The 138,310-nt window shown below is 51.9% G+C and overlaps 7 protein-coding genes, 1 long non-coding RNA gene, 1 other non-coding gene and 3 pseudogenes across 14 annotated transcripts; 4 read left to right on the top strand and 8 right to left on the bottom strand.

The window, feature by feature from the left end:
- Positions 1-20,643: 20,643 nt before the first annotated feature.
- Positions 20,644-26,572, top strand: TRIM56 (tripartite motif containing 56). Of its 2 annotated transcripts, XM_061402042.1 has the most exons (3): positions 20,646-21,007; positions 21,884-21,995; positions 22,104-26,572. In XM_061402042.1, exon 3 carries the CDS (start codon positions 22,105-22,107, stop codon positions 24,370-24,372), a length of 2,268 nt encoding a protein of 755 aa, XP_061258026.1. In that variant the 5' UTR covers positions 20,646-21,007; positions 21,884-21,995; position 22,104; the 3' UTR covers positions 24,373-26,572. The 2 variants fall into 2 exon arrangements, with proteins under 2 accessions (XP_061258027.1, XP_061258026.1); XM_061402043.1 differs by lacking the exon at positions 21,884-21,995 and having other exon boundaries at positions 20,644-21,007.
- Positions 26,573-39,688: 13,116 nt separating this feature from the next.
- Positions 39,689-39,760, top strand: TRNAC-ACA (transfer RNA cysteine (anticodon ACA)). Its single transcript has one exon. It is a non-coding gene; the product is annotated as a tRNA-Cys (tRNA).
- Positions 39,761-51,920: 12,160 nt separating this feature from the next.
- On the top strand, positions 51,921-60,252 carry SERPINE1 (serpin family E member 1). 2 transcript variants are annotated; one of them, XM_061402034.1, is made up of 9 exons: positions 51,921-52,067; positions 52,713-52,984; positions 53,634-53,867; positions 54,408-54,602; positions 55,227-55,425; positions 56,534-56,634; positions 56,759-56,845; positions 58,165-58,248; positions 58,589-60,252. In XM_061402034.1, exons 2-9 carry the CDS (start codon positions 52,714-52,716, stop codon positions 58,624-58,626), a joined length of 1,209 nt encoding a protein of 402 aa, XP_061258018.1. In that variant the 5' UTR covers positions 51,921-52,067; position 52,713; the 3' UTR covers positions 58,627-60,252. The 2 variants fall into 2 exon arrangements, with proteins under 2 accessions (XP_061258018.1, XP_061258017.1); XM_061402033.1 differs by having other exon boundaries at positions 52,674-52,984.
- Positions 60,253-64,601: 4,349 nt separating this feature from the next.
- On the bottom strand, positions 64,602-71,091 carry LOC133238674 (uncharacterized). The gene is made up of 3 exons (XR_009733592.1): positions 65,957-71,091; positions 65,482-65,584; positions 64,602-64,822 (listed from the first exon to the last, which is right to left on the bottom strand). It is a non-coding gene; the product is annotated as an uncharacterized LOC133238674 (long non-coding RNA).
- Positions 71,092-71,179: 88 nt separating this feature from the next.
- Positions 71,180-78,212, top strand: AP1S1 (adaptor related protein complex 1 subunit sigma 1). 3 transcript variants are annotated; one of them, XM_061402041.1, is made up of 6 exons: positions 72,934-73,023; positions 73,112-73,303; positions 73,640-73,818; positions 74,640-74,748; positions 76,009-76,146; positions 77,428-78,212. In XM_061402041.1, the coding sequence occupies exons 3-6, from the start codon at positions 73,640-73,642 to the stop codon at positions 77,473-77,475; spliced, it is 474 nt and encodes a 157-aa protein (XP_061258025.1). In that variant the 5' UTR covers positions 72,934-73,023; positions 73,112-73,303; the 3' UTR covers positions 77,476-78,212. The 3 variants fall into 3 exon arrangements, with proteins under 3 accessions (XP_061258022.1, XP_061258025.1, XP_061258023.1); XM_061402038.1 differs by lacking the exons at positions 72,934-73,023; positions 73,112-73,303 and adding an exon at positions 71,180-71,287; XM_061402039.1 differs by lacking the exon at positions 72,934-73,023 and having other exon boundaries at positions 73,095-73,303.
- An 884-nt stretch (positions 78,213-79,096) lies between these two features.
- On the bottom strand, positions 79,097-82,214 carry VGF (VGF nerve growth factor inducible). The gene is made up of 2 exons (XM_061402035.1): positions 82,014-82,214; positions 79,097-81,492 (listed from the first exon to the last, which is right to left on the bottom strand). Exon 2 carries the CDS (start codon positions 81,470-81,472, stop codon positions 79,613-79,615), a length of 1,860 nt encoding a protein of 619 aa, XP_061258019.1. The 5' UTR covers positions 81,473-81,492; positions 82,014-82,214; the 3' UTR covers positions 79,097-79,612.
- On the bottom strand, positions 82,009-87,339 carry LOC133238672 (uncharacterized). Of its 2 annotated transcripts, none has more exons than XM_061402036.1 (2): positions 86,710-87,339; positions 82,009-82,233 (listed from the first exon to the last, which is right to left on the bottom strand). In XM_061402036.1, the coding sequence occupies exons 1-2, from the start codon at positions 87,290-87,292 to the stop codon at positions 82,193-82,195; spliced, it is 624 nt and encodes a 207-aa protein (XP_061258020.1). In that variant the 5' UTR covers positions 87,293-87,339; the 3' UTR covers positions 82,009-82,192. The 2 variants fall into 2 exon arrangements, with proteins under 2 accessions (XP_061258020.1, XP_061258021.1); XM_061402037.1 differs by having other exon boundaries at positions 86,725-87,338.
- Positions 87,340-88,110: 771 nt separating this feature from the next.
- Positions 88,111-95,696, bottom strand: NAT16 (N-acetyltransferase 16 (putative)). The gene is given in 10 exon segments (XM_061401229.1): positions 88,111-89,298; positions 89,300-89,439; positions 89,441-89,550; positions 89,553-89,647; positions 89,649-89,686; positions 90,323-90,496; positions 90,498-90,625; positions 91,325-91,510; positions 91,598-91,707; positions 95,446-95,696. Coding segments are annotated over 9 exon segments (1,119 nt in total). The 5' UTR covers positions 91,704-91,707; positions 95,446-95,696; the 3' UTR covers positions 88,111-89,156.
- Positions 95,697-107,646: 11,950 nt separating this feature from the next.
- LOC133238299 (2-acylglycerol O-acyltransferase 3-like) lies at positions 107,647-113,460 on the bottom strand (annotated as a pseudogene).
- Positions 113,461-114,085: 625 nt separating this feature from the next.
- LOC133238298 (replication termination factor 2-like) lies at positions 114,086-115,420 on the bottom strand (annotated as a pseudogene).
- A 4,576-nt stretch (positions 115,421-119,996) lies between these two features.
- LOC133237993 (2-acylglycerol O-acyltransferase 3-like) lies at positions 119,997-122,063 on the bottom strand (annotated as a pseudogene).
- A 10,198-nt stretch (positions 122,064-132,261) lies between these two features.
- Positions 132,262-136,830, bottom strand: LOC133238297 (2-acylglycerol O-acyltransferase 3-like). Its single transcript, XM_061401227.1, has 8 exons — positions 136,804-136,830; positions 135,450-135,687; positions 134,905-135,012; positions 134,575-134,645; positions 134,105-134,309; positions 133,621-133,795; positions 132,839-133,041; positions 132,262-132,748 (listed from the first exon to the last, which is right to left on the bottom strand). The coding sequence occupies exons 1-8, from the start codon at positions 136,828-136,830 to the stop codon at positions 132,594-132,596; spliced, it is 1,182 nt and encodes a 393-aa protein (XP_061257211.1). The 3' UTR covers positions 132,262-132,593.
- Positions 136,831-138,310: the final 1,480 nt, after the last annotated feature.

The following is a 138,310-nucleotide window of genomic DNA, read 5'->3' as shown; positions in this document are numbered from 1 at the left end:
GCTTTTGAACTGTGGTATTGGAGAAGACTCTTGAGAGTCCCTTGGACTGCGAGGAGATCATTTGTCAATTCTAAAGGAAATCAGTCCTGAATATTCATTGGAAGGACTGATGCTGAAGCTGAAGCTCCAATACTTTGGCCACCTGATGCCAAGAGTTGACTTATTAGAAAAGACCCTGATGCTGGGAAAGATTGAAGGCAGGAGGAGAACGGTGACACAGAGGATAAGATGGTTGGATGGCATCACCAACTCGATGGACATGAGTTTGAGCATGCTCCGGGAGTTGGTGATGGACAGGGAAGCCTGGTGTGCTACAGTCCATGGGGTTGAAAAGAGTCTGACACAACTGAGTGACTGAACTGAACTGAGAAATGGAGTATTTCCTGCCATATCAGTACACAAGGATGCCACAGTCATCAGAGATAGCAGCTCTCAGTTGTGAGCTCCTGAGTCCTCAGGAAAGAGAGGAATACCTGCTATCCAGCAGCCATCAGGCTGCAGCCCTCCCCACCCCTACAGTAAACCCTGAGAAAGCAGGCATAGGATGTGAAAAACACAGGATACCGGCCCCAGTAGCTGAGATGTATATAAAAGGAATGACTTTAGTGAGCCCAGACTCTTGCATATTCCCATATGTGCTCTGTGGCTCAGTCATGTCTGACTCTTTGTGATCCCATGGACTGTAGCCCGCCAGACCCCTCTCTCCATGGGATTCTCCAGGTGAGAATACTGGAGTGGGTTGCCGTTTCCTTCTCCAGAGGAGCTTCCTGACCCAGGGATCCAACCTGTGTCTCCTGCGTCTCCACCATTGACAGATGGATTCTTTGCCACTGAGCTACCTGAGAAGCCCTTCCCATATATAGTGAAATTCATTCAGTTGTGTCTGACTCTTTGCGACCCCATGGACTATATAGTCCATGGAATTCTGCAGGCCAGAATACTGGAGTGAGTAGCCCTTCCCTTCTCTAAGGGATCTTCCCAATCCAGGAATTGAACTGGGGTCTTCTGCATTGTAGGGGGATTCTTTACCAACTGAGCTATCAGGGAAGCCATTCCCATACATAGAAAGGTGCTAAATTCATTAACTTGGGATATCTGGTTTTCTTTAATTATCAATAATCTTTTGATGTTCAGACTAGCTGCCCTTTGTCACAAAACTTCTGTACAACCTGGCTCCTCCTCTCATCTCCTCAGAGCAGTTCTCTCAGGGTTGCTGGAGATGCTGCCTCCCAGACTTGAAGTCCTAAAAAATTCCCACCGAATAAAACATAACTCTCAACTTTTAGGTTGTGAATATTTTTTTTAAGACGATGGGGTTATCCTAAGGACCTCATTTTAACTTCATTACTTCTGTAAGACCTGTCTCCAAAGAAGGTCACATCCTGAGGTACTGAGGGCTAGAATTTCAATACATCCTTTTTTGAGGGGTGAAGGGACATTTCAATATATAACGGTTGCCAAGAATCAAAAAGCTAGCTAGCACATTGGGTGTGGGAAACAGGCACGGCCACAGAGGGGTGGAGGGAGTGCAACTGGTACCGTTCTACAGAAAGAAGTAACACAACATTACTTATGCTCTTTCACTGGGCGATTCCGATGTTTAGGAATTTACTCCACCGGTACATTCAAAAACCCATCCAAGGTTGTTTGTAAAAGGAAATTCAGATTGCCTTCAACAAAGGACAAGACCTGACTCTACTGGTTTTCTATCACTACCCTGACAAAGTACCACACATTTAGTTCAAACAACACCCTTTGATTATCCAATAGTTTTGTGGATCAGAAGTCTGGGCACAGGGGTGGTTCTGCTGAGTTCTCAGCTTAGACACTCATCAGGCTGAAATTAAGGAATCAGCCAGGCCATGTTCATTGCTGGGGGCTCCGTGGAGGAATCCACTTCCAAACAGATTTAGGTTATAGGCAGGAGCGAGTTTGCCAGGAGGTCCCCTCCACCTGCAGAGCCAGCATCGGCGTGCCCTCATGCTTCAGATGTCTCTGATTTCCTTTCTGCTGTTTCTTCTGCTTTTAAGGACTCATGAGATAATACTGAGCCTACCCTGATAATCCAGGATAATCTCCCTATTTTAACTGATTAGCCAGCTGACTAGCAACAGGAATCCTGTTACTCTATTTTGGCCAGAAGCAGAAGGACAATCACTTTGTTGAAAGCCTTTGATTAGTGTTTATTTTACATTCTTGGGCTTCCCAAGTGGCTTAGTGGGTAAAGAACCTGCCTGCAATGCAGGAGACAAAAGAGACACAGGTTTGATCCCTGGGTCAGGAAGATCCCCTGGAGAAGGGCATGGCCACCCACTCCAGTATTCTTACCTGGAGAATCATGTATAGAGAGGAGCCTAGCGGGCTGGAGTCCATAGGGTTGCAAAGAGTTGGACATGACTGAAAAGACTGATGCAACTGAGCACATTCTTGGCTAGTCAAATTCTATGAAATGTTTTCAGTTGCATTTATAAAATTAATACATTACATTTCCTATTTAAAGATTTCCATCTTTTTTGATGAATAAACAAAAGCTTTCCAACTACCCAAGAAGTTCCATAAATCTAATACAATTAAATGTGTTTTTTAAAGCTTTCTTCACACTTAATTTTACAAACCCAATAAATTAAATGCACCTATATGATGACCCCTGGAGAAGGAAATGGCAACCACTCCCATATCCTTGCCTGGAAAACCTCATGGACAGAGGAGGCTGGCAGGCTACAGTCCATGGGGTCGCCAAGAGTCAGACACAACAGAGCACCTACACAGCACAGAACAGCATGATGAATCTCAAGTTCTCTTAAGTGTTCTAACCCTGTTTACAACCTCAGCAAGATTTAATATAAAATTACAAGTCTAAATCAATCACTCAGTTATATACTTTAAATCAAGGTGGACATTCCAATAGGCCAAATTCTCTTGAGTGTTACAAACATATTAAATCCAAAATGTAAGGAGATTATTTGATCCAAAAATATTAATACGAAAAGTCTGAACTTCTTTAGGATGACTGATGGCTCAGCAGGTAAAGAATATGCCTACAATGCAGGAGACACAGGAGACACAAGTTCAATCCCTGGGTCAGGAAGATCTCCTGGAGGAGGAAATGGCAACCCACTTCAGTATTCTTGCTTGAAAAATCCCATGGACAGAGGAGCCTGACCAGCTACAGTCCAAAGGGTCACAAAGAGTTGGACATGACTGAGGACAAGACAAGAGTCTTTCTATCAAATATCTGTTCCTGGGATTAAACAACACCCTTCCCTGCAGCAGTTAGGATATTTTAAAATCTGCTGTAACAAATATGCCCCAAATGTATAATGGCTCAACCACAATAGAAGACTTTATTTTCTTGCTTATATAACTGTGCTCCTGATTAGCAGGTAGCTTTCTTCCATGTGGCGATTCAGGGATCTAGGTTCCTTCTTCGAGGCTTTGCTAGTCCCTTGGGTCTCCTCACCCTGTGTCCCTACCTGGAAGAGCAATCAGTACCACCAGGGAAGTTGAATGGATCAGGTCTGGAAGTGCATTCATCATTTTGCTCACATTCCATTGGAAGGGACTTAGTCATGTGTATTTACTAACTTCCCTGAAATCCAGCTCCTGAATTGGGTGTGATCTCCCTTTCTTACAGCTGCATAATTAGACATTATCCCCACCTCCCTGAACACTTTCAAGACCTCATCCCCTACCCCTAGCTTCTTGCTTCGCTTCTATGTGTATTAAGTCCTGATGCCAAATTTCTCGGAGAAGGCAATGGCACCCCACTCTAGTACTCTTGCCTGGAAAATCCATGGGCGGAGGAGCCTGGTAGGCTGCAGTCCATGGGGTCGTTAAGAGTTGGACATGACTGAGTGACTTCACTTTCACTCTTCACTTTCATGCATTGCAGAAGGATATGGCAACCCACTCCAGTGTTCTTGCGTGGAGAATCCCAGGGACGGGGGAGGCTGGTGGACTGCTGTCTATGCGGTTGCACAGGGTCAGACACGACTGAAGCGACTTAGCAGCAGCAGTCAAATTTCTAGGCTGTGAGATAAGCAATGTGGTTGAGGTACCAAGGCCCTTCCAGACAAAAGTGGGTGAACTCATGGAAGTTGTGAGAGAATGAAGGACCCCCTAGAATAGGAAGGAGAATTATAGTTTCAAGAGACTAACTTGCCTTTCTCTCCTTCAGATCTCAGGGAGGACAGGGTGTCTGGGATGGAGGAGGGTGTGTATCCCAAGAGGACCCCCAGTGCCAGTAGCTATGGAAGAGCTATAAAGTGAGGTACTGAGTCTCTGGAGGTACTGAGAAGGGGGCACATTCATGCAAAGGGATTGGAACAATCCCCAGTAGGCTAGCAAAGGAACCAGATTTTATAGTCCAGGACTGCTTATATTCTGGGGCCTTACAAAGATTGTTCAAGGGTAGAAGGGAAACAACCTGGGTCTGTAGAAGGGGTTTCAGGCTCATCTCATTTCAAAACAGTTTAGAAGAAAAGGCAAGAGAGACCCAAATATGCCTGGAACAATTACTCTCACGGCAAAGGCCATGACTGCAGGGGCCACAACTGGTGTTGGTCATCTCTCTGAAGGTGATGGTTTGACCTGTCTTTCTGTTCTCCACTTGTACTTACCAAGGGGGAAGAGGAGATAGACCACAGTGCTGGGAAACTCTCAAACAGAAACACCATGGAAGCTCCAATAGGTGCAGTGCTCACACTCATTCCAGGAAGCTTGTGCCACCTGCCAGCTCAGTTTCAGCACCAAGGACAGCGCCCCAATCTCTTTCACTTAGAGCCGAGATCCCTTAAAATACCGGCCTGAACCTGCCATTAAACAAAATGCTATTGTTAAGATTCACTGCATTCCATTGTTATGAAAAACATATGTTTTTAAGCACAGAGAATTTTCTTTTAATATATAGTATTATGAGTATTTTTAAGTTCTTATTTTTATCTGCAGGTTCTGATTTTTTGTTAGTCCATATCAAGAGATGAGAATACCAGACCACCTGACCTGCCTCTTGAGAAACCTATATGCAGGTCAGGAAGCAACAGTTAGAACTGGACATGGAACAACAGACTGGTTCCAAATAGGAAAAGGAGTAGCTGTATATTGTCACCTTGCTTATTTAACTTATATGCAGAGTACATCATGAGAAACACTGGGCTGGAAGCACAAGCTGGAATCAAGATTGCCAGGAGAAATATCAATAACCTCAGATATGCAGATGACACCACCCTTATGGCAGAAAGTGAAGAGGAACTAAAAAGTCTCTTGATGAAAGTGAAAGAGGAGGGTGAAAAAGTTGGCTTAAAGCTCAACATTCAGAAAACTAAGATCATGGCATCTGGTCCCATCACTTCATGGGAAATAGATGGGGAAACAGTGGAAACAGTGTCAGGCTTTATTTTGGGGGGCCCCAAAATCACTGCAGATGGTGACTGCAGCCATGAAATTAAAAGACGCTTACTCCTTGGAAGGAAAGTTATGACCAACCTAGATAGTATATTGAAAAGCAAACACGTTACTTTGCCAACAAAGGTCTGTCTAGTCAAGGCTATGGTTTTTCCAGTAGTCATGTATGGATGTGATAGTTGGACTGTGAAGAAAGCTGAATGCCAGAGAATTGGTGCTTTTGAACTGTGGTGTTGGAGAAGACTCTTGAGAGTCCCTTGGACTGCAAGGAGATCCAACCAGTCCATCCTAAAGGAGATCAGTCCTGGTTGTTCATTGGAAGGACTGATGCTGAAGCTGAAACCCCAATACTTTGGCCACCTCATGTGAAGAGTTGACTCATTGGAAAAGACCCTGATGCTGGGAGGGATTGAGGGGAGGAGGAAAAGGGGATGGCAGAGGATGAGATGGCTGGATGGCATCACCGACTCGATGGACATAAGTTTAAGTGAACTCCAGGAGTCAGTGATGGACAGGGAGGCCTGGCGTGCTGCAATTCACGGGGTCGCAAAGAGTTGGATACGACTGAGCGACTGAACTGAACTGAACTGATCATCATCTCTACCTAATAAAGAAAAACAAGAAAAACAACTTAATCAAAATTCTCATGGTTCCCAGACCTTTCTCCAGTCAATGCCCTATGCAAGCTTCTGTTTCTCACCTGCAGTCTCTCTCTCCTCTCCTCTGGGATATAGATTCTGATAAGTTTGGCCTCCAGATGACAAGAGGGAAGTATGAAGCCAGGAAGCATGCCAGTCCCTGACCTCCCCCATCATCATTTGCTGAGCCCAAGGATGCCACAAGTGAGGCAGGGCCACACAGGCTCACATGACTCAGATACGCACTTCCTCATGCAAGAAAGCTAAGTTCTTTTTCTAGAAGTAGGTTCATGTGGCTTTACATAGATCTGAAAAGATAGAGTCCTGGGTTCTCTTTCCAGCTTTCTCATCAACTCCCTGAGTTACATTTGGGAAAAATTATATTTGACCATTTGGTCACAATTTTGCATTCTGCTGTATAAAAACTAGGTTGCTTGTAAAGCATCCCTTATGGATGTCATTTTTAACATTTTTGGGATGTTTTATTACTGTTCCTGCCATGCAGCTCAAGATTCATTTTGTTCTGGAAGGTGTCTCCCACAGGTCATACCAGTTAGACCTTAACCTAAGAAAGAGGCTAAGCTCTGCTGCCCCCTCATGGACGTTTGGAGCATCTGCAGGCATCCTTCAGTTTCTCCCCCATGAGAAATCTTTAGACTTCACTTGCTTCTTGCTTCTATTTGCCATCAAACTACCCAGATCCTAAAACTGGGCTGTCTTAGTCCATTCTGACTTCTATAACAGAATGCCATGGAACTGGGTGACTTAAAAACAACAGATATTTATTCTTCACCGTTTTGAAGGCTGGGGAATCCAAGATCAAGGAGCTCTGTGTCTTGTGAGGGCCCACTTCCTGGTTCAAAGACAGCTGTCTTTTTGCAAACCTTCCCACATCTTCCTCTCTAGGACCTGACTCATCCTGATACTCCAGTTCCACTTCCTCCAGGAAGTCTTCTTTGATACAAGTCTTTACGATTAACAGCTCTCACCTATGTCTTTCTGTCTTAGCTGTGGCTGCTACAACAAAATACCCTACTGGGTGGCTTAAACAATGAATTTTGATTCTCCCACAATTCTGGAGGCTAGAAGTCCAAGACCAAGGGGCCAACAAGATTGCTTTCTGGTGAAGGCTCTCTTCCTGGCTTGCAGAAGGCCCCTTGCTCGTCATATGCTCACACGACCGCTTTTTATGTGCATGTCCACACCAGAGATGGGGGAGGGGGCAAAAAAGCAAGCTGTCTGGTGTCTCTTCTTCTAAGAGCTCTAATCCCACGGGGCCAAGGCCCTGCCCTCATGACCTCATCTCACTCCACCTCCCAAAGGCCCCATCTCCAAAAACCATCATATTGAGGGTTGGGTCGGGGGGGGCACAAGTTTTCAATCCACAGCACTCCCTAACAGCGCTATATATACTTCTCACATCACCCCATGCTTTTCCCTTGAGTCTGTCCCCTCAGGGTGAGGTCGTGCCTTTGTTCCCCTCTCCGCTCCCACAATGCCTGACACAGGGCCGTGTGCACAGAGGATGCTACTGATGCTTGTTAAATTTAATTGAATCAAGACTCATCTCCACAAAGTCTTTAAAAACATCCCCTGCTGCATTCATCCATCCTTCTTCAGCCTCCTTCTGGGCTTGTGTCAACGTGACAAACCAGAATTCTTATTTGTTCTCTAATCGCATCATACATGGGTATCTCCCATCCTACAGAAAGCACAGTGCTTGAAGCCCTAGAACCAATTCAGGCCATGCAAGAACAGGGCATTTGTACTTCCTTCCCTCTCACAGTCTGAGAAGCGCTGCAGAAGAGCTTCTTCTTTCATCACAGTGGGGGCTGGGGTTTCGGGATAAGAACACATCCTCATCTTCCTCCCTCTCCTTTTCTGGATCTCTCCAGATCACTTTCAGATACGCAGAGACCCTGGGAATGGGTCAAGTATAAAATAAAGCTGGACGTTCAAGGACTATCTCCTGATGATAAACTAAGACTAATGCCACTAACCCGCTCTCAGAATGCCTAGAGACGAGGGAGATTTTCCAAGGCACCCTCTAAAATGCAGCTCTAAAAGATTATAGTATAATCTTTAGACTAATAGCAAGGGTCTGGGCATTTAGAACCCCAGAGATTTTACTAGACCCGGGAAGACGTGACAGTTGTGTCTTGCTGCTGAGGGTGATGTGACTGTCGATGGCGTTTAGATTACAGCCCCAGGTTGGGCAAGCCTGATTCATCTGTGATGATATGGCAGCCGGCAGGCGGGGAGCTGGCGGCTTCCTAAGTCGGGCTGCCTGACAAGAGGCAGGGCTCGCAGGGGAGCCTGGCGGCTGAGGAAATTTACTGCGCGGCCGTAGCCAAGAAAAGTGAAATTGGACCTGGGCGATAATCAGCCTGATTAGCTCAGTGCCTCCTGGAGAGAGCCAAGGGCGGGGAGGAAGTGTGGGGTGGGGGTGGGGAGGACAGGTCAGCCAGCACCAAGGTGGAGACTCAAGGGCTGGGGTTTGCTAAGGTCAGGAGCTACGGGGGCCCAGAGAAGTGTATGGAGCAGGAAATTCAGAGAAAACAAGCCCCATGCCCAGTCGTGGGAGTGAGGGTGACTCAAGAGCAGTGATCAGGCTGAAGGCAAGGAGTGGGGATGTGTGGGCGTGGCGGGGGGGAAGCCAGGGTGGAGGAGGAGGACCGTGGGCAGAGTCGGGGTGCCCATAGTGCCCTCTCGCTGGGCCCTGGTGGAGGGGTCCCTCCTGGCCAAGTTAAAGGCTGACAATCCACCATCAGCAACCCCCCAGCCTCAGACCCCACCCTCGGAGACCCCTGTGTGTGTTCAGAGCAGAGATCACCAGCACTGATCTTGGGGGTGGTCTCAAGCTTCTTGTGCTGTGGCTGCAGGAACCCCAGCAGCTCTGGTTTGCAAGATGAAACGGCAGGCTGCTGCTCTGCCCTCTCCCTCCCAGCCTGTTTCTTGCTGTTGTTATTCAGTCCTCCAGTCGTGTCTGACTCCGAAATCCCACAGACTGCAGCATGCCAGGCTTCCCTGTCCTTCACCATCTCCCGGAGTTTGCTCAAACTCAGGTCCATTGAGTCGGTATTGCCATCCAACCATCTCATCCTCTGTCACCCCCTTCTCTTGCCCTCAATCTTTCCCAGCATCAGGGTCTTTTCCAATGAGTCAGTTGCCTTTTCACATCAGGTGGCCAAAGTATTGGAGCTTCAGCTTCAGCACCAATCCTTCCAATGTACATTCAGAGTTGATTTCCTTTAGGATTGACTGGTTTGATCTCCTTGCTGTCCAAGGAACTCTCAAGAGTCTTCTTCAGCTGCTGGCTCTCTCATGCCCAGGACTGAGCTTCTGAGGTGGGGAAGACGGGGAGGAAGGTACAGATACTCAGCTGTTTTCTCCTCATCTTCCTCCCTTACTGGAATGGGGCTGTCTGCACTGCAGAGACTGATGCTGAGAATATCCAGGCCTGGGATTTGGTCCAATAAGTCAGGGACGCCTGATTTGATGCTAGAGCAACCAAGCATTTCCTGTGCCTTCCTCCCCTCTTAAACTTGGAGAGCAGGCTGAGCCCAGGAAGCCTGATGCTCTTCTTGGGAACAGCCCCTCCCTCAGCCTGGTTAACCCCCTCAAGACTCATCACCAGGCACCAGATCAAGATGCTCCCAACACACACACTCCAAGGAGAGGCTAACTCCCCTGTATTTGTTTCCCGGGCTGCCATAACAAAACACCACAAAGTGAGCAGCTAACACACAGAAATGCATTCTGTAGCAATTCTAGAGTTCAGAAGTGGTGTCAAGATCGAGGTGTTGGCAGAGTTGGTTTCTTCTGCGGGCCTTGGGGAAGAATCTGTTCCCTGCCTCTCTCCTGGTTTCTGATGGTTGGCTGGCAATCTTGGCATTTCTAGGCTTGTAGAAGCATCACCCCTTCTGCCTTCATCTTCAGATGGCATTCTCCTCGTGTGCATCCAAATTTCCCCTTTGTATAAGGGTGCCGATCCTCTTGGATGAGGGCTCAGTGGATTCCACTGTAACTTCATCTCAGTTTAAGTAACTATATCTGCAAGACCCTATTTCCAAATAAGGTCACGTGCTGGGGTAGAGGAACTTAGGTCGGAGTCCAGATAGGAATGGGGTGGGGGGCACAAGTCAATCCACAGCACGGCTCTTCTCTTGCAACTGTTCTCACACTTGGGTGAGGATCGGAATCACCATCGGGACCCTCCTACTCTCATAATCTTTGCCTATTTTTCTTCAGGTTGCTTGTCATTTTGAAACTGATTTGCAGGAGTTTATTGATTATGAATCCTCCATCAATCTGAGATATTGCAGGTGTATTTATCCAGCTGGACACCTGTATCTTAATTGTCTCTATAGTGCCCTGTGTTGAACAGAAAAAAATTTTTTTTCCTATACGTGGTTTGTGTTTTGAAGCTCCAGTTCAAAAAGTCTTCTCCTAAACAAAAATCTCAAAGATACTTTCCTGCACAATCTTCTGTTAGTTTTGTAATTTTATTTTTCACATTTAGGTTTGGACCTACTGGGAGTTCACTTCTGTGTATGGTGAGTCAGAGGTCTGCATTAGCTTCCCATTGCTGTTGTAACAAATTACCATAAATTTAGTGACTTAAAAACCGTGCACATTTATTATTTTACAGTTCTGGCAGTCAAAAGTCCAAAATGAGTTTTTTGGGTGGCTATAACCTAAGTATTAGCAGGGCCGTTCTCTTTAAAATCTAAAAAGATTTTAAAGAGAATCTATTTTCTTGCATTTTCCAATTTCTAGAGGCCAACTGCATTCCTTGGCCTGTGGCCCTTTCCTAGATTCCAAAGAAAAAAGAAAAACTGGTGCTAGGCTTCTCTCTCTCTGACCACAGGTAAGGTTTTCCACTTTGAAGGAATCATGTGATTATACTGGACCCAAGATAAGACATGAAGTGAAAGTTGCTCAGTCGTGTCTGACTCTTTGCGACCCCATGGACTATCCAGTCCATGGAATTCTCCAGGCCAGAATACTGGAGAGGGTAGCCTTTCCCTTCTCCAAGATAATCTCCCCCTTTCACAACTTAATCACTTCTACAAAATCCCATCTGCCATGGAAAGTAACATTGTCACAGGTCCTGGGAGTTAGGATGTTGACATCTTTGACATGAAAGTGAAGGTGTTAGTCATTCTGTGGTGTCCGACTCTTTACAACCCCATGGACTGTAGGCCCCCAGGCTCTCTGTCTATGGGATTCTCCAGGCAAAAATACTGGAGTGGGTTGCCATTCCCTTCTCCAGGGGATCTTCCTGACCCAGGGATCAAACCCAGGTCTCCTGCATTGCAGGCAGATTCTTTACCATCTGAGCCAGCAGGGAAGCCCACGGACATTTTTGGGAGACCATTATTCAGTGAGCACGGGATCCAGCTTGATTTTTGCTCCATTTGGTGAAACGGTGTTCCCAGTGGCATCTGCCAACAGCCAACTCCCCTATCGATTTGTGGTGTCATATCTTCCACACGCCAAGTAGCAGCATTCACACAGATCTAATTCTGACTTCTCACTTCGGTTCCATTGCCAGCACAAGTACCACTGTGGTGTTGGTTGTTGTTTTTAACTTCGGTTTTATATTTTTTTTAAACTAGCAGAGTGAGTCCTCCTTTTCAACATTTTCTTAACCGTATAAGGACTTTATTCTGCCATATAAATTTAAGATTACATTTAATAGATTAACTTGGGGGAGAATTGTCATCTATGCAGTGCTAAGTCATCATATCCATGAGGATAGTATATTTTGCCTTTTATTCAAATCTTCTTTAAAGTTCCTCAAGGGAGTTTAAGCCTTTTCTTCTAAGGAGTTAAGGTTTTGATCATCAACCTCCTGTGTGTGTGTGTTGAGTTTTCCTCATAGCAACAAGCAATTCTTTGACACCAACTGGGTGTGTCTTACTATTCAATTCAATTCTGACACTGTCTACCTGGAGAGAGCGTCTGATTCTGCGGGTAAAGTGTTCACTCCCACAAGGCTGCCCTCCACTTCAGACGCTAATCCCAAGTCCAGGTTGTCATCTATACTTCTCATCAACTAGGTATAAATCAGAGATTCCCATGACTTCCTCCTTGCTGCTGCTGCTGCTAAGTCGCTTCAGTCGTGTCTGACTCTGTGCGACCCCAGAGACAGCAGCCTACCAGGCTCCCCCGTCCCTGGGATTTTCCAGGCAAGAACACTGGAGTGGGTTGCCATTTCCTTCTCCAATGCATAAAAGTGAAAAGTGAAGGTGAAGTCACTCAGTGGTGTCCGACTCTTAACGACCCCACGGACTGCAGCCTACCAGGCTCCTCCATCCATGGGATTTGCTAGGCAAGAGTTCTGGAGTGGGTTGCCATTGCCTTCTCCTCCTTAGGTTCAATTAACTTGCTAGAGTAGCTCAAGGAACTCAGGAAACGTTTATTCAATAGATTACTGGTTTATTACAAAGGACAATAAAAGATATGGATCAATAGCCAAATGAAGAGATACGCAGGACAAGTTCCTGAATAAAGGAGCTTCTGTCCCCATGAACTGCGGGGCTGGCACAGCAGCATGTGGAAGAGTTCTGGTTCACCAGCTTGGAAGCTCTCCAAACCATGTCCTTTGGGGTTTTTATGGAAGTTCCATTACGTAGGCGTCATTGATTGAATCACTGCCATTGACAGTTGATTCAACCTCCAGCCCCTTTCCCCTCCCTGGAGGTCAGGGAGGTGGGACTGAAAGTTTCAACCCTTTAACCACCTGCTTGGTTCGTCAGGCAACCAGCCCCCAACCTTAGGTGGGGTCCAAAAGTCATCTCTGGAACCTAACATAAGACACTTTCAAGGCTCTGATCACTTAGGAAATTCCAAAGATTTTAGGAGCTCTGTCCCCAGAACTGTGGACAGAGATCTAATATATACATTTCTCGGTCTAAATCACATTGCAAGAGGTCACGTAGATCTCATGGAGGGCAACATTGGGTGGGCATTGCCCACTTGTTTTTCCACTAGGTACTTTTCCTGGATCTTACCACCTTCTCACAGTTGGAAAGGTGAGTGACAGCTATTTGTCTGAATCTCTTGAATGTTTGGGCTAACCATTAAAAGGCTTTGAATACTGAGATTTATGACTCTTCTCCCTTTGTCCTGGGCAGTGTGAGGGAATGGTTGCAAGTGCCTCTGACGTTTAGGATCAGGAAGACAGGATAATCCAGAGAAGCCGTGGGGAAGGGAGTAGGAAGACAGCCAGGGATCCAGGAGGCCGACACGCCAAGAGGAAAGAATTTCGAGGAGCGTGGATCTCCTCTGCCAGACGCGGAATAAGTGGAGCACAGACGAGGTGAAGGTCGTTGGTGACCTTGACCAGAGCCGCTTCCCAGGGAGCATTGAGAACAAAAGCCCAATTGTAGTCAGTTCCAAAGGAAAAGGAAAACAAGACAGAGAATGGTAGGGCAGGCGAGGTCAGGCGGGAGACTGGTTTTCTTTTGTTTTAAGACAGGAAATATGCTAAAGAAGCAACCAGGGGCGAGAAGAAAGGTGATTCTGCAGGGGAGAGGCAAAAACAGAAGCCATGTCCTTGACTAGGTGGTGGGGGGTGAAACCCAGCCGTGCCTGGCTGAGCCAGATTGAAGCCTGAGACCAAAGGAAAAAAATCAGTAATACTGATTCCGTCTTGACTTAAATTTTTGATGATTTGTTCATGATGTATTTTTGCATTCATTGTAATTATTAAAATATCATAAATATTTATTAATGACATTTGGGGGGTTCTTTAGATTTTGCACCTGAGAAAGGAATCTTTGAGAGAGACAGACTAGTATAAGACGGAGTATGCAGGAAGGAGGTGTATAAGACTAAGGGGGCAAGGGCCTCTGATGATTGGCAAGGGCAGCCCACAGGTTGACAGGCACTAGCAAAGCCCAGAAAGAAACAAGGAGAGGTGGTTTGTACTCTCCGCAAGGCGAGGGACCGTGTTCCAGAATGCAGCTTCAGCAGGGATAGAGCTCCCCCTGGTGGGCCTAGGCGGGAACGACAGCTCAGAATGGATGGGGAGGAGAGCCTAAGGCTCGCCCTGGCTCGCAGAGACCAGAATGGACCAACCCGCTCCCTCCCCGAGAAGGGGCGTGGTCCCAGAGCGAGGGGGAGAAGAGGTCGAGAGCAGAGCAAATTTTGAGAAAGGAGTGACCAACAGTTTGAATAGTCAGAATAGTCTTAGGTGCCTCCTTGAATTTTGACCTGTTTGCACAGGTGCAGCAAGAGGTGAACATTTAAGCCAGTCAACGTCTTCAGGTATGCGGTATTGCACAAGATGAAAAGCTTACCTTTTAGGTGCAAATATTCTAAAGGAATCTTGGCGTGGACCTTTAAAAGTCTTGATTATTTGCCCTTTTCTCCTAAGTCTAGGATCAAGGCCAAGAAAGTCCCTTCACACATGTCACCTGCAGTGCCTATGAGTGGAAGTGAAGTTCTATCTCAGAGATGCTGCTGACATTTTACAAGGTTCTGACTATCAAGGAGCAGTTGGCTGGAACATTAAAAAAAATAGATTAAAAAAAGTATTACTGAAGTCGAGGAGTGTGAAAGGTAAAAGGAACCGACTAACCACCTGGGTTGCCAGGCAGGTTTTGCGGTCACTGGGCATCTGATCCCGGGGTCTTTGGTGCTGGGCTATGACGGCTGGATGATCAGAGATCAGATGGAGTTTGAATGACTCAGAGCAACTTTGGTTGCTATAAGACTGAGTGACTTCAAGACTCACATCAACAAGAAAATTGGGACTGCATTGGCAGCTTGACATACAGAAGGTGAGCAGGCATTTGGAGACTGCGCTCTGACTTGCTTGGACAGTGGGAGGTTGGATTCCTTTGGAGCAAGAGATAAGCATCAGTCATGCTTCTCAGAGAAAGTGGATACCTCCAGCCTGATGGGTTTAGGATACAGGCAAACCTAAAGCAGCCAGCCAGCCCATGTTGTTGCAGGGCCCCAGGTGAGGTCTGCCTCTGTAATTTTACTTTTAAGTGACTATTATCCAATAATTTCATTTGAAACTATTTTGAAAGCATAACTACTTCCAGAATGTAATGGTTCTTTTTAATGATACTCGTCTGGGATGTAATATTGCTAAGTATTCTGTGAGATGAGATGGTTAGATGGCATCACTGACTCAATGAATCATGAATCTGAGGAAACTCGGAGAGATTGTGAAGGAGAGGGAAGCTTGGGGTCACAAAAAGTTGGACCCGACTTAGCGACTGAACAACAAAGTCCTGTGAGACCTGCATGTCCGTTTCCTCTGCAAAACTGAGGGGAGCTGGCAGAAAGTAAAAACCAGGGGAGACGTCTTCATATTTCAAAAGGTTATTAGCTTTTGCTATTCAACAAAATATAATAATAATAAAACCCTCATAACTTGTTTGGAGAATTTCAACGTTTTTTGTTTTTCATTATAAAAATCAAGGGCCATTTTGTAACTTTTTAAAGTGTGTAGTTGTTACATGTATGGTAATGTGTCTTTAGTGATAAACTCCTTTTATGGAAAGGTTTTCTCTTTGAGTTAAACATGTTGTTTAAATAAATTTCTCATTTAAAATATAATTAAAAAAAGACATTCTCAAATAAATACAAACAGAAGTCGTTGCTAGCCAACCTGTTTTACAGAAGGAAGTCCTTCAGATGGATAAGGAAGGACCCTGGATGGTAGGTTTAAGTCGCCGGAAAGAAGAATACAGGAAATGGTAAACTCATGGTAAATCAAAACACTGATCTATATCTTTCCTTCCCTTACTATCTTTTAAAAATGAAGTTGTTTAAATAATTATTATAGGGCTGTATTGCTGCGTTTTTAACACACGTAGATGTAATCGATTTGACAAAAATAGAATAAAGAAGGGGAAGAAATAGAACTACATTGCTATATTTTATTGGATTTAAGTCATTATAAATCTGAAATAGTTTCTCATAAGTTGAAGATGCATATTGTAGTTCCTAGAGCAATCACTAAGAAGTGAGCTTAGAAACATAGAAACAGTGGAATTAAAATAATACAATAGAAATGTTTTAAAGAATTTATCAGTCACACCTTATATATATATATTTTTGGCTGCTCTGGGCTTTCGTTGCAGCATTCAGGGGCTTCTGTAATTGGGTTCTCTAGTTGTAGCCCCTGGGCTTAGTTACCCCACTAAATGTGGGCTCTTAGTTCCCTGACCAGGGATAGAACTTATGCCCTCTGCATTGGAAGGCGGATTCTTAACCACTGGACCATCAGGGAAGTCCCAATAAAAATATTTTTAACACAAGAGAAGGCAGTACAGAAGGAGCAGTTTTTTGTGTGTTAATGTGACAGTTCTGTGTCTTGATTATTGTTGTGGTTGCATGGTGGTTATACCTGTGATAAAATTGCATAGAACTAATACCCAGTAACAGGGGGCTACCCAAGTGGTGCAGTGGTAAAGAATTCGCCTGCTAATGAAGGAGATGCAAGAGATGGGAGCTCTATCTCTGGGTTGGGAAGATCCCCTGGAATAAGAAATGGCAACCCAATCCAGTATTCTTGCCTGGAAAATTCCATGGACAGAGGAGCCTGGCAGGCTACAGGCCTTGAGGTCATAAAGAGTCGGACATGACTGAGCAACCGAGCACACACATATACCACATATGCACACACACTGGAGTAACGTAAAAACTGGTGAAATCTGAATAAGGTCTGTAGTCCAGTTCACAGCATCCTGCCAATGTCAGTTTCCTTATGTTTATATTGTACTGTTGCATAGTGTGATTGTGTTGGTAATTATTTAAGTGTATACATTGGCAAGACTCATTGAGCTCTACATATAAATTGATGATTTTCATTGTACATAAAGAAAGCTAATTTAAAAATATAAAACAATTTTAAAAATAAACAAAAGAAACTATAAAACAATAAATACTACAGTCACCTAAAGAAGGAGGAAGGAAGGGAAAGAGAGGGGAAGGAAACCACAACTTGGAAGTAACAGATACTGTGCAAGACGAAGAAAACTCTCTCACACACACATCACACACACCACCACCACCAACCCCAGCAACAACAATAACAATACTGTCACTCACATCCTCAGAGAAGTAAACGATAAAAGGAACTCGTGAGTTAGCATCGTGGCAGCAGATTTGAAAAAAGCACAACAACTGAAAGTTTAAGTTAGAGGAAACCTCCCAGAAAGTAGTACAAAAAAAAAGATTAGATATAAAATTAGAAGACCATCTGGGAGATGCAACCACTGAATGATGGAAGTTCCAGATGGGAAAACGGAGAAAGCAGAGGGGAGAGAATCAACAAAATACTCCAGGAGGATTTCCCAACCCTGAGACGCACGTGTGTTAGATTGACAAGTAGACAAAAAGTACACGTACACTATAACCACAGCTACGTCAGATATGTATAAATACATATACAGTTGTGTCAAATATACTCACATGGACAGAGACCAGAGGAAATACACATAGGAAAAAAAGTTATTTTGTTATAATGATGATATGAGTCTTTTAAATTTTATTTTAAATTATGCATATTTGTATAAATTAAGATCAAAAACCTTTGCCTTTAATCTCACCCCCAAAGTGCCTGCAGAAAAAGTCCAAACTTGCCTAATAAAAAGTCTATAATGGCTCCCCGATACCTTAAGGTCGTTCAGGATTCTCAACAAGAAATTGTGAAGTTTGTTCTGCCTGCATGCTCCCATCTCCTACCACGTCCCTCCACCCACCCACACTCCCATCTTATCAAAACACCCAGCAGCAGAGGCTTCTTGAGGAACCCCCAGCATCTGGCAGGAACTCCTCCTTCTCCCCAGGTCTCCATGGTAACACTTAACCACTAGGTTGTAAGCTGAGTATATCCCTTGATGTGGATGCCTGATTTCAAGCAGAAGAAACCAATTTCCTGGGGTCTGCTGCACACTGTAGGCACTTTAAACAATTGTTCAATGTTTGGGGTGAGGGAAGGGCAATCATTTTAATGCTGCTTCTTTCACGAAGCCTTCCTGATTCCCATACAACCACCACCACCACCTCCGCCATTCCAGGAGAAAGCAAACTTCCCTCTGTGCTGCCACAGCACTTGTGTGACCTTGGGTGATGTATTCTGTTACTCAGTTTCCTCATCTGTAAAATGGGGGCAAGACTGCTACCTACCTTATGAGATTGCTGTGAGGATTAAATCAGGTTATGCTTGGTGCCTTAGGGGTAAAGAACTCACCTGCCAATGAAGGAGATGTGGGTTTGATCCCTGGGTCGGGAAGATCCCCTGGAGAAGGAAATGGCAACCCACTCCAGGGGTATCTTAGTTCCCCAACCAAAGATCGGACCCGTGCCCCCTGCAGCGGAAGCACAGAGTCCTAACCACTGGACCACCAAGGATTATGAACTGCCCTTGGGTGGGGAAACTATCTTGTTGATCTTTGTGTATTGCACATATATATGGCATGCTGTCTAGCAGCTGTTGCTTTCATGTTTGCCTCTTCTGCAACCCCATGGATTGTAGCCCACCAGGCTCCTCTGTCCATGGGATTTCCCAGGCAAAAATACTGGAGTGGGTTGCCAGGCTCTCCTCCAGGGGATCTGCCAGACCCAGGGATCGAACCCACCCCGTTTCCTACACTGGCAGGTGGATTCTTTACCACTGAGCCACTAGGCAGCCATCCAGAAAATCTTCCTTGACTGTGCACAGACAAGCACACACGGGGTCTGTACACATGTGCAGGTGTGTGTACACACACTTGGGGACACACGTGGTCAGTACGTTTCTCTGTGCTCATCATGGCTGACCGTCCAGTCTGCAGCATCCGGCCGTGATGACCGCCTCCCCCTTCTGGAGGTGCAGCATCCTGCAGCCAAGGCTTGTGAGACCTTCTCTCTCTTGGATTTCCACCTACGTCTCTGGAAGTACCCCTCAGCCTCTTCTTGCCCCAGGCCCTTCGCCCACTTGCCCATGAACGTGTTTTTTTAGTGCCATCTCAGCCCTGCTCTTCTCACTTTGGACTCTGCTGGGCGAACTTCATCAAAACCACAGATTCATTGGAAAAGTCCGGAAAAGTCACAAGCCCAGGTTATCACCTGCTGAGCCCTCTGTGCTGACCTCCAGGTCTGCAAAACCCTAAGGACTTCCTACTCTCCTGTCATCACCTGCACCAGCTTGTCACACCTGAGGCTCCCCTCCTCCACCCCCCACCCTGCCCCTAGTGGAGCTGTGTCAGCTCAGACCCCTCCGCTTTCCACCTGGAAAACAAGCTCCCCTCTGTTCTCTTGGCTGACGCCAGAGTGAGTTCTCACCAGTTGTGTTTCTTCCTGAAATCCTGTCCCTGTGAATAAACGGATGCCCATCTGGGTAGCTGTGTGATGAATCAACTATGGCAAGGTGTTAACTGCAGAAACTAGGGGATAGACATGGGGGTGTTTGTTGCAATTCTTTCGACTCCTTTGTGCTTCATAATTTCCAGAAGGTGTTGGGGGAAATATCCTTCGATGGCTTCATTTGGCTTTGGGGATAAATCTCAGACTCTGTCATGTAGACCATAAGACTCTCTCTGATCCAGCCGCTGCTTCCTCAGTGACATCATCTGCTACTACTGACACGTCCCTTTACCACACATCATTCCTTTTTTATTTTTTAACTTTTTTTTATTTTGTATTGGGGTATAGCCAATTAGCAATATTGTGATAACTTCAGGTGGACTGCAAAGGGCCTCAGCCATAAATATATACGTATCTGTGCATGCGTGCTCAGTCATGTCCCATTCTTTGTGACCCCACGGACTGTGGCCCGCCAGGCTCCTCCGTCCATGGAATTCTCCAAGCAAGAGTACTGGAGAGGGTTGCTATTTCCCACTCCAGGTGTTCATCCCTGGAAGATAGAACCTGCATCTCCTGCATCTCCAGCATTGGCAGGTGGATTCTTTATCACTGCTCCATATGCATGTATCTGCTGCTGCTGCTGCTAAGTCGCTTCAGTCGTGTCCGACTCTGTGCGACCCCAGAGACGGCAGCCCACCAGGCTCCCCCGTCCCTGGGATTCTCCAGGCAAGAATACTGAAACGGGTATACATGTATCTAATCTCTCCTAAACTTCCCTCCAATCCAGGCTGCCACATACCATTGAGTTCCCTATGCTATACAGTAGGACCTTGTTGGCTGTCCATTTTAAACATGGCAGTGTATACATGCGAGCGCTCAATCTCCCTATCTCTTCCCCCATCCTTCCCCCTGGCAACCGTAATTTCTCGAACACACCATCCTGAATTACTTGGGACCCCCAGCAGAGTATGTGGTATTTCATTCGTCTGGGCCCACCTTGCTGTTCCCAATTCCTGGAATCCCCTTCCCTGCGTTCTTCTCTGGCGATCCCCGACCCCTTCGCACTCTGGTGACTCATCTCAAGGGACACCTCCTCCAGGACCCCCTCCCGAATCTCAGCAGACAATTGTGGTAGAAGGGCCTCACCTAGGGCTGGATTTGCAAATATGCGGCAGCCCTGGAAGCCTGGCCCGAGGCCGGGGCTCTGGTTACCCTGCGTCTCCGAGAATCACCTAAGATCTCTCATTTCTTCCCTCAGAGGATACATCCTCAGGCAGCTGCCCTGCCCTTGCGACAGACACACTTAGCAGGCTGAGCAAATCCCGAGGCTCAAACGGACAGGCCGACCTCGCAGACTCCAGCCGCGAAAGCTGACCCAGCCCGCACGAAGCCCGGGAGCCTGCGGGCGGGGACTGTGCCCCGCCGATGGGGGAAGGCCCCCCCCTGCGAGGAAGAGGTCCAGGCTGGGGAGGGAAGAGGGCGGGGCCTGCGGCCGTTCTAGTCCGTGTCCCGGGCCTGGGACGGAAGTTGCAGAAGTACAATTAGTTTCAGTTTTGTTTCTCTTTCAGGAGCCGGGCAACAGCCGCATCAGGGCCTCCGAGGGGTTGGTCGGGGAATCCCCCAGCTCTGGGTCCTGGAGCCCAAGCTAGGTAAGTAGGGGGCTTGGGGGGCGGCTGGAGGGAGAATTGGACTGGAGGGGGTGGGGGAAGGGAGACGGCCGGAGGAAGAGGAAGGGAGGGGAGGGGGACAGAGACCCAGAGGGCGGGAGCAGAGGGGAGGCTCCTCTCTCCGGGGCCAGAGAGCTGAGGTCTCCCTGGGAAGACCCCCTTCCCACTCTCTCAGCCCTGCCCGCCACCCCTCCCCCCGACCCAGCCCCTACTTTCTGGAAGTTTGGGGGAAACGCCCCAAGTTTCTTTATCAAGTATTTCACTGGCCACTGTGCCGGATGCTGGGGGCATTCACAGACGGAGCCTCACGTGACTCCGACCCTCCAGAGGCTCCTTGGAAAGGAGGAGGCCTCCAGCAGCGACACGGGCGGAAAGAAAAGGGCTGGGGGAGCCGGGGCTCGGACCCGGAGTCCGAGAAGCTGGACGGAAAGAGCCTGGCAGCCCCTTCCCCTCAGCAGCCCCTCTGACTTCTCCAGAGCCCATTGCGGGGCCGTCGGGGCAGGAAGTTGGGGGGCCCCCAGTTCCTGTGATGCTGCTGCGGCGGGGGAGGGGGGGCGGTCCGGGAGGCAGGTGTACCCGGCCCTGGGACTTGGGGCCCCGGCAATTGAAGCCAGTTGTTCCGCCCCACCTGCCAGGAGTCAAGGGGACTCTGCCCCACTGGACCCTCCACTGTGTCCTCCCTGCCCCACCCCCGCCCGGGCAGCTCACACCCAGCACGGTCCCCAGGGTCTGTTCACACCAGACTCCCACCCCATGTGCCACAAGGCTTGTCAACGGCGGGGCAGGCGGGCAGGGGCACCCATCATTACCCCATGGGCTCTCTAAGGCCCGGCCTCTTAGTCTCTTCGGATCTCGCAGGGCCTGACTTGCGCGAAGGCAGCCTTTACTTTTCACATTTCTGAATGTCTGTACGGAGAAGGGAGGTGGTTCTTTAGCTCCAGAGACGACAAGAAAATTCCCAGCCATTCAGGTGAGATCCCAGACCTGGTGGGGCTTGAGTATGGGGCAGAGGTGGGAAGGCAGAGGACGGCCACTTCAGGAGTGCCCTCAACCTCTGCCCTCAACCTCTTGCTTGCAGAATGGTTTCCCAGGGCTCCTCACCATCCCTCCTGGAGGCCCTGAGCAGCGACTTCCTGGCCTGTAAAATCTGCCTGGAGCAACTGCGGGTGCCCAAAACGCTGCCTTGCCTGCACACCTACTGCCAGGACTGCCTAGCACAGCTGGCCGAGGGCAGCCGCCTCCGATGCCCCGAGTGTCGCGAGTCTGTGCCCGTGCCGCCTGCAGGCGTGGCCGCCTTCAAGACCAACTTCTTTGTCAACGGACTCCTGGATTTGGTGAAGGCCCGGGCCGGTGGCGACCTGCGGGCAGGGAAGCCGGCCTGTGCCCTGTGCCCCCTGATGGGGGGCGCCAGTGCCGGGGGGCCAGCCACCGCCCGCTGCCTGGACTGTGCCGACGACCTGTGCCAGGCCTGTGCCGACGGACACCGGTGCACCCGACAGACCCACAGCCATCGGGTGGTGGACCTGGTGGGCTACAGGGCGGGGTGGTACGACGAGGAGGCCCGGGAGCGCCAGGCGGCCCAGTGTCCCCAGCACCCGGGGGAGGCCCTGCGCTTCCTGTGCCAGCCGTGCTCCCAGCTGCTGTGCCGAGAGTGTCGCCTGGACCCCCACCTGGACCACCCCTGCCTGCCCCTGGCTGAGGCTGTGCGTGCCCGGAGGCCCGGCCTCGAGGAGCTGCTGGCCGGCGTGGACAACAACCTGGCCGAGCTGGAGGCCACCCGGCTGGCTGAAAAGGAAGCCTTGGCCCGGCTGCGGGAGCAGGCGGCCAAGGTGGTCACACAGGTGGAGGAGGCGTCCGAGCGGGTCCTCAGGGCCCTCCTGGCCCAGAAGCAGGAGGTGCTCGGTCAGCTGCGGGCCCACGTGGAGGCTGCCGAGGAGGGTGCTCGGGAGCGCCTGGGGGAGCTGGAGGGCCAGGAGCAAGTGGCCAGGGAGGCGGCCGCCTTTGCCCGTCGGGTGCTTAGCCTGGGGCGTGAGGCTGAGATCCTCTCGCTGGAGGGGGCGATCGCCCAGCGGCTCCGGCAGCTGCAGGGCTGTCCCTGGGTGCCTGGGCCCGCTCCCTGCCAGCTGCCCCAGCTGGAACTGTATCCCGGGCTCCTGGACAAGAACTGCCACCTGCTGAGGCTTTCCTTTGAGGAGCAGCTGCCGCAGAAGGACAGCAGGAAGGATGGAGCCCGAAGCCAGGGAGGTGATGCAACACAGCCCCAGAGCAGGGATGGAGTTCAGACCCCAAATCAGGACAGAGCGCAGACACCCCAAGAGGACGAAGCTCAGCCCCTCAAGGCGGAGAGAGCTGAGACTCCCCAGGAAGATGGAGCCAAAACCCCGAAAGAGGGCAGAGCCCAGACACCCCAGGAAGATGGAGGAACCCAGGCCCGGGTGGGCAGCAGATCCAACAAGAAGAGGAAGTTCAAAGGCAGGCTCAAGTCCGTCTCCCGGGAGCCCAGCCCCGCCCCCGGGCCAAACCTAGAGGGCTCTGGCCTCCTCCCCAGGCCCATCTTTTTCTGCAGCTTCCCCACCCGGATGCCCGGGGACAAGCGCGCCCCCCGGATCACTGGGCTCTGTCCCTTTGGATCCCGGGAGATCCTGGTGGCGGATGAGCAGAACAGGGCCCTAAAGCGCTTCTCTCTCAATGGCGACTACAGGGGCGCCGTGCCCGTGCCCGAGGGCTGCTCCCCATGCAGCGTGGCCGCCCTGCAGGACACCGTGGCCTTCTCAGCAGCCGCGCGGCTCTATCTCATCAACCACAGTGGCGAGGTGCAGTGGCGCCGGGCGCTGAGCCTCTGCCAGGCCAGCCATGCTGTGGCCGCCATGCCGAGCGGGGACCGGGTGGCGGTCAGCGTGTCCGGCCACGTGGAGGTGTACAACATGGAAGGTAGCTTGGCCACGCGGTTCATCCCCGGGGGCAAGGCCAACCGGGGCCTGCGGGCACTGGTGTTCCTGACCACCAGCCCCCAGGGCCATTTTGTAGGGTCCGATTGGCAGCAGAATAGCTTGGTGGTCTGTGATGGGCTGGGTCAGGTGGTTGGGGAGTACCGGGGACCTGGCCTGCATGGCTGCCAGCCGGGTTCCGTGTCCGTGGATAAGAAAGGCTACATCTTTCTGACCCTTCGCGAGGTCAACAAGGTGGTGATCCTCGATCCGAAGGGCTCGCTGCTTGGCGACTTCCTGACGGCCTATCACGGCCTGGAAAAGCCCCGGGTGACCACCATGGTGGACGGCAGGTACCTGGTCGTGTCCCTCAGTAACGGCACCATCCACGTCTTTCGGGTCCGCCCTCTTGACAGTTAAAGGGCTGGGACTGGGGATGGGACTGGGTGGGGGGGGGGCAGGAAATGAAGGCGGGGAGAAGGCAGGCAGGGCCGCCCAGGAGATGTGGCGGCCAAGGGCATTTTCTCGGAGGGCAGGGGTTGACAGCTTTTCACAATTTGAAGTGCCAAACCCCTGTGCAGGTGCAGGGATAGGGACCAAGCAGGGTTGGCATGACCATAATTCTCAGAAGCAGAGGAGGAGGGGTTGGAGAGGTGCTGGGCATTAACGCCTCTTGCTTTTGAATTGGGGGAGGGGGGTGGGGTGTGGTGACTGCCACTGCCGCTACCATAGAGTCTAGGTTTCCAAGATATGTAAACTAGTTCTGATTTGCGTTCTTCTTCAAAACCATTCCTGATGGGGTGGCCTGGGGAGAGGCCTGGGGAGGTGGGTAGAGATTGTCCTTGGAGCCAAGAAGGGCTCAGGTTATGTCGATTACGTACTTTGCAGAAGAGAGCTGAGAACCCGTTCTTCTCCAGCTGGAAGGGGACAGGCTAGGTTAGCAGGGGCCTGAGATTTTGAACCCGGCAGTCAGTGGCATCTTTCACCGCAGAGACGGAAGGGCTGAGGTCATTCATTGCCTTCAGCCACAGCCGGCACATTGCGGCTCCTCCTCCAACAGTAGCACCCCCCAGTGAAGAACAGGGTGGGCTTTGTGGGGGACCAAGTACAGACACTACCCCAGGGCAGTGGATGTTCACCTTAAAGCCCCTGAAGAGAATGTGCTGTTAGAAAACGGAGCTGGTAGGGCTGGAGTCTAAAACACAGCGCTTACCTGGGGCCTTCCCTCCAACTTCCCTCACCTCTCACCTCCAAGCCAGCCTGAGGTCAGACCTCTGTAGAATATAAAGTCTCTTCTGTTTTGATGTCTTAATACTTCCTGGAGTTTATTTTTAGCCCCTTCTTAGTTTCCCAGCACAACTCCTTTTGAGAAATTCTGGCTGAACTAAGGTGTTAAAGGCATTTTTGTCTGTATTGCTATTATGGGTGGGGAACACACCTAATCCTAGAGGCCAGGTGTGGAACTCAGGGGCCAAACCAGTTGGAAGACCTGAGAAGTCAGTAGTGGGGCTGACATGGGCGGAGGAGTGGAAATTGCATGGAGGGTTCGTGTCAGAAGTGAGCTGTAAGCACGGGCCCTTGGCATGGGCCGTGGCAGTGCTGGAACTGAGGTGGCCATGGCTAGCCAGGGGCTGGTGAGAGATGACCAAAGGGAATCTTAATGTAAGGATCATGGACTGTGAGTGGTCATGGGTACCAGAGAGATTTTGGACAAGTCCAGATGGAAAGTACAGGACGTTAGGTGGAGGGAAAAGAAAATCTTTTTCCAGGGAGGTCGTTGATTTGTTTCATGAAGTGAAGGGGGAAATAATCAATGTCGAGTGGATGGATTCAATTACATAAAATTTTGAGATGTGTGCACAGCAAATAATAATGAAGATTAAAGGAAAAATCGATGAGGGGAGGAAATTACAAAGCGTTGATCTGAGAGCTGAGTCTCGAGGGTATACAGTGACTTAAAGAGATCTACTTGGTCAAAGGACCAAGTAAGTTGGGTCCCCAGAAGGGAATCTACACAGGCCAGAACACATAAAATGAAAAATCAAATCAATCATTTGCATTCTTCAAAAAAATATTTTTGAAGCTATATCATGGGGAAATAGGCTCCTGGCATGATAAATGCTGCTTCCTGGAGATCGATTTGGCAGGACTTGACAGGAGTCAAAGAAATGATTGTAAGATGAAGTTACTTCACATTGGGGAATACATTCTGGGAAAAGAACTGAAAAAGGAAAAGGATTTGCAGATAGGTATTTGTGACCACGCTGTATATTATAGTCATTGACAGGAAACAGCTCAGCTCTGGAAGGAATAGCCAAGTGGATTGTGGTCTAGCAGGACAGTGAGTTACTGCCTTCATGTATGACAACTATGAGAACTATTTAGACGATTTTGACTGTGATGCAATCATAAGCAAAAAAAAACTTTTGGATTTCTGATCACATCATTATAGCAGCAAGGTAAAAGCATGTCTGAATAGTTTACTGAGTGTAAACAGGTTCAAAATGTGTAAATAGTGACAGGGGAGGTTGGGTTCTTTTTGAGTTATTTCCTGCTGTTATTTATATATGCACATTTCTACTTCAGTTACTATTGTCCATTAAATAACATATATGCTTAACTGTTTACTGCAGAAAAATACACCTCTATAAATGATATTCAAGAATAACTCCTGGATTTGCAAATGAATGTCAGAATACATGAGACTGTTCTGGCGGGGGTAGGGGTAGAGCAGGAGCAAGGGGGAAAATCCTGTGGGTCTGGACCCAGCAGGGAGGAAAGGCTAGCAGATCAGGGGCCTGTTTGGTGGCTGACCATGGAATGTGCCCTGGGAAGGATTGCAGTGGTCAGGCAGTCCCCACGGATGATCTGTCATTGCAGAACGTCCAGAGGCAAGAGACGGTCTTATTGAGTTCACCAACTCATTCAGACCAACTGAAAACCGAGTTGTGGTTCCACGGAACCAGGTGGTATAGGATGAGTTGCACGAGTGGGGAGACTGTGTCTGTCTGCTTTGGAGCCCTCTCTACAGAGTCAGCACAGTGACGGCTCCTAGTAGGTGCTCAGTAAACATCTGTGGAGTGAATTGGTGTCTAGTAAACAGTGGGACCCACCAAGGTGTCCAAAACCTTGGCTTGTGGGAAATCTCCAGTAGGGGGCACTGTGGACTCAGCCTATCGTAAGCCTTCAGGAGCGTGACTCAGCTCTGAGTCACAAAAGAGATGAAATCGGGGTGTCCTGCTTATGTGTCCTGGGGCGTTCTGGCCTCTAAGGGATAAATACCTTCAGGTTAGAACAACAGTTTTGCAGAGCTGCATGGGAACCGTGTGCAGAGAGCCGGGCTGGTGGAATGGCTCCAGCCAGGAGGTGGGAATAGAGAACTTCAGAGGGGAAATACCACCTGGATACAGGAAGAGACTCCCACAGATGTTCTAAAGATGAAGCAGTTGCAGGGGACACCACGAGAGTCCTGGGAAGTCAGACGTGAGACAATTGGCAGAAGTACTGCGTTTTCCCGCTGCAGGGCTCGGTCGAGGTGGGAAAGCCACAGCCCTGGGGAAATGTGAGATGGATGGGAAGGATAGCACTGAGCATCATTTTGAAAGGAAAATCCCCAGCCTCCCAACTGTGACCTGGGAATCCTAACAAATCCTGGTGCCGAAAGCACCACCCAGCACTGGGACAAAGAGTTCTTGCTTCAACTACAGATGTTAAGAAATCAGGAACATCAAAAGATATGACATCCCCCTCACACCCCCGCATTGGACAGTGACAGTTAACTTGATCCATCATTCCTTTTCCTGTTTGGGACTTCCCAGATTGTGTACAAAAGGAGGATGCCATTTAGGTAGAGAAAAGGGGAGTAGAGAACCTCGTTCGTACTTTTGTGCCTAAAAGAGGAAATGAGTGAGGCAGCAGAGATCTGGGTTGAGTGCTGGCTTCCCTGGTGGCTCAGCTGGTGAAGAACCCACCTGCAATGTGGGAGACCTGGGTTCAGTCCCTGGGTTGGGAAGATCCCCTGGAAAAGGAAAGGCTACCCACTCCAGGATTCTAGCCTGGAGAATTCCATGGCCTGTATAGCTCATGGAGTCGCAAAGAGTTGGACAGGACTGAGCGACTTTCACTTTCATCTTCTTCCAACTAAGCAGCTGTGTGATATTGGTCGAGCTCCCTAACCTCTGTGGACCTGTTTCTACATCAGTAAAAGACCCATCATAATATCCACTGTGCCCACCTCACAGGGTTATCGTGAGGACTGGCTGAGAGGCGTGGAGAATTTTGTACACCCTCAAAGCTCAAACTGGAGGTCTTAGGAAAAATTTTAACCAACTTGTGTTCATAGTACTGAGTTAATGCTTTTCTGTCAGGGTAAGCCTGAAAGGGGATGTGGTATGCATGTATTGTGAGGGAGGCTCGAGAATGTCTGGGAAGAGCTGTTACCTGCTTCTCTGTTGGAGGAGATTCTTCAGTTCTGCCTTCCAGCGTTTATTTGAAGAAGCCATTTGCTAAGACTCAACAGTGACCGTAGGTGCAGAAGGGACCGATGGCCATCTTGCTAAGGCTGAATTCTGCTTCTAAAAGCCAGCTGAGAATCAGGCTATACTAACCTGTATACTAACACGTAGAAGAAACGGCAAGAGTAGCCCAGTTTTGTTTTTTTTTGTAAGAGAAGATAACAATTTGGGAGGGATTCGCTCTCCTTTTGCCTTAGTCTTATTATTACTGTATCTATAAAGCCATTCATAGAATAATCTACAGAGATAATATTCCAGTGGGGCCGATGTCCAAAAGAGAAGTCAGAAAACTTCCAAGGAGGTTGATAAGGTTGGTGACCTGAGCTGGGCAGGATGTGGTAAGTGCGTACCAATATCAAGGTATTTTGATCATCTCTCCCAAGCTTCCCTGGTGGCTCAGCGGTGAAGAGTTCACTTCCTGGGTCAGGAAGACTCCCCTGGAGAAGGCAACGGCAGCCCACTCCAGTGTTCTTTCCCAGGGAATCCCATGGACAGAGGAGCCTGGTGGGCTGCAGTCCATGAGGCCTCAAGTCGCTAAGACACAACTTAGCGACTACACCAGCACCCAGGAGGGTTAGCTGAGAACTAAAGCCACCTGGAAGTTAAGTGGGAGGTTGGACGCAGGCGCAGAGTTCTGTCTGGGGGAGAAAGTAGCCTTGGACTAACTGGGGCAGGGAGCTGTGAGAGACACTGCTCAAGAAGTTGTTCCCCACAGAAGGATCAGGTTCAGATGTAGGCTTAGAAAGATAGGTAACTTGACCAAAGGCAGCAGATCAAGCCAGCCCAACTGGTTCATGAATATAGTTCAATTACATGAATCCAGATGGGAACAGAAATAGATTTAGAGTGACTGGAAGGGTGGAGAAGGCTCAGCAGGGTCTGGCTGACCTCACCCAAAGCCTAGGTGAGGAATCTGGGACCAGGCAGAGAAGGGCTGTAAAGGCAATTGGGAAGTAGTCTGGGGAGGTTTGGGAAGGCAATCTGACTTCTCTTCGGAGGAAGTTTCGAGCTGACTGGGTTAGCAGCCAAGGGAGATGGGATTGAAAATGGAACTGGGGCCTCTGTACCCTTGGTGTCGGCTCAGCAAATATTTCTTAGTTGCCGCTGGCCTGAAGAAGCTATGTTGTAAACTCTTTGATTCCTTTGATTGTGTACTTTATATTTTCCCCCCGTTTCTTAATAAATTCCTTTGAAAAATGTGAACCTTTTCTCAGATGGTTCATGCGTGTGCGGAACGATCAACACCCAGGTAGGGAAGGGAATCAGATCGTATGGCCCTCCTGCTATAACTGCGAAGATGCTACCCGGAGCCCTTGGAGACAATCCAGGCGCAGGGTGATCGGCCCTGTCATCATCTGTGTTTCCCCCATCCTCGTCCCAGGCCACTCCTGCCTCTGTAGGACAGAGGGGCCCTCTAGGCAGAGGTCTGCATCTTCCAAGCTCACGTTTCGTGGGAGGGAGCCAGCAGGTGATCTGGCCCAGCAGGACCCCCGAAGTTGTGTGTAAAGGAGGTGAATAGAGGGCGCAGGTCAGGGTGGCTGTGCCCATCACTGGTCTCTGCTTGTTTTCTGGTTTACGGGCTCCACCTGACCTGCTGCGCCTGTGATACCACGTTGGCCCCTGCCGGGCTGGGAGGTATCCAGGCTCTAGGAATATCCACCTACTGGCCAAACCTACCCCCTCTGACCTGCTCTCCAAAGTCCCTCCAGGAGTCCCTGACCCTCCTCTCTGAGTCCTGAGCAGGAAGAAGGAAGTTCTCCGGTCCTTACTTGTAATTCACTCAACCTCTGTCCTCCCAGTCAAATGCAGGGATCAAATAGCAGTTACCGAGGGTTGCCTCCCTGCGCTTCACATCCATCGACTGCCAAAATGGAAGTGGCCACCACCAGCACTGTGTTAGAGACGCGGAACCCTAGACCTGGGAGGTTTGCTCATTACAAGCAGATTTTGTTTCTGACCCCAGAGCTTCCCTTTCAAGCAGCTCTGAATCCTAAGCCCATGTCGTTTCCTCGTTCATTGATGAGAGAGCTGAACGAAACGAGATCCCAGGTTCTTCCCTGAGCTAACAGGCCAGGACCCATCCAGGTCCAGAATCTAGACACAGAAAGGGAAGCTTGGCAGTGCCCCGTCTTGTGCTCGTTGCCAGAGCACCCCTTCCCCCACTTGTCTGTTATGACAAGTGATAAGAGAATGCTCTAAGTGGCCGGGTTGGGAAGCAGGAGGTGGGGATGAGGGCCCACCACTGCTGCGGTGACAGCCTGAATAAGAATTCTGCAATTCATCATCTACTGACTCAGCCTGGCTCTGGACCGGCGCCTCTGTGAACCCTGGGGAGGGTGACTCAGCAGCTGAGGGGGCCGGGCGCGGGAGAGCCTGCGGGTCCATGTGAGCGCTGAGTGTTGGGAGAACGGCTTGTTCTAGCTCCAAAGCCCCAAGGCGGATTGTCTGCGCCTGTGGTCAGAAACACGTGGCCTCAGTCCCCAGCCATGCAGCCGAGCCTCCTCCCTCAAACCTGGGTCTCTCCTCTGCACTGGAGAAGTCACCGCCCCAGAGGCGGCAGGCCCGTGGCCTCTGCTCATGGCCGTGGGCCAGTCTGCAAGTGGCCAGGCCGCAGACTCTGCAGGGTGGGGAAGTGGGGCCGTGTCACAGGCCAGGCACACAGCTGGACAGATGGTCACAGCATCATTCTTCATCACTGAGGTCGGGGGAGCAGGGCTCTGGCGTCTTGCTTTTGCTTCCGGGTCAACTCAGAAAATGTCTCTTCCTCTTCAGAAAGAGCAGCATCTATTTTCTCTGCCTTGAACCCTACGTTAGGGACAGGCTCATTGGAAGAAAAGAGCCAAAGCAAGGAGCCAGCGATCAGGCCCCGAAACCCAGCGTGGAGGCTGGAGGTCCACGCGCAGGATGGCTGCATTCAGACCGCTCGCTTCTCCCCTCCAGCGCCCGCTTCCCACCCATCTCTGGCCGCCCTGACCACTTTCTCACCTCGATTATTCACACACATCCTCACCTGCAAAACCCTTCAGGTCAAGAACTTCTGATTCACACGGAACATTCCATAATCAGGTGTTCTGTAAATACCGGTGAGTGGAAAGACCAAATGAGTGAATTTGTGCTAAAACCTCATCCCTATCACACTCACATGGTTGGATGGAACAAGGGGAGGAGCTGGAAATGCTGGGGCAGGCCCGAAGGCAAAAAGAATTTATCCCTTTTCCTTAGGAGGAAGCGTGAGTAACAGTGAAATGATCCAAACTCTGGGAAAAAAAGATGGTAATCTCACTCCTCTGTACTTTTTCTTTGTTTCAGAGCACTTTGACCTCCCAACACGCTGTTTCATAGGATTATTTATCCTGCTTATGGTTTATTGTTTTGTCTCCTTCCCCGGTTTCTACCCCAGGTACAAAGCAAGCCCCACGACAGGACAATTTGCCTGTTTTGTGCACTAATACATCCTATGCCTGTAGAATATTGTGTGAGAAGCAGTAGACTCTGAATGAACGAATGAATGCAGAAATGAATGAAGGTTATGTGTGGACATTTACTCTGAGAGGCAGTTCTCTCTCCATCCGCTCTGCATTTACCTGTATTAATAAAGTCCAGCAGGTACATTTTATTATCACCCTTGATTTAAAGACGGGAATGGTGAAGTTACATTATGTAAATGGGGTCACAAGGAGCTGGGCAGAGGTCAATGCCAGCCATGGCTGGCTTGGGGCCAACTCTCTACCACTCCCTGGCGAGGCGAGGCACACGGCACCTTCCTGGGAGTCACATCTATTGCTGGCCAAAATCTTGGCTTTCTCTGCCCACTGAAGCCAAATGAAAAATATGGAGACGGGCTTTGGAGGAAATAGAAAGGTGGTTTTAACTCTCAGCCAGCAGAGAGGGGAACCCAGAAGGCTCATGTGCCTCAAGAACTGTGCCCACGTTCCATGAGGAGTCTCTCTGTGTGTGTTAGTCGCTCAGTCCTGGCCCGATTCTTTCCAACTCCACAGACTGTAGCCTGACAGGCTCCTCTGTCCACATGATTCTCCAGGCAAGAACACTGGAGTGGCTTGTCATTCCCTTCTCCGGGGGATCTTCCCGACCCAGTGATAGAACCCTGGTCTCCTGCATTGCAGGCAGATTCTTTACCCGTTTGAGCTATAGGGACGTCCTTTAGGGGAGAAGTCTAGGGGCTTATATAAGATGAGGGCTCACAGTTGGGGATCAGTGAAGAGGACCAAAGGTGTTTGGAGCTTGTCAAAAAACAGTCACAGGCCGATGTCAGTAACCCAGTAATTGAGTCCAGCAGTTCCATGGCTCTGTGGTCTCCTTTCTGTCATGTAACTACAAGAGGAAGGGTGTCGTAAGGGTAAACACCAGGTGCAGGATGCATTAGGCATAGAGTCAAAGGAAAATAGGTGCGAAGTGTAGCCCCTGCAGAAAAGCAAACTCAGTTATAGACATGCTGAGTTAGGAGCAGCACGGACTGTAGCCTGCCAGGTTGCTCTGTTCATGGGATTCTCCCAGCAAGAATACTGGAGTGGGTTGCCATTTCCTTCTCCAGGGGCTCTTCCTGACTCAGGAATTGAACCTGGGTCTCCTTCATTGCAGGCAGATTCTTTACCGTCTGAGCCACTAGCCAAAGTAAAAAAAAAAAAAAAAAACTAGGAATATTCAGCCCTGCTCATTGTTCTCTTTATCGTCTTTGTTCTCAGGAAAGGGAAAGAAAAAAACAACTCATTTCTCTTTTTTTCCATGTAACTGCAAAACATCCCAGTCCATCTTTCCTGGGTGAGGCTTTTTTTCTTTCTCTCCATTTCCACCAACTTCCTGCACGACTCTATTCCCATCCAAAGCACAGCTTCTTGTCAGCAGATAGACTTTTCCTGGTCGGAGAACCATGGAAACATGGGAGCAGAGGGCGGGCCATGGGGGAGCCTGGTTCTGGCTCTCCCTGCCTGGGACCTGCAGACCTGACCCAGGGCTGTACTGTTCCTGCAGCTGGCCCCCACCACCGACACCCCACAGACCACATGGGAGGCTCCTAGGCCCAAGCCCAGGGCAGCTGGAACTCCCCGGGTCACTCATCTGTGGGAGCTGAGCTAGAACCTAGGAAAGGGCGTATGCAACCCTAGGCATGAGGGCTCCAGGCACTGTCTCCTTTCCAGGCCGGCCCTGCAGGGCTCAGGCAGGGGGAACCATGCTCCCCAGTTTCCTTCTCAGCTCCTGTGTCTCCGTGGTTCTCTTCCAGAAAAAGCCTTTTACAGCTGAGAAGACGCTGTACTCTGGGGCAAAGGTATCTCTTGGAGGGGTGCAATGGTGTCATGTGGGAAGTTAGTGGAAAGGGAGACAGAAAGTAAAACATCTCCCCGGAGAGGTGGACTGGGGGGTGGTTCCCGGGAAAGCATTCTGAGCATCATCGCCCCCGGGGAAAGTGCTGGGAGCTGGCCCCAGACCAGATGCTGGCTCCTGTGTGATCCCAGGAGAAGAGAATAGAGACCGCAGAACACCAGGCAGCAGGAGCAAGGCTGCAGAGACTTGAGAACACGCACATTCATGCTCAGGGAGACCCTGCGTCATTGGTCTCCTCCATCTGAGGCCTGGGGGAGGCAGCGGGAGAGGAAGGGAAGGAGGCTGGGATGTCTGAGCATCAGCTGGAAGTGGTCCATCGGGGGAGACAGAAGCTGGATTGGGGTTTGTTAGGGAGAATCTGTGCCCAGATGTTGAGAAGCAGTGAGTGCCACGCCCCACGTGTGGGTTTGTGCCTGTGGCTGGGCCCACCGGGCATCTGTGCCAGTTTGTTTAGGTGAGGTGTATGCCTGCTCTCTAGCAAAGCACACGGGTGTGGGGGACTTGCTGTCAGGGTGTTCCTGGGAAGGGCATCATGCCAACTTTTGCCTCATTAGAGAATCAAGCCTGGAATTTCCCTGAAGCTCATTTCCTACCACTTAATCCTTAGCACAGGATCACAGTGGCCAAGTCTGTCCCCCACCCCGAGGGCAGATGCTGGGCGTGGGCGAGCAGCAGAGCCCTCCAGAAGTGCCCTGATGTCCCATCCACCTCTCCCCCCCACAGGCCCCTCTCCTAACACACAGTCACATGTGCCTTCCCCCCTGGCTTCTTCCTCCCTCTCCTAAAAGAACAGGAGTCAAGGCGAGGAGATCCCCATTTAACCCCAGCTGCACCGCTGGCTAAGCAGGTGACCTCTGCAGAGGCTCCTTCACCTCTCTGAACCGCCGTCCCTCATCTGTAAAATGGGTGTGGTAAAACAGCACGAGGGCTCTCGGATGAACAAGCAAGATGAAGAACGTGTAAAAATTAACCAATAAAATAGATGACCAACAAGGACCTACTGTATAGCACAGGGAATGCTGCTGAATAGGCTGTAATAACCTAAAGGGGAAACGAATTTGGAAAAGAAGAGATACATGTATAACTGAATCACTTTGCTGTACGCTTGAGACTGACACAACATTATTAAATAGCTATGCTCCAATATAATATATTAATAAACAATTTTTAAAAATAAAAAAAGATGAAGGATGTAAACGCACTCAGACAGTGCCTGGCATGTAGACATGTTTGATCCAAGGCCACCCATTCCCTCCTTCTGTCACCCACCCCTTGGGATCACGGGTCTTCTCTCGATCCTTTTAGAGACAAAACACCCCTTGCACCATCAGGCCACCATGCAGCGGGAGGCAATGGCACCCCACTCCAGTACTTGTGCCTGGAAAATCCCATGGACGGAGGAGCCTGGTAGGCTGCAGTCCAGGGGGTCGCTAAGAGTCGGACTCGACTGAGTGACTTCACTTTCACTTTCCACTTTCATGCATTGGAGAAGGAAATGGCAACCCACTCCAGTGTTCTTGCCTTGAGAATCCCAGGGACGGGGAGCCTGGTGGGCTGCCGTCTCTGGGGTCGCACAGAGTCGGACACGACTGAAGCGACTTAGCAGCAGCAGCCTCTAAGTAACCAGTGCAAACAGCAAGTGCAAAAATGTCTGGGAATGGGATTTCCCTGGAGGTCCAGTGGCTAAGACTCTGCATTTCCAGTGCAGGGGGCCCAGGGTTCGATCCCTGAGGGGAACTAGACCCCACATGCAGAAACGAGAGATTCCGCATGCCCCAACTAAGACCTGGTGCAGCCAAAAAATTAGTTTAAAAAAAGAAGTGTCCAGGGAAGGCATGACTGGGAGGAAGGCTGACCTGCCACCCAGACAGTGGCTTTAACACGGTGCTTCATCACAGCCCAGCACCTCCTTCTTGGCTACACGTGTGCACCCTGGACCAGCCAATCTCAGGTGCCCGCAAGGCAGGAGACCTGGGTTCAATCCCTGGGTCAGGAAGATCCCCTGGAGAAGGAAATGGCAAGCCACCCCAGTATTCAAGACTGGAGAGTCCCATGGACAGAAGAGCCTGACAGGCTACAGTCCACGGGATCGCAAAGAGTCGGACACGACTGAGGAACTAACACTTTCACTTTCAACATAAAGTGGACTCGCAAAGAATAGCTCACAGACCCCAAATGCTGGCTTGGACATCCCCAGGCACATGGACTCATCTCTCCCGGGAACCTCAGCATGTGGCTTTAGCGTGGAAGCAGAAGAAAGCCGGGGTGCCAGATGAGCTTAATGGCTGGATGACAGTCTGGGGCACCCTTGCCACCTCTGGGCTCACCCGTCCTGGGTCCTGGCCACTGCAGTTGTGGGAAAGTGAAAAGTGAAAGTGTTAGTTCCTCAGTCGTGTCCGACTCTTTCCCACCCCATGGACTGTAGCCCACCAGGCTTCTCTGTCTATGGGATTCTCCAGGCAGCAACTTTGGAGTGGGTTGCCATTCCCTTCTCCAGGGGATCTTCCCGACCCAGGGATCAAACCTGCACTGCAGGCAGATTCTTTACTGTCTGAGCCACCAGGGAAGCAGTTTGTGGAATGTGACACCAATTCTCCTGCACGGCCTGGAGACCTGGCACCAAGCTGGGTCTCCTTGGACCTGCCTTTATATGAGAAGGAACTTTCCCCTCGTCTTGGCATCTTCCTTCGGGTAGAAGACAATGCAGTTACCTCGCTTAAATGCAATCACAACCTTATCTGCTCCTCTGAGGTTTCACCCAGGTCTCCTTAATTGGATTTGGGATATTCACAGACAGACAGTCTCCTAGGTAATTTCTACAGAGGGCTAATATCCTCTCCTAAACTGAGTTTCTTCCTAATTGAATTCTCAGAAGGCGATGTTAACTTTAAGGTACTTGGCTGTCCGGCCCAAGTCCCGCCCACGTGCGGCAGTATCACAGGACACAGGCGGAAAGTTTATACCCAAACAGTCCCTACCTCTAAACGATGTACAAGCCTGTCGGGGAAAACAATGCAAACGCATGTGAATAATCCAGTGCTGAGTGTGTGGTTGTGTGGGTCCTACGAGGGAGCCACTTCAAAGGAGAGATAGCCCAGGGTGGCCTGGGAGGCTGGGAAGGCTTCGGGGAAGAAGCAGAAGCTGAGGCATCTTAGGAGTCTCTGTGGACAGCTGGCTTTCGTAAGAAAAGCAGGGGAGGTGGAACATTCCAGAGGCAAGAAATGGGTGGGAAGAATGGAAATCAGATGGTCTAGATGGAAAGGAGACAGATGTGGCCGGTTCAGATCCCGGCCCCCGAGACAAATGCCTTCCCGGCTCCCTCTCTCATTCCCATTGCTCTGGGTCCTCTTCCCCATCCTTGAGCTGGGCTTGCTGAGAGTGTCAGGGAGGCTGGGGGCGGGGGAGGGCCCTGGCTGAGGCCTATCTCCTCCCCCCCACCAACATACACAAACGCACGCGTGTCCAGACGCAGCAGAACTAACGGTCTGCCAGACAGGAAAGCCCTGTCAGAGGGCAGGGAACCTCCACCCCAGGCCCCGAGGGACAGCCCTGGGCCGTCCACCTGCTGCACAGCTCACCACCTGATTCAGCCCGGAAACCAGCCCCCGCCCCTCCCCCACCCCCTGGTGCTAGACACAACACGACCTCTTCGCCTCACCTACCAGCCCCTTGGGATTCTCAGAAGTGGTAACAGGGAGTTCCCGAGTCAGGGGCTTTCCATCTAGCTCCCACCTCCACCCCCATTTCCCTGAGTAAGCTACCAGCACAGGGAAGATGGAGGCCATTTCTGGAAAGAGGGAAGGCTGGAGGAGAAAACCCCTCGGAGCCCCGCTCTGTTGGTTCAGCTTTATGTCCAGACATTGACACACCCAGAACAGAATGGTTCCTAAAGCAGGAACTCAGAGGAACTTCCCTAGTGGTCCAGTGGTTAAGAATCCCCCTTCCAATGCAGGAAATGCAGGTTTGATCCCTGGGTGAGGAACTAAGATCCCACATGCCTCAGGAGCAACTAAGCTCATGCTCCGAAAGAGAAGCCAGTGTGCCACAATGAAGAAGTCAGAAAAAAAAAAAACAACAATTAAAAAAATGGGAGCTCAGGATGAGAAGGGATGCCACCTAATTTTCTGGTGTCCCCTCTGAAGGAGCTAGACCCTGAAACAAGACAACGGCTCCTCTGCTTCCCCAGACTGCCTGGTCCTTAGACAGAGCTGGCCCGTGTGGAGCTGAGGACTCAGGAGGAGGGCGAGGTCTCTGCCTACAGGGCCCCCAAGGCTCCTGCCAACCCTGGCATGCCCGAGGCTGTCTGGGTCTGGGGCCAGCCTCGCAGAGTGGTGAGCTGGCAGGCCGGGCTGCATCCTGGGGAAGAGGGAATGGGCCCCAGGGAGCCAGTTGTCAGTCTGGGCTGTGAATAACGGAGGCCTCATCAGCACCCTGGAGCCTAGGGGCAGAAGCTCCCAGCATAGGGACTGACTAAGAGAGCAGGTCTGGGCAGGTGGGTGGGCAGGGATCAATCAGTGAGGCTGTCAGGCTACACACACACACACACACACACACACACACACATTCGTGCACACTTGAGCAAATCTCCCGCCCTCCTGTTTGGGGTCCTTCTGCCCAAATGACTCTCTGCTTCTCAAGGCTGTCACACTCCCCTACACCCCTCGGCTGGACTTCTCCTCACCTGCCCCAGGCCTTGGCTGTCTGCCTGGTTTCATGTGTCACTCAAGAGGCATTTGGCCCAAACTTCTTTGGAACCCCTTATCTTTAGAAATGCCCGTCTTTCTCTAGAACAGGGCCCTGAGTCCCTCCAGGGATAAGCCATATCTCCAGCTCCAGCACTTTTATATTCTCCCCGCGAGCAGAAAACACGACGAAAGCATCTCTCCAAGAATGCCAGCAGAGGACAATTATGATAGTAGCCTTTATTCTTTACATTCGAAGCACCTTCTGGCTCCTCCAGCCCTGAACTAGCTTCCCATCTCCTCTCTCACTTCTCCACCCAGCTCAGAGTCGAACAGGAAGTGCAAGGTAGCAGAAAACCAGCTCAAACTGCTCATGGAGCAACTGGGTCAAAGTTCAGCACGCCTGGCCTCCTCCCCAGCCCACCGCCAGAGGCTGCAGCTCCCTGTCACCAGGTGACCCAGCCTCCAGGCCTTGGGGAACACTGACCAGCTGTCAGGTAGACTCAGTCGAGTGCAATAAAAGGAGTCTCTGCCTCCAACAACCACCCCAGGGCATCAGGTGCCTAACATTTCAGGTCCCTGGCTCATCAAGTTTAAAGGTCACAGTCTCAATTTCAAAGCATCCAAAGAGCTGGAAAAACAAAACAAAGTCCATTATTCCAGGATTCCAGTCCAAGATTCCAACAGTCAGGGTTGAGTCTGGATCTCAGGACTTTTCAGAAGCTCCTGGCTGGCCCTAAGGTGAAATAGGGAGTGAGAACTGCTGGATCAAGGCACAGAATGTCATAATTCGAAAGTGAGTGTGACTCAGAAGGGTTTAAAATGGTGAATCTTAAGACCTGAGTGGGAATCCGTTCCTTGCTTGGTAGCAGATCTGAGGGGAAAAAAGGGATGAGACCAGGATCGGAAGAGTTCTAAAGGAAAGAGTCAAGGGTGATGAATTGGGATTGACATATATACACTGTTGATACTGTGTATAAAAGAGATATACTGTGTATAAAAGAGATAAGAGACCCTACTGTATAGCACAGGGAATTCTACTCAGTGCTTTGTGGTGACCTAAATGGGAAGGAAATCCAAAAAAAAAAGGGATATATGTATATGTGTGGCAGATTCACTTTGCTCTACAGCAGAAACTAACATAACTGTAAAGCAACTGGACTCCAATAAAATTTTGAATATAAATAACCACCCCCCGCTTCCCTGGTGGCTCAGACGGTAAAGCGTCTGCCTACAACGCAGGAGGCCCGGGTTCAATCCCTGGGTTGGGAAGATCCCCTGGAGAAGGAAATGGCAATCCACTTCAGTATTCTTGCCTGGAAAATCCCATGGACAGAGGAGCCTGGTAGGCTACAGTTCATGGGGTCGCAAAGAGTCAGACATGACTGAGCGACTTCACTTTCACTTCACTAACCACCCCCCGCCTCAAAAAAAAGTGTTAAGGGCAATGGGAAGGTGGCTGTGTGATGCACAGTGAGGGAAGAGCCTGGTCTCATTCTGGGTTGGGAGGTTTGGGGGACAGGCATGCAGGGGGAATGCTAGGGGGACATGTGAGGCACTGAAAAATAGGATGGAGGCTAGTTAAGAGTTGAAGGCTCTGGAGCCATCTCCTCTCTTTAGCTGAGTGACTTCAAGCAAGAAATTCAACTCATCTTTGTGTCAGTTTCTTCATCTGTAGGATGCAGACAGCGTCATTGCCCGACTCTGAGCTGTAGGAGAATGAACTAAGATCATGAGAGTCAGACAGAGCCTGGTGTGGGACTTCCCTGGTGGTCCGGGGGTTAAGACTGTGAGCTTCCAATGCAGAAGGCATAGGCTTGATCCCTGGTGGGGGAACTAAGAACCCACATGCTGCATGGTATGACCAAAACAAAAACCAGAGCCTGGCAGACAGCAACCACTCAGCATACCTTAGCCTGTAGTTTGGGGAAGAGAGCATCTCCTAAAACCCTAACAAAGAGGCACACAGACCCCGGTGCTTTAGAAAGGAATTAATTTGCAGATCAGAAGCTGCCTCAACACACTAACAAGGCAATCACAAACCCAGGCTGCTGGGCACGAGTCTTCAAAGGCTCTGTATCTATCCTTCATCCAGGCTTGCCCACATGGGACTCTGGGATGCTAGGGGCCCTGCAGTCCTGTTGGGTTGCTCCTTTCTGTCCTTTCCAGATGTAGGCTTCTTCTCCAGCTCTGGGATTTGCCACATTCTTTCTCTTTCTAAATGTCAGTCAGGTCCGGGTCCTGAAATAGGAAGGAACTTGCCCCTCTGGTATCATATACAGTTGAGGTTTCAGGAAGGGGGACCACTTCCAGGGCCCAAGGGGGGCTCTTGTCTAACACTCGGAAATGAATTGTCCAAGGAGACACATGTGTTGACAAAGCAAGAAACTTCACTGGGAAGGGGCACGTGCGTGGAGAGCAGGACGGTCAGGGAACCCAGGAGAACTGGTCTGCCATGTGGCTCAGTCTTGGGTTTTATGGTGATGGGATTAGTTTCCAGGCTGTCTCTGGCCAACCATTCTGACTCAGGGTTCTTCCTCGTGGCGCATGTATCACCCAACTAAGATGGATTCCACTGAAGAGGATTCTGGGAGGTGAAGGACACATGGCATCTCCTTTTGACCTTTCCCGATCTCTTCCAGTTGGTAGTGGCTGGTTAATTCCATGTTCCTCACCAGGACCTCCTGTCGTAAAATAACTCACACAGATGGTTACTATGGTGTCTGGCCAGGGTGGGTGGTTTCAATCAGCGTACTTCCCCTAACAGTGGGGAACTCAGGGCTGGCCTCCACCCTGACCTGGCTGTGACCTCGTCCATCCCCAGTGAAGCTCCTGCAGGTTCCAGCTTCTGCAAATCTTGCCTTAGAATCTAGAATTGTCTTACTTGATTTCCAGCAGCCACCTGGCCATGCGGGGGCTGTGGCTGTCCCTATATAGGTGGGCTTCTTTACCAGATGCTCCTTTGGTTCTTCTGGGATCCTCCTGACCTTGGCAGGAGACCCTGTATCCCCACCCTGGGAGCTCATCTGCCTAAAGCCAGAAAAAGAAACAGGGACCATTTCTCCCAGTTGCTCCAAAGCAGGAGCCAGACCTCTGGCCTTCTACTCCAGTGCCCACACCTGGAAGACAATTCACACTGGGTTTTCCCCAGAGTTATTTACCTGATTTGGGCAGGAAAGCCCAGTCCCTTTCCTTGCCCCTTTGGCCCTGGAAGGTGACTCCGTCCCCTGTGCATTGTTTTCTTTCCGGTGGAATTTCTGCTCTTGAGGACTCAGTGTTTTGCGTCCCTCCTGCCGCCGCCATTCCTCACATCCTGGTTTCCTCCTGTCCAGACAGCTCTGGCTACCGGCCAGGACCTTGGCCATTCATGGAGAGGACAGAGGCCGAGGATGCAAAGGGTGGAGGCAGGAAGTGGGAAGCTCTTTGGTCAGAGCCTCAGGCCTCTTCTGTGGGGCCTGCGGTGTGTATCCCATGGGTGGTGTGTCCACTGTGGGTGGCGTCTCCCCCATGGGTGGTGCGTCCACTGTGGGTGGCGTCTCCCCCATGGGCAGTGTGTCTACGGTGGGTGGCCAGTCCATGGGAGGACAAGCCCTCCCCACTATAGTGGGCAGTGAAGCCCAAGGAGCAAGCCTGGAGTGTCCACACAGATGGGGACAGACCCTACAACCTTGGACTTCTCACTCCCAATTTAGTTCCTCCTTGGATTGAGTACAAGACTCCCCTGGCTCCAAGAAAGGCAGGGAGCCCAGACAGTCAGGCTAAGCTGAGGCTAATCTCCAGGGTGGTCTCAGGATAGGCCTGAGGGGTGAGGGTGCGGGGGATGGGGGGCAGGCAGTTGCCCAACTTGTGCCAACTCCTCTGCCCATGGCACTTCCTGTGGGGTTGTGCAAGGTGGGGAGGTGGGGAAGTTGTGTGTAGGGGGGATGCCTCACACCTCCCCTCTCCTGCCCTAGGCCCACAGGCCAGTTCCAGGAAAGAGCCCAGGTCTGATTCCTGAATGTTAAATGCAGCCCAGGTCAACCTGGCCTTCCAGCCACGAAGCAGAAGGGGCCCCAGAGCCTTTGTCAGGTCTGGGCCACCTCATATCTGCCACCTCAGCCCCCCTCACTCCAGAAGCCCAGCCCCTCCCCCCAGGCAGAGCTGCAATGTGAATAACAGTTACTCGCTAGCCTGCATCAGCCTTTACTCACAGGGCCCTGTTAATTCCTGACACAGATGGGAGTTGGGGGCATAGCAAGCATACCTCCCCACCCCCCACACAACCCCCCACTGCAAGGGACTCAGGAGGAAGCCGTGTTACAATTCTGGGTCCTGGTAATAGGACAGACAGCAAGCATTGCCAGCTCTGAGCATCTGCTTTAGATCGAATTTCTTAACTCAGTAAAGATGCCTTTTTGGAGCATCTGCGGGAAGCCTGGTCCTACCCTGCCAGCGCCAGACATGGGCCTTCCTTGTCCCAGAGCCCCGGTCCCACCTGCTGAGTTTCAGGGCTTCTTCCCTGAAGACCTGATTAGCTAATCTCTTCTATCACAGAGGTCCTGATCTCTACCCCCAGGAAATCAAGGGGCTCAAGAGAAGACACACACACATTTTTTAAAGTTAGCTGAAGCCTACTGATTGCTTTCTTCCTAAGGATAGATACAGTTGCCCTTTTAATTCACACCATCTTTTGAAACTCTAATAAGATAGTTATGAAAGTGGATCATTTCCCTTTTTTGCAGAAGAGAAAAGTAAGATTCTGGAGAGTAAAAGAAGTTGCCCAGCCAGCCTAGATGGGAGGGGAGTTTGAGGGGGAGAATGGATACATGTGTGTGTACGGCTGAGTCCCTCTGCTGTCCAACTATCACAACATTGTTAATCGGCTATAGACCCAATACAGGGGCTTCCCGGGTGACAAAAGTGGTAAAGAACTCGCCTGCCGATGCAGGAGATGTAAGAGACGTGGGGTCGATCCCTGCGTCCGGAAAATCCCCTGGAGGAGGGCATGGCAACCCACTCCAGTATTCTTGCTGGAGAATCCCATGGACAGAGGAGCCTGAATGGCTACAGTCCATAGGGTCACAAAGAGTCAGACACAACTGAAGCGACTTAGCAAGCACACCCCAATACAAAATAAAAAGTTTAAAAGACCAAAAATAAAAAATAGAAGTTGCCCAGAGTCTCCTGCTTTTCCTCAGGCCACGTCTGCCTCTCTCTATAGAAAGCATCTTGTTCAGACCCATGGTGTCTGTCTAGGGAGACCGAGGCATTCTGGAGGGAAAATGATTTGCTCACGACCACACAGACAGTTAGAGCCTGACTGTCTGGTCACAGTGATGACCACTGGAGAATCCTGAGAGCAAACACTTGTGGCTCATAAGAGTCTGATTGAATACAGTGGTCTCTGCAGGGCATGGGTTTCAAGGGCCCTGTGTTAGCTGTTCGGTCATGCCCGGCTCTTTGCAATCCCGTGGACTGCAGCCCACCAGGCTCCTCTAGCTATGGGATTTTCCAGGCAAGAATACTGTAGTGGGTAGTCATTTCCTTCTCCAGGAGATCCTCCAGTCTCAGGGATTGAGCCCAGGTCTCCTGCACCGCAGGCAGGTTCTTTACCCACTGAGCTACCAGGGAAGCTCAAGGGCCCTACAGATACCCAAATCCGCAGTTACGCTGCTGCTAAGTCACTTCAATCATGTCTGACTCTTTGTGACCCTATGGACTGTAGCCCCCTACCCAGGGATCAAATCCAGGTCTCCCGCATTGTGGGCAGATTCTTTACCATCTGAGCCACCAAGGAAGCCCAAGAACATTGGAGAAGGTGGCCTATTCCTTCTCCAGGGGATCTTCCTGACCCAGGAACCAGATCCAGTTCTCCTGCATTGTAGGCGGATTCTTCACCAGCTGAGCTACCCGGGAAGACCTCAGTCTTGCTAGACCGTCATATAAAATGGTGTAGCCTCTTGATGAGGGTGAAGGAGGAGAGTGAAAGAGCCAGCTTAAGACTAAATATTAAAAAAAAAAAAAACTAAGATCATGGCATCTGGCCCCAGTACTGCGTGGCAAATAGAAGGGGAAAAGATGGAAGATTTCCTCTTCTTAGGCTCCAAAATCACTGCAGGTGGTGACTGCAGCCATGAAATCAGAAGACAATTGCGTCTTGGCAGGAAAGCGATGGCAAACATAGACAGTGTGTTGAAAAACAGAGACATTACTCTGCCGACAAAGGTCCGTATAGTCAAGGCTGTGGTCTTCCTGGTGGTCACGTATGGTTGTGAGAGCTGGGCCATAGAGAAGGCAGAACGCCAAAGAGTTGATGCCTTCAAACTGGAGAAGACTCCTGAAAGTCCCTTGGATAGCAAGGATATCAAACCAATCTTAAGGAAAACAATCCTGAATATTTGCTGGAAGGACTGATGCTGAAGCTGAAGCTCCAGCACTGTGGTCATCTGATGCGAACAGACAACTCATTGGAAAAGTCCTTGATGCTGGGAAAGATTGAGGGCAGAAGGAGAAGAGGGCGTCAGAGGATGAGACGGCTGGACGGCATCACCGATACAATGAACATTAACTTGGGCAGATTCCGGGAGATGAAAGGGACAGGAAGGCCTGGCATGCAGCAGTCCACGGGACGCGACTGGGTGACTGAATGACAACAGCAACCTCCTGCTCTGCCCTTTGTACACGCAGGTAAGGCATCTGCAAATCTTGCATCTGGGGATTCAGTCACCTGTGATGTGATTGGTTGGTTGCATCCGGAAATGCAGAACCTACAGATAGGAGCCCTGATTGTGCTCAGCAGGAGGGGAAGGGGAATCGTCCAGTGACAGATCTCCTTGGGACTCCTTTCCCAATCAGGACAGGCTCTCTGAAGTCAAGAGGAGGCAGCAACCAAGATCCAGGAGAGAAAAAGCAGGACTCCTGAGGAAGATGTGAAGGACAGGAGCAGTGGCTACGAGGAGCTTGGGGCTCTGGAGAAGGGAGTGGGTTCAGGAAACAGGGGCTCACAAAGTGAGGGGTGGGCAGAGGCGGGAAGCGTTTCTAGGTGGCCTCCAGCCTGCAAGGGGGTAGAAAGTGTTGCTTAGGACTGTGACTGCCTTGCAAGCTCTTTGAAGGCAGCTCTGAATATCATATCAAACATGTCCCAGAAGAGACCCAGAGAAGCTCCTGAATGAAGCTGAGCTGGTGGAGGGGAAGGCAGTTGTCCTCTGACCCCCACCCCCACCCCACCCCACCCCTGACCACGCTAAGGTCCTTCTGTTCCCCTTCCTCCACACTCTGTGCCACTCCCCGCCGGCCCTAGCCAAACGACCCAGAAGGGCATGGGAAGGGTTCTGGGCTCTAACTGATCCAAACAAGCCAACAGCCCCACTGCCTTCCTGCTCGCCAAGCCAGCTGAGGCCACCCCGGGTGACTCAGATAAAGAGACACGTAGAGAAGGCCTGCTTTCATATGGTGAGGGAGTAAGAATTGTCAGCGACTTGGGACGTCCCTGGCTCCCCAATAGCAAATTCCATCTGTGTAGCATCACTGGGCTGCTTCATTCCTGGGACCTCCGTCACCCACAGGTTCCCCACTGACCCAGGGTCACTGTCTCTCTGGGCATCTGCCTGGCTCAGTAAACTGGTTGTGTCCAGAGCCAGGATGCAGATTCCAGCAGGAGCATCTACTTCAAGAACCTTTTGGGGGAGGCTACAGAAAGAGCAGACCTAGAAGAGCACGAAAGCCCATGAAGAGAGTATGACGGAGAGAGGATGCCCCAGCAGAAAGGGTTGCTGCCCGGAGATGAAGACGGGTGGAGAGGCGATGGGAACACTGTCACCCCTTCCCGTCCTGGGCTCTGTGGCCTGCCCGCCTCTGACCCGCCCCAACCGTGCTGCCCTCTGCTTCTCCCTCACAACCAGCATCAGTCCCTCTTCCTCCAGGAAGCCCTCCCTTCACATTCAGAGCTACACCCTGATAGCCCGAGTCTTACCGCTTTGTATACAGATGGTCTGACAGATGGTTCTAATTTAATCATTGCATATATGTTAATCTGTCCCAGGACGTGGGTCTGTGCCTTTGGGGGAGGAAGAATCCTGTGTTTCTCTGAATCAAATCATGGAGTGCTGATTGTCAATAACTGGGCATTTCGGGGAAGACTCACCTAGCAGGCAGGGTAAAATGAAACAGGATGTATCCAGAGAAAGTGCTAAGGAGAGGCTCAGCAATGCGGGGAATGCGGAATGAGTTCTGGTAAAGAGGAAAGAAGTGGATCTGAATTAGACCTCAGCGTACGTGGAGAAAGAAGTGGGAGGAGGTTGGGATCAGGCTAGGGTGGCCCCTGGTGGGGGTGGGGTCTCCCAGGCCTGAGCTACCTCATTCTGACTGCCACTGGTGAGCTCTGCTGGGACACCTACCACAGAAATCACCCACACCATCTGCCCCAGACTTCCATCTGTGACTACACTGGGTCCCATTTACTCTCTCTGCTTCTTTCTCCCAAGAGAACACGTGCTTTCTTGCCCTGGGGGCCAGGGAGGGTCTCTGGGGCTCGTTGAACACTTTGTAAGAGGGCCTTCCAAGAGACTACTGCCCCCCAGTGACCTTCCCCCAGACAAACGAGGATAAATGAGGCATGGTGATGGCCACAGCAAAGTGAAGGGTGAGCACAGAAACGCGAGGGAATTCCTGTAAAAGCGGTTCAGTTGTCATGGGGTGTCAGAGAGGAATCAACAAGACACAGGGGATGTGGGTGGCAGAGAAGGGGCCAAAGAACCAAAACTAGAAGAGTAGGCCAAACTCAGCCTAGCTTTTACCAGCTGATAAAACAAGCCCACCTCCTTCCTGGTATGCTGGAGTGTTTAAGACTTGGGTCACTTATCCGTTGGGTCCACATGTGACCCTGCAGCCCAGGGAGGAAAATCTTCCCAGGATCTAAAGACTGAGAAAGGGGGCTTTCCCTGACAGCCTAGTGGTTTAGAATCTGCCTGCCAGTGCAGGGGACACAGGTTCGATCCCTGGTCCGAGAACTAAGGTCTCAGATGTTACAAGCCCGTGCACCACAGCTACTGAAGCCTGTGCTCTACAGCCCGTGCTCCACAAGAGAAGCCTCCACAATGAGAAGCCCGCGCACCCCAACCAGAGAGTACCCTCACTTTGTCACAAGTAGAGCAAAAGAAGCCCGCGCAGCAGCGAAGACCCAGCACAGCCAAAAATAAATAAACACTTTTAAAAAATAATACAGCTTGCAAAATCAGTCAGTGGAGAGCATGTCAGGACTCACATGAAATCGGGGATCTGGCCTGAAATGGACAGAGGGGCTGGCAGCCTTTCTCTTGGGTAACCAGCCAGTCCACTTCCTAAGGCCTTCCATCCACTCTGCTTATCTCTGAAAGAAGTCAAAATATGTAACCCAGGCGCTTGCCTAAGGCAAGAATTAACAGCTCAAGTTGTCTGGGTTTCTGTCATGCTTCTGCCCCAACTGGGAGCGGCTGCCTCTTAGTGAGAGACTGGAACATGCCAGACACAATATTTCATTTCATCTTCACAACAAGCCTGAAGGGTGAGAATCGGTGTCTGTCTAACGAAAAACTTCTGTCTACCTACCCACCTGCACATAAAAACCCTGATGCCTGCAAAGTTCAGTTCTGCCCAAAGACGCATAAATAGCTAAGTGTCAGAGCCCTGGCCAGGCCAGGTCAGTGGGTACTACTGCTCTCTCGTTTATGGGAGGTCGCTGTGTGGCCTCACACATATCACCCTGCAAATTCAAAGGACCGGACCAGATGGTTCTTAGAGCCCTCCTGCTCTGAGACTCTGCGACATAAGTGGAGAAGAAAAGCTTCCCATGGCGGAGGCATTCCTATTTTCCTGTTTCGGGGATGTAAGATGGATGGCGAGAAGTGGGGGCTGGAGAAGGCAGAAAGGAGAGGGGCTCCATGGAATCGGACTAGGGGGGCAAGTCAGGCTTGGCGCCACTGTGAGGGGGGACCCTGGATGGGCCTAGGCTGTCCCAGGGCCGTGATCTTCAACAAGAAGAGGCAGACACAGAGCCCTGGCCTCTGCTCACTCTTACGAAGCAGGGAGAGGAGGGCTGGCGAGAGCCCAGCCCAAACATAGGCTATTTTGGGCCCTGTGATGTTTGGAGAGCAACCAGGCCAGAAATAGCGCTGTGAATTAGCAGGACCCCAGCCTCCTGCCACCCCCGGCTCTCCCAGTGAAATCACCAAGAATCGGGAGGCCGGCTCCAACATTCCAGAGAGCCTGTGTAACTGGCAGGAGGCCCCTCCTCTCCCCAAGGAAGGCCCGGAGCAGAGAGAGCCTTTGACTGTAAAAGGGATTCTGCACACGAGGACGAGGGCGAGGGAGAGAGGGACTGAGTCACAGAGAGCAGAGTGGGAGAGTGGGGAGAGATCTCGTGGGGCTGAGACTAGAGGAGACCACCGCGGGGTGGGGTGGGGGGTGATGAGGGTCCCCAGTGGATGGAGGAGTGAGCAGAAGAGGTAAGAGCAGGGGAGTCTCGGAGGCAGAGAAAGGGAAAGTGAAAAAGAGGCGGGTGGCTGGGACTCAGAGAGCAAATGGGGAAAGAGGAAGAGCAGAGAGCCAAGAGGGCAGCCAGAGGGCAGGAGATGAAGAGTTGGAGGGGAGACCCAAGGCAACAACGGAGCCAGGGCTGCAGGGGTGGGAGGGGCGGGGGCAGGCCTGGGGACAGTCAGACTCAACAGAAAGCGTTGAGTCTGGCCTTGTCACGAACCACCTGCAGTTGGAAACAGCTTTCCTAGTTAGCTACAACTGGAACTTCCCTGAGCAATCCACAGCCGTGTAACTCATCCTCTTATCTCTGATTCTCCGGGAATCAGAGATCCAGTTATTTCAACAGCAGGGACTTTTGACCTCTTACAAAAGAGCCGAGGCTTAAAAGAAGTGATGGGGTCACAGCTGTTAGCTTAGGGGGATCAGGGAAAGGATAGAAAGTGACATCCCCTGAGTCAGGCTAGGTTCTGAGGAGGATATTGCTGGGAGGTCTACTTTAGGGCCTGCTTCCCCGGTGGCTCAGTGGTAAAGAATTCGCCTGCAATACAAGAGTGTCAGGGGATGCAGGTTTGATCCCTGGGTCAGGAAGATCCCCCTGGAGGAGGGCATGGCAACCCACTCCTGTATTCTTGCCTGGAGAATCCCATGGACAGAGGAGCCTGGCAGGCTCCAGTCCATGGGGTCACAAAGAGTCAGACACGACTGAGCACTCACGCACGTACTGCTTTGGGACAGCGGGCCATCAGGCTGCCCCTGCAGCGGGGAAGGTCTCCCCAGGGCACACCGGGGTGTGGGTGGGGGGAGACGAGGCCATTTCACAGAGAGGAGCGGCAGGGGCCACAGTCAAGTCTGAGTTGAGATCATATGGTGGCCCCAGCTGCTCAGAAAGACGAAAGGACACCATCAGAAAACCCAGCATGGGACCCAGTTGCCCTAGACTTTGCCTCCGCTTCTAATCCACACCCAAACACTTAGATGGGTTCCCTAGTTTGGAAAACAACCCCTTAGTAAGTCAGCCCTTTCTGTTTCCAAAGTAAAAATGTGCTCCTTCTCTCCCCAGCAGGACACAGAGCTGATCCCAGGCGCTGCCCAGGGACAGAATGGCTTTTCTGGAATGACCTCAGAATCATTCAGGTCCAGGGATGGGGACAGAGGTGGTCACGTCCTTAGCAGGGCCCAGGTGATCCCAGAAAACAGCAGGGCCTTTGTGGCCGAGGCCGCAGTAGCCCATGGAGGGAGGGATGAGATTCAGCTGAATGACTGGAGAGGCCAGGCAGCGGGGCGCCTGGAGGGCAGGTCCCGCAGACTCTGGACCCGCTGCTCTTCCAACCTGGGGCTTGGCACTCCCAACCCAGACTCTCAGCTCCCTGTCCCCCTGTGGCCCCCAAGGGTGGAGGGCAAGTCACTGGGGCCTTTCTGGCAGTCGGAGATGGCTGGGGGACTGGACTTCTGCTTTCTCCATCCGAGGGACAGCAGGCATAACTGCTCTTCCTCCTCGCGGCTAACCACTTTCTCAGGGACTCTGAACCAGACGAAGAAAGAAAGACATAAACAAGAAGCAGTGACCGATGAACAGTCTGCTGGGAACAGGTCAGTGACCCTAACTTTCCAGCTGAGGTTTCCCTTCTCTCCCTGTTACCCGCACCCCCACCTGGATCCCAGGAGCAACGGAGAAAACAAAGGCGGGGGCACAGTGAAAGCGGGAAAGCCCTCCAGCTGTGGTTGCCCTTGGTATCTGTTTACTGAAAAAATCCAACACAAACATCCCCGACACATCCACCCACTTCAGCTTCCTGTGATGCTGCTGTCGGCTGTCTCCATGGATACCACCAGTTGAATCCCACCACCCACACAAAGCATGACAGTGTGTGGACCCTCAAGTCAAGGGCACGAGGTCCCCAGGACCCTTTCAGCCCCACCCTGTCCATGACATTCAGCTACACAGCCAAGGGTGCCTGACCCCACCAGAGCCCTAAACGCAGCAGCCCAATCCTACTCACTAGCCTCCAGCCAATACCCATCAACTGTAGAATTCTTGGGTCACTTTTCCACCCCAAACTCCAGTGCCTTAGCAGCACACTCCACACACCCCGCCATGAATGAACGCTCTTAGTCTCATCTCTGCTCTTGCCACTCCAGCCCTCCCAACGTCTGCGTCTGGAGGAAAAGGTTAGGCAGTATTCCTCCGCAGCCGCAGCAGGCAATTCAGAGAAGTGAAACCTACACCCTGAGCTCCCGATCCCCTGCCAAGGCTTTACCCTTCTGCCCCGGTAAGCCACCACCCCACCCAGCACACCTCAAAACCCAGCCAGACAGAGCTGTTGACACAAAGAGAGCCCTGGGGGCACCGGGAGAGTCTGGACACGTGGGGGAGTCAGCCGTGCCTCACCCGACGGCGGGCGGGCACTTGGCAGAAAAGAGAGAAAGACAGGAGGGAATCCTCATGTCCTAGACAGTCAAAACCCAGACAATCAACAAGGCACGCTGTGTGCCCTCTGGCTTCTGGGATACGGCCAAAAGGAGGGTGGGGTGTTCTTCCCAGTTTAACCAGCGCAGCGGGCTGATGGACAAGGAATTTGCAGGATCTTGAGCTTCTTTGATAACTATGCACTGATCCGACTCTCCCAAGAACAAAGAGGAAGTGTAAACTCTCCCCACGCTGAGGTCTGGGGAACGTAAACCCTGGGTGCCAGGGGTCAAACTGGCTTAACGTCCTGAGACCGAGGGCAGCAAGATCAAGGGTGGCCCTGGGCCCAGGCCACCAGGGTTGGCTCAATTGTTCCAGAGCCCTCTCTCTCTCTCTCTCTCACGTACACACACGGATGCCTCAGCAAGTCCCACAGAGGGAGACGCTGAGAGGGCCAAAAAGTGGGCGGGGTCGAACCATGAGTTAATCGACTTCCGGCTCACATCTGGTATAAAGGGAGGCAGCAGCCTGCAGTGGAGCAGAGCTACTTCTGGTTGAAGGGCAAAGAGCACCGTCCAGAGAGAGCCACACCTCCTTTTCAGTGGAGGAAGGGCTACCACCGTCAACACCCGCAGCGGCAGCAGGAACAAACCGCCCATCCCAAGGCACTGCGAAATTCAGGTAAGAGCAAAGCAAACCCTCTCCATCTCTGTACCTCCGGCTAAGGCAGAGAGCTCCCGTCTGCAGAGTCCCTTCTGTCCGTGGTCCCCAGTGTTCCTCTTTCTTCCCTCGGCCCGGAGACCTGCAGCCCTGAGTTGACCCCCGTTACAGCGGTGATCACAGGGGAGCGGGGAAGATGGTCAGGACACCCCAACAATCCCACCACCCAGAAGCATGGGCCTCGCCTCTCTAGGACCCTCTCCATGGAAGACATTCCCCCCTTCCCAGCTCAAGAAAGGGGTTTTTCACGCCTGTTAACTTGAATAAAACAACAATTGTGAAAGCATTATAAAAGAATTAGGAAGCATCGTGTAAATCACAGATGCTATTATAATTTAGCCTTTCAGCCTCCTGGAAGGGAAGGGAGATGCCACCGGGCTCCAGATTCCCACAGGTGAAAACGCACTCAAGATTCCCCAGGGCTGAGACAGAGGGGGAAAGGCTCAGGATCTGAACCCACCGCGGTTTCTATCTTGCCCGCTTGTTCACGTTACATGCCAGCGACAAACATGGGAGCCTGGCCGTGGCTGGGCTGCCATCACCCCTACTCCCTCTCTGTCCTTTCAGAACTATCCACCTCATCCAATTTTTTCCCACTGGTTCCAGGATGCAGATGTCTCCGGTCTTTGCCTGCCTCGCCCTGGGCCTGGCCCTCATCTTTGGTGAAGGGTCTGCCTCCTACCAGCCCCAGTCTGCGGCGGCCAGCCTGGCCACAGACTTTGGAGTGAAGGTGTTTCAGCAGGTGGTGCGGGCCTCCAAGGACCGCAACGTGGTTTTCTCACCCTATGGGGTGGCCTCAGTCCTGGCCATGCTGCAGCTGACCACAGGAGGAGAAACCCGCCAGCAGATCCAAGAGGCAATGCAATTCAAGATTGAAGGTGAGAGACGACGGGGCAGAGAGGGAGGCGGGCACTCAGGGACTCTTCCCAGGACAGGGGTGTAGCTAACCAGAAGCAGAGGGAGGGCTGACCCCGGCTTAGTGAGCCAACCCCTGTCCTGCCAGCCCACAGGGATGGACCACTGCATCTCCTTCCCACCACATCTCATGTCACTTGGCTCTTGGCCAGTCACAAGGTACATGAGCCAGTGGATCTGGTGTAAAATGGCCCTGCCTCACTACTCCTGCACTTTGTGATCTTAACCCCTCTGAACCTCAGTTTTCTCATCTGCAAAAGGGGGACAGAGTATCTACCACATGGGGCTGTTGTAAGGATTAACTCCAAAATGATGCATGTGAAAGGCCTACCTAGCATAACTATTATTGTTATTAAAAGAAGAAGGTTAGGGTTTATAACTTAAAAACAGACAAAAATATTCTAAGCCAAAGCAAGGGTTAGGACCCGCGATTTTTGAGGAAAAGAGGGAGATGCAGGAGAGGTTAAGATTTGGAATAAAATCTCCCTTCAGAGACCCTTGTGGGAGCAGAAGAGTTCGTCCATGTGGGCAGGTTTGGGGGAAGTCGGCCCTGCTGGGAGCCCTGGGTTCAAGAGGAGCTTAATGTGTCTTTCCCTCCCTGTTTTGGCCCAGAGAAGGGCATGGCCCCTGCCTTCCACCGACTGTACAAGGAGCTCATGGGCCCGTGGAACAAGGATGAGATCAGCACAGCCGATGCCATCTTCGTGCAGCGGGACCTAGAGCTGGTCCATGGTTTCATGCCCAACTTCTTCAGGCTGTTCCGTACCACAGTCAAGCAGGTTGACTTCTCTGAAGTGGAGAGAGCCAGGTTCATCGTCAACGACTGGGTGAAAAGACACACAAAAGGTGAGCAGGCAGAGAAAGGCGGGCGGTCCCAGGGCCTGCAGAGACGGGGGTTCAAGTCTCAAGCGTCCTGACCCCTCCCTTCCAGCACCTTCTGCTCTGTGGACAGAAGGTCAAGTGCCTTAAGAATCAAAGCATCTTGTTTTTTCCATAATTAGACTTGCCCTCTGAACCACCTCTAAAGGCATCCCTAAAAAGTACTGTGAGATGTTATAAGAACAGTAATAACCCATGGCAGGAGGCAAACACAGCCCTTCAAGATTACAGCTTAGGGAACAAAGTAAGGGGAGACTTACATTTCCAGGTCTGATCCTAGACAGGATCCAAGGACCAAGGCAGTGTGGTGAGCTGGAAGGCTTTCTGAGACACTTAGGAAGATGGAACGGGTTGACAGCAGCTAGACTGGTTCACTAAACCTTACCCAGTCCATCTTCTGATGGGATCCCTTCTGACACATGTCCATTTGAGGACTGGGAGCTCAAGGGAACCATCTAAAAAGATTAAAACAATATCCAGCCTCCTGATCACCTGGATTTCCCATAGGCATGATCAGCGACTTACTTGGTGAAGGGGCTGTGGACCAGCTGACACGCCTGGTCCTGGTAAATGCCCTCTACTTCAACGGCCAGTGGAAGATGCCCTTCCCAGAGTCGAACACCCACCACCGCCTCTTCCACAAGTCCGATGGCAGCACCATCTCTGTGCCCATGATGGCTCAGACCAACAAGTTCAACTACAGTAAGTGCAAGACTCTCCCTTCTCCAGGTCCCACAATGACTGAACCTCATCCCTGGGGTGGTCCACTCCAAGGGAGGAGAAACCCTAGAACACACCCCAGCTGCAACAAACACTCCCCAAGTAGGAGACACGGGGATTATCGGAGCAGCAGAAAGTAGCTGTATCTTGTGCAAGATGAAGCTGAAATCCAGAAATTACCTTAGGATCCCACTTGACCACTTGATACAGTCTCTCATCTTCATGTGGTTCTGGTGTGATAACCTGGGCTTCCCAGATCCCCCTGGGGAAGAGCTATGTGAAGGCTGAGATTCAGGAGGTGGGGATCGGAATGCATTAATAGCTAGAGATTGGGGAGAAGGGTGTGAAGGTAAAGAAGGCCAACCAGAGACAGAACGCCCAGAAGACACTGAATGGGCAGAAGAGAAGCCAAGTGGAAATAAAAACACTGAACAGGAGAGTGCTGGTGGTGGTGGTGGGTGCGTGGGGAGCCTCAAAAGCCAGGATGGAGAGCTGGCTTCCAGAGAGGATGGAGGGGCCGGGAGGACTAGTGGGAAAGCCAGTGCTGGGCTAGAATCAACAGGAGCTGGAGTTATTGCCAATGCTCCATCTTGATGTCTTTCCCAGCTGAGTTTACCACCCCCGACGGCCGTTACTACGACATCCTGGAATTGCCCTACCACGGGAACACTCTCAGCATGCTCATTGCTGCCCCCTATGAGAAAGAGGTGCCGCTCTCTGCCCTCACCAGCATTCTGGATGCTGAGCTCATCAGCCAGTGGAAAGGGAATATGACCAGGCTGACCCGCCTCCTGGTTCTGCCCAAGTAAGCCATCCCTTGCTCTAGTCCCCTCTGCCTGCCCCCTCCCCCCTCCTCTGGCTCCCTGCTGTTGCCACACACGCACCCCCCACCCCACGTGGAGTTTCCCAAACCTCCTGACGTTTTCAGGGCAGCGAGCTGCTGCGTGGGTGCGGATGGGGCACACTCTGGCCTGGGTTTGATTAAGATTCCGCTCATCTTCCCTCTTGCGGTGGAGGACAGCGGGGGTGGGGGTAGGGGGCAGCTTTTCGAGACCATGCCACGTCCACCACCCCCTGAATACCCAGCAAAAGCTAGCCAGAGGAAGAGCCGGAGAGATGATGGGAGGTGGGGGGCTGGGGAATGCATTGGTCCTCACCCTTTTATGAACACCCCTCACTCCCACCTCCATCTCTTCAAGTCGACATCCACACAATGGAGACAAAAAGAATCACTTGTGCAGATGAAACAAGCCTGAACTCTAGCTTCTAGCTGGCTTGCCATGAAGCAGATTTTAAAAATTCTTCTGCAGAAGTGAAGAGGGTGCTGGAGGCTGAGGCTAGGTCCATCTCAGAATCGTGGGGAAGCCTCCCACTATGCCGACCCCACATTTCCAGATGCCGTAATGCCAGGCTTAGGGAAAGAGGACAATTTAGTTGGTTAGCACGCCCTCTCTCTCTCTCAAAGAACGGAGGTAATTAGTCGTGCCCTGGTGGGAGGCAGAGCAAGCTCCCCAGAGCCTCGCTGCTGGAGTCCTCTTTGAGCTCAACTCTCAGAAACACAAGCTACAGACCAGATTTCTGTTCAGCTAGCCTTTGCAGGGGAATTTGCCCTTCCCCACTCCCACCCCAGTCAGACTGAACACAGTTGTGCTGCAACCACTGCCTCATTTGAGGAAAGTAATTAGTCACAGGTTTGAGGGGGTGGGGAGCTTGCAGAAGAAATGTTCATTAGTATCAGAATCTTCCCAGCAAGAAGAGAGACCTTGCCAACAGACCTGAAAGAAAAACAAGCCTCCCACCTCTGCGTTCACATCAGTCCCCCTCCTGCTGGTCTCTGTGTGTGTAGGGGGCAGGGACACCCGGTAAGGCTAGAGGTGGCCTGAGCTGGAACCATGTCCTGCTGCTGTGTGTAGGTTCTCCCTGGAGACCGAAATCGACCTCAGGAGGCCGCTGGAGAACTTGGGAATGACCGACATGTTTAGGCCGAGCCAGGCGGACTTCTCCAGTTTTTCAGGTAAGAGGTTTCCCTTTCCTTTTCTTGCCCTGGTGGACAGTGGGGTCTCCCGAGGACAGAGGAGCTTCCCCCCTCACCCCCGAGGACCAAGGCTAATGCGCTCTGGGGTCCACCTCCATTTCAGATCAAGAGTTCCTGTACGTGTCGCAGGCGCTGCAAAAAGTGAAGATTGAGGTGAATGAGAGCGGCACGCTGGCGTCCTCCTCCACAGGTGAGTCAGGCTCAGGTGAGGCCTGGCGAGTCTCAGCCCCAGGCTTCCATGAGGGGCCATGATCTGGTACCCACACCCGGGGTGCACTGGAAAGACCCCACTGCTGCTGCTGTTAAGTCGCTTCAGTCGTGTCCAACTCTGTGTGACCCCATAGACGGCAGCCCACCAGGCTCCGCCGTCCCTGGGACTCTCCAGGCAAGACGACTGGAGTGGGTTGCCATTGCCTTTTCCAATGCATGAAAGTGAAAAGTGAAAGTGAAGTCGCTCAGTTGTTTCTGACTCTCAGCAACTCCATGGTCTGCAGCCTACCAGGCTCTTCCGTCCATGGGATTTTCCAGGCAATTCCATGGGATTTTCCTGGTAGAACAGGGCTTCCTGTGTGGAGAGCATTACCATTACCTGATCCCACTAGAAAATGGGCCTGCTTTCCCCAGGACCCCTTTCCCTCCCCACTGGCTCTGAAGTCCCCCTGAATGGGAGGTCCTGGCTTGCTCTCAGAGTGGCCAGTCGACTTAAAGGCGCTTGCCTCCAAAATGCTTGAAAGAGTTTAGATAAACCCACCTTTGAGTGAGTGGGCTTTCCTTGTGGTTCAGCTGGTAAAGAATCCGCCCGCAATGCAGGAGGCCTGGGTTTGATCCCTGGGTTGGGAAGATCCCCTGAAGAAGGAAAAGGCTACCCACTCCAGTATTCTGGCCCGGAGAATTCCATGGATTGTATAGTCCACGGGGTTGCAAAGAGTCAGACATGACTGAGCGACTTTCACTTTCACTACTCCAGTGAGTAGCTGCTAGATCTCTACCCAACTGCCTTAGAGGACATCCTGACACTTCTGGCTTCACATTACGGGCTCAGTAGTCGTGGCACATGAGCTCAGTTGCTCCGCGGCTTGTGGAATGCTCCCGGACCAGGGAGCAAACCCATGTTCCCTGCATTGGCGAGCAGATTCTTATGCACTATGCCACCAGGGACGTCCCTGCTATGATTATTTGGCTTCCCAGGTGGCACTGTGGTAAAGAACCCGCCTGCCAATGCAGGAGACGCAAGTTCAATCCCTGGATTGGGAAGATCCCCTGGAGTAGAAAATGGCAACCCACTTCAGTCTTCTTGCCTGGAAAATCCCATGGAAACAGAAGCCTGCTGGGCTACAGCCCACGGGGTCACAAAGAGTCGGATATGACTGAGCACACACCACCAGGAAACAACGGAGCCTCCCAAACCACCCCCCAACCCCCAGCGCTGGTGTTACTGGCTCACTTGTGATCGATGCAGGCGCCAGCGCCCACACCTTCTGCTCTAAGATTCTGTCCTGTCTCTTCCAGCCCTTGTAGTCTCAGCCCGAATGGCCCCCGAGGAGATCATCATGGACAGACCCTTCCTCTTCGTGGTGCGGCACAACCCCACAGGTGAGCGGGGACCTGAGAGACCCCGCCACTCTCGGCGCCCCCTCCCCATTCTCCTGGACTCGGGTACCATCCAGGCAGGTGTAGACGCCCCTACTTCCCCCAAGAGGACTCCAGGCAGTGAATCACGGCTGTGTTCCCCTTCCACTTCTTGGAGGGGAGTGCTCTTTCTCCAGACAGGGTGCTCGTCTGTCCCTCAGTTCCAGCTTAGTCACTAGAGCAGCTGTGCCTCTGAACACTCACTCTTGTCCCCATTATCTCAGTTCATCCATAAACACCGAGCTGGGTGAGCTGTCCCCCGCCTCCCCCCACTTCTCATCTCCTGTGATGCTTCCGTCCTCAGGAACTGTCCTGTTCATGGGCCAAGTGATGGAACCCTGACCATGGGGAAGGCAGCCCTCATCTGGGACAGAATGGAGATGTCCAAGAGGAAGAAAGTCCGGAGCAAAGAATTTTTATTAATTCATTTTTCTGGAAAAAGAGAAGATGTTTATTTATTTATTTTTCCATGGTAAATTCTTTTGAATCTGCCTCTTAGACCTAACTTTGGGCTCTCTCAGGAGGGGCAAAGAGGACCTTTGAGTTAAACCCTCCAATGGAGACCCTGGGAAAGACTGGGAGGCATAACACCCAGCCGGCCTCCCAACTGGACTGTAGGACTCCCAGGACTGCTGGCCCAGCTGCTTCTGCCCATCGTTCTGCCTGGTTGGGTTTTGGGTCCTGGATCCCACCGAGGCCCTGGTAGGATGGTACCACAAGGCCTACATGAAGGAGCTTTTGTGTGTTCACTAGAAATGTGTGTTCCGGTCACGTTGCTGTCACTCTTGCACTGTCTGCCACTGCTGAGAAGGCTGGCAGCAGGCCCGAGAAGGCCAAGGCGAGAAACACCCTTTCATGCCAAGGTCCATCTGTCCCCAGCTCCGAGGTTTGAGACCCACCCAGGCCTGGCTGCTCCCTCCCCAGGAAACAGTGTGTATATATTATTTTAGAGTGTAGATGACTTGTTTACTCAGAGAAGCAGGTTTCTGCTTCCCACAAACTTTATGTTGCAGAAACGCAAGGAGAGACAAGGTGTGTGCCTGGTTCTTTGGCTCCCATCTCCTGGTGGGGAGGGTGAGATGCCAGGGGTGTGCCTGAATATTTATCACATCCTTGTCCTTGTGTGCTTGGGAGAGAGGAAGGTCTACTGAGAAAACAGATTATTTAGCCTTGTTCACCGTGTTCCCTTTGGGGGGTCTGTGTCGCCGCATCTCAGGAGAGGCCTCTTGACTGTCCCTCCCCTCCACCAGGTGGCAAGCCTCCCGGGGCCCACACTGCCACCTGGCGGAGGCCCAGCGCCCCCGCGCCTCTCCTTTCCTCGATTTTCCACCCGATGGAGCCGTGTCCCTGGCAGGACCATCCAACTTCGGCTCACTTTTAGGGACCGAAAGGATGTGGTGGGTGAAGGGAGACGGAGTGGTTTCAAAATTTTCCAGTATATTTAGGAGCGGGAGTGCAAGGGGCTCCACGACCTAGCAGGACAGAACTTTCCCCAATTACAGGGTGACTCACAGCCGCACTGGTGACTCATTTCAATGTGTCATTTCCGGCTGCTGTGTGTGAGCGGTGGACGCGTGAGAGAGCGAGAGAGAGAGAATGAGAGAGACGGCGAGCTCGGGCTCAATTACCTCCGGCAGATAATCTTTCTGAAAGCCAGCTAGCTGAGGGGGTACAGAGAGAGGACCGATTTACTGAAGAATTGCACAGAGATGCCGAATGAATGTAACCTAATAGAACCCTAATCACCCCGCTGTGCCCTTCAGCGAAAACTCTCCCTTCTTTGTGTGTATGTTTTGTTTTGTTTTTCTTTTTTCTTGATGCACTGGACAGTGACAGCCACACTCAGTACCCCCACGTGTGGGGTCCATGGCTCTTGAAATTGCTTTTTCACTTTTGATATAGAAGCAAGTAAAAAAAAATGTTTTTTAAAAATTAATAATAAATAAATAAAAAGAATATTCCAAAATAGTCCTTGGCCGTGACTTTCCTTGTTTCACACAGCACAAAATCCAGACCCTATCAGTTTACAGACCTGATGAGCTGGGATCTTTATGAAACACACACCCGCACGGGGCAAGGCACACCGACATGTGGGTGAATCTGCAGGGCTGGTCACCGGACCCTGCAAGAAGACCCCCGGGGGGACACACTGTGTAGGATGGGCTTCTCCCTTTGGGCCTCATCCTTGAAAAGAGGGACTTCCTCAGTGGTCCAGTGGTTAAGACTCTGTGCTTCCACTGCAGGGGGCGTGGGTTCCATCTCTGGCTGGGGAAGATCCCACATGCCGCCTGGCATGGCCAAAAAAAAAAAAGGAAAGAGGGTTCCCCAGACACCTGCCACCCACCCAGACACCCCTTTTCACTGTCCCTGTCACTTCCCATTCTGTTCATTTCTTTCCCCACCGAATGTTCTCATCCTCCCCGTACCTACCCCACTCTCCATTTCTCAAAACACAAACCAAATCCATTTCCTCCACCCTGGATTCCCAGTGGATCCAGTCAACATTGTCGCTCTCTACTTGGCAAGTACTCACCTTCCTTTTTCCTGGTGTGTAATGGTGCTTGCATGTACACTCTTTAATTTGGGGTGTGTATGTTATCCTCCCCACGCCCATGGACATGTCAGGTTCTTTGAACGGAGGCTCTTTTGTTACATAGATTGTTAATATCCTCCTTAAAATGTTATCCTGAACAGTCCTTTATTGTCTTCTTCCAGTATCTTGAAGGCTCTTGCCACGGGACCTTCTTCCCCCAATTATTTTCCATTTATATATTCCACAGGAATTTTTAAATGGAAAAAATACCAAGAACTAGCTCTCAAATCAGGTGCTCTCCAGCTCCAGAGCCCTAAAGATGGGACTGATAGGCCCAGCCCCCGGGAAACTTGGATCATGTCTTAATAGGAACCCATTCTTGTCCCAGGGCTGTTGGTCAAAATATTGTCTGGTAGTTAAGCAGTAGTGAGCTTTCCATCACTGGAAGTGTTCAAGGACAGCCAAGACGACCTGCTGGTGGGCATCATTCAGCAGTCAGGGTAGAGGAGGTGAGTTTTTTTTTTAATGATAAGGAATTCCTTCTCATACTAAGGCATTTGAACAGTTTGAAAGGGTAGAATGGATTGTTGACTGACATTTTGTTTCCTGGCTTAAAAAATATGTCATTGCTGTTACCAAGAATGCAGAGATGGACATCTTTGTACCTTCATCCCCCTGGATGTGTGCTCCCATATCCATAAGATAACTTCCTAGCAATGGGATTAAGTGTCTCTTAAGAACCTCCCAATCCCACAAGTATGTGATTCTGGTCACACAAACATCTTCAAATGGTATACAAAACAATTTAAAGTGACCATTTTGCCTGGTATGAATCTTACCTTTTCTGAAGCTTAAAAAAGCCTTCACAACTCTCCTAACTAAGTGCACCGCCATGAATAAAGACAGACTTTAGGACTTCCCTGGTGGTCCAGTGGCTAAGACTCCGAGCTCCCAATGCGAGGGGCCTGGGTTCGATCCCTGGTCGGGGAACTAGATCCCACGTGCCACAGCTAAATTTGCCTGTTGAAACTAAAAAGATCCTGCATGCCGCAACCAAAACTCGGCACAGCCAAATTAAAAAAATAAAAAATAAAAAGATAGACTTCAGATCTTGAACTAAAAGAAGCTTCACATTATAATTTTCCCTAAAATTATGTTAGCCTGCCTTGGAGCAAACTTTGATTATAATGTTTTGGAGAGTAAATCCAGAAAGAGTCTTCATTCATCGCCTCCCTCCTCAATCATTCAGCATGTACTAAGGCTTTCTCACTACCCCTGCCATTCCTGTTTCCCTCCCAAGGGTCAGTCCAGGGGCATCCTTGGGTGCCTCCAACATGATGTACCAGGAGGTTCCGAGGAGATATGGTTGTCACATCTCCTTGTGGATTCCTCTCTTTACATTTCAGGCTGTCTTGTCTCCCATGAGGCTGTTGCAGTAAGAGGGGCCCCACAGTGGAATCGAGCCTGGAGGGGGAAGTCTTCTTTTCTCCTTAAAAAGCCAGTGGGAATCAGGGCAAGACCCAGAAGAAAGAGGACAAGGGTGAGCAGCTCCCCAAACCTACTCTCAGCTTTATTTTTTTTTAATTAAAATTTGTTAATAATAAGTTTATTATTTCTGGCTATGCTGGGGCCTCGTTGCTGAGTTGGGCCTTCTCTAGTCGTGGTGAGCGGGGGCTACTCTCTACTTGCATAGCACAGGCTCTAGGCCCTCACTTAGTAGTTGTGGCACATGGGCATAGTCACCGCAAGGCATGTGGGATCTTCCCGGACCAGGGATCGAACCGGTGTCCCCTGTACTGCAAAGCAGATTCTTAACCACTGGGCCACCAGGGAAGCCCTTTTTATTTTGTCATTTATTTGGCTCCATTGGGTCTTAGTTGGGACTTCCCAGGTGGCGCTAGTGGTAAAAGAAACCATCTGCCAATGCGGGAGACATAAGAGACGTGGTTTTGACCCCTGGGTCAGGAAGACTCCCCTGGAGGAGGGGATGACAACCCACTCCGCTATTCTTGCCTGGAGAATCCCATGGACAGAGGAGCCCGGCGGGTTATAGCCCATGGGGTCGCAAAGAGTCAGACACGACTGAAACGACTTAGCACGTACGGTCTTAGTTGTGGCACATGGGCTCTAGAGTGGGCTGGCTCAGGAACCCCACGATATAGAGGATCTAAGTTCCCTGACCAAGGATCGAACACGTACCCCCTGCATTGAAAGGCAGATTCTTAACCAGTTGGACCGCCAGGGAAGTCCCTACTCTCAGTTTTGGATGAGAGATGCTCTCTTTTAACCTCAGTGGCTTCTCCATCTTTCCTTTCCTATTCTCACCGTGCAATTGACAAGCCTGGAAGGGCCAAGATATGACTGCAGAACTAGTGGGGAGGAAAGGCCATAGAGGTTACTTGGCCTCTTCCGAGCTGGCTTAGACCACAGACACAAAGCCTAGACGTGGCGTCATTTAGTTAACAAGATACTTCTATAATGAGACCTGTGCCCAAAACTTCAGCTGGTGCCAAGGCATCCCTCCTACTTCCTGCCTCCTAGACAGATCCTGCTTTAGGCTCACAGCGGGTAGCTGCTCTCATGAAGGCAAAAGTCCAAGAATTCAGGGCACCAGCATCCAGATTTATCTTTTGTCCTCTTTATACCCTGAAAAGATGACCGATATCAGGTGCTGGGCTAGTTGTTGAGGAGTTACCCATCTGAAACAGATCTGCTTAGAAACCACAAGAGCCTCCTTTTTCTGCACAAGATGCTGCTTTCAAAAGCAGGACACATTGTAGCCTTAATTCTGCAGGATGTAGTTCAAACACTGTCCGTACACGCTGAGAAGGCTCAGAAGAAAAGAGTCCTTCAGAAAGGACCTCTTCACCACCGAGGGAGTTCGCTCCAGGAAGTGCCCCAGTTAACAGCCCCTTTTGCTCTTCTTGGATATTTTGAGGACAAAGACCGGGATGCAGCCTCAGAGTGCAAAGCCAGCCCTCCTTGGCTTCACCTGGGCCCCCTCCGTGGCTCTTCCAATCCACCCTTTTTTTATTTCTAGGGATGAAAACCCCACAAGACCTGCCCTGCCTCCATCGTAAAAATGCCGATTTCCTGTTCATCTCACCCAGTGGAAATTTTGTCTGCCCTCGTATAGGCAATGGCTATGGATTCTATAAATCCCTCAATAGTAAAATGACTCTATCAGAGGGAAACTCATCAAGGAGACACCATCTGTTTTCCAAATCATTTTTTAAAGGCGGTTCCTCAAATGAGTTTCCTTGTGCTAACCGTAGCAGGCACTTCTGTAGAGACACAGAAGTTGAATCACTCGCCCCAGACTACCAGGCATTACACTGTACTGCCCTCTCTGTGACATCGGTGAGCCCAGGTCACCCTGAACATACAGGAGGGCTCAAATGCAGCCAGGGTCAAGGGTGCTGCCCTCATGTGTCCATCACTAGGACATCCCGCCTGCACACCTGTGCCTTTCCAGCTTGAACACCAGCGTCCTGAATGCAGCCTTTTGTCCCCTGGCCACCAGAGGGCGCTTTGACTCCAGTGGAAAGTTTCCGAAGCAAAGCAACTGTGGCTTCCCCCATCATCTTGCCAAGTTTGAACTCCAATAAATTTAACACGTTTTTCTTTAAACGTGTCTGTATACTGGGGGCTATGAAGCACTTTTTTGGTGTGTAAAGCACTTTTAAAACTGAGCGTAAAGTGATGTTTCTTATTATCAAGTACCGGCATAACTTGGAGAGACACACCTTTGGTTCCAGAATCTCGAAATAAAGTGAGTCACACAGATTTTTCTGGTTTCCCAGTGCATGTAAAAGTTATATTTATACTGTGCTGAAGCCTATTAGGTGTGCAATAACATTATGTCTAAAAAAATGCATGGACTTTACATAATAAAGGACATCTTGCTGTCTGTGACAACACGGATGGCAGGAAGTTGAGGGTATTCTGCTACGTAAAGTAAGTCAGAGAAAGGCTAACACTGTATGGTTTCCTTGTTTGTGGGATCTAAAAAACAAAACCAAGAATAAATGAAAGGAAAGAAAACAAGACAGCACTCACAGATACAGAATAGATTATCTGTTTATGAGAGGGGAAGGAATTCAGAGGGGAAAAAGATTTAAGGGGGTCAATTTTATGGTGGTGGGGCATTAACTAGACTTATTGTGGGGTCCTCTGCAGTGAGTGCCAATATCAAATTATTAGGTCGTACACTTGAAACTAATACAATGTTGCACACCAATTCTACCTCAAAATAAATAAGACACATGTATGGACTTTATTGCTAAGAAATACTAACCATCATAATTTTAATCTCTTTGCTGGTGGAAGGTCTTGCCTTGATGTTCATGGGTGCTAACTAGTCAGGGTGGTGGTTGCTAAAGGCTGTGACGGCTATGACAATTTCTTAAAATAGGACAACAATGATCAACTGCATTGACTCTCTCTTCCCTTCACGATTTCTCCATAGCATGCAGTGCCGTTTGATAGCACTTTACTTATAGCAGAACTTCTTTCAAAATGAGAGGCAATGCCCTCTAACCTTGCCATAACTTTATCAACTAAGTTTATGTAATGCTCTCACTACTTTCTCGTCACTTCAGCCTTCTTCACAGCAACAGCACCAGGAGTAAATTCTATCTCAAGAAACTATTTTCTTTGCTCACCTGGAATAAAAGACTCTTCATCCATTAGTTTTATCTCGAGATTACAGCAATTCAGTCACATCTTCAGGCTCCACTTCTAGTTCTCTTGCTTTTCCCACTGCATCTATAGTTACAACAGTAATGTCACAGGTCACTGATCGCAGGTCACCATAACAAAGATCATAGCAATTTCAGAGTTTTAAATTTTGCAAGAATTAGGAAAATGTGACACAGAGATGCGAAGTGAGCAAATATTGTTGGAAAAATAGTGTTAATAGGCTTGTTCAATTTGGGGTTGCTAAAAACCTTCAACTTGTTAAAAAAACAAAAACAAAAACTCAGAATCTGTGAAGCACAATAAAACAAAGCATAATAAAATAAGGTCTGCCTGCTTCTACAGAGAATAGACACCAAAAAGCTGAAATGCTGTGGGTGGACTGTGTGCTCAGTCACTCGTCATGTCTGATTCTTTGCAACCCCATGGACTGTAACCCACCAGGCTCCTCTGTCTGTGGAATTTTTCAGGCAAGAATACTGGAGCGAGTTGCCATTTCCTACTCCGGGGATCTTCCCAATCCAGAGATGGAAGCTGAGTCTCCTGCATCTCCTGAATTGGCAGGTAGCTTCTTTCAACTGTGCCACCTGGGAAGTCACTGCAAAAATGGTTGAAAGGAACATTGTAGAAATAGTCACTGGGGTCCAGACTGGAGTGCCAAGGGTCATCAGGACTGGCTGCTTGGTTCAGACTTACAGGATGGATAAGAGGGATTTGGGTCTGTCGGGAGGCCACGGCAGGGCATTCCAGAAAACAATGCGAACAAAATCACGAAGAAAAGTAAATAGTAGCAAGGCAGGTTCAAGTCACCGGAGAATGAAGTCCCAAGTCACCAGGGTGGTTTCCAGACTGCTGCCTCCCTCCTCTGATAACCTAGCCAGTGGATCCCCCTTTTTCATACACATTCTCTTAGTCTAACCAAGCAGTCTGATCTTTGTCCCTTGAACAGCCATGCTTTTTGTTACCCTTCATGTCCAAGGCTTAGAGTCTGCAAACTGAGAAAAAGGTAGCTGGGAAACCAAGATATGGGATGGTTTCAGGGGAAGGGAGAAGGAAGGTCCTCATTTTTGGCAAAGGAAGTTTGAGATGACAGTGGAACTTTCCAGTCGGGGAATCCAGTACGTTTATTCAGCCAATGGCGGCACCTGCTGTGTGCCAGGCCCTGTGCTCAGCACAGGAGACACAGATAATGAAGCCCTGGTGGTCCAGCGGCTAAGACTCCGTACTCCTAACGCGCGGAGCGGAACCGAGGTTCCGCCTCAGGTTAAGGAACGAGATCTCACCTGGCCCAACTAAAAATACTGCCTGCCATAACAAAGACCCGGTGCAGTCAAATCAACTATTTTTACAAGAAAAACAAAATGAAGACAGCTTGTCCTCCAGCAGGAATAATAGATATTGGATAGGTACTACTATTTAGAAATTAGAATTTAGCATATTTGGGGTGAGAAGTAAGATTTCAATATCTAGGACTTCCCTAGTGGTCCGGTAGTTAAGAGGCCACCAGCTGCCAGTGCAGGTTAGATCCCTGATCTGGGAAGATCCCATGGGCTTCGAGACAACAGCCCGTGCACCAAAATTACTGAGCACGAGCTCTAGAGTCTCTGAGCCACAACTACTGAAGCCATAACAAGAGAAGCCACTGCAATGTGCACCACAACTAGAGAAAGCTCCAGCACAGACAAAAATAAATGAATAAGCTAAAATTTAAAAAATCTAGATGAGGTAACCGTGCACACCAGTCATAACTGAAGTCAATCACCAAGCACCGTGAGAGGTGCTGTAAGGAAATAAAAGATGAGTAAGACACCATCCCACGAGGCGCTTCCAAACCAGCTGAACAGGTGGGGCCAACTCGCATGTGTGGCCAACGGACGGTACAACCTGATTACCAAGTTTACCAGTCAGAGTCCTGAGTTACTGGGGACTGAAACCAACCCTGGCTAAATGAAACACAAAAGGAAACTGGGGAGCTCAAGGAACTGTCAGGAGGGCCAGAGAACCAGCAGAAGGTCTCATGCTAGAGACAGTGGCCCACATCACAGATCATGGGATGCCTACAGGGTAGCCCTTGCTAGCACAGGACGCTGCCATTGGTGCCACTCCACCTGCGCCCTAGGCTTTGTCTTCTGACCCTCTGCCAGAATTCAGAGATATTCAAGACCCTTCAGAATTCAAATTCAATACTTTGAATTCAGAATTCAAAATATTCAGGACCCTTACCTGTCCTCATTACCCCATCCCCACCTCATTCCCTCCTGGATCAAAGTCCAGGTTGGTGGATGGACTAGCCAAGTCCAGCAGACAGGCCCATGCTGTGGGCACAAAAAGCAGATTCAAATGCTACACTTCGAGGTTGTGCTACTTCCCCCTGGCATCATCATGTGAGGATTCCCAAACCCTAGGAAAGGGGTTTAGAGCCAGTGAAGTGAAAAAGAATGGCAAACATCTACCACACAAAGTATTCAGGACTCTTAGGAACAGCACACGATAAGGTCCTAATTGCTTAGTTAAAAAAAGAAGAAGTTAAAAAAAACCCGAGATGACTCCAAATGACATCATCAGAGAACAATGATTACTTACAGAATGAGCCAAAAATGGTTGCAGGGAGCATCATCATGAGAGGGAAAAAGACAGATCACAGACTCAGAAATGAAAGGCTTCAGGGGCCATTTGGGCCCCCCTTCTACCCACTGCAGGAACTGCTTCTACAACCAGATGAGGGAAGGCTCAGGGAGGTGTCAGCATGGGCATTGCCAGATAACAATACAAACACCAATCGTACCTATGAAGAAGAATCTCACCTTTTCTATTTTTCCATTTATACAAATGGTACCACTAATCCTTCAGACTCATCTTTGATCCTTCTTCCTCCTCTACTTAGATGAGTTCACAACTTCAATTGATTGGCCCATTACAGGTATCTCTCAAATTTGTCCAACTCCATGGGCTTCCCTCATAGCTCAGTTGGTAAAAGAGACCCTGGTTCTCAATCCCTGGGTTGGGAAGATCCGCTGGAGAAGGGATAGGCTACCCACTCCAGTATTCTTGGGCTTCTCTTGTGGCTCAGCTGGTAAAGAATCCACCTGCAATGCGGGAGACCTGGGCTCAAACCCTGGGATGGGAAGATCCCCTGGAGAAGGGAAAGTATTCTGGCCTGGAGAATTCCATGGACTATATAGGCCATGGGGTCCCAAAGAGTCAGACATGACTAAGTGACTTTCACTTTCACTTTTAATTTCATCTTTGTGTCTAGATTCCCAAAACTGCCTCCTAGACTGGTGGTCCCCAACCTTTTGGGCACCAGGAGCTGGTTTCATGGAAGATAATTTTTCCACAGATGGCTAGGGGTGATTTTGGGATGATTAATGCACATTATAATTACTGTGCACTTTATTTCAATTATTATTACATCAGCTCCACCTTAAGTCATCAGGCATTAGATCCTCAAGGTTGGGGACCCCTGTCCCAGATGATCTTGCAGCCTTCCATTTGTTCTTTCAAATTGTCCGCATATTACTATAAGATTAACCTTCTGAAAATGTTTTCCACCAAGTTATTCACCAGCTTGGACAATCATAATGACTCCCAACTTCCCACTGCATCAAATCCAAACTTACCTGCAGATACAAGTTTATTGGAGCCACTAACTCATAGATTATCTATGTATATCATTCACTAACAATGAAGAAATGTAGTCCACCATCTTCTAGCTAGTTTAAACCACTTAGGTCTATGATTCTACATGAGCAAAACCCATATTTCTAACAATTCTATCATGAATCTTATCTTCTCTGCAGCTAGGCACAGCATATTGAGATAAGGAATTCTAGAAAATGCCATCTTTTCAAGGAGTGTGGGCGCTTACATCTCTGGATCTTCCGCACTTCTTCGGGTTGTTGCCTAGATCTCTTCTTTGCCTCACTTCTCATTACTTCTTTATAAACAACCTTCTCCTCTCCCCCATGAGCACATTTTATTATTTTGCCTTCTGTCCTTCTTACACACTCTGATTCCTTCTTTTCACTCTGTAACAAAGTACCCTTTCTAACTCTAACAACTTACCTTATTGATATTATTTCTGACCTAAAAAAATAACACCAAGATAGTTCAGCCAACATCTATGCCATTGGCAAGCCTATGACATAGGCAGAGGAGAAAAGGACATGAAAAAAAAAGGATGAAGAAAAAGTACTAGAAGAAAGAAGTTGGGAAAAGCAAATAGTAGTAATTACTACTGATATTGCAATATCAACTGTTGACAATGTTTCAGATACTTTCTGCTATTGCTGCTGCTAAGTCACTTCAGTCGTGTCTGACTCTGTGTGACCCCATAGACATCAGCCCACCAGACTCTCCTGCCCCTGGGATTCTCCAGGCAAGAACACTGGAGTGGGTTGCCATTTCCTTCTCCAATGCATGAAAGTGAAAAAGTGAAAGTGAAGTCGCTCAGTTGTGCCCGTCTTAGTGACCCCATGGACTGCAGCCTACCAGGCTCCTCCATACATGGGATTTGCCAGGCAAGAGTACTGGAGTGGGGTGCCATTGCCTTCTCCCTCAGATACCTTCTATCCAGCCTCAAATCAGACCTGCAAGGTTGGTATTGCTATCTTCATTTTTTAAATGAGGAAATGGAGGTTTAAATGACCCACCCGAGACTGTACATCAGGTAAGGGTCAGAGACCAGATTGCATTGCAGGTGAATTAAGCCCACCCTCTTGCAACTAAAGCATATGACCTCCATAAAAAAGAGTAAGAAGAAAAGAACACAAAGTGAAGACAGGTAGGGCCTTACCAACAATTTCTTCAAGTGCTACTCAAAAACAATAGCATCATTAGTTACCAACAATTGTCTAGAAATATACCATTAAGCTTTTGGCATGACAAACTTTAAGATTTCCTCTTATCCATTTATATGCAAAGTCCTTTAGCTAGTCCTTTAGCACACACTCACACTTGCAAATCCTCTCAAAAAACATGTATTGCAATTTACCTCCGTCTCATCTTTACACCCGTGTCTGGGTTACACCGTCCCTTTTAGCTTTGACCCATGCTAACTTTTCAAGATTTTCTTTATTTCTTCCTCTTTCTTTCCTCTTAATCATGTTTCTCCTCTTCCTTACATCACTTTTCTATCAGCTTCTCCTCTTCTCTTTTTATTTCTTGTCTGCCTCATTACCTACACCTTTCTCTTACTTTGAGTGTTGTTGCATCCAGCAGGTTCTCAGTAGGTATCTGTTTTGAGCTCCATACTTTTCTCATGCCTGCCCCACCACCACCCTTTGTCTTTGCCTTCCTCGTCTTTTCTCCTTCTCTACAGATAGTTTCCACCCTGCTCCCTCTCAATCGCCCACACCCCTTCCATTAAATCACCCTACTTCCTCACAAACTCCAGGGGTCATCTTATCCACCTCTCACCCCTTTTCCCGCCTTTTCCCCCCTAGGTTCTAAAGCGCGAGGACCTCATTGTCCTCCTCCTCCATCTTCCAACCAGCCCACAAGACAGCCTTGTTACCATGACGACAGGGCTACTCAAAGCTGTAGTCAAAGACCTGGTTGCCATGGCCACCGCTTCTCCGCCTCCGGCCCCGCCCGCGCGCCGCGCAGCGTCGGCGCCTGCGCAGTACGCAGCGCATAGGTCCCCGGCGCCCGGGCGGACGGGGCGGGGCTTCAAGCGAGAGGGAGGGAAGGAGGCGAAAGGGTAAGAAAGGGAGTGGAGTTGGCGCCTACGGTGGCCGAAGAGGGACGCGCAGGGCCGGAGGCTGCAGGATGGTAGGCTGTGTGAAGAGGGAGGGGAGGGGGGACCGAGGGGCGTGGGCTGTACCTGCAGGGGTCCTTGGGGGCTGCCCTCTGTGTGAGCCGCTCTTTTCTTTCCTCCAGTTCTCAGAGGCCCTCACTTACTGGGCGTGTGGGCGAGCCGGCCTCGGAAGGAAGAGCAGCTGGAAATGGCTTTCGGGAGAAGCGGCGGGGAGTGGGCGCATTTGTAGGGCCAGAGGGAGGTGACTAGGGGGCGGCGGGACCGTCCGGAGCCAGGGGGAGCGCGCGGGTCGCGATCTCAGGGGTCCGAATCACTGCCGCAGGGAACTCGCGCGAGGAACGGGGGCTCTGGGGCCTGCTGGAGGACGGAGGCGGCGGGGGTCTCCGAGACCAGTCTCCGAGACCCTCCGTCCACGTGCAGCCCAGAGTGGAGCGGCGGCCGGCGGGGAGGGCGGTGTGTGGGAGGGGATCGTTCAGGGTGCGAGGAGTGGACGTCCTGCCTCGGTTTGTCGTCCTGCCCACCTGGAGGCGGGGATGAGGTGGGGGAAGCCAGGTGGGCTCGAGTTTTGCTGTCTGGGACCCAGGCTTTGGCTTCCCGGCTCAGGTGCTCTTGGCTCTCCGCCTCCCTGCCCCATCCTCTTTCCGGAACGCAGGCCTTCCTTCTTCCTGCTCCCTGGCCCACCCTCCCATCCTAGCCTCCCTTGCACCACTCTTTTGCCCTCCGGCCACGCTAGCAGCGCTTCCCCTTCCCCGCTAGCAAAAAATACAGTTCTTTTGAATTCTGATCTGTAGCCGTCTAGACTAGTAGTGTTCCTCACACCCAGGACTCCAGCCCCGGTGGCATACCCGGAGAGAAGAGCTACAGGGGGAGGGAGATCACTCCAGGATGTGGCCTGAAGCCCCCGCCCCCTGGAAATGGGAACCTGGGCGTGCACGGGGTAGTGAGAGCTCTGCACTTCTCCCCGCTCCAACTCCTTGTGCTTGTTCCAGGAACATTCCCTAGGCGAGCCACCCAGAATGGCTGTGTCCAAACTGAAGAACTGAAACGGAAATTGATCACCTGATATCTGGGGAGGTGTGGGCATGTTAGGGAGGCACCCTAAAAGGAAGAAAAAAAGGAATACCTCTGGCTGTATGCCTGGATGGCTGAGTAGAGTGGAGGGTGGTGGAATCTAGGGGGTCCTGGTATCATGTTATGGACTTCCCTGGTAGCTCAGACGGCAAAGCATCTGTCTACAATGCGGGAAACTTGGGTTCGATCCCTGGGTCGGGAAGATTCCCTGGAGAAGGAAATGGCAACCCACTCCAGTACTCTTGCCTAGAAAATCCCATGGACTGAGGAGCCTGGTGTCCATGGGGTCGCAAAGAATCGGACACGACTGAGCGACTTCACTTGGTATCATGTGCTAACATAAAGGATACCCCTGGGCATAGGAATGGAGGGCAGTGTGTTGGGGACATTGGCTAGGGTGTATTGCTAGGATGGGGCAGAGGGCTGAAGTAGCTTCTTGGAAAGAAAATACCTGATTTTAGGATGGTGGTGGGTAGAAAGAGCAGGAAAGAAAGCAAACATCTCTTTGCCATCAACTAAGGGGCTGCTCATCACTGTGCTAGCATTTTACCCACCTTTGGAAACCAGGTTTAGGAAACAGTAAGTCAGGGAATAATAATAATGTGTTCCAAGGTGTTATAGCGCTTACTTCATGCCAGGCGCTATTTCCTATGTCAGTTCCACCTAACAGCTCTGTAAGGTAGGTACTTTTATTATTTCCATCTGACACACGGGGGAACTGAAGCCCAGAGAAATGAAGTAATGCCCAGGGCAAATTTCTCAACTAGTAGAGCCAGGATTCGAATCCACACGACAGACTCAGAAGCGCTGATGCTCCCTCCAAGGAAGGCACTTGCTGATGGGAATACCCAGTTGACCAGAAGGGCTGATGTTTTGAAGAAAGTAGGATCTGTGAGGGAGAAGGCAATGCATCCCACTCCAGTACTCTTGCCTGGAAAATCCCATGGACGGAGAACCTGGTAGGCTGCAGTCCATGGGGTCGCTAAGAGCCGACACGACTGAGTGACTTCACTTTCACTTTTCACTTTCATGCATTGGAGAAGGAACCGACTCCAGTGTTCTTGCCTGGAGAATCCCAGGGACGGGGGAGCCTGGTGGGCTGCTGTCTATGGGGTCACACAGAGTCGGACATGACTGAAGTGACTTAGCAGTAGCAGCAGCAGGGTCTGTGAGGAGAAAAGAGTTGAATGGGAGGAGTTTGGAACTGTGTGGTTTTGGAGGAAACAAGCTCAGAGAATCAAAGCTCTAAACCTTGGCTCTGACTCCTCCTTCCTCTCCCTATCCCCCACCCCCAGATGCGATTCATGCTGCTGTTCAGCCGGCAGGGGAAGCTGCGGCTGCAAAAATGGTACCTGGCCACCTCAGACAAGGAGCGGAAGAAGATGGTTCGGGAGCTTATGCAGGTGGTTCTGGCTCGCAAGCCCAAGATGTGCAGCTTCCTGGAATGGAGGGACCTCAAAGTTGTCTATAAGAGGTGACTCCTCACCTACTTTCAGACCTGCCTGGATCCTGCCTGACTGGGGTCTGGGATGGGTTCACCTGGCTGGGAAATAGGCAGTCCCTTAGTCTGGCAGAGGTTCCCTGGTGGCTCAGACAGTAAAGAATCTGCCTGCAGTGCAGGAGACCTGGGTTCTATCCCTAGGTTGGGAAGATCCCTGGGAGAAGGGAATACTTATCTGCTCCAGTATTCTTGCCTGGAGAATCCCATGGAAAGAGGAGCCTGGCAAGCTACAGTCCAGAGAGTCGCTAACACTAACTAACTAGGTCTGGGAGAGCCGAGAGCTAAGGACTTCTGGAAGGCAGTGATGAACTCCAGCCAGCCTTTACTTTCCAAATTCACCTTGAAGAGAGTCTTGTTCCCTCTTGGTTTTGCTCAAGCCTGGTGCCTACTTCACGCACCTACCTCTGTCCCAAAGGCCCGATCTTACCGATTGCACACATCTCTTGCAGCCTCACTGAACAGTCGTAGACCCTGGGCCACTTTCCCAATACACACACCCACAGACACACAAACCCTTTGTGGTTCCTTCTCTGAGCAGGTGAATTTGTTGGCTCAGGTTTTGCTGAGTCAAACTGAATGGGTCAGAGGGAAAGAGCTTGTGTCTTTGCCTGTGTTTATGAGAGGCACTAAGAGACAGTTACTATTTGCTTACCCGGGAGCCACCCCACCTGTGTCCAGTAAGGACACAGATCAGGAATGGGGGAAATGGGAGGTTCGGGCACAGAATGCCTGGGTCCCAAAGCAGCCCCAGCAGCACTCCCAGCCATCCATCTCTCTTGTGTTCCCGTCCTCAGATACGCCAGCCTCTACTTCTGCTGTGCCATCGAGGGCCAAGACAATGAGCTCATCACACTGGAGCTGATCCACCGATACGTGGAGCTCCTGGACAAATACTTTGGCAGCGTAAGTCTCTCCACCCACCCCAGTTTCCGCGCCCGGCAATCCCCTTTTTCTTCCAGACTCTGGGACCCTTCCAGTCTCTGTCCTGATTCAGGAAAGGGGAAGTTGGAACAGTGAGAACAGTAATTAATCTCCCTCTTTAAGCCTTAAGCCTATTAGCCATGCGTCTTAATCAGCCCTCCGCGGGAGAAGGGTAGGAACCAGAATCTGCCACTTAATCATTCCATCTAGAGCTCAGCTCAAACTTCCCACACAAGGACAGAGGCCATGTTCAGATAGTATCAGTGGTTCCTGACCTTGACTTTGCTTTGGAGACTTCTGGAGAGTTTTTTTTTAAACAATAGCGATGCCTGGGAATCACCCCCAGAGATTCTGAATGAACTGATCTGGGCTACAGCCTGGGCACCGGCAGTGAGCTCATATCTTAGATGGGGAATAGTAATAACTCCGTAATTTGTGTTTCACTTAACAGTTTACAAAGAGCTTTCAGGTTCTCCTGTTTGTTCCTCATTCCATGAGTAGGTGTTGGTGTCTCCATTTTTGGAAGAGAAAATGGACTCAAGAGAAGTTAAATGGCATGTACAGTTAGCTGGTTTCCTTCTAGGCTTTCCTGGCTCGGTGATAAAGAATCCACCTGCCAATGCAAGAGGCGTGGGTTCAATCCCTGGGTTGGAAAGATCCCCCGGAGAAGGAAATGGCAACCCACTCCAGTATTCTTGCTCGGGAAATCACATGGACAGAAGAGCCTGGTGGGCTACAGGATATGGGGTCACAAAAGAGTCAGACACGAGTTAGCAACTAAAACAAGAGTTAGCTGGTTAGTGTCAGAGTGTGGCCTAGAATTGAAGTCATTTACTCTGTGATCCAGAGTCTCCTTCCCTGCCCTGTCACAGCGCCTGGGGGTGCGGGGAGTGGGGTGGGGATGGGCAGAGAAGCTGACCCAGCCTCTGGTAGGATTTGTGTCATAGATTTAGGGGAGAAGGCAACAGGAGTCAGGGTCAAGGGCAACTAATATCTCATGATCAACTTGAGCAACTAATATCTCATGATCAGAGGAAGAGGCAAGAGAAGGAGAAAGAAAAGCCGAACCCAGGACGAAAGCCTAGGGGTCGGGAGGACATAGAGCTGGGGCAAGAACCCAAGGTGGAGAGTGGTCATGAAGGCCACGGAGCCAAGGTGGGGAAAGAGCTGGGAAGGCTGGGGCACAGGTGAAGGGGAGAATGCACCTTGACCCTCACGTCTGCCTCCTCTCCCACCCCCCAGGTTTGCGAGCTGGACATCATCTTCAATTTTGAGAAGGCCTACTTCATCTTGGATGAGTTTCTGATGGGGGGAGATGTCCAGGACACCTCCAAGAAGAGTGTGCTGAAGGCCATCGAGCAGGCGGACCTACTGCAGGAGGTACGGGTCCGGGACAGTGAGGAGGAGGAAGAGGACCGTGGCCGAGGGCACCCTCCCTACCCTGGAGCCCTCACCTGTGGACCCCAGCTGCCCTCTTCCCGCCGATACCGAAACGGCCCCCCTCCCTGTGGCGTCTGGCCCCCACGCTGCCAGGTTGGCCAGCTGGCCCTCAAGCCCTGACTGCTCAGGGTAGGAGGCAGTGGGGATGGCAGACAGCCCGCCTGGACCAAGTCTTCCCCCTCCTTCTCCTGAGACCCAGAGTGTCTCATCCCCGCCAGATTGCCTTTGTCCCACGCTTCTCTTGGCGTTTAGTGTTGCCCGGAGAATTGGAGAAGGGGCACTCAATAGGTCATTCTTTTTCTTCCCTGGTGTCTTCCCTTTTTTTAAAACACACACACATACTCAAAGCCTCTGCTGCTGAGAAGCAGAATTTTGCCCTGGGGATTTGGGGGTTGGGGTCGAGGGCACCTGGTTGTTGATTCTCTCTTCTGTCCAACACCCCCGCCCTCACCCCGTTATTGCCTGCCCCCTCTCTGCTGTGCCACTGCTGAGCCTTGGTGCAAGGAGATGAGTCACCGGAACCTGCAGTGATGAGCAAGCGGCCTGAGCTGGCTCTGAGGAGGGGGAGAGGGGAGGGGGGCTCATCCGTGCAGCAGGAGCAAGGGTAAAATCCAACTTGCTACCTCACTGGTCTAGCTCCCCCATCACTCTCACACACACACACACACACACACACACACACACGTGCCCTGGCACTCGCACACCCACCTTACTAGTGCTCTGCTCAGACCCTTATGACTCATCTCTCTGCAGTCTGGTCCACTTTCCTCAGGGACCCTTTGCCAACTTCTTAATGCCTCCCCCAACTCTGGAGAAAAAAAAAAAGGTCCCACCCAACCATCTGCCACCTCCAGCCCTGGGAAAGCAGGTTTCACAGCTCCCAAGCCCCCATTTTACACCCTTCCCTTCAGCTAGTAAGGTCGAGCCCCCTGCTCACCAAGCTCCTGGCTTTGGGTTCTCTGGGTGGTGGTGGACTCGATCTGGTTGCCTCAGTTGGCTCTACAGGGTGGTCTCAGGAGGCTGGGGAGCTCCCCTAAAGGGTCCCCAGCCATTCCAGCCTTGGGCTTACTTGGGCTTCTCTCTCCCCTCTCCCCCGTGTCTCTGTGTCCGCCCCCCCCCAACCCTGGTCTGCCCCTGTGATTGCTGCCCTCCCCGCCCCCCTTACCCTTACCCCGTCTCTCCTGGTGTCTCCCCATCACCCTCTGTCTGTCTCTGCCTTAGGAGGATGAGTCGCCACGCAGTGTGCTGGAGGAGATGGGTCTGGCATAGCCCTCGCCCTGGGGCCGAGTGGAGATGTGGGGATCTGGTGGAGAGGTGGGGCATCGGTGGCCCTTTTCCTCTTGGTGGGACCCAGCTGCGCCTGCTCTGCTGCCTCACCTTTTTCTGCAGTGAGCTGTGGGCTCAGGACCCTCAAGCATTCCCTCCTTCCACCCCCTACCTCCTGTTTCCCCTTTCTCACTGAAGGTTTTAAGGAGCTAGGAGGCAGGAAAATGTGACCAAGTCGGGGGTGCTATTTGGCTTTCATTCCCTGCCTTTGAAGAACCAGTGTCACCCCAAACTTCCCCCACCCACCCTTATAACTGTAAATATATAAATATGTCAGGTTAAAGGGAAAAGGTTTTCAGGGCTCTTCTCTTCTCCCTGCCCCATAACCTACCTCCAGCCCTCCCCGCAGCCAGCTGGGGGCGGCCTCTCTGCCTGGGAGGGGGACTTCTGTGTCTCCAGAGGGAAGTCCTTTTCCCTCATCTGCCCCGCCCCTTCCTTCTTGGCTGCAGTGGGGCCTCTGTCCAGTGCCAGGGGAGGAACAGCATAGTTAATTTTTTTCTAACCTTGCTACTTTGAGGGAAGGGAGGGCTGGGGGGAGGGCAGGCTTTACAGAAGACTGGGCCCTGTCCCTCCTTCACTCTTCTTAAATTCTGGGTGAGGCAGGAGCTAAGGGGGTGGGGTGGGGGAAGTGTCTGATTCTTTTTCCTTCTCTCTGAAATAAAAGGAAAAGCATTTCTGGACTTTGGCTTGCTTAGGCTCTGTGAAGGAAGGCAGGGCTGCTGGAATCAGTGAGGACAGAAACAGAACCCTGCCCATTCCATTCCACTCTTCCCTGGAACTAGGATTGCCAGATTTAGGGCAAAAAAAAAAAAAAAGAGACACCCAGTTCAATTTCTTATAATAATGAATAATGATTTTTTAGGATAAGTATGTCCTATGCAGGGCTTCCCTGTTGGCTCAGTGGTGAAGAATCCACCTGCCAGTGCAGGCGACTCAGGTTCAATCCCTGAGTCACGAAGATCCCCTGGAGAAGGGAATGGCTACCCACTCCAGTATTCTTGCCTGGGAAATCCCATGGACAGAGGATCCTGGCAGGCTACAGTCCACAGGTTTGCAAAAGAATTGGACACGACTGAGCATGCATGTATATGCTTAGAAAAGGTTTAACAAGCAGCTAAAACCAGGATGTTTCTTTAGCTGCCAACACCTCCCCATAGGAGGTGTTGATCATATGAAGAAGGTAGGACCAGGGAATTTAGGGAGCAGTTAAGGAAGGTAGGTGGGTAAGGTGGAGCAGGGGTGGTGGGGAGCCACCCATACTGCCTAAGTGGCCCTGAGATGGTTCAAAGAGCTTAACTAGGTGGCTCAGAGCTGCAGTTCCTTATTCACTCTGCATCTCTCTGCCCAGGGCCTGGGGTCTTCTGACTAATGGTCAAGCTGGTAGTGGAACTTAGCGCTTTCTAAAGGATGTGAACCCATTCTACCGCCGCCCCTCAAGTATGGTTGAAAGAGGTTCTATCACTCAACCCTCGCTTTTGAGCAGGAGGTGGCTGGCGCTTCCCTCACCGCCCCTTGGGAAGGACCACACAGGCCCAAGGGGACGGGTGAATAACCGAGAACAAAGTCCTAATAAAATAGTCACTTTTATTTCTTAGCAAAACTATTTCCTCCGTGAGGGGTATTTACAACAGAGTAGGGAAAGAAGGGGTAAATTCACAGCGATCCAGAGAGGGCAGAGTGGCTCTTGGGAGGCCCAAGGGGCGGGAGACAAGACATTTCACATAGTTAACTGGAAATGCTTTTTCCGGTTTCAGATCGGGACATCCCGAGAGAGGGACTAGGTGGGGACTGGGTCCCGCATGGGGAGTCGGGGGGGTGGGGGGCAGGGACTCGCACAAACTACCCGTCCGCCCATGCTGGCCCCGAGATCCCCGCGAGTGAGTTTGAGGATCTCGGGCTTCCCACCAGCGAGGAAGTCTTGACGGGTCTGTGCGCAGCGCGGGGGCGGGGCGGCCCGCGGGCAGAGGGGGGGGGCGGGGGCGGGGCTGAGTGGCGGCCGAGGGCGGGGCCGGGCGCATGCAAACACCAAGGGGTAAAGGAACGACACGGAGGGGGGCGCGGGGGGCGGGGCCGGGGCGTGTCACGGGCGCCGGAGCAGCACGTGCTCGATGTAATTCTCCAGCTCCTCCTGCTCCTGCAGCCGGCGCTCCTCGGCCTCCGCCTCCTCCTGCGCACGCCGCGCCTGGGCCTCCCGGTCGGGATAGTGGCGCGAAGGCGGCAGGGCGTGGTGGTAGTGGCGGCGGCGCGAGGCGGCTGGCGGCTGCAGCGTCCGCGGCCGGATGTAGTTGGGGAAAGGGTGGTAGGGCCCCGGGGAAAACACCTCGTCCTCCTCCCGATCCCACGGCGGAAGCACCTCGTTCCAGTCGGGCAGCTCTTCCCGGGCGGGGGCGGGGGCGGGGGGCGGGGGCTGCGGGGAGCGGGCGTGAGTGGGGGCCGGTGCGGCTCGGGGGGGCGGCACAGGCTCGGGAGGGGCGTTCTTCTTCCGCTTCCGCTTCTCTTCCACCTCCTCGATGATGCTGACCACGTCGTCCGCGGGCAGGTGGAGTTTGGTGGACAGCTCAATGAGGCTATCGATCGTCTGCGGGTCCATCTCTTCGTCGTCGTCCTCGTCCTCCGCCCCGCCCTCCTCTGCCCCCTCGGCCTCTTTGCGTCGGTGGCCGGGCGTCTCCTCCTGGGAGCGCTTGTCTTCGGCTCCGGCTTCGCCTTCCTCCTCCTCGGCGAACAGGAGCGCGTTCTGTCGCGCCCTCTCCGCCTCCTCCGCCTCCGCCTCCGCCTCCGCCGCCTCCTCATCTTCCTCCCCCACCCTCTCCTCCCCGCCGCGTCTCTCTTGCTCCGCCTCCTCCTGCTGCCTCGCGGTCTCTCGCCCGCCCCCCTCCTCCTCTTGCAGCCCCCGACCCCCCAGGCCGCGCTGCCGAGCCCCGCCCTGCAGCAAATACTGGAGCAGCAGGTCAGAGGCGAGGTCGGCCAGCCGCTCTTCCTGCGCCGCCGCCTGCCGGGTGGCCTCCGCCTGCCGCCTCCCGGCTTCTACCTGCGCCAGCCCTTGCTGTAGAAGGCGCTCCCCCGCCTCAGTGCCGCCCAGGAGGGAGGTCTCCGGCCGGCGCGCCTTGGGAAAGGGAGCAGCCAGGCCTTGGTACGCCTTGGACAAGGGTGCCAATGCCTCACCTAGGTGTGTTTTGGGGGAGGACCCTCCTTCTCCGAACTGGTGGGCTTCGGGAAGGGGTCCGCTCTCTGGCACACGCGCCTGGAATTGCGGGGGAGCAGGGGGCGGCAGGGGCGCGCGCTCCGGGACACGCGCCTGGAACTCTCCCCAGGAAGCGCGCCACACACGCTCCGGCCCGGGGCTCTCCAGGTTGACTCGGGTCAGCGTGTGCGTGCGGGTTTCCGTCTCTGCTGCTGCCGTCTCTTGCTGGCGTTTGGCGCTACTCGGACTGAAATCTCTCAGTTCCTGAAGCAGGGAAGCTAGCGCCTCGAGCTCCTCCGAGGGATCGGGCGCCTCGGCACCATTCTCCTGAGTCTGAGGACGAGGAGGGGCCGCGGGCGCCTGGGTCTCTGGCACTGGGAGACTGTGGGTCTGGCTGCGCACGGTCTCGGTCAGCAGAGATTCTGCTGTTTCTTCCTCTGGCCGCTGCTGGGAGCCGCCGGGCGCCGGGGGCGAGGCCGGGCGGTCGAGTGCCTGCAGCAGCACCGCGGCCAGCGCCCGGGGATCCACGCCCTGGAAAAGCTCTCCCTCGTCCTGCGGCTCTGAATTTCGAGCGGCTCGGACCTCTAGGGCGCTAACATCCTTCGACCCGAGCACTGCGTCCCCAGCTACCGGCTCTTTATGCTCAGAGCTGGGAGGAGGTGGCTGAGCCTCAGGGTGCCCGGGGGGCGCTGCTCCCAACCCCTTGATCAGTAGAAGCAGGCAGAAGAGGACAGTAGCCGGCAACCTGAGCGATTTCATGACCGAAGGACTGCCGGAGACTGTGGGGGAAAAAAAAAAAAAATAGAAGGGACCAAAGAAAGAGAGGGTTTCTGTAAGAATTTTTCCGCTCTCTGATTTTATATCCCCTTCCCCCATATTTAATCAGGAAATCCGGGGCTTCCCTTGTCTCCCTGACCTTACCCAGAAAAGGGACGTTTAGGAGCAAAGGAGGACGATGTTGTGCCGATCTCTGGAATCGTGTAAATGGGGAAACGCCTGCAACCCTTGCTCCCCCAGTGCCTCCTCGCCCCCTTCCCTGAGCCATCTCACTGCCAGCGCCCACATACTAAGCAGCAAGGATGCAGGGGGAAAAAAAAATCTGCTCCCTCCCCGCAGGACTCCCCGGATGGTGCGTGGGCGACTTCAGCAGCAAGAGAAAAGCGGCGACTCCCCCATTTACAGGGACCCTTCCCGGGGGCTCCCCGCTGTGTTTTCAACACTCCCATCTGTGGGGAGAGAGAACCCTCCCTTCACGCCCACGACTGCCGAGGGTTTGAGGGACGGACAGCAGAGTATTTACCAGCTGGTGCCACGACGCGGGAGGTGGAGAAGAGGGTCGGGGCGGGGTGGGGACAGGGGAAGATCGGGATGCGTCCGCCTCGGCTCCGAGCGGTGGCTAGGATACGAGCGATGGTCGAGGTCTGGCGTCCAGTGCGCTGGGCTCAGCTGGGTCCGCGCGGCTCCGGGAGACTCGCTCGCTCAAGCTTCAGCACGCTGGACAGCGCCCGCGCCGCCACCGCCTTATAAAGAGGAGCGCGCGGGGTCACGTGGGAATAGCCCCGCCCCATTGACGTCAATGTTCATTCATGGGGAAGCGGGCGGGCGCCTAGAGGCGGGAGGACGCCCAACGATTGGAGGATGCGTGCCTCTCCCGGCCCGCGCCTGCGCGCTGCGGGCCTCGGTTGGAGGGGCGTGCGCTAGCCTAGCACCGGGGAAATGAATGAATGAAGGAATGAATGAATGAAATGCTGAGGCGGGCGGGGCAGGGGGCTATGAATGAATGAAGGAGGGACAAGGAGAAAAGGATGAATGAATGAATGGAAGAATGAATGGAAGGGTGAATGCAGAGCCGCTGCAAGGCAGGAGGGTGGGTTACAGAGCAACCTGCAGCGGCGGGAACCCGGCGAGTGGAATAGGGTGGGGGCACTCTCAGCGTCTGACTGGGCCCCAGTAGGAGATCCATACTGGGAAGGGGGAAGATAAGACTCCAGAACTGAGGAGGGAGCCAGACTCCCCGTCTCCTGACTGCAGGGTCCATGGGAAACACGCCCAAGGACGGCGTGAACCTGAAGAGGAGGGATGGTTCTGCGCGCCTGCGGGCGCTGTCCGCGGACCTGCGGTGCGGGGTGCGTGCCCTGGGCTGGGGCACATGGGTGAATCTTGCGGTTTGAATGATCTGGACGCAAAGGATCCGAGTTGGAACAGACAGGGGAAAGACTGAGGATATGTGTGCCTCTGTGTCGTGTCTGTCCGTGGTCGGTGCGTGTCTGGAGAAAAAGGTGTGTCTGCCCTTCTGTCCAGTTGACTCTGTAGCGTGTGTTGGCGCCCCCGCTGTGCCCTTTTTCAGACCACCTCTCCTCACCACCTTCTTGCTTCTTCCCCTCCCGCTGCTACCCCCCAAAGGACGTTTGGAGGACGAGAGCAGACCTGGTGGGGAGGGGGTTGTGCAGGTGGGGGGGTGGTGACTCAGTTCAATCTCTCTTCGTTGCTTAAAGGGAAGATTTGAACGCGATGCGGGTGGGGGGTGGAGGGTGGGAGTGCAACGTCAGAGATCACCTCTCTCTGCCACCAGACCCCTTGTCCGAATCTCCTGTCAGAGGGGTTGGGGTTGGGGTTGGGGGCTTGGATAGTTAGAGGTTGCGGCGGGCGGGGGACGGTGGGGGGCGATGACGCACAGATTGCGCAAAGAGAATCCATCAGCGAGCCGGGTCCAGTGAAGGGAGACCAGCCGTAGGCGGGGGTGCGGAGGGGGGACGGAAATGAGGAGGGGGCAGGGAAAGGGGAGGAGGCGAGGGGAGCAGCCACTGCAGGAATGAAGGGGAGGGAGGGGAGCTGGAGGGGGCTGCGGTGCAGGCAGAGAGCTGTGCGGGGGTGTGGGCAGGGAGAGCGGGGAGTGGAATGACACATGCCAGACACACAAGAACTGCGGACACAGGGCTGCCCATGGGCACATACAGGGCACCCTCGCCCTAAGACTCTGAAAACCAGGATTGGGGCTGCCTGCCAGGAGCTCAGAGACTCTTTCAGAGCCAGTCCTCACCCCCTTCCTCATCTTCCTAGTATTGACCCTCATCCTCTCCTCTCTCTCTCTCTCTCTCTCTCTCACACACACACGCACACTCACGTGCTTTCCCTCTATAGCCAGCAGTGGCTTCTCGGGTCCATCACTGGCTCCACTTTCCCAGAAGAAAGCCCATCAGCTCTGCGGGGAAAAAGGTGGGGAGGAGTAGAGATAGAGGAAAGAGAAGAGATGGGGGCAGGAGAGGGAGGCAGGGAGGCAGGCATCTGGAACAGGTAGAAGGATCAGGCTAAAGAAAAAAAAAAAGAAAGGAGAACCAAGGTGACTGTGAAGATGCCAAAGAAAGGAGGGAGAGGAGGGGGCAGCAGACCTGAGACTGGGCTTCATCCCCCTCCCCCCAAACTATCTCGGGCCTCCCCCTACCCCTGTGGGTTCCCCTTATTCCTCGTCCTCTTCATCCCACCTCCCCTTTATCCTCCCTGCCTGGTTACTGAGAGCAGTGGAATGGGGGGGGGGGGTCACGTTACCTTCTTGAGGAGGATGAATCAGAGAGAGATGGCTCAGACATCTGGTGGGGGGAGGGGAAGCCATCCAAGAGAGAAGGAAAGAGGGAGGGAGGCAAGGGGGACAGAGTGAGAGGCTGATGGGGCTAAGAGACCAAGTATGAGATGAAGGAGACAGGCATCTAGAGAAACTGTGTTCTCGCGGGCTTGTGTATGTGCATGTACATATGTATGCATTGTGTTTGTGTGTATAGAGATTAATGAAACAGGGGTGGAAAGAAAGGGAATGGGGAGGCCAATTATGCGTTTAATCAGATAGAGAATGGATAGGCATGGGAGCGTTCCAATTTAAATACGTAAATTTTCTCTTTCAATCTGTGGGGCTGTGTTTTTGCCTGTTTCCAGGTGTCTGTGTGTGACTATTAGTGTTTGTGGGTCCTGATTCCTCTGAGTGCCTGTATACCTGTGCCGTTGGGAGTCTGAGTGCATCCACTCTGGGCATCTGCTGGTGTCTGAAAAGCATCAACTGGCTTGGTGCGTCAACAATGTGTGTGTACCCCTGTGTCTGTGCATTTCTCTGGATCCTTCCGTGCTTATTGATATATGTTGTTCTGTGACTTCCACATGCCTTTGATCTGTCCTACCCCTCCCCCACATTTACCTTCATCTCTAAATTTCTGTGCAGGAAAGTCTCAGTGTCTTAGCCACTCTTCTGCAGCCCCCAAGTTCAAGCTTCCCCCCCCCCTTTCTTTTGCGTGTTCCCTCCTTCCCTCATTCTTCTCTAACCTTTTCTTCCTCCACTCAGCCCAGAAGTCCAGGGGAGCTTCAGTCATTATGGCATGGGGGAGGGGACAATGAGGGAGAAGCCAAGGGCAACAGTGTTGGTGATTCCACCATCTAGAATATGTCTGCATGGGCTCTGAATCTCTGGGTCTGATTGTGCCTCTCTCCATCCCAGTTCCCTGCCTGGGGTCAGTTCATTGACACGCACCCCACCTCGCAAAGATGTGTTGTGCCTTTCACATCCTACTGCCTCTAGGGGCTTCTGGAAAAGAGCTGGACTAGGGACAGGTTCCTGGAATTGGAGAGAGGAGGGAGATGGCAGGAAAGAAGGAGCAATGAGAGAGACAGAGCTGGAAAAGGCAAAGCTGAGACGGGGAGTAGGAGGAGATGCCTGTTTGCTCTGAGATACTTGTACAAATCCATCTCTGTGTCTTTGTTTCTGAATCTCTCATACTCTCCAGGTGGGTGCTAAGAGAAGATGGGGTCCAACCAAGTAGAGATCCAAGCTGAAGGTTTGGAAAACCAAGGAAGAGGGACAGAGCACTGGGTCTTTTCCCTGAGAAGGTTTGGGAAAGAAGAGGGTAGGGGGTTGGGTCCCCCTCCCCACAGTGCAGCTCACTCCCCTCTCTTCTTCCCTTCCCCCCAACCGGTGACTCACCTCTGCAGCCTTTAATGCGTCATCGATGGGGGGGGGGGGACCGGCAGGGAGGGGCACTTTATGAGGGAGGCTGGGGTCTTCACTTTGAATTGAAAGAAGGTGCTTTAGAACCCCCTGGAAATGACCCCATTAGAATGCATCATTGCCTATCCCCTGCCCACCCCAGTTCAGGAGGGTTTGGAGTCCTGGGAAGGGGACTGAAAGAGGGCTAGGGGCTACTGGTGGGTCTGGGAAAGATGAATAATAGGAAGGGGGTCCTCACCCTGATTTTTAATCCCAGGGTCCTATTACCTCATACCCCCACCCACTCCTGGGTGGGGGAGGGGAGACCCAGCAAGCCGGAGGAGGGCAAAGCCGCAGAGATGAGTCACCAAGACAGGAAAAGAGAGAGAGGAAAAGAGACAGAGATGAGGAGAGACACAAAGAGAGACAGCTACTGGAAAGACTGAGAAAGGAAGACACACACACACACCATCACACCATCACATCATCACACCATGAAGATGGTATCCACAAACTAACAAGAGAAAGGAGACTGTGTGTTTCCATAATCCTGAGCCAGACTTCTCCAACATCCACTTGCCACACACACCACTATCATTCCCAGTTACACTGATATCCTGAGACACACCCTCTTACACAAACACAATGTCACACCTAGTCTAGCAGAGTCACCCAGACACATGTTGAAGATGTAACCAAGACAGTGGAATGGAGGTTCAGGTTGAGAGCCCTCGATGTCTTTTACACGGGATGATGGGAGGGGGTAAAAGCGCTAAAGGGATATAACTTCAAAAATCCAAGGCTCACAGGCTATGCCTTGCACACGCAACAATACAGAGTCCCCCACCTCCCCATGCCCACATACATGGTAACCTATCAAGAATCCTCCTTATCAAGAAGCCACTTGAAGTGCCTGGTTGTTGGGTACGCCAGGCGCGTAGCCCCGAATACATCCCACCCAGACACCCCCTGACTCGTACACACATGTACAGAAACACAGACACACAAAGACGCCCATGGACACACTCACACGGACGGAAACCACCTTGCGCTGCCTCGCCCGCGTCCGCGCAGGTCCTGGCGCCCCCGCGTGGTACTTTTCGGGATCGCAGTCCCCGCCGCTCCGGAGCTCGGCTCCCGCGGGGCGGCGCCCAGGCTCCCTCCACCTCTTGCCCCTCCGGTGCGGTGCCCACCCAGGAACGGGGAGAAGGGGAGCGCACTGGCCACGAGAGAGCCGACAGCTGGGAGTTAGACCCCTGAGTCGTGGGGACGAGGCAGGCTGGTTCCGGATGCCACGGGGAACTTGCGAGAAGAGCAAGAATTTGAAACAGCAGTGGACCACCCCTCCACCGCCCCACGCCGGCCAACACGCACACACCCGCCCCCGGTCCAGGGGAAAGCGAGGCCCGGGGCCGGTCCAGGCGCCGCGCCGCTGCCCGCCTCGGTTCTGAGCAATCACTTCTTTCTGCCGCTTGGTTGGGGTGGGGGTGGGGGCGCGCCACGGCCAGCAGCCCTCCCCAGCTCCCCTCCAGGAAGTCATTAGCCCCGTTGCCACAGGGCTTAGAGATCCTCTCTAATACAGGCTGCTGGGGAAGTGGGGGAGGACAATGCATCTCAGCCCTCCTCACTGACAAGAAGTGAAACAGACACAGAAGGTGGGCTAAGGGGCCCGTTTTATTGCAACACAGCCACGGTTGAAGTGGCAAGGAGGCTCGGCAGCTCGACCAGGCACAGGAAGCCGAAATGGGGGAAAGTGGGGAACAGAGGCTGTCCCCTTGGTCCACCCCCGTGCACCCCCTGTCGCCCTCCTCTGTCCACGCCTTTGATTCCATCCCCCCCACTCCCCCACCCCGCCGTGCCGGCTCTCAATGACTCCCTTTGGACAATGACTGTCCATTGTCCAACAGGACGCTCCAGCTACAGTGAGGTTCTGACATGTGCTCTGGTCTGGGGACACCTGGTTTCTAGTCCCTGCCAGGCTCCCAGCTATTGTGAGCCACTTGGAAGTCACTCGGGTCTTTCGGAGCCTCCGTGTCCTCCCTCTGCGGGAGACGTCAGAATCCCGTGTTGGAGACAGCGCTGTGCAAGTGCAGCTGTTACTACTTGTATTTAAATAGAAGACTGTCAAAGTCCACAGAAAGCGTAAAGAGGATGGGAGGGGTGTCCAGAAATATCTGGAGGTGGGGGTTCCAGTTGTGCTAAAAGGCAGCCCCGCTAGAAGGACGAGATAGCCTCGCACCAGGCTCTGGGACCTGCCCTCCGCTATACCAGACCTCCCCACCCGGAACTCTCTGATTCACAGGCCTGGTTCAGGCTCCCGGTTGGTGGCATAGGGAAGGGAGCCAGCAAAATCCTGCAAAGCTGGGGGAAACCCCAGTCAGGGGAGGCAGCCTCAAAAAGGTGCATCGCCAGAGCATAAGCAGGGGCCAGATGGAGGTGGAGCATTATAAATTTATTTCCTTTACAGAGTCTTTCTCCATATTACACACAGAGGGTGAGGAAGGGTTCATGGGGAACGGCAATGAGAAATGGAGAACTAAGAGAGGTCCAGGCACAGGAGGCTAAGACTAGGCGAGGCAGGAGCGCGAGGCAAGCTCTGAGGGCCTGAGAAAGATGGGGAGGAAGAAAACAGTATGAATTGAGCTGTCGGCTGGGCGCGGGGGCGTCGCGCGTACTTCTGACAGCTTCCCTCCACGAGGGGGCAGAAGGGAGAAGCCGGAAAGGGCAAAGTACATTCCTAGGCCGGGGCACCGACTGGGAAAGGCTCTGAAGCTGTGAAGGAACTCATTCTTTGGCCGGGAAAGGGGATGGGTGGACAATAGCAGTACGTGGCTCTCCCAAACTCGGCGGTTCAGATCAGGGTGTGGGCAACTGCGTTTGGGGGCGCTAGAGTCCAGATGGCAGAGAGGTAAGGGGGATAGGGAAGGGAGGAGCAGACCGCGGGTAAGTGTAGGCGTCAGAGCAAGGAAGAATTGATGCTTTGAACTGTGGTGTCGGAGAAGACTCTTGAGAGTCCCTTGGACTGCAAGGAGATCCAACCAGTCCACTCTAAAGGAGATCAGTCCTGGGTGTTCATTGGAAGGACTGATGCTGAAGCTGAAGCTCCAATACTTTGGCCACCTGATGCACAGGGGCGACTCATTGGAAAAGACCCTGATTCTGGGAAGATTGAGGGTAGGAGGAGAAGGGGACGACAGAGGACGTGATGGTTGGATGGCAAAACCGACTCAATGGATGGACATGAATATGAGCAAGCTTGGGGAGATGGTGATGGACAGGGAAGCCTGGCGAGCTGCAGTCCATGGGGTCGCAAAGAGTCAGACATGACAGCGACTGAACAACAGACTGAGGACCAAGAGCAGGGGTAAGGGGCGGGACTTGAAGCAGTAGGGCCAGGGCTTGGTGGGGGCGGGGATCCGCGGAAGGAGGTGGGTCTAAAGTGCATCTTCTCTCCTCTCCAACTCGACTGGAGAGGCCTTAGTTGTCGGCCTCCAGCAAGTACTGTTCAGTATAACCCTTGACCAGTGCAAGCCCCCAGCCAGCCTGGTGGAAGTCAGCCACCAGTTGTGACCACAACTGGGGCGCAGGGAAGAGTTGGCACACGACGTTGAGACTGAAATGGGCTCTGGAGCTGCAGATGCTACAGAAGCTGGCTCTGCCTCTGCGCACCGTCGCTGCTGAAGGCATCGATGCGGAGGTAGCGCCACGTGCTGTCGCCGCGGTGCGGGATGTGGAAAGGGCGCATGCACAGCGTGAGCACCTCGCGGTTGCGCGCGGCTGTCCATGCGCCACTTCAGGCCTTTGGCCGCCAGGAGGCGCAGGTTACTCTCACTCGGCCAGTAGGGCGGCCACTCCTGGGATGGTTTCTCCTGTCACGCTGCAAGGAGGGCGACAGCAGGAGGCGTGCCAGGTCGCTGCCAGCCTTCCACACGGCCTCCCCAGGCAGCTGCGAGAAGACGCCGGAGGCCTAGCAGCGCCTACGAGTTGAATTGGACCAAAAGGATGCCCTGCGTGGGGCACGAGCAAGCACGGCTCTGGGCGGTGGGAGAGCTGAGAGCCTGGCGCCTCTTGGCATCTTCACTTCCACAGTCACACGCATGGGCTCCCATCTGCGTCCCTGGGGAGGGCCGACGGTGCGAGGCTGGGTGGAGTAAGGTATGTGAGAGCATGGAGGAACCAGGGGCAAGGCCTCCGAATACCTGGATCCCCGAGAAGAGCGGGGATCGACGTGGAGTAGTCAGGGAACTGGGGATGTGGGCGTCAACAGTGGAAGCAGGGGAAGCTGATCGCGGTAGGCCCCTGATCACGGTAGGATGGGGGAGGTGGAGGTAAAGGACAAAGGCTCAGATTAGGATGTTTTGGTTCCTGGACTGAGGCGGGATCCATGTAGGGGAGGCAGGGTCACGAAGCCTGGACGCCTGGTCTCCAGCCTCCCAGAGTAAGGATCCAGGGCTTAAAGATTGGAAGTGGAAGCTTTTTGATTTTCCCTGGACAAGGTCTGGGTAAGGACTGGGATTCCCAGGGCAGGGCTCATGGGCGCCTCCACCGGGCAGAGCGGGCAGTGAAAGAAAGGCGGTGACTGACTGCAGGAAAGGGGGGACAAAGCCCGGAGGCCCCTTGAGGAGAGGCCCGGCCCTCCGAGCTCCTTTGTTCTGCTTGGTAATTAGGCGGGATTTCTTCAGCTCCTGGGGCCCTAGCTGATCGTCCCTGGTGAGTTGTGCCACTTTGATCCCCCGGGTGCTGTCTCTTACCAGCTGCGAACAGAAGGGCTCTAGCAGCCGGGCCACCCTCTTGCAGCGCTCCGGGGACGCCACTGCTCAGTCCCTCCGCCAGCGGCGTCTCCCCAGCGTCGATCCGGTGTACCGACTCCCTCTCGATCTGCGACCGAGGCCATTGTGTGTGGGGGGGTTTGCTCTCCGACGGGGCTCTCCGTTCAAAGGACTCCTCTTCTCACACACTGAGCACTCCGTTGTCATTCCCCCGGGGCGCCAGGCCAGACCCGTGACCTGCCCAAGGAGCTCTCCTCAGCACCCGGGTCTCGGATTCGAAAGCCTACAGAAAGATCATTCCCGGGCGTCTCTTCCACCGCTTGAGATGCTCCAGACCCGGGGCGAATCACGCCCCCTCGCATTGGCTCCACCCCAGGCGCTTGCCACGCCCCACTGCCTCTTAGCCCCGCCCCCAGCCATCTCTGAGCCAACCCTGTATCCAAGCAGGCTCTCTTGCTGGGAGAGTTGTCTACTCAGGGGTCTGGACCCCATTCTAGCTGCTCCCATCCCCAGACTCCTCCTTCTTGACTGCTCCCCTCTTTCTGTGTTCTTACCCCCAGAAACTCCTCAAAAGAATCCTAAAATACTGAAGCTGTCATCCTTCTCTTGGGTTCCTCCGCCATTTCAAGCTCTACACACCCCTCACCCACCCTCACTGACCAGGCCCCTGGAGTCACACGCCCTACTCTTTGGTTCCAAAAGCCGATTCTATTTCCTCAGCAACCGGACCAGGGCTGAGGAGAGGCTCCATTCGTCCTCTCCCAAAGACCCATGCACCCAAATCCCTTTTCACCTGCCTCCCGAACCCTCGGCTCTCACCTGTTCCTCTGTTGCACTTGGCCGGCACTGCTCTGTGGTTGGGATCCTAGAGCCAGCTGTGGAAGCGGCTGGGAAGGTAGTCAAGGTCACGGTCGATGCTCTCCCCGCCGCCCCACCCCCAACACACACACACACCCAAGACGGCCAACACCTCTTCAAATTCCCTTTCTGTGGCCACTATGAAGTCCAAAGGGCCGGCCTCGGCCTCAGGCCCCGATCCAGAACTGGGCTTGGACCCAGGGACTTGCCCTTGGCCTCAGGTCCTGACTCGGTCCCAAGCCCTGGGAGCTTGAACTCAGCCTCAAGCCCTGATCTGGGATTGAACTCGACCCTGGCCTCCTGGGATCTCTGAGCATACCTCTGCATCTGGCTCCATGTCTTTTTTGGGCTTAGAAACCTCTGAGGTGGCTCCATCACTGCTGGCTTCCAGCTTCATGATCCTGAAGAAAAGAGAAAACCCAGCGTGGGGGTCAGAGCACCCCATTTCCACAGCAGGCCCCCTCCACGCGATCCACACAAGCCCTTCCTACTTAAAAACCCCTTCTCTTCTCACAGACCCTGGGAATAGAGGGCTGGCAGCTCCCCTCCCACCACCAGCTACTAGAACTCCCAATCTTGTGCTGTTCCACCCTCTGGGATGCTCTTCACACACTCATTACCCCTTGAATTCCTTCATCCCTGATCACCCTGGTCACCCCCAGAACTGAGATTAAGAACAGAAGGCCCCTGGGGGGATAATAGAGGGACCCCACCCCCTTCAAGGGCTGCACCAACTCTCTGCAGAACGACAGGTGAAGAAATTCCCATCACCTCCACTCCCCCCAGGAGGGTTCCCAGAGCCCTCTTTCCCAGCTGTCAGAAAGAGGGGAAGGAGAAGGTTCAACTGCCCGGACTCCTACTACTGCTCATCCCAGAACAAAGAGTGGGGGTGTAGACATCAGATCTCTCCATATCGCTGCCCCAGTGCCCTCCACCCCACATATTCAAACATAAACTAAGGAGTGGACAGATGGACAGTTCTATTAGAAAATGTCAAGCCGTTCCTCTCAGGGTAATCAAAACCGCCCTTTCCTTTTTGAGTCTGTTCCCTCCTTTTCCAGAGGGAAACTTGGCTTCATTCCAGGGCTAGGTGATTATTTTGAAAAAAGCTGTTGGAGCTTCAGCAAACATATATCCGCCAAGATTACCTACGCCCTCTCCCCACTGACTTCACCTGTAGAGATGCAGTCCCTTCCCTTCTCTCTCTCTTCTTTTTTGGAAATTTCTTCCTGTAATCCTTGCTTCATGTCCCACTCAGGCTGCCCCTGCTCTTCCCATTCCTCCAAGTCTCCTTTTTGGGTCAGTACCCTGTGTATCTGCTACCCCTTTGGCATCCAGTTCTTTTCCCCTGCTGCTCAGAGACAGGGCCAAAGAGAAAGCTCCCTGCCCAAGCCCAGATGACTCCTCATTTCTAGACCTCTCTTCTCCAGATCAACAAAATAAACCAATCAAATCCCCTCCTCTCTCTTTCAGCCAGGTAGAATTGTTCCCTTGTGTAACCTACATAAGCCTCAGTAACCAACATCCCAGGGGACACACATGCCAGCTATTTTGTGGGCGGCAATATTAATTTGAGGTTGAGAGAATGAATACAAGGATGATAAGGAAAATGCTGCCCCCTTTCCTGGAACCTGGCCCAGGGGGTGCTTGAACTACATCTCCCATAGTGCCCTGGGGCACAGGGCTGCCTCAGCCTTATAGAACATGACACGGGTTTGAGAGGTGGGACCAGCAAGGGCAGCAAGGGGTGGCTTAAGGATGATTTCCTGGTGGCTCAGCTGGTAAAGAATCCGCCTGCAATTCAGGAGACCTGGGTTCGATCCTTGGGTTGGGAAGGTCTCCTGCAGAAGGGAACGGCTACCCACTCCAGGTATTCTGGCCTGGAGAATTCCCTGGACTGTATAGTCCATGGGGTCACAAAGAATTGGATAGGACTGAGCGACTTTCACTTTCAGTTTAGTTTCCATATTGCAAACATGGCTTATGTAAACACAATGTGCTTCTTATACCAGCAAGTTTCAAACAAGGGCTCCATCTCCTTTTTTTTTTTTTTTTTTTCAGTCTAATGTTGATTCTCAAGGCTCTGCCACATAAGCTGGGGTGAGGTCAGATAGTTCAGGCCAATATCATAAGAGGGGGAGGGGAAGCACAGGCTCAGAGGATCTTAGGCTCTTAGGGCCATCAGGGACCATCTGGCTCCATCCTTTCATGGTGATAAAATCAATCAAGGCCCAAGATGGTTAAGATCTTGCCTCAGGTGACTCAGCTTGGGCAAAGCCAGGCAAAAAGTTCCATTTTCCTGATTCTGAGGCCAGTGGGGAGATCTCTGACCCCAGCCTGAAGAATAAGAATAGGAATGACTGGGTCCTTGGCAGGAGTCAAAGGTTCCAAGTGCTAAGGGCTAAGCTGACTCAGAACCAGAGATGAACTTGCGAGAGGAACCCCCACTGCCATCTCTCCACTGTCAGCAATTTCTATGCCAAAAATGAGCTCAATCAGACTCCTCGTGCCAGGCTCTAGGAATGACGGTCCCAGAGATAAGTAGGTTAGCTTGAGGCTCCCATTTGGATTTCCAGACAACCTCACTAGCAGTTCCTGAATCCCTGGAAGATACAAGCTGGCAGTTCAGGGATAACTCCAACAATTCTCCACTGCTGCCCAAAGCGGGCAGAATGTGAGCAACCTGAAGACTGCCACACATGCAACTAGATGTTGGTTTCCCTGTCTCTTTCAAGATGGGGAGACTAGTTCCAAAGAGTGTGTCTACATCTCAGATATGGATAGGTATAAGGGGAGAGGATTCCCAGAGCCACAGGAAAGAAGAGGGAGCTTGCCAATTCACCCTGTGTCTTTTCTTCCCCGGCACTCTCTACTCCTATTCCCTTTGCAGGAGATGGAAAGGTTCCAAGGTCTGTAAGCCCTGGGGGAGGTGGGTGCTGGGATCAAAGTACGTTAGGGGTTCCAGGCCAAGCCAAAACAACCAGCTGGTCCCCACAACTCTTGTTACACACTCTGATCCATTCCCACCCTCCAACCTGGCTCCTTGAGTTATAACTTCCATTAGGTGTGGAGGCAGAGGCGGAGGCAGCCCTATGCCCCAGGGCACTATGGGAGATGTAGTCCAAGCACCCGCTATGGGCCAGGTTCCAGGAAAGGGGGAAGCATTTTCCTTATCATCCTTGTATCCATTCTCTCAGTCTCATAAATATGAATGATCCACTCTGGTGAGAGGGTAAGTGTAGTCATCCCTGGGCATGCCGGGAGCCCAACTCTCCCCTCCTCCCTCACCCCACACACCTGAAATATTAATGCCCCTGAGGTCGCAGCTTCTCTGAGCTGGAAGACAAACGGAGAGAGGAAAGGCAGGGACAAAGAGACGGCGGCTATACGAAGCACCCAAAGAGAGAGACAATGATCAGAATTGAGGCAGAAAGGAGACAAAGGCCATCAAGAGAGGATCTGGAGGGCATGGATAATAACAGACATGACACCTGGTGATTCAGAGCCCAGTAGATGCCAAAAAACCCCACAAAACTTCCTAGCTTGCACCCCCTCCCCAAGGAGGCCAGAAATAGAAAGCAGAGTGACACACCCACCCCCTTCTCCCAGCGGGTGTGTGGTGGGGAAGGGGGTCAAGGAGGGAGAGGAGAAAACCAGGGAAGAGGCTCAAAGAGAACGGACTTGACAGAAGAGGCAGGGGAGACAAGGTGAAGTGGGGCAGAGGCAGGGGATGAGGAAGACCGTGGAGCTGGGGAGACGGGGGTGCCCGGGGGCCCCAGAGGGCCAGAATCATGGAGAGGGGGTGCTGGAGGGTCGTCCCGGTCTGTTGGGGAAGCAGGAGGCAGGGAGATCCCAAAGGAAGCTGTCTACTTGGCAAGGGTCTCCCCGGACACTGCCAGACTCTGGGGAACGGTGGGAGCCAAATGATGATAGGGTGAAGGAGGGAAGGCGCCTCTCAACATCTGAACAAAGTCGGGTCTCAAGTTACTATCATCCCCGGGACTTGCAGGGGTTGGGCAGTAGGGGGCGCGGCGGCTTGCTTCTCCTGGGGGGGCGGGGGCGTGGCCTTCCGCTGTCCCCATCCCGCGGGGGAGGAGCACTCCAGCCTCCCGCCCCCAGGCCCCGCTGCATCCCCCTACCTCTCCCGAGCCAGGGCCAGGGCCGGGATGCTGAGAAGCCGATCGAGGCCGACAGCGCAGAGAGGGGTCACCTCGGAGCTCCGAGGGTCAAATTCCGATGAGGCGCGGGGACCCGGCCGCGCCGTCCGGTCCCGACTCGGAGTTCTGATAGAAGGCGGGGTCAGCACCGCCGCTCAGACCCGCTCGCGGGCTCGGGCTCCTAGTGCTTCGGGATTCGGGAGGTGCGCGTGGCTCCCGCCGCTACGCTCCGGCTCGGCTCCGGCGGCGGCGCTCGGAGGGGCGGAGACCCCAGCGATGCGAAGGAAACCTGGCGCGGATCTGGAGCGGACTGTGCTGTGGCCGGGGGCTGGCTGGGACGCGGGGCAGGAGATGGGGTGGCGGGGCGCGGGGGAAAGCGGAGCTGCCGTGGGCGGTGAGGTGGGCGCAGCTGGGTGGCCTCTAGCGTTGCAGATGAGACCCCTCCCCTTGTCCCCGGTGGGGAGCGGGACTGAGGGTGGGGAGGTGTCTTGAGTTTTGGTGGAATGGAGTGACAGAGTTATCGCATCGTGCCCGCAGCGTCTTTGAAGTTCGGTCCCGGGAGTTCGCCCCGTCGCTCAGTTCCCCTTCTCCAGGGCCCCTAGCAAAGTCAGCCAGGCTCTCCGATCTCCGGCCGCCAGATTAGTAAGAGCAGCTGGAAAGGGGACACGGAGCCGAACACCCTGCCCCGGTCGGAGAAACTGATAGGGGAAACGGGAAACCCAAGACGGTAGGGAAGGGAGGAGACCCCAAGAGGCAGAAGCGGGACGCTGAAAGGAGCAGAGCGAGGCCTACTCTGGGCCAGATGACTCCCGCGCCCCGGGGTCGCCGAGCAGACTCGCTCAGCTCCGCTCAGCCGCGGGCATCTCACCCGCCGTCAGGCCGCAAGGCCCCCGCGGGGCAGCACGAGTGCACGGGGCCATACACCTGTGAACTTCCAGGGACACCTGTGGGCATCCGAGTACACGAACACAGACCTCTGTGCACACACCGGGCTCCTGTGCTGACCCCGGTGGGTGGAAGGAAGGGCCCAGCGCGCCGACCGGAACTGGAGGGACTGCAGGGCCGCCTCTGACTCTAACAAGCTAGTGGCCCAGACTCTTAACTCCTGGTGGGGGCTCCCCACCCCCATGAAGTGAGGTGAAACACCTGCAGTTATACCTGCAAGGAGCCGGGAAAGTGATGGATGTGAATGTCCTTTAAAACCCGCAAAGTGCTACTGAGGCTGGGACACCCTCCCTGTCCCCCTCTCACCTCCTGCCCAGCTCCCATGCTCCCTCTTCCCACCAAAGCTGACCTCTCACCTACCTCTTTCTAGTTTTATGCTTTCCAAGGTGTTTGTTCCACAACCTGATAATCGGATCCCATTGGCTGAGCTAATGTGACACGATGGAGGATTTGAAGTTCCCGGACTCCCGCAAGCAAAGCCACCCCAAGAGTTAAAGGGATCAGAGCCATCTCTTCAGTTCAAAGCCAAGCAGGCCAATAGGTAAGTTCCCCCATTTCTGATTTTTGAAACTGCTAATACACTATGCATCTCATAAAGCTGCGGTTATGGTGGAATATGTTCATTCGTGGGAAAAGACCTCAAAAAGCTAAAAGACGAGGAAAAAGTCACCAGTGGCCGAAAGGAGAGGCAATTGTACTCTCATTCCTCGCCTTTCTCCCGAAGCCTCCCTTCTGTGATCAGAAATGCTTGGATTGGTCCAACTTTCACCCACCTCCAGTTCTGTCAACCAATCAGAATGGAAAGTTTCCCAAAGTTCCAGTTCTCTCCTGTCCAGTCTATAGGTGGTGCTGCATTCTTCTATAAAAGGCTCAAATATGGTTGCATTATTGGAATTTTCTCAAATTTGAATGCTCAAGATTTAAATCCAATCAGTTGTTAGGGGCTGCAATAGTGATATTCTTGTTCTTTCATTTTTTTTTTCTTCTTTTTTCCCTAACTGGAATATGCCTATAAAAGGAAACTTGTTCTCTTTTACTATGATTACTCTCAGAGATAGTTTGTGATGGAAAGACCGGATAAATGCTTGAATTTCCCCCATTATTTATTAACTTTTAAAATAATGTGATAGTTCCCCAGCATCCTTCAATGGTGATCAATTATTAACTTTTAGGACCATTATTAACTCATGGATTTTAAACAAGCTTAATGTAATGCATTAGGACTTCCCAGGTGGCTTAATGGTAAAGAATCCACCTGCCCATGCAGGAGATACGGGTTTGATCCCTGGCTCGGGAAGCTCCCCTGGAGTAGGAAATGGCAAACCCACTCCAGTATTCTTGCCTGGGAAATCCCAAGGACAGAGGAACCTGGTGGGCTACAGTCCATGGGGTTGCAAAGAGTCAGACATGACTTAGTGACTAAAACACAAAATATTGTGATGCAACCCAACGCAGTTATTGTTCTTCTTAACGCTGAAGCTATCCAATTCTTTTGATAAATTGATATTTTAAAGCGACATAGAAGACAGTGCTAGGTCTTCAGGAAGTGCAGTGTGGATGCAGAGGGGAAGGTGTCCTGGACCAGCTTGGCAGGTTGGCAGGTAAAACGATATATCCTGGAAGTGAGACCCAAACTGAAACTCAAAAATTCCTCACCAGATAACAAAGGGCAGGGTCCCTCCTGTGGGTGGGGAAACCTGAGCTAAGCCCAGAGCTAAGAAACAGCCTGCTTTGCAAGAACAAGCAATGCTGGGTTACTCCCATCCTGTAGACTGGGACTGGCCAGTCAGCCAAGGGCTTTAAGCAGGAAAGTGAGATTTGCCTTGTGAGTAGAGGTCGCCCTCTGGTGGCTACACGCAGAATGGCAGGGAAGGAAGACGTCCTGCCAAGAGGCTGTGCTTAGAAGGCAAAGGGATCAAACCAGTCAATCCTAAAGGAAATCAACCCTGAATATTCATTGAAAGGAATACTGCTGAAGCTGAAGCTCCAATACTTTGGCCACCTGATGCAAAGAGCCAACTCATTGGAAAAGACACTGATGCTGGGAGAGACTGAAGGCAAAAGGAGAAGGGGGCGGCAGAGGATGAGATAGATGGTTAGATAGCATCACAGGCTCAATGGACATGAATTTGAGTAAACTCTGGGAGACAGTGGAGGACAGAGGAGCTTGGCATCCTCCATGTAGGACATGGAGGATATGGACTGGCATGCTGTAGTCCACAGGGTTGCAAAGAGGCGGACGTGACTTAGTGACAGTACAACAACAATAAGGCTTAGATTCACAAGTTAGACTCTTCCAGATCAGAGGAGAACTCACACAGTTCAGGGAGTCATTATTGAGATACATGGGAGGAGAAATGGTGCAGGGAAGCTCCTTAATGGCTCTGAGAATAGATCCTTTAGGAAGTCTAGTGATCCATCTTCTCTCCATGCACCTGGCATGTACATTTCCCCAAAGAAATGCTCACACAGCAAATGTTTGTTATGCCCAACCAGGAAAATTCCTTTTCTAGTTTGCACAAAGACCACCTCTCAGTGGATGCAACCCCAGACACACGCAGACAGTACTTTTGTGTGTCTGGGTTGGGCTCTGTTTGTGGAATGTCTCATGCTGTGCCCAAGAGTTCATACCTTCTAACAATGAGGATCCAGCGCCAGTGAGTGGGAACAATGACATGATGAAAGCAGTGTTTTAAGAAAAGCCATCTCTCATCTTGCCAGCATGAGAGAAAGTTAGATGGGAGATGAGAGGCAAGACCTCTGCTCACTGAAGAGTGGTCACAGAGGAAGTCCACGGGAGGGATGGGGGCCTGGAATAAGAGAAGAAGTTAAGAAGCACATAGAAGGAAGCCAGGAGGCCAGGAAGTGTGACTGGGGGTCTGGAAGGTGCGGAGGGAGGAAGGAGGTGAAGGTGATTCTGGCATCCCCAACGTGGAACCAGGGAATGATGTTGTCTGGTGGCAGCAGGTAGTACAGGATATAGAGCTTGTTGGATACAAAGATTCTAGGCTTTGCCAGTAGATAGGTTAGCTTTTTTAGCTTCCCTGATGGCTCAGATGGTAAAGAATCTGCCTGCAATGCAGGAGACCAGGTTCCATCCCTGGGTCAGGAAGATCCCCTGGAGAAGAGAATGGCAACCCACTCCAGTATTCTTGCCTGGAGAATTCCCCAGACAGAGCAGCCTGGCAGGCTGTAGTCCTTGGTACCACAAAGAGTTGAACATGACTGAGTAATTAACACACACACACACACATGCACAGGTTGGTTTTTCGGGGCCAGAGGGACGAGCCGTTGGGGAGGACACACAGGGGCTAGAGCTCAGGTGAAAGGACCAGTAGAAGAAGTGGGGAGAAGCCCACATCAGGATCTGCATGCACAGTGGTTGAGCGGGCATGGCGCCGGCCACAGGGCTGAAGTCTGACCCAGTGGGATTCTGTCTGGGGCTGGTGCTTCCCAAACAGCTGTAAAGATGCTCTAATCTCCCTTAACCTCCTCCAGCCTCCTGGGTCAACTCCTCTACCATTTCTAAAGGCTCCGCCCCAGCCAAGCCCTTCCCTGTGCTGACCCACCTCTGCTTTCTCTCAAAAGTCTTCCAGATGTTTGTTCCTGGCTCCCTGCTGGGTGAATGGGCAAGCACCCAGCAGAGAAATCCAAGGGTTGTGTAGCGGGGGAGCCAGTGGGTGACAGTTTCCTCAATCCACACACAAAGACACCAGAGCTGCTGTCCTAGAAGCTTGAGTGCATCTCATTCACTTCCCAGGACTATCCTGTGTAAGTTCAGTTGATGAAAAACTCGACTAGTGCCCTTGTGACTCAGGTCACAAGGTCTCCCTGGTGAGGGGCTTCCTTGATGGATCAGATGGTTAAAAAAAAAAATCCGTGTGTAATGCGGGAGACCCAGGTTCAACACCTCAGTTGGAAAGATCCTTTGGGGAAGAGAATGGCTATCCACTCCAGTATCTTGCCTGGAGAATTCCATGGACAGAGGAGGCCTTGCGGGCTACAGTCCACGGGGTCTCAAAGAGTTGGACATGACTGAGGGACGAACACTTTCACTTCACTGTGTTATATTTCAGTAAAAAGTTTAAAGATCCCACAACTCTGAAGTAAAGTAGCTCCATGGTACCAGGGGGAAACTGAGGCTTGGAAGGTTAAGTGGCTTGGCCAAGGTCATGCTCAGTTGCTGGTGCAAGGTCTGTGGGACTCGCTGCTGGATGCTCTTTCTGTGCTGACCACTCAGTGGCCCTTTCTCCCTAGTGCTTCCCCATCGATGCTGAGATGGTCCGTGGCCCACTCTGGGTCCACAAATCCAGGTTCTCTGTCAAGCCTCTCCTTGGAAATATATGTCATCCAACGTTGTCCTATCTCTGCTCCCCCAAAATGACCAGTGTCACAGCACCAGGTCAGCCATGTGGCACACCTCTCTTTGAGGACCCAGGATCTGGAGGCTGGAACCAGAAGGAACAGGCTGCCTCCTCTGAGGCCTGGGCTCAAACTCGTCCTGTTTCGTCTCGATTCCTGTGAGGGCCTGGGTCTGGGTCTGAATCCATCGGCCAGGCTGACAGTTGAGTTGAGGGGCTTTAGTTCCAAGTTTGGAGCCCACATGACAGCAGCTCCTGGGACTGATGTGCAAAATGCCATTCTGGGGACTCCCCTGGTGGTCTAGTGGTGAAGAAGCCACTGTCCAATACAGGGAACACAAGTTGGATCCCTGGATGGGGATCTAAGATCCCACATGCTGCAAAGCAACTAAGCCCACACAACTCCTGAGACTTGCGACTCTGGCCTGGCAGAGCTCATGTGCCACAGTTGGAGAGCCTGAGCGACAGAACTGCTGAAATCGACATGCTGCAACTAAGACCCTGCACAGCCAAATAAACAAATAAATATGCATATTTTTTTAAGAAGACAGTGAGCACATCCATCACTCCCCAAAGTGTTCTAAAAAGAAAGGCCATTTAAAATGATTTGCCTGGTACCTCAGTCCAGCGGGCTGTGCCCCTTGCCCGGATGTGGTCTGTGGTCAGCATGGGCCAGAGGGAGATTGTGCCAGGGCCCTGCCACCAGGACTCTCTACCCTTCTCCCTGCCAGGCTGCGGCTCCTTAGACCAAGTCTCACCCAAGACAGATGTCTGCTGCGGAAGGGCTAGAAAGCCAGATGACAGGAGGGAAAAGGGAGGGAGGGGACATTTCCTGTACCCTTAGAGAGGCTGGGGTCAGAGCACGGCAGCAGAGCTTGCCTGGGGAGGCTCAGCAGTGGGTGAGAAGCATGGCCCATGGCTTCCTCCCAGTTTTGGACGGCTTCCTGCAGAGAAGTGTACCCTTAGAAGGGGGATGGTGGTGAGGGAGGCTGCCTGTGGCCGGTCACATGGAACAGGAAGGCTGCCAAGCTGACAAGTCATTAGCAAGTGGGATTTACCTGACTCAAGTGGGCCCTGGAGGGACATTAATGGGAGCGGCACACCTGTCGTGTTTCCAAGTTTTGCGACCCAGCGCACTTCCCACAACCCTCAGCAGTAACAACACCTCCTCTTTGGCCCACTCACCTCTGGATGCCAAGTCTCCCTTCCAGACCCAGAAGCCTCATCTTAACCTTCCTGTGCTTTTCTGCTTCATGTAGCGGCCCCTCCCCAACCCAGATGCTTTCCATGGGGGGTCATGTCCCCTTCAGACTCTTGTCTCTCCATTGGGATCAAATCTGGCCCCTTTTCTAAGAAACCTGCTCAACTGGCATCACAGGTCTTGGGAACACTTTTCCCCTTTGATTACATCTCTGCCTCCGGGGCTTGTCTCACTTTCTCACTGGACTCCTTGACTTCTTCTACTCCTCTCCAGACTCGGGCCATCGCCACCACCCCCCATGCCTGCAACCCCAGTTTTGTTGGGCTTGGATTTCAGACAAAGAACTGATGGGAGATGAAGTCCCCGCCTCCCTCCCCCACCCCTACTCCTATACAAAGGTCTCATTACTCACCTACAACCTGGCACAAAGGGCAGGGGGCTTCTTGGAGGAAGATCTGATCCTCACACCCTAGCTCTTGGTAGTTGGTTCTCACTGATGAGAGTCCATTTGCCCCTCAGGGTAAGAATCCAGGGAAAAACACATACAATGCTGATCTTGAAGTCTGGGCTCTTCATAAACATACAATAACTAGGTCCTGCTTTCCAAAAAGGACCAGACCAGATCACATGCAGCGTTTTCCAAGCCAATGGTTGAGAAAGCAACTCTTAAGCCCCTTCCCCCTCATAAGATCAGAGTTGGGAGAAGAAAGAGAAAGAGGTTTGGGGAGGACTTTTAGAGCCCTACCTGCAAAGGGGAAGTCAACCAGGTTGGTGGTGAAAGGCTTTAAGACTCAAAGGACCTTGGGATGTCCCCAGTGTTTAGGGGCTGTGCTTGTGCGAGAAATGGAGTAACTGACTAGATATGCCCATCCATGAAAGAAGGGTGGACAAGTGGATGCCCTCCAAGTGTATCTAGGCCAAGGATGCCCAAGCCTGGAGCTGTTTTTGTTTTTTTTCCCCCATCCCTCTCTCCCATCTCTCTTTTCATCCTCTGACCTGGGAGAGTGATGGAGTTCCTACAGGGAAACCTACATGGAATCCATGGGCAGAAAACCAGGGCCCAATGCTGAGGTATGGAAGTTCCCAGGGGACCTTAAGGGAAAACTCCAAAGAAGCCATGAGAAGACTCACAAGGGAAAGAAATTAGCTTCAAAGACCTGGAGCCCAGAGAACACAGGACAGAGCAATCAAGAACTTGGGGGCTCCTTTTCCACTGGTGAGTGAGGGGGTGGCATGACATCCCTCCACTGCCTCTATTTCTGGCCAAGCAGGTGCCCCCCCCCCCAACTCCCACCCCCTGCTTGCAGCCAACTCACCCTCGCTCTAGACAGGAAATTTCTGTCTGTGATGAAGATCGAAGTGTTGATTGCTAATCCCACTGAGCTTTTCTAGGTGCCAACATTAGTGAATGTAGAACTCATCTATCACCTGAGAAGGGCCCAGTTAAGTTACAGGACTGCCAAGATTTTTATCTAGCGACAAAAGAAAAAGTCTTCCACTGAATAAACTCCGAGATGGCAGAAGACAGAATTGCACTGTTACATTCGAACAAGTTCTTCTCGTTTAAGTTATGGATCCAGACAAAGCCAGTCAGCAAATAGGATGGACACAAGTCAAAGGACGCTATGACCTCGTAAGGTCACTCAGACTGTTTCAGTTGGCCATCTCCTTTCCTTCATGCCCTGACTGTGATGATGAAGGTGATGATAATAATAAATTCATTGGCTCATATAACCAACCTCTGTACTAACTCCTTAAATCTTAATAATTTAATCCTCACAACAGTTTTCTCTATTTGAGCAAATGATTTTACGTGGCCCTAAGGCTAGGCTTAAGGACCTAAGGAGCGGTGGCTGCACGGGTGCAGGAGGGCCGAGAGGAGCTACTCCATGTTCAAGGTCAGGAGGGGCGGCCGTGAGGAGATACCCCTCATCCAAGGTAAGAGAAACCCAAGTAAGACAGTAGGTGTTGCAAGAGAGCATCAGAAGGCAGACACACTGAAACCATAATCACAGAAAACTAGTCAATCCAGTCACACGGACCACAGCCTTGTCTGACTCAATGAAACTAAGCCATGCCGTGTGGGGCCACCCAAGACGATGGGTCGTGGTGGAGAGGTCTGACAGAATGTGGTCCACTGGAGAAGGGAATGGCAAACCACTTCAGTATTCTTGCCTTGAGAACCCCATGAACAGTATGAAAAGGCAAAATGATAGGATACTGAAAGAGGAACTCCCCAGGTCAGTAGGTGCCCAATATGCTACTGGAGATCAGTGGAGAAATAACTCCAGAAAGAATGAAGGGATGGGGCCAAAGCAAAAAGAATACCCAGCTGTGGATGTGACTGGTGATAGAAGCAAGGTCCGATGCGGTAAAGAGCAATATTGCATAGGAACCTGGAATGTTAGGTCCATGAATCAAGGCAAATTGGAAGTGGTCAAACAGGAGACGGCAAGAGTGAACGTTGACATTCTAGGAATCAGCGAACTGAAATGGACTGGAATGGGTGAATTTAACTCAGATGACCATTATATCTACTACTGCAGGCAGGAATCCCTTAGAAGAAATGGAGTAGCCCTTGTACAGAACAAAAGAGTCCAAAATGCAGTACTTGGATGCAATCTCAAAAACGACAGAATGATCTCTGTTCGTTTCCAAGGCAAACCATTCAATATCACAGTAATCCAAGTCTATGCCCCAACCAGTAATGCTGAAGAAGCTGAAGTTGAACGGTTCTATGAAGACCTACAAGAACTTTTAGAACCAACACCCCAAAAAGATGTCCTTTTCATTATAGGGGACTGGAATGCAAAAGTAGGAAGTCAAGAAACACCTGGGGTAACAGGCAAATTTGGCCTTGGAATACAGAATGAAGCAGGGCAAAGACTAATAGAGTTTTGCCAAGAGAACACACTGGTCATAGCAAACATCCTCTTCCAACAACACAAGAGAAGACTCTACACTTGGACATCACCAGATGGCCAACACCGAAATCAGATTGATTATATTCTTTGCAGCCAAAGATGGAGAAGCTCTATACAGCCAGCAAAAACAAGACCAGGAGCTGACTGTGGCTCAGATCATAAACTCCCTTATTGCCAAATTCAGACTTAAATTGAAGAAAGTAGGGAAAAACACTAGACCATTCAGGTATGACCTAAATCAAATCCCTTAGGATTATACAGTGGAAGTGAGAAATAGATTTAAGGGACTAGATCTAATAGACAGAGTGCCTGATGAACTATGGACGGAGGTTCATGACATTGTACAGGAGACAGGGATCAAGACCATCCTCATGGAAAAGAAATGCAAAAAAGCAAAATGGTTGTCTGGGGAGGCTTACAAATAGCTGTGAAAAGAAGAGAAGTGAAAAGCAAAGGAGAAAAGGAAAGATATAAGCATCTGAACGCAGAGTTCAAAAGAATATCAAGGAGAAATGAGAAAGCCTTCCTCAGCAATCAATGCAAAGAAATAGAGGAAAACAACAGAATAGGAGAGACTAGAGATCTCTTCAAGAAAATTAGAGATACCAAGGGAACATTTCCTGCAAAAATGGGCTCGATAAAGGACAGAAATGGTATGGACCTAACAGAAGCAGAAGATATTAAGAAGAGGTGGCAAGAAGTTCTTCATGACCAAGATAATCACAATGGTGTGATCACTGACCTAGAGCCAGACATCCTGGAATGTGAAGTCAAGTGGGCCTTAGAAAGCATCACTATGAACAGAGCTAGTGGAGGTGATGGAATTCCAGTTGAGCTATTTCAAATCCTGAAAGATGATGCTGTGAAAGTGCTGCACTCAATATGCCAGCAAATTTGGAAAACTCAGCAGTGGCCACAGGACTGGAAAAGGTCAGTTTTCATTCCAATCCCAAAGAAAGGCAATGCCAAAGAATGCTCAAACTACCGCACAATTGCACTCATCTCACACTCTAGTTAAGTAATGCTCAAAATTCTCCAAGCCAGGCTTCAGCAATACGTGAACTGTGAACTTCCTGATGTTCAAGCTGGTTTTAGAAAAGGCAGAGGAACCAGAGATCAAATTGCCAACATCCGCTGGATCATGAAAAAAGGAAGAGAGTTCCAGAAAAACATCTATTTCTGCTTTATTGACTATGCCAAAGCCTTTGACTGTGTGGATCACAATAAACTGTGGACAATTCTGAAAGAGATGGGAATACCAGACCACCTGACCTGCCTCTTGAGAAATTTGTATGCAAGTCAGGAAGCAACAGTTAGAACTGGACATGGAGCAACAGACTGGTTCCTAATAGGAAAAGGAGTTCGTCAAGGCTGTATATTGTCACCCTGCTTATTTAACTTATATGCAGAGTACATCATGAGAAACACTGGGCTGGAAGAAACACAAGCTGGAATCAAGATTGCCGGGAGAAATATCAATAACCTCAGATATGCAGATGACACCACCCTTATGGCAGAAAGTGAAGAGGAACTAAAAAGCCTCTTGATGAAAGAGGAGAGTGAAAAAGTTGGCTTAAAGCTCAACATTCAGAAAACTAAGATCATGGCATCTGGTCCCATCACTTCATGGGAAATAGATGGGGAAACAGTGGAAACAGTGTCAGACTTTATTTTTGGGGGCTCCAAAATCACTGCAGATGGTGACTGCAGCCATGAAATTAAAAGACGCTTACTCCTTGGAAGGAAAGTTATGACCAACCTAGATGGCATATTCAAAAGCAGAGATATTACTTTGCCAACAAAGGTCCATCTAGTCAAGGCTATGGTTTTTCCAGTGGTCATGTATGGATGTGAGAGTTGGACTGTGAAGAAAGCTGAGTGCTGAAGAATTGATGCTTTTGAACTGTGGTGTTGGAGAAGACTCTTGACACTCCCTTGGACTACAAGGAGATCCAACCAGTCCATTCTAAAGGAGATCAGCCCTGGGATTTCTTTGGAAGGACTGATGCTAAAGCTGGAACTCCAATACTTTGGCCACCTCATGCGAAGAGTTGACTCATTGGAAAAGACTCTGATGCTGGGAGGGATTGGGGGCAGGAGGAGAAGGGGACAACAGAGGATGAGATGGCTGGATGGCATCACTGACTCGATGGACATGAATTTGAGTGAACTCCGGGAGTCAGTGATGGACAGGGAGGCCTGGCGTGCTGCGATTCATGGGGTCGCAAAGAGTCAGACACGACTGAGCGACTGAACTGAACTGAACTGAAGGCTAGGTGTGCAGTAGGGCCGCATGCTGGTAAAATAAATTCGTGCTTCATCTGGTCTTCCATCCCCCAGGGAACATGAAGGATGGAAAGAGATGCAGAAATAAGCTATGTACTTAACTCTATCTTTCTGTCACGGGGGGTCAGTCCAACACTCCCTACAGTCAGGCACCCCTGACCTTTATCAGCTTTTGTTTATAGTATTTCACCATCTACCCTATTGACTCTTCCTACCTAACCTTGTTCACTCTTAAAAGCCAAGCCCTCTGGGAGCTTTCCTCCCCAACAGCTCTTAGCTAAGTACATGCCTTTATTTATAGAGGGAGAAGGGACCCCGCCAAAGGAAGAGACTTTAGCAAATTCATGCAGCAGAACTAAGTTTCTGGGAGGAGAACGTATGGGTCTGATACTCGGTCAAAGGCAGAAACTGTATCTGTTAGAATGGAAGTGGATTACATGTGGACATGCTCACACGCAGAGGGAGAGCCTGAGTTCTGCAGGCATCTGACTCTACCAAGCAGTGGAGAGAGAACTGGCTCTTATTGGCACAGTAGCATGGCAGTAGGTGGGGGTCTCAGGCACTGGGATCAGGGGCTGGGGGCGGGGGGCAGGCTGTGAGGTGGGGGGTGGTGAGGCCAGGCCTAGATGAAGGTGAGGTGAGTAGAAGCCGGGAGGCCGCAGCTCTCCTCGTGCTCCTCAAACAGTTGCTCCAGAGCCTTCATGTACAGCGTGTGATAGTGGTCCACCTGCTCCTCGGTGGGCTGTGGACACTGGGGCACTGGGATGGGGCGGCCCACTGCAGGGACAGGGGGACACAGGTCAGGGGAGGGGCCTCGGCTGCCCATGCAGCTCACATTGGCCTTCTTCCCTGGACACGGGCGCTCACCCACAGTGGTGATGGGTCTGCAAGGGCACCAGGCCCCAGGACTTGGCTGAGAAGAGACCATGGCCCCAGAAGATGTAAGGAGAAATGCCCACGAACTTCTTGATGGTGAACTGGTGACCTGGTGACCTGGAACGGACGCTGCCAGGAGTCTGGGGCAAAAGCCTTAACTCTGAAGATGTCAAGAGACGAGAGAAGAGGGCTAGTCACATAAGGGGCTCTGGGAGGGCCCCCACATTCTTCCTCCACAGGTTCCCACTTCCCAAGGCCATTTGAAGCACTTTGTAGGCCAAATGATGTTACTACAAGGAAAGATCTGGAAGAAGGGACTTATGTTTCTTTTTAAAAAAAAATATTTTTATTTAGTTATTTGGTTCTGCCATGTCTTTGCTGGGGCATGTGGGATCTAGTTCCCTGATCAGGGATCAAATCCAGGTCCCCTGCATTGGGAGTATGGTGTCTTACCCACTGGACCACCAGGGAAGTCCGGGACTCATGGTTCTTAAGACGAATGTGTACTGGGCCACTGTATATACATTTTCTCATACAGTCTCAACTTCAACGCGGTGGCAAGGTGGGTGTTCACCCTATTTCACAAGTAAAGAAGCCTGCAAGGTCTTGCTTGAAGGATTTCATAAAGCAATGAACTATGGGCATCCAAGACACTGGGTCCAGCGATTTGCACTGTGATCCCGTCTCTCTCTGCGTAGGAGGAAGCCCAGGGAATGGGCACCAGGGCTGGGCACAGAGGAAACACCCAAGGTCTGCCTAGAGCGCCCTCTAGCGGTGGTCACGGTGGAAGCTCTGGGGACACACAGTCCACCTCCAGGGGGCGGGTGTGTAGGCATAGAGTGCAGATCCCCAGACATACAGTGAGGTGGGCCACCGCTCACCCGTGCCTCAGTGCCAGCAGGACAAAACCTTTACAGTTCTGGAGAATGAGGCAGTGCTCCCCTGGGATGGCATGCAAGGCCTCATGGGCTCCCCCGACCATGATGATCACAGCCTGGCCGAGCTGGGGCTGGGACAGAATAAAATCCAGGCTCTGATGGGTCATGGAACGTGCTCCTGTGGACAAGAGGGGGTGCAGGAACAGATCTTACCCACTCATTGGCTCCCTAGGCTCTTCTCCCTTTAGCACAGGAAGAGTGAGATCCCACCCCTTTCTTTCCAAACTCCTTACCCCTGTCCCCCTGCCCCCCAGTCCGTGAACCCTACAGCACCTCTCCCAGCAAGGATCCGGGACCCTTGCTCCAAAGCCACTTCCTGACCCTACACTGTGAGTTCAAGCCGAGTGCCTGTGGTAGGCTGTGAGTGGGGACCACTCCAGCCAGATGGAGTTGCCTTCTGTCACTCGACTCGAGACTTACCATAGGACATAACATAGTCTCAGTAGACTGGGAGGCAGAAGAGCCTGTTCAATATCGCCACCGAGAACTGAAGCCCTGGGAACTGTTGGGAGGAGCCAGTGCCCTCCGTGCGGAAGTTACAGAAGCTTCCGATGGCCAAGATCCCATGTGGGTGGGTGACAAGTACGTAGTTCCCATCTGAGGGCAGCTCTGCTATTTTTATCAGCTGTGGGGGGCAGGGGACAGGGTGAGGGAAATAAGCAGAGAAGACTTACGGGAGAAGACCTCCCTCCGCACTAACAGACGTCAGAGTTCAGAATCAAAGATGGGGTCAAGGGCACACGGTTCACTCTTGAAACACCACCACACTCGCTGCCCCATTGACTGAACTGAAGCAGCCGTCATAGGGAGAGGTGAGGAGGGGTGAGGAGGTGGCGGGGTAGGGGAGAGGGAGGGGGAGAGCATCCATTGGAGGGTGTCCTGTTACCTTAATGGGGAGATAATCACTCAGGTGTTTCCAAAGAGCCCAGTTCCTCGTCCACTGACAACGCCTTCCTCCTTGAGCAGAGCGATAAGGGCGGGGGAAGAATTCCTACAGACAGCCTTTATCACCTCTTCTGCCCGGGCCCTTGTTTAAGCACTCACCTCGGTGGGGTGTGTCCCGGTCCAGGAATAACCACACCGAGTAGAGAACAGAGAGCCACCAGAGGGAGGTGAAGAGGAGAAAGGAGGCAAGAAAGGAAAAGAAAGGGCCTGGGTACAAAGGAGAAAGGAGAATGATTTAGATTCTGGAACTGCAGTGACTTCTCCACCCTCACCAATGAGACCCCTGCCGGTCTCCCAGCTGGACTTCTGGGCACCCCCTCCCTGGCCCTAGAGGTCTGAGTGACAGTGGGCTCCAGCCTTTCTCTTCCACCCTCCCCTCTTTCCATCTTCCCTAGTGGACCCCAGCTCGGTTCCCCTCACCCATGCAGAGGAAACAGAACACGTATTTGTAGATGCTCAGTACTTTAGGGTTTTCATGCTGGGGGAGGGCAGTGGGGCGGTGGAGACTCCCAGGTGCTCCTCTTCTGCCAGCCGGGCTCCCGGACTGGATGCTGGAAGCCTTTCTGGTCTCAGTGACCAAGCCCTTGTGGCCTCCAGGGATCGCCTGTGGATGTGGAGATTATGTTCAGAGCCCCAGAGGTCTCCAGCCTCCCTGCACTTACCATGAACTTCTCCAGTGGGTTGGTCTGGGCTGGCCACTACCTGGGGCTGGGAGGCAGGGAGGTGGCAGGGGACATGCCACCGAGGTCCACCCCTGGGTGCAGTAGAAATCTTGTGGGAAAGGGTTGCGGAAGAAGCCAGAGAGCCCACCCACTGGATCCCAGCCCTGACTGCATGATATCACAGATACTGGACGAGCGCACCCTAGTGTTCGCAGGTCTGGGAGTGTCTAGGCTACTCGGAGGCGTTACTCGGCACGGGGGTCTCAACCCTAAGGACAAACACAGCAATACCACATGTATATTCCCAGTGTGAAGTTCAGTCCCCACCCACACTCCTCCAGGGCCCTGCGGCTGCCTAGGTGATAAGGAGGTGTCTGTGCGCAGGGACCCCGTAGCACAGGGTGTGCTCTTGGAACAGCTGCCTGGGTGGCTCCACAGTGACCCCCTGCACCGTGTCCATGTGTGTTGAGGCGGGCCACCTGGTTCACTGTATGTGGATCGGGGCCTGCAGTGTGGGCAGAAGAGGAATAAGACAGGTGGTCACTGAGACCCCTTCAGGTAAGTCCCTCTCCCTCCTGAGGGATCTAGTGGGACAGAGTTCAGGGCTGGTGGGTTTGCCAAATGCCAGCCTGGGGGTGGGGCTGGCACCAAGTATTCAGGTCCCAACTTAGGACCTTCACCTCCCAACCATGCGGGGGGCCTTGAGCCCAGGAGTGGGGAGCGGGCTGGGGAGCCTGGGAGCAGAGCAGGCAGAGGTTTCAGGTGTGGAAGGGCAGGAGGCCCTGGGGCCTGGAACATTCACAGGGCCACTCTCAGCAGTGACCCAGTGTTTCCTGAGTCTTTCCACCCAGGACCCCGGCAGGTTCAGAAACTGTGGGAGGGCTCGTTCTCCCCCAGAGAGAAGACTGGCACCGGGGAGGCTCGGGGCACAGGGGACCCCTGACTCCAGGCCTTGGGGGCGGGGCTCCTCCCCAGCAGCGCTGCCCTAGAAACCCTGCCTGACCACCCCCGGGGTCCTCACCGGTGTTCCAGTGCCAGCTTGACAAATCCCTTCTGATTGCAGATCTGCAAGCTCAGCAATCTGATCTGGGATCTGGGCATTGACTCCAGCTGGTACCAGGGCCCATCCAAGGCCAGAGGTCTGGGCCAATGGGGCTCACCATGTGGGTGTGTACCCTGAATAGCAGGGCTCCCCGTTTTTCCCCGGGGCCTGGCCCTGAGGTGTAGAGGATGTGCAGGAAGCTTTAATCCCTAAGGAGTAGCTTAGGCCCCCGTGGAGAGACCTCTAGGGGCATGGCTTTGTGGGAAATGCTAAGGATTGGGGAGCCCCTCCAAAAGAGAGTCCACTGGGCTGTGGGCACATGCTCCAAGTGGTCGGGGGCCAGTGTTCACCTTGACCAGAATCTTGTTCAAGCCTGACCAGAGGCAGTGAGCCAGCATTTTTTCCAGGTTACTGGAAGTCCCCTTTCTTCGTGTTGTTATTTGGCCATACTTGGCTTTGTGGGATTTTAGTTCCCCAACCAGGAATTGAACCTGGGCCCTAGGTAGTATGAACTGAGTCCTATTCATTGTACCACCTGGGAATTCCTGGATCATCACTTGAAAAAAAATTAGACTTCCCTGATAGTCCAACAGTTAGGAATCTTCCTGGCAAGTCAGGAGACACGGGTTCGATCCCTGGTCTGGGAAGATTCCACATGCCGTGAGGCAATTAAGCTCATGCAGCACAGCTACTGAGCTGCAGCCACAGATACTAAAACCCAAGAGCTCTGGAGTCTGTGCTTGGCAACACAGAAGCCACGGCAATGAGAAGCCCACGGACTGCGAGTAGAGTGTAGCCCCGGCTTGGTGCAACTAGAGTAAGCACTGCATGCAGCCAGAAAGATTCAATGCAGCCAAAAATAAAATATAAAAAAGAATTAAATTTAAAAAGTTATTGCAACTATTTAAAATTATTTACTTATTTATTACTGGCTGTGCTGGGTCTTTGTTGCTGTGCAAGGGCTTTCTCTGGTTGCAGTGAACAGGGTCTACTCTGCCTTGCTGGGCATGGACTTCTCATTGTGGTGCCTTCTCTTGTTTCAGGATACAGGCTCTGAGCTCATGGCTTCAGTAGTTGTGGCATCTGGGCTCAGTAGTTGCAGCACCCAGGCTTAGTGGCTGAGGCTCTTGGGCTCTAGGCATCCCAGGCTTCAACATTTGTGGCCCTCGGGCTCAGTTGCTCCATGTCGTGTGGGATCCTCTCCAACCAGAGACTGAACCTGTGTCCCCTGAACTGGCAGGTGGGCTCCCATCCATTGTACCACCAGGGAAATCTAAATTATTATGATTTTTAACAGTTACTTTCCATTTATAGTTCTTAAAAATATTGTCAATATTCCCTGTGTTGAACAAACATTATTGAGTCTACCTGGCATTCAATAGTTTGTGGTGACCTCCACTCCCCACTCCTACGTTGCCCCTGTCCTCACTGGAGGGACACTTCTGTTTTTTGTGAAGGTTACTTTTTTTTTTAATATTTATTTATTTGGCTGCATCAGGTCTTAGTGTCACACGGGATTTTCATTGCAGTGCAGGTTTAGCTGCTCTGCAGCATGTGAGACCTTACTTCCTTGACCAGGGATCAAACCTGTGTCCCCTGCATTGCAAGGCAGATTCTTAACCACTGGCCACCGGGCAAGTCCCAAGGTTACTTTCTTTTAGGGAAGTCTGATGCACACCCATGAGAAGCCTCTGTCACACATCACATTGTCTCCTGACACAAAGCACTTTCCCTCTGTCATGATGACTTTCTGATCAAAGTCTCCCACACACTATGAGCAACAAGAAGAGAATTGGGCTCATCACTGCAGCCGCCATGATGCATCCCTAGCACGTGGAGATGCTCCCTGAATGAAGGGTGGGTTAGTAGGAGACGGGATAGGCAGATTCTAGTATGGCTCAGGCTGGCACATCTTTCTCTCCCTGCACCAGGTCTCACTCGCTTGCAGCTTCCTGGTCCAGGGACCTTTTGGCAAGAGATATTTCCTCCTGTCCCTGCTCAATCCACCTGCATCCAAGGGCAAGTGATGAGGGTGGTGGGGGCCAAGGGTGAGAGGGACTTTAGAGTCTGGCCAGAGTGATGCTCAGTCCACAAAAAATGGTGACACAGCCGGGGAGCTAGCCCCACCCACTGGAAGGAAGGCTCAATGGATGAAATTTTCATGGGAGTCTGGGTGGGAGGAAGGAAGAAGGACAATCTAGCTGTGGGTGCAAGTGGGGTGTCACAGGCTGGAAATGCCCAACGACGGTGGTTTTTTATTTTTATTTTTCCTTTCTCAAGTTCAGTCTCACTCGGCTTATTTAATTACTTAACTGTTGGTAGCAAAACCATGAGAACTTTAGTCAAAATGAGCTGACCACACACCCAGGAGGAATCTGGAGTCTAATTATTTTGAGCGTAAACATGTGCCCAAAATGCTCTCGGGGCCGTGGGAAGGTCCAAGCGCACAGAGGGTGGAGATGACCGGGAGAGGGTGATGGGCGGGGGGCCGGCAGGGTCACTGAGTCCCCACTGCGCCTTCCGACTCGAGTGGCTCCAGCTTTAAGGGGATGAGCAAGTACACAGGGCCCAGTGGAGGCTGCACCACGGGCCTCAGAAGCAGTAGGACGTGTGGGTGACCCAGTGGGCCGATCCTCCTTGGAGGGCTTGGCAGAGTTGTGGGTGGTGAGGGAGACTTGTAAGCTTCTGACTGTTTGCTGTCAGCGATGGACCTCTTGGCGGCTTTTCGAGAAGCACTCCTGGGTGCTGCTGCACTTTTGGGAGCTGAGTTAGTTGGTCTTCTTCTCTCAAGAGTCAAGACGGGTTTCTTCGGGCTTCCCTGTCTTCATTTTTGATGGTCCTGGGGCTTCTTCACTGACACCTGATTTTGAGACAGACTCTGCTGCCTTGGGTTTCTTTGTTTCCTTCCCCAGCTTGGCTCGCAGCTGCCTCTCCTCCATCCCGCTCTTCAGCAGCACTCCCACGCCTTCCTTGGTGCTGTTGAGCCCGATGACCTCATCCCCTCCTGGAAGGCAACCCTGCACGTGTGACAAACTTCTGCTTTGATCTCTTTGAGGGCTTACCCGGAAAACACACAATCAAAGCACCGGAAGAAGCAATAGCTGTGTTGGCTGTTCATCTCCAAGCCCACGAGGGGGCAGATGAAATGTGCCCGCTGGAGGTCGTCATGCTTGTCACCTTTAGGGTTTCCTTGATCGCCTTCCCAGGTGGGGTTGTCAGAGAGCCTCAGTTCTGTCACATTCTTAATGCTTTTAATGTGAGAGGCTGCCTTCCCAAGAGCCTTTTCAGAAGATTTGGCCAGTAAAAACTCAGTGATGGCATCTTTGTTGTAAAGTCTGCCAAGTTCACAGGCAACTACTGGTCATCTTAACATTTCCTGACTTAGAGTATAGTAGTTCCACTTGGCCACTAATTCAGCATCCTTGTTGACCTTCTCAACCTTCTTTGGCCCCTTCACCGGTTTATGACTTAGGGACTGTTCCCTGTTGCAACCCACCCACAAGCCAACAGAGTCCAGAGCAATCACCTACACCAGCAATTTCTGGAGCCCAGCAATTTCCGGCCCTGTTTGGTTTTTAAAAGGACTTCTGCAAGGGAACATTGGGAGGTAAATTCAGGAAAGCAGCTGGTGCAAGGCTGGGGAGGACCAAGCTAAAGGGGCCTGCTCTGCTGTCCTCAGGGCATCTCCAGGGGTCTCTGCAAGGCTCTGATTGCCTCGTTGGGACTGGAGGCAAGACCACCTACAGGAGGTTTACTTTTTTCAAAGCTGCTTTCCATCCCCCACTTACAGGAAGCTCTCATGTGTTGACCCTCCGGATTACCCTTCTCTGGATCCCATGGCACTAAAGCTTAGATTCAAGAAGCCACAGTAAGCTTCCAATCTGTCTTCCCTCCTAGAACACATGGTCCAGCACCGTCCCTGGACCCCAGCCAGGGCTATGCCTCCCTCATCCTTCCTGCACGGGAGAAGATGCCATCAGGTGAGGAGAGAACTGGGAATGGGAGACGGTGACTGTGCTGGGGTGGGAGGCTCTCATCTTATCCTGACAAGGGAAGTCCTTCTTTGGGTCCAGCCTTACACAAGCCCTTCTTGTCTCTAGCAATATTACACATGGGATCCAGGAAAGCTTTCAGGCTCCTGTGCGCAAGCCTGCTAAGTCACTTCAGTCATGTCTGACTCTTTGAAATCCTATGGACTATAGACTTCCAGGCTCCTCTGTGCATGGTATTCTCCAGGAGAGAACACTAGTGTGGATTGTCATGCCCTTGGCCAGGGGATCTTCCCGACCCAGGGATCAAACCTGAGTCTCCTGTGTCTCCTGCATTGCAGGAAGATTCTTCACTGCTAAGCCACCAGGAAAGCACTTCCAGGCTCCTCAGTTTAGTTTGGTCACTCAGTTGTGTCTGACTCTTTGTGACCCCCATGTACTGCAGCACGCCAGGGTTCCCTGTCCATCACCAACTCCTGGAGCTTGCTCAAGCTCATGTCCATGGAGTCGGCAATGCCATCCAACCATCTCATTCTCTATTGTCCCCTTCTCCTCCTGCCTTTAATCTTTCCCAGGATCAGGGTCCTTTCCAATGAGTCAGTTCTTCACAGCAGGTGGCCAAATTATTGGAGCTCTGGCTTCAGCATCAGTCCTTCCAATGAATATTCAGGACTGATTTCCCTTAGGATGGACTGGTTTGATCTCCTTGCAGTCCAAGGGACTCTCAAGAGTCTTCTCTCCAACACCACAGTTCAAAAGCATCAATTCTTCAGCGCTCAGTTTTCTTTGTAGTCCAACTCTGACATCTATACATAACTACTTGAAAAACCATAGCTTTGACTAGATGGACCTTTGTTGGCAAAGTAATGTCTCTGGTTTTTAATATGCTGTCTAGGTTGGTCATAGCTTTTCTTCCAAGGAGCAAGTGTCTTTTAATTTCATGGCTGCAGTCACCATGTGCAGTGATTTTGGAGCCCAAGAAAATAAAGTCTGTCACTATTTCCATTGTTTCCCCATCTATTTGCCATGAAGTGATGGGATCAGATGCCACGATCTTCATTTTTTGAATGTTGAGTTTTAAGCCAGCTTTTTCACTCTCCTCTTTCACTTTCATCGAGGCTCTTCAGTTCCTCTTTGCTTTCTGCCGTAAGTGTGGTGTCATCTGCATATCTGAGGTTATTGATATTTCTCCGGGTAATCTTGGTTTCAGCTTGTGCTTCATCCAGCCTGGCATTTTGCATGATGTACTCTGCATATGAGTTAAATTAGCAGGGTGACAAAATATAGCCTCGATATACTCCTTTCTCAGTTTGGAACTGGCCTATTGTTCCATGTCCGGTTCTAACTGTTGCTTCTTGACCTGCATACAGATTTCTCAGGAGGCAGGTCAGGTGGTCCGGTATTCCCATCTCTTTCAGAATTTTCCACAATTTGTTGTGATCCACACAGTCAAAAGCTTTGGCATAGTCAGTAAAGCAGAAATAGATGTTTTTCTGGAACTCTCTTGCTTTTTTGATGATCCAACGGATGTTGGCAATTTGATCTCTGCTTCCTCTGCCTTTTCTAAACCCAGCTTAAACATCTGGAAGTTCTTGGTTTATGTACTGTTGAAGCCTGGCTTGGAGAATTTTGAGCATTACTTTGCTAGGGTGTGAGATGAGTGCAATTGTGCGGTAGTTTAAACATTCTTTGGCATTACCTTTCTTTGGGATTGGAGTGAAAATTGACCTTTTCCAGTCCTGAGGCCACTGCTGAATTTTCCAAATTTGCTGGCATATTGAGTGCAGCACTTTCACAGCATCATCTTTTAGGATTTGAAATAGCTCAACTGGAATTCCTTCACTTCCACTAGCTTTGTTCGTAGTGATACTTCTTAAGGCCAACTTGACTTTGGACTCCAGGATATCTGGCTCTAGGTGAGTGATCACATCATTGTGATTATCTGGGTCATTAAGATCTTTTTTGTAGAGTCCTTCTGTGTATTCTTGCCACAGTTTCTTAACATCTTCTGCTTCTCTTATGTCCATACAATTTCTGTCCTTTATCGTGCCCATCCTTGCATGAAATGTTCCCTTGGTATCTCTAATTTTCTTGAAGAGATCTTTAGTCTTTCTCATTCTATTGCTTTCTTCTATTTCTTTGCATTTTCACTGAGGAATGCTTTCTTATCTCTCCTTGCTATTCTTTGGAACTCTGAATTCAGGGTATATCTTTCCTTTACTCCTTTGCCTTTTGGTTCTCTTCTTTTCCCAGATATTTTTAAGGCCTCCTCAGACAACCATTTTGCCTTTTTGCATTTCTTTTTCTTGGGGATGATCTCGATCACTGCCTTCTGTACAATGTCATGAACCTCCATCCATAGTTCTTCAGGCACTCCTTCTATCAGACCAAATCCCTTGAATCTATTTGTCACTTCCACTGTATAATCGTAAGGAATTTGATTTAGGTCATACCTGAATGGTCTAGTGGTTTTCCCTACTTTCTTCAATTTAAGTCTGAATTTTGCAATAAGGAGTTCTTGATCTGAGTCACAGTCAGCTCATAGTCTTATTTTTGCTGATTGTATAGAGCTTCTCCTTCTTTGGCTGCAAAGAATATAATCAATCTGATTTCAGTACTGACCATCTGGTGATGTTCATGTGTAGAGTCTTCTCTTGTGTTGTTGGGAGAGGGTGTTTGCTATGACCAGTGCGTTCTTTTGTCAAAACTCTGTAAGCCTTTGCCCTGTTTCATTTTGTACTCCAAGGTAAAATTTGCCTGTTACTCCAGGTATCTCTTGACTTCCTATTTTTGAATTCCAGTCCCCTATGATGAAAAGGACATCTTTTTCGGGGTGTTAGGTCTAGAAGGTCTTGTAGGTCTTCATAGAACCATTCAACTTCAGCTTCTTCAGCATTACTGGTTGGGGCATAGATTTGGATTACTGGGATGTTGAATGGTTTGCCTTGGAAACGAACAGAGATCATTCTGTTGTTTTTGAGATTGCATCCAAGTACTGCATTTTGGACTCTTTTGTTCTGTACGAGGGCTACTCCATTTCTTCTAAGGGATTCCTGCCCATAGTAGTAGATATAATGGTCATCTGAGTTAAATTCACCCATTCCAGTCCATTTTAGTTCACTGATTCCTAAAGTGTTGATGTTCACTCTTACCATCTCCTGTTTGACCACTTCCAATTTGCCTTGATTCATGGACCTAACATTCCAGGTTCCTATGCAATATTGTTCTTTGCAGCATCCGACTTTACTTCCATCACCAGTCACATCCACAACTGGGTGTTGTTTTCCCTTTGGCTCCATCTCTTCATTCTTTCTGGAGTCATTTCTCCACTGATCTCCAGTAGCATTTTGGGCACTACTGACCTGGAGAGTTCATCTTTCAGCATCATATCTTTTTGCCTTTTCCTACTGTTCATGGGGTTCTCAAGGCAAGAATACTTTAAGTGGTTTGCCATTCCCTTCCCCAGTGGACCACATTTTGTCAGAACTCTCCACCATGACCCGTCCGTCTTGAGTGGCCATACACGGCATGGCTCATAGTTTCACTGAGTTAGACAAGGCTGTGGTCCATGTGATCAGATTGGTTAGTTTTCTGTGATTGTGATTTTCACCCTGTCTTCCCTCTGACAGATAAGGATAAGTCAGAGGAAGCTTCCTGATGGGAGAGACTGACTGTGAGGGAAACTGGGTCTTGTTCTGATGGGCTGGGCCATGCTCAGTAAATCTTTAATCCAATTTTCTGTTGATGGATGGGGCTGTGTGCTCTCCCTGTTTTTTGACTGAGACCAAACTATGGTGGAGGTAATGAAGATAATGGGGGCCTCCTTCAAAAGGTCCTGTGCCACACTCAGTGCCCCTGACTCCGCAGCAGGCCACTGCCAACCTAGGCCTCCACCGGAGATTCCTGGCACTCACAGGCAAGTCTGGGTCAGTCTCCTGTGAGGTTACTGCTGCTTTCTCCTGGGTCCTGGTGCACACAGGTTTTGTTTGGGCCCTCCAAGAGTCTGTTTCCCCAGTCCTGTGTAAGTTCTGTAATCAAATTCCACTGGCCTCCAAAATCAAATTCCCTGGGGGTTCTCGGTCCTTTTTGCCAGATCCCCAGATTGGGAAATCTGTTGTGGGTCCTAGAACTTTCTTAACAGTGTGAGAATTTATTTGGTATAATTGTTCTGTAGTTTGTGGGTTATCTGCTTGGTGGATTTATTGGTAGGGTTAATGGCAACCTCCAAAAGGGCTTATGCCACATGATGTGTGACCCAGGTCTGCTGCATCCAGAGTCCCTGCCCCTGTGGCAGGCCACTGCTGACCTCTACAGGAGACATGCAACACTCACAGGCAGGTCTGGCTCAGTCTCTGTGGGTTCTCTGGGTGCTGCTGTGCCCAAGGTGTTGTTTGAGCCCTCCAAGCATACCTGGTGGGTGTGAGGCTTGGTTCTAAAGGCAGTTATGGCCCTCCTACCATCTTGCTGGGGCTTCTCCTTTGCCCTTGGATGTGGGGTATCTTTTTTTCGTGGGATCCAACATTCTCCTGTCAATGGTTGTTCAGCAGAGAGTTGTAATTTTGGAGTTCTTCCAGGAGAAGATGATTGCACATCCTTCTGCTACGCCCTCGTGACCTCAGCCTGTGTGCAGGAATAGAGTGTAGATCCCCAGAGACACTGTGAGGTTCTGACCACTGAAGGCAGCCCTGTCAGGGCACCCATTCACCCGTGTCTCAGTGCCAGGTGGATGAAGCCTTTACGATTCCGGAGAGTGAGGCCATGCTCCCCTGGGACAGCATACAGGGCCTCATTGGCTCCCCAACCACCATGGGCACAGCCCTGCTGAGCTGTGGTTGAGACAAAATAAAATCCAGGCTCTGACGGTTCACAGAACATATTCCTGTGGGCATGAGGAGGTTCAGGAAGAGTTAGTGCCCCTCATGGGCCCGATAGTCCCTCACCTCTCCCTTTAGCACACTGAGTATTAGACATCACCCCATTCTCTCCACATTCCCTACCCCTGTGCCCCTGTCCACGTGTCCTACAGTGCCTCTCCCAGCACGGATGCAGGACACGTGGGCCAAGCCACCTCCTGTCCCCCACTGTGAACCTGGCCAATTCAAGCCAAGTGCCTGGGGTGGGTGGTGACTGGGGGTCACTCTGGCCAGATTGGGGTGGGGTCATCCTCTGTCACTCAGCTCAAACTCACCACAGGACATAATGTACTTTTGACAGACTGGCATGTACAAGAGGCCATTCAACACGGCCAGTAAGAACCAAAGCCCTGGGAACTGCTGGGAGGAGCCAGTGCTCTCAGTGCAGGAGTTACAGAAGCTTCCGAAGCCCATGGTCCCATGTGGGTGGGACACTAGAACGTAGCTCCTGTCTGGGGGCACCTCTACTGTTTTCACCAGCTGTGGTAGCAGGGGGCAGGATGAAGGAAAGAAAGCAGAGAAGGCAGGCCCCCAGCTGAAAGGACTTCCCTCCCCACCAAAAGACCTGAGAGATCAGGGTCTAAGATGCAGTCGAAGGCACAAGGGTCCACTCTGGAACACCATCCCACCCCCTGCCCTGTTACCTGAACTTAAGCAGCCAGAGGTGAGAGTCCATCATGGGGAGGAGAGAGGAGGTGGGAGGTAAGGGAGCGGGAGGAGTGGAGCATCCCTTGGAGGGTGACCTGCTACCTTAATGGGGAAATAATCGCTCAGGTGTTTCCACACAGTGCAGTTCCTCAACCACTGATTACGCCTTCCACCTTGGGCAGAGGGATAAGGGGGGAAGAATCACTACAGACACCATTTATCACCTCCTTCTACCCGGGCCTTGTTTTTGTTGTTTACCTGCTAAGTTGTGTCTGACTCTCTGTGACCCCAAGGACTGCAGCATGCCAGCCTTCCCTGCCCTTCACTATTTCCCAGAGGTTGCTCACACTCATGTCCATTGAGTCCGTGTTGCCATCCAACCATCTCGTCCTCTGTCACCCCCTTCTCCTCCTGCCCTTGTTTAGCACTCACCTTGCTGGGGTGTGTCGCAGTCCAGGAATAACCATACCAAGTAGAGAACAGAGAAATACCAGAGCGAGGTGAAGAGGAGGAAGAAGCCAACAAGGGAAAAGAAAGGGCCTAGGGGAAAGTTGAGAAAGGAAAATGAGTTAGATTGTGAAACCGCAGTGACTTCTCCCCTCTCCCCTCAGCAGTGAGATCCTTGCCCATTTCGCTGCTAGACTTTGGCACGCCCCTCCCTTTGCCCTGGTCCCGTAGGGGGTGCTCCAGCCTTCTTAGCCTACCTTCCCTTTTCCCACCTTCCCAAGTGGGCCCCTGCTCCCCTTACCCAGAAAGAGGAAACAGAGCACAAATTGGTAGGTGCTCAGTACTTCTAACCACTGTTTCTTTAGGGTTTTCATGCCGGGGGTGGGTGGTGGGGTGGTGGAGACTCCCAGGTGCTCCCCTTCAGCCAGCAGGGCTCCTGAACCAGGAAAAATGGGATGCAGGCTATGGTAGGAGCACAGGAAGCCTTTCTGGGCTGAGTGGTCAAGCACTTGAGGCCTCCCAGGATCACTTGTAGGGGGCTGTGTGTGGGGGGAGCCTCTTTGATCAGAGCTCCAGAGGTCTCCAGCCTCCACACACTTATCATGAACTGGTTGGTCTGGGCTGGTCTCTTCATGGGACTGGGAGATGGCCTAAGGGGTGTGCCATGGAGATCCAGCCCTCGGTGCATTAGAAATCATTGTGAGGAGGGTTGCAGAAGCCAGGACCTACTGGGTCCCAGCCCTGACTGTGTGATCTTGCGGATCCTGGAAGAGCGCGCACTTGTCTTTTCCGGTCTGGGAGTGTCTAGGCCACTCGGAGGCTGCCCACATTGCTCATAGCAGCCTTCTTCCCTGGAGCTGGGCACTTACCCACAGTAGTGATGAGTCTGGCCAAGGGCACCAGGCCCTAAGACTTGGCTGAGAAGAGACCACAGCCCCAGAGGACGCAAGGAGAAAAGTACATGAGCTGCTTGAAGGTGGTCTGAAACAGATGCTGCCAGGAGTCTGGGGCAGGAGGTTTAACTGTGAAGGCTTCATTCTCTCCAAAGGAGTACACGGGCACCAGAGCGACATTGGGAAGACAGAGGCGAGAAGAAGACATCAGGGGCTCTAGGAGCACCTCCCAGTTATCCCCCACTGGTTACCACTTCCCAAGTTCATTTGAGGCAAAGAGAGTTCTACTAAGATAGATCTGGGAGACGGGAATTACATTTCTTAAGAAGACTGATGCAGGGCCTTTCTGTATATAGTTTCTGATACTGTCTCTGTTACAACATGGTGGCAAGGGGAATACTAACACTATTTCACAAGTAAATGAGTTTGGAAGGTCTTACCTTCATGGCTGTCAGCAAGAATTTCAACAGAGGGCACATGAGCCCCAGGGTCCTGTGGTTAGCCCTGTGACCCTATCTCTCTTTTCGTGGGAGGAGCCTGGAGAATGGACACCGGTGGTGGGCACAGAAAAACACTCAAGGTCTGCCAGGATCGCTCTGTAGGTGGTCACAGTGGAAGCTCTGGGGACACACAGCCCACCTCCAGGGGGCGGGTGTGTAGGGATAGAGTGTAGATCCCCAGACACACTGTGAGGCTCTGACCTCACAAGGCAGCCCCGGCTGGGCCCCGGCTCACTCGTGCCTCAGTGCCAGGCCGAGAAAGCCTTTATGATTCCAGAGAGTGAGGCAGTGCTCCCCCGGATGGCATACAGGGCCTCGAGTTCTCCCCCAACCAGGATGACCACAGCCTGGCCAAGCTGGGGCTGGGACAGGATAAAATCCAGTCTCTGGTGGCTTGCAGAACATAGTCCTGGAGGAAAGAAGGTATGCAAGAATTTTACAGTCCCATACTTGGCGCCCTATTCACTTACCCTACCTGTTGGCACATGAAGGCTGAGATAACCATCCCTTTCTTTCCAAACTCCCTACCCCTGTGCCCTTGTCAGCATGCCCCCTACAGCGCCTCTCTCCTTAAGGAGGCAGGACACTTGCTCGGAAACTATCCTCTAAAGCCCACTGTGAGCCCGGCCACTGTTCAAGTCAGGTTCCTGCTCCAGGTGGTGGTTGGGGGCACCTGTGATGGACACGGAGTTAGTTTGCTGTTTCCCACTGAGCTGAAGACCTACCACAGCCCATAATGTCATCGCGATAGACTGGGATGTAGAAGATGCTGTTCCTCATGCCTAACCAGGCCCGAAGCCCCGGGGTCAGGTGGGAGAATCCTGTGCTCTCAGTGCAGAAGTTACGGGAGGTTCTGATGCTGGTGGTCCCATGAGGGTGGGCTACCAGCACGTAGTTCCCATTGGGGGCCAACTCTCGGTTGTCACCAGCTGTTGGAGGTGGAGAGGATGATAAGAAAGGAGTAGAGAAAGCAGGATACCAGCTGTAAAGAGTCCCCTCTACACTAAGAAACTTCGGGGTTCAAGGTACGACAGTAGGGTCAAGTGCATCAGGGTTCCCTCTGAAACACCATCCCAAAACCTGCCCAGTGTGGGAACTTAGGCAGCCGGGGCTCACACTCCAGCATGGGGAACGGTGAGGAGGTGAGAGCAGGTGGGGGAGAGGGTGGAGAGCATTCCTTGGAAATATCCCTCAGGTGTTTCCAAACAGTCCAATTCCTCATCCACTGAGAACGCCTTCCTCCTTGGGCACAGATAAGGGGGGAGAATTCCTGGAAACACCCTTCACCTCTCACTGCCTGGCCCTTGTTTAGTGCTCACTTTGCTGGGGTATGTTCTGGTCCAGAAACAAACCTTATGAAATGGAGAACAGAGAAACGGCGGAGGGAGGTGAAGAGGAGGTAGCAGGCGAGAAGAGACCAGAAAGGGCCTGGGGGAAAGATGAGGAAGAAAAAGAAATTAGCTTTCGGAAGCACACTGACTTCTCGCCTCCTGCTCACCAGTGAGATCTTTGCCCATCTCCCAGCCTGCCCTGTGTCCCTTCCCTTCCCAGGGCTTCGACGCAGGTGGGCCTCCAACCTTTCTTCCCCCACCCTTCCCCTTCCTTCTGTCCGCAGTGGAAGCATGGCCTTCTCCCCTCACCCATGAAGAGGAAAGAGAGCGCGCTTTGGTAGGTGCTCAGTACTTCGAGCCTCTGTTTCTGCACGGTTTCCATGCTGCAGAAAGATGGGGGGGGGGGCGGTGGAGACTCCCAGGCACTGCCCTTCTGCTGCAGGGCTCCAGGTCCCCGGGGGCGGGGCAGGGGGCAGGGATAAAGGTTTCCGTAGGAGCCCAGGAAGCCTTTCTGGTGTGAGTGGCCAAGCCCTTGGGGCTTCGCAGGATTGCTGGGATGGGGAGCAACGTGTGGATGGGGAGACCCTGGGATCTGGACTCCAGATGTCTCGAGCCTCCTCTCAGTGATCACTGACCTTCTCCTGGGGTCGGATTGGGTCAGAATGGGTCAGGCTGGGCAATCTGTTGGGCGGGGTATGGGGCGTGCCACCCAGGTCCAGTGCTTGGATCATTAGGAATCTTTAGGAATCTGAGGGGGTCGGGTATCTGAAGAAGCCAGAGAACACACCCACTGCGACCCAGTGGAGACTGTGCGATCTGGAGTAGACAGCTGATCCTTAACGTGAGCCCCTGCTCTGTTTGTGGGTCTCCTGGAGTATCTAGGCCACTGGGAGGTGAGGCCGGGCATCGGGACTTCTGCCAAAACAAACACATGAACACTGCAGGTGTGTTCCATCTTTTTTTTAAGCTTAATGTACTTAAAAATATTTTAAAGCATTTTTTACATTTATATAAAAGCTGTATAGAAAATAGGGTTCTAATATGGAACACATCCCCACCTATGCTTTACCCTGTTGTAAACACCTTGCATTATTAGGAATGTTTGTTACAACTGATGGAACACATTTGACACAGGACTGTCAGCTAAAGTCTGTAGGTCCCATTCGGGTTCGCTCATTCTGTCCTGCAGTTCTGTGGGTTTTGACAAATATACCTACCATTACATAAAATACAGGATATCCTAATCATCGTAAAAATCCCCTATGCCCCATGAAAGTGTTAGTCACTCAGTCGTGTCCGACTCTCTGTGACCCATGGACTACTGATTTCCACCAAGGCTCCTCTGTCTTCGGAATGCTCCAAGCAAGAATAATGGGGTGGGTTGCCATTGCCTTCTCCAGGGGATCTTCCCTACCCAGGGATCGAACCTGGGAATCTGCACTGCAAGCAGTTTCTTTACCAACTGAGCCATCAGGGAAGATCCGATGCAGCATGATCCAGCCTTTAATTTCAGTCTCCAGCACAGTCACTGAGGCAGCTGCTGGGGCCCAGAGGTGCCCCTAGGTGAAGACGCTGTGCCTGTGTGCGGGGATGCCACAGCACGCCTTGTTCTCTTCCAACTGCTGCGACAGTGGCTCCATGTAGACCGCGTACACCTGTGCGCTTCTGGGCCTCCAGTCCACTGTACTGGGGTCGGGGACCCCCACGTTGCCCAGAACAGGAGACAAGAAGGGTGGTCACAGAGCCACCTGCAGGCCCCTTCCCTCCCGCCGGGATCAACTAAGACAGAGTTCAGGGCTGGTGGAGTTGCAAGAGGCCAGCCTGGGGGCGAGGCTGGCAGCCAAGAAGTTGGGCCCCAGTCTGGGAACCTTCAGCCTGGGAGTAGCCGGCGGCGGCCAGGCATGAGAGCAGGGAGGGAAGACCCTGTGGATGGGCCTGTGGAAGGGCGGGAGGAGGCCCCGGGGGATAGCGGGGTTGGGGACGGGGAAAAGCGGAGGGACCCCTCTCCGTATGTGCTGCAGCGCTTCTCACCCAGGAGCTCGGCCAGTCTGAAATTGCTAGAAGATCTCGTTCTTCCCCAAAGAGAAGATAGCACTAGAGAGACCTGGGAGAGCAGGGGCTGCCTGACAGCAGAACTCTGCGCTCCTCCCCCACAGCGCTGCCCCAGAGGCCGCAGGCAGGCTGCTCTCCCGTGTTCCCACCCTGACTTGAGAAATCCCTCTGATTGCAGCTGCGAAAGCAAAGCGATCCAGGCTGTGTCTCCGGGGCCTCTAGCGGCCAACCCATGGCTAGGACGGCCACCAGCCCTGGACAGGAGACAGGAGTCACGGGCCTTACAGGCGACACCAAAGCTGGTGAGGCAGGAGGACCTACCGTCTGAGTCTTCCAGAAAGAGGGAGGAGGGCACTGGGAGATGGAGCTGGACCAGATGCCCCCAGGGGGAGGAAGACAGGGAGGAGGTGACCGCAGGGACTGGGGGTCCTGAGACCCAGGGCTCCCCTGCTCACCAGCACACAGGATGTAGTCCCGGAAGACAGGAAGATGGATGCGATGGGGCAGCTGGAGTAGGTGGGGCTGGAGGCCAGGCAAGAGGCGGGAAAACCTCTGGTCTCTGTGCTGAGGGTGCTGAAGACCCCAAGGACCAGGAACCCAAGAGGGTGGAAGCTCCACCAAGAGGTAGTTGTGGGAGGGACCCATCTCTGTGAGCCTCCGGCTGGGGACACAGGGTGCACAGCAGGGGAGTGGGGGTGCCATGTTCGGACTTTGAGGGTGACTGTCCCAAGAGTCTACCCTGAAGCCCAGCTCACACTCAGCACAGAGTTCCAGAGTGCCTCACCGAGATGAGGAGGTGATCTTGGAAATGTCTCCAGATGGCTCAGTGTGGACCCAGGCAGAGACATGGTCTCCTGCCCAAGGTATGTTTCTGTCTCCGTCGAGCCCGTTTAGGTACAAGGAGCAAGGCAGCCAGGCACCCCTGGACTGGAGGTGGGGGCACGACGTGGGAGGACCCTGACTTCAGAGGTTTAAGTCCCGGATCCCCCTCTTGTCCCCTTCTCTCTTCCATAGATTCAGCCCCAATCTGTTCAATCCAGAGATCCCAGGACCGCCTCCCTCCCGATTGGCATCTGGAAGCAGAGAGCCAGTCTGGGAGTTCTCAGGGCTTCAAGGACTCACCCAGCCCCAGGAAGGAGAAGATCCTTTGCAGGAGGGCAGACACTTGGAGGCCCCAGGTGGAGGTGATTGGAGAAGGCTGGCCTTCTGTAGAGGGGAGTCTCACAGGGGCCACTGTGGCTATGATACTACATCTTTTGGCTTAATCTCCTGGCCCTGACCCCTGGTCTGGGTTCTGCCCTGGTTCAGCCCCCTCTACTGACCAGCACAATGGACCATCATGATCAGGAGCCCCACAAGGAAAGTATAACTACTACTTGGGCACACATGGCTCTCACTAGTAAGACAAAAGGGGAGATCAGGGATGTGGCGGAGCATCTAAGGGTGAGGAAGCTATTTGGAATTTCTGAAGGTTGGGACTGGCTCCCTGTGTCTTGCGGGGCTGGCAGATGTCTGTGTCAGTGGGGGTCGCCTTGTGTGTGTACCCTGAATAGCAGGGTTCCTCATTTGTCACCTGGATGTGGCCCCTAGGGGGTGGAGGACCTGTACGAGGGTTTGTTACCTAAACCTAGCTTAGGCCTTTGTGGGGAGACCTCCAGAGGGAAGGGCTTTGTGGGAAAGGCTAAAGATTGGAAAGCCCCTCCAAGAGAGAGCCCACAGGGCTGTGAGCACGCCCTCCAAGTGGGCTGTGGCCTGGCCTCACCGTGATCATGAGTGTGCTCAACACTGATCGGAGCCAGCTGGTTTCCAGGTCAGGGAAAGTCACCTATTTTGTTGTTGTTGTTTGGCAGTGCCCTGCCTTGTAGATATTTAGTTCCCTGACCAGGGATTGAACCTGGACCCTGGGCACTGAGATCTGGAGTACTAACCGCTGGACTGCCAAGGAATTTCCAGAATGTGACTTTTTTTGTTTAAATTTTATTATTCTTTTAATCGAAGTATAATTGTTTTACAATAGCATGTTGTTGTTGTCGGGGAGGCAGTGTTGTCGATCACTAAATGCTGTCAGACTCTTTGTGACCCATGGACTGCAGCGCTCCAATCTCCCCTGTCCTCCACTATCTCCCCGAGTTTGCTCAAATTCATGTGCATTGAGTCAGCGATGCCATCCTACCATCTTACCCTCTGTTGTCCCCTTCTCCTTTTGCCTTCAATCTTTCTCAGCATCAGGGTGTTTTCCAGTGAGTCAGCTCTTTACCTCAGGTGGCCAAAGTACTGGAGTTTAAGCTTTAGCATCATTCCTTTCAATGGATACTCAGGGTTGTTTCTTTAGGATTGAGTAGTTTGATCTGTATGCAGTCGAAAGGACTCTCAGGAGTCTTCTCCAGCACCACAGTTTGAAAGCATCAATTCTTCAGTGCTCAGCCTTCTTTATGGTGCAACTCTCAAATCCATCCATGACTATCAGAAAAAAACATAGCTTTGAATATATGCACTTTTGTCCAAAATGCGATGTTTCTGCTTCTTAATAGGCTGTCTAGGTTTGCCAAGTTTTCCTTCCAAGGAGCAGCAGCACCTTTTAATTTCACAGCTATAGTCACTATCCCCAGTGATTTTGGAGCCCAAGAAAATAGTGTCACTGCTTCCACTCTTTCCCCTTCTGTTTGGCATGAGTGCTGGGATTGGATGCCATGATCCTAGTTTTTTGAATGTTGAGTTTTAAGTCAGCTTTTTCACTCACCTCTTTCACTTTCATCAAGAGGCTCTTTAGTTCTTCATTTTCTGCTTTTAGGGTGGTATCATTTGCCTATGTGAGGTTGTTGATATTTCTCCCAGCAATCTTGATGACAGCTTGTGATTCATCCAGCCTGAAATATTGCATAATGTACTCTGCATATAAGTTAAACAAGTAGGGTGACAGTATACAGCCTTGACAGACTCCTTTTCCAAGTTTGAATGAATCCGCTGTTCCATGTCCCTTGTTAGTTTCTGCTGTGCGTGTGGGCTAAGTCGCTTCAGTCGTGTCTGACTCTTTGCTACTCTAGGGACTATAGCCCACCAGATTCCTCAGTCCATGGGGTTGTCCAGGCAAGAACACTGGAGCGAGTGGCCATGCCCTCCAGCAGGGGATCTTCCAACCCAGGGATTGTACCCACATCTCCTATGTCTCCTGCATTGCCAGACTGGTTCTTTACCACTAGTGCCACCTGGGAAGTTCCAGTTTCTGGTGTACAACAAGGTGAATCAGCTCTATGTATACATATATCCCCTCCCTCTTGAGATTTCCTCCCACCCCAGCTCTATCGCACGCCTCTCGGTCATCACATTGCGCCAAGCTGAGCTCCTTGTGATATGAAGCAGCTTCTCACTAGCTATCTACTCCACACACACTAGTGTATAAATGTCAGTGCTGCCCTCTCAAGGAATCACACTCCATGAACCCTCTCCTTCTGCCCTGTGTTGCCAAGTCCATTTTCTCCAACATCATCTCTATTCCTGCCCCCCAAACAGGTCCGTCCGTACCATGCTTCTAGAGTCCATATATATGCGTTAATACAGGATCTTCGTGTTCTCTTTCCGACTTATTTCACTCTGTATGACAGACCCTAGGTGCATTCGTATCACTAAAAATGACCCAAATTCACTGATTTTTATGGCTGAGCAATATTCCATCACATACATGTACCACGTGTTCTGTATCGACTCCTCTGTCAGTAAACATTTGGGTTGCTTCCATGCTCACCGTTGTAAACAGCGCTGCAGTGAATATTGGAGGTGCATGTGTCCTTTCAGTTCAGTTCAGTTCAGTCACTCAGTCGTGTCCGACTCTTTGCGACCCCATGAATCGCAGCACACCAGGCCTCCTTGTCCATCACCAACACCCAGAGTTCACTCAGACTCACGTCCATCGAGTCAGTGATGCCATCCAGCCATCTCATCCTCTGTCGTCCCCTTCTCTTCCTGCCCCCAATCCCTCCCAGCATCAGAGTCTTTTCCAATGAGTCAACTCTTCACTGAGGTGGCCAAAGTACTGGAGTTTCAGCTTTAGCATCATTCCTTCCAAAGAAATCCCAGGGCTGATCTCCTTCAGAATGGACTGGTTGGATCTCCTTGCAGTCCAAGGGACTCTCAAGAGTCTTCTCCAACACCACAATTCAAAAGCATCAATTCTTCGGTGCTCAGCTTTCTTCACAGTCCAACTCTCACATCCATACATGACCACAGGAAAAACCATAGCCTTGACTAGACGGACCTTTGTTGGCAAAGTAATGTCTCTGCTTTTGAATATGCTATCTAGGTTGGTCATAACTTTCCTTCCAAGGAGTAAGCATCTTTTAATTTCATGGCTGCAGTCACCATCTGCAGTGATTTTGGAGCCCCCCAAAATAAAGTCTGACACTGTTTCCACTGTTTCCCCATCTATTTCCCATGAAGTGATGGGACCGGATGCCATGATCTTCGTTTTCTGAATGTTGAGCTTTAAGCCAACTTTTTCACTCTCCACTTTCACTTTCATCAAGAGGCTTTTTAGTTCCTCTTCACCTTCTGCCATAAGGGTGGTGTCATCTGCATATCTGAGGTTATTGATATTTCTCCTGGCAATCTTGATTCCAGCTTGTGTTTCTTCCAGTCCGGCGTTTCTCATGATGTACTCTGCATATCCTTTAGGACCATGTTTTTCTCTGGATATATGCCCAGGAGAGGGATCGCAGGGTCATATGATAGCTCAGTTTTAGATTTTTAAGGAACCTCCCTGCTGTTCTCCATAGTGGCTGGACCAATTTACATTCCCACTGACAGAATAGGAGGGTTCCTTTCTTTCCTCACCCTCTCTAGCCTTTGTTGCTTCCCAGAGGGACCTTAAAAGACAACTCTAAATAATCCATGAAATAACCCACAAGGGAAAGAAATCGAGTTCAAAAATCTGGAGCTCAGAGAACACATGGCTGTCTTAGGACAGTGCAACCCAGAACTTTGGGCCCCCTTTCTCCTCTGCCCCATATTCCAACACCAAGGGGACCAGTCACAGAAGCTGGTAAACGAGGTAGAAAAAAGACATTGCTCCTCCCCTTTCTATTCTTTCTTCCCCCAGTTGCTTCTTCTGGCCAAGCAAGCACCCTCCTTGCAGCTAGCTCCCCCTTGCTTGGAGATGGGAAACTGCTACCCTCAGATGAGGACACAAGGGTTGATTGATACAGCGACTAAACATTTCCAGGTACCAACCTTAAGTGGATGTAGAACTTCTCACCTGAGAAGTAACAGATAAGTCAGAGGACTGCCAAGATTTTCATCCAGGGAAAAAGAAAATTCTTCCACCGAATAAATTTTCCAAGACAGTGGAAGACAAAGAGTTGCAATCAGTTACGCTCCAACAAGTTCTTTTTAAGTTATGGATACAGACAAAAAGCCAGTTAGGCGATAGGACTGGACACTCATCAAAGAATTCTATAAGCACATAAGGTCCCATAGACCTCAGCTGACTATCAAAGTGCCATGCCTGGGGTGATGATGGTGGTGATGGTGATGATGGTAGTCAAGTCATTGGCTTGTATTTTGGAAGTCTCCATTTTTTAAGACTTTAAATGTTGATAATTCACATAGGGGTGGGAGGAAATGCCAAAGCAGGTATGTACTTAACTCTGGCATTTCTGTCACTGAGGATTATTCCAACCCTCCCTACTAGCAGGTACCCCTGGCCCTTGTCAGCATTTATTCACAGTATTCACCATCTACTCTATGGTCTCCACCCACCTATATCCTGGCAACTCTGCAAGCTTTCCTCTCCGGGGGTCTCCGCTCTCAGACTCCATCCTGATGCCCAACAACGCTTAGGTAAGCACATGCCTTTATTTACAGAGGGAGATGGGACCAAGCTGAGAGAAGAGACTTAGGCAAGCTCAGGCAGCAGAATGAATTCTCTTGAGGAGAATGCAGGGTCCTGATTCCCAATTTAAGGCAGCAAGTGTAAAACCATTAGGATTGTGGGGATTACACGTGGGTATCCTCACATCCAGAGGGAGAGCCTGAGCTCTGCCAGAGTCTGACTCTACCAAGCAGTGGTGAGAGAACTGGCCTTTATTTAAGCAGTAGCATGGCAGTCGGTGGGGGGCTCAGGCACTGGGATCAGGGGCTGGAGGCAGGGGGCAGGCTGGGAGGTGGCGAGGGGTGAGGCCAGGCCTAGATGAAGGTGAGGTGAGTAGAAGCCGGGAGGCCGCAGCTCTCCTTGTGCTCCTCAAACAGTTGCTCCAGAGCCTTCATGTACAGCGTGTGATAGTGGTCCACCTGCTCCTTGGTGGGCTGTGGACACTGGGGCACCGGGATGGGGCGGCCCACTGCAGGGACAGGGAGACACAGGTCAGAGGAGGGGCCTCGGCTGCACGCACAGCAGATAGCGGCCTTCTTCCCTGGACACGGGCACTCACCCACAGTGGTGATGGGTCTGGCGAGGGGCATCAGGCCCCAGGACTTGGCTGAGAAGAGACCACGGCCCCAGAAGATGCAAGGAGAGAAGTTCAGGAGCCTCTTGATGGTGACCTGGAACAGACGCTGCCAGGAGTCTGGGGCAAAAGCCTTAACTCTGAAGACGTCATTCTCCCCAAAGGAGTACACGGGCACCAGGGAGGCACTGGGAAGGGAGGGGCAAGAGAGGAGAGAAAATGGCTGGGCACATCAGGGGCTGGAGAAGCACTCCCAAATTCCTCCCCCACAGGTTACCACCTTCCTAGGCATTAGGAGCAAAGGATGGTTCTACTAGAAAGATCTGGATGAAAGGATTTTCTTTCTTAAGACCAATGTGTCCTGGACTTTCTTATATACATTTTCTCACACAGTCTCAACTACAGTGTGGTGGCAAGGCGGGCGTGAGCTCTGTTTCACAAGTAAGAGGGGTGCAAGGTCTCGCCTGTGAGAGGGCATCATAAAAGAATGTGAGCCGAGGGCATACGAGCCCCCAGGGTCCAGCGCTTCGCACTGTGGTCCTGTCTGTCTCTCTGCGTGGCAGGAAGCCTGGGGAATGGGCACCAGGGCTGGACACAGAGCAAACACCCAAAGTCTGCCTAGAGCGCCCTCTAGAGGTGGGCACGGTGGAAGCTCTAGGGACACACAGCCCACCTCCAGGGGGCGGGTGTGCACAGATAGAGGGTAGACGACCAGACACTGTGAGGTTCTGACCATTGAAGGCAGCCCTGGCTGGGCCCCTGCTCACCCGTGCCTCAGTGCCAGGCGGACGAAGCCTTTACGATTCCGGAGAGTGAGGCAGTGCTCCCCTGGGACGGCATGCAGGGCCTCATTGGCCCCTCCGACCACGATGACCACAGCCCTGCCGAGCTGTGGTTGAGATAGAACATAATCCAGGCTCTGACGGTTCACAGAACATATTCCTGTGGGCATGAGGAGGTTCAGGAAGAGTTAGTGCCCCTCATGGGCCCGATAGTCCCTCACCTCTCCCTTTAGCACACTGAGTATTAGACATCACCCCATTCTCTCCACATTCCCTACCCCTGTGCTCCTGTCCACGTGTCCTACAGTGCCTCTCCCAGCACGGATGCAGGACACGTGGGCCAAGCCACCTCCTGTCCCCCACTGTGAACCCGGCCAATTCAAGCCAAGTGCCTGGGGTGGGTGGTGACTGGGGGTCACTCTGGCAGGATTGGGCTGGGGTCACCCTCTGTCACTCAACTCAAACTCACCACAGGACAGAAAGTACTCTCGATGGCCTGGCATGTACAAGAGACAATTCAACACGGCCAGTGAGAACCGAAGCCCTGGGAACAGCTGCGAGCAGCCAGTGCCCTCCGTGCCGAAGTTACAGACGCTTCCGAAGCTCATGATCCCATGTGGGTGGGACAATAGCACGTAGTTCCTGTCTGGGGGCAGCTCTACTGTTTTCACCAGCTGTGGTGGGAGGGGGCAGGATGAGGGAAAGAAGGCAGAGAAGGCAGGCCCCCAGCTGAAGGGGCTTCCCTCCCACCAAGATCTTGAGAGTTCAGGATAAGATGGGGTCAAAGGCACCAGGATCCACTCTAGAACACCATCCCACCCCCTGCCCCATTACCTGAACGTAAGCAGCCAGAGGTGAGAGTCCATCATGGGGAGGAGAGAGGAGGTGGAGGTAAGGGAGCGGGAGGAGTGGAGCATCCCTTGGAGGGTGACCTGTTACCTTAATGGGGAAATAATCGCTCAGGTGTTTCCACACAGTGCAGTTCCTCAACCACTGATTACGCCTTCCACCTTGGGCAGAGGGATAAGGGGGGAAGAATCACTACAGACACCATTTATCACCTCCTTCTACCCGGGCCTTGTTTTTGTTGTTTACCTGCTAAGTTGTGTCTGACTCTCTGTGACCCCAAGGACTGCAGCATGCCAGCCTTCCCTGCCCTTCACCATTTCCCAGAGGTTGCTCACACTCATGTCCATTGAGTCCGTGTTGCCATCCAACCATCTCGTCCTCTGTCACCCCCTTCTCCTCCTGCCCTTGTTTAGCACTCACCTTGCTGGGGTGTGTCCCAGTCCAGGAATAACCATACCAAGTAGAGAACAGAGAAATACCAGAGCGAGGTGAAGAGGAGGAAGAAGCCAACAAGGGAAAAGAAAGGGCCTAGGGGAAAGTTGAGAAAGGAAAATGAGTTAGATTGTGAAACCGCAGTGACTTCTCCCCTCTCCCCTCACCAGTGAGAGCGTTGCCTGTCTCCCTGATATACTTTGACACGTCCCTCCCTTTGCCCTGGGCTTCCCTAGTGGCTCAGACGGTAAAGCATCTGTCTGCAATGCAGGAGACCCAGGTTCAATCCTTGATTCGGGAAGATCCCCTGGAGAAGGAAATGGCAGCCCACTCCTGTATTCTTGCCTGGAAAATCCTGTGGACGGAGGAGCCTGGTCGACTACAGTCCATGGGGTCGGGAAGAGTGGGACAGGGCTGAGACTGCACGTCCCTCCCTCTGCCCTGGTGGTCCAGTAGTGGGGGCTCCAGCCTTCCTCCCTCTACCCTCCCCTTTTCCCACCTTCCCAGTTGGACCCCTGCCCGGATCCCCTTACCCAGGAAGAGGAAACAGAGCACATATTGGTAGGTGCTCAGTACTTCTAACCACTGTTTCTTTAAGGTTTTCATGCTGGGGGTGGGTGGTGGGGTGGTGGAGACTCCCAGGTGCTCCCCTTCAGCCAGCAGGGCTTCCGAACCAGGAAAAATGGGATGAAGGCTTTGGTTGGAGCGCAGGAAATCTTTCTGGTCTGAGTGGCCAAGCGCTTGGAGCCTCCCAGGATCGCTTGTAGGGGGCTGTGTGCGTGGGGAGACTCTCTCATCAGAGCCCCAGAGGTCTCCAGTCTGCTCTCACTTATCATGAACTTCTCCAGTGGGTTGGTCTGGGCTGGTCCCCTCTTGCGACTGGGAGATGGCCTAGGGGGCGTGCCGTGGAGGCCCAGCCCTCGGTGCATTAGAAATCATTGTGGGCAGGAGTTGCAGAAGAAGCCAGAGAGCCCACCCACTGGGTCCCAGCCCTGACTGTGTGATCTCGCCGTTCCTGGACGAGCGCGCCCTAGTGTTTGAGTCTAGGAGTGTCTAGGCCACTCGGAGGCGTTAATTAGCGCCCAACCCCGAGGATAAACACACCAACACACAAGTTTATTCCCAGGTGGAATTTCAGTCGCCAGCCACACTCCTCCAGAGGCTTGAGGCCAACTAGATAAAGACGAGGTGCCTAGGGGCGGGGACCCGGTAGCACACGGTCTGATCTTGAAATAGCTGCGAGAGCCGCTCAACTGAGGGGAGACTGAGAGCAGCGCGTGCGCATGCGCTGAAGTACCCCTTCTGCCCCCACTGCCCGCACAGTTGTACCGGGGTGGGAGCCCCCAGTGTGGGCAGAAGAGGATCAAGAGGGGTGATCGCTGAGATGCTTTGAAGTCCCCTTCCCTCTTAAGGGATCCAGTGGGACAGAGTTCAGGGCTGGTGGGTTGGCCAAATGCCAGCCTGGGGGCGGGTCTGGCACCAAGTATTCAGGCCCCAACCTGGGACCTTCACCTCCCAACCATACGGGGGCCTTGAGCCCTGGAGTGGGGAGCGGGCTGGGGAGCCTGGGGGCAGAGTAGGCATAGGTTTCAGGTGTGGAAGGGCAGGAGAAGGCCCTGGGGCCTGGAACATTCGTAGAGCCACTCTCAGCAGCCGCCCAACCTTTCCTGTGTCTTTCCACCCAGAACCCCGGTGGGTTCAGAAACTGTGGAGGGCCTCATTCTCCCCCAAAGAGAAGACTGGCACCGGGGAGGCTCTGGGGGCACAGGGGACACCTGATTCCGGGGTCCTGGAAGCGGGGCTCCTCCCCAGCAGCCTTTCCCTAGAGGCCAGGCCCAGCTACCAACCATCCGCCCCCAACCCCCCGCCACCTCCGGGGTTCCTCACCGGTGTTCCAGTGCCAACTTGACACATCCCTGCTGATTGCAGATCTGCAAGCTCAACGATCTGATCTGGGATGTAGGCATTGACTCCAGCTGGTCCCTGGGCTCACCCAAGGCCAGAGGTCTGGGCCAGTGGGGCTTGCCATGTATGTGGTACCCTGACTAGCAGGGGTCCCCGTTTAACCCCGGAGCTTGGCCCTGTAGGGTAGAGGATGTGCAGATCAGATCAGATCAGATCAGTCGCTCAGTCGTGTCCGACTCTTTGCGACCCCATGAATCGCAGCACGCCAGGCCTCTCTGTCCATCACCAACTCCCGGAGTTCACTCAGACTCATGTCCATCTAGTCAGTGATGCCATCCAGCCATCTCACCCTCTTTCGTCCCCTTCTCCTCTTGCCCCGAATCCCTCCCAGCATCAGAGTCTTTTCCAATGAGTCAACTCTTTGCATGAGGTGGCCAAAGTACTGGAGTTTCAGCTTTAGCATCATTCCTTCCAAAGAAATCCCAGGGCTGATCTCCTTCAGAATGGACTGGTTGGATCTCCTTGCAGTCCAAGGGACTCTCAAGAGACTTCTCCAACACCACAATTCAAAAGCATCAATTCTTCGGAGCTCAGCCTTCTTCACAGTCCAACTCTCACATCCATACGTGACCACAGGAAAAACCATAGCCTTGACTAGACGGACCTTTGTTGGCAAAGTAATGTCTTTGCTTTTGAATATGCTATCTAGGTTGGACATAACTTTCCGTCCAAGGAGCAAGCGTCTTTTAATTTCATGGCTGCAATCACCATCTGCAGTGATTTTGGAGCCCCCAAAAATAAAGTCTGACACTGTTTCCACTGTTTCCCCATCTATTTCCCATGAAGTGATGGGACCGGATGCCATGATCTTCATTTTCTGAATGTTGAGCTTTAAGCCAACTTTTTCACTCTCCACTTTCACTTTCATCAAGAGGCTTTTGAGTTCCTCTTCACTTTCTGCCATAAGGGTGGTGTCATCTGCATATCTGAGATTATTGATATTTCTCCCGGCAATCTTGATTCCAGCTTGTGTGTCTTCAAGTCCAGCGTTTCTCATGATGTACTCTGCATATAAGTTAAATAAGCAGGGTGACAGTATACAACCTTGACGTACTCCTTTTCCTATTTGGAACCAGTCTGTTGTTCCATGTCCATTTCTAACAGTTGCTTCCTGACCTGCATACAGATTTCTCAAGAGGCAAACCCTACAGCTCTTAGCTAAGCACTTGCCTGTATTTATAGTGGGAGAAGTGACCCAGCCAAGGGAAGAGACTTATGCAAGCTCATGCAGCAGAATTAAGTCTCTGTGAGAGGAGAATTCAAGGTTGTGATACTCAGTTTAAGGCAGCAAGTCCATACCCACTAGGATGGGCTGGAATATACATGGCATTGGTTGCACCCGAAGCGGGAGTCTAAGCTCAGCTGACATCCATTTCTAGGAAATGGTAGTGTGGGAGAACTTTAGCTTTTATTGGCACAGTAGCATGGC

Source organism: Bos javanicus, chromosome 25 (assembly GCF_032452875.1).
Source record: "Bos javanicus breed banteng chromosome 25, ARS-OSU_banteng_1.0, whole genome shotgun sequence".
Taxonomy (NCBI): Eukaryota; Metazoa; Chordata; class Mammalia; order Artiodactyla; family Bovidae; genus Bos; species Bos javanicus.
The sequence above is the reverse complement of the archived record's forward strand: the minus strand, read 5'-3'. Positions and strand labels throughout refer to the sequence as shown.

Coding starts and splice junctions, on each gene's coding strand:
- TRIM56 (XM_061402043.1), top strand. CDS start 22,105: ATGGTTTCCCAGGGCTCCTCACCATCCCTCCTGGAGGCCCTGAGCAGC.
- SERPINE1 (XM_061402034.1), top strand. CDS start 52,714: ATGCAGATGTCTCCGGTCTTTGCCTGCCTCGCCCTGGGCCTGGCCCTC. Junction 53,868..54,407: donor GGTGAAAAGACACACAAAAG/GTGAGCAGGCAG, acceptor GATTTCCCATAG/GCATGATCAGCGACTTACTT. Junction 56,635..56,758: donor GGACTTCTCCAGTTTTTCAG/GTAAGAGGTTTC, acceptor CCTCCATTTCAG/ATCAAGAGTTCCTGTACGTG.
- AP1S1 (XM_061402038.1), top strand. Junction 73,819..74,639: donor CTCAAAGTTGTCTATAAGAG/GTGACTCCTCAC, acceptor TCCCGTCCTCAG/ATACGCCAGCCTCTACTTCT. Junction 74,749..76,008: donor TGGACAAATACTTTGGCAGC/GTAAGTCTCTCC, acceptor CCCACCCCCCAG/GTTTGCGAGCTGGACATCAT.
- VGF (XM_061402035.1), bottom strand. CDS start 81,472: ATGAAATCGCTCAGGTTGCCGGCTACTGTCCTCTTCTGCCTGCTTCTA.
- LOC133238672 (XM_061402036.1), bottom strand. CDS start 87,292: ATGCATTGTCCTCCCCCACTTCCCCAGCAGCCTGTATTAGAGAGGATC. Junction 82,234..86,709: donor GCAAGGTGGTTTCCGTCCGT/GTGAGTGTGTCC, acceptor CCTCTTTATAAG/GCGGTGGCGGCGCGGGCGCT.
- LOC133238297 (XM_061401227.1), bottom strand. CDS start 136,830: ATGTGTCAAGTTGGCACTGGAACACCG. Junction 135,688..136,803: donor AAGTTGGCACTGGAACACCG/GTGAGGAACCCC, acceptor CCACGCACACAG/CCCCCTACAAGCGATCCTGG. Junction 135,013..135,449: donor GCTCTGTTTCCTCTTCCTGG/GTAAGGGGATCC, acceptor ACTTTCCCCTAG/GCCCTTTCTTTTCCCTTGTT.